Raw genomic sequence first — 144179 nt, 5'->3', positions numbered from 1 at the left:
CTGTTAAGTTTAAGTTCTGTTAAGGTTGTTTTGTTAAGGTTAAGGTGTGTTAAACTTAAGTTCTGCTATGTTAAAGTTCTGTTGAGTTTAATTTCTGCTAAGTTTAAGTAAAGATAAGTTTAAGTGATGTTAAGTTCTGTTAAGTTTAAATATTTTAAGTTTAGGTGTTTTAAGTTTAAGTGCTATTAAGTTTAAGTGATGTTAGATAGATTTATGCTGACATTTAGTTTATGACTTGTGTGCAAGGTGTTGCCATGAACATCAGAGAAACTCTAGTTAAAAGAGACAATCAGAGGCATTTGTGAGTAGAGCCATTCCTGTTTGAAGTATATCTGCTGTTTGAGAATGGAAAGCAAACTTACCAGAAAATCAACGCAGATGAAACCTGCGCACATGTTGCTCCTTTAGCTTATTTTTGTAGGTTGTACTAGCACACCTGAGTTTTATTTGAGCCTTGTAGCAGCATAGAATCTTTTTGGATCTGTCATATAGCATATCCTATGAATAGTGACAGCCTTTTCCGTTTGTCTCCCTGCCTTTGATCCCTTGTAAGAGAGAAACCTTGCTAGTTAAGAATACTGCTTGTAATGTAATTGTTTTTAGAATTGCCTATTTTTGTATTGCAAAGAGTATGACACAGTTAGCCCATCAAACCTTGCTTGTGCAACAAGAAAACAGGGGAATTGTGGAGAAATGGCTACATGACAGAGGTCACGTAGACATTTGCTTGTTAGCTGACCAGGAGCTGAGAAAGTACTGAACACAGCTAGTTTGAGTCCTGCACCTGCAAGATAGCGTGTCCTTGGGCCTAACTGGGTATGATAACAAGTAGACAGAGAGACGTGGGAAATAGAGAATGTAGGCCCAAAGGAATGAGGAAGAGTTGATGGTATAGTTTAACCGATAGATCGCTTGGCTTGCAGAATATTCATAAGCTTATTATTTGCTGTGTAAGTGTCTGATGCTCTCTTCAATAAACGGAACTTGCTTATCACTCATACTGAGTGTCCGAGTCTCCCCTCACCGACAAATGGCTCATCCCCGACAAAGGCCTCATTCTGCAACAGGAGTGAGTGGCTTTTTGTGGATGTCTGGCATCTAGCCAGCATCAACATATGACACCACAGTTGCTGGTTCAACAGCAAGACATCTTCTTTTTCCTGCCTTGGTTGACAGCTACTGTGCAGCTGATCAGCTACAAACTACCACCAAGCTCTCCCTCTTGTAGGCATTTCAACAAAGTCTGGCCACAGTGTCTCCACTCCAGCCTCCATTTAGTCCCGCTTATCATGTATTGTGTGTGGGAAGTTTGGCATACTGACCACATCCCATCCAGAGTGTAGCAACTGCATTTCAGCCTATAATTTCCATACTGTTCTTTGTTAGAATGTGAATATAACTCCCTGGTTTTCTCTAATTTTAGGCCCCAGTAATTTTCCCACACCCCCTTACACTTAAGGTTTAACATCCTATTCTTCACTGTGTCCTTTGCAATCATAGAATCATTGAATGGCTTGGGTTAGAAGGGACCTTAAAGACCGTCTTGTTCCAACTCCCCTGCCATGGACAGGGACATCTTCCACTATACCAGGTTGCTCAAAGCCCCTTCCAACCTGGCCTTGAACACTTTCAGAGATGGGACAACCACAGCCTCTCTGGGCAACTTGTTCCAGTGCCTCACTGCCCTCACAGTAAAGAATTTCTTTCGAATATCTAATCTAAACCTACACTCCTTCAGCTTTAAGCCATTATCCCTTGTCCTCTCACTGCTTTCCATTGTAAATGTCCTTCTCCAGCCTTGCGGCAGCCCCCCCTTAGGTACTGGCAGGCTGCTATAAGGTCTCCCTGAAGCCTTCTCTTCTTCAGGCTGAACAGCCTCAGCTGTCTCAGCCTGTCTTCGTAGAAGAGGTGCTCCAGTCCTTTGATCATCTTAGTGGCTTTTGTCTGGACTCATTGCAACAGGTCTACTTCTTTCTTGTGTTGGAGGCCCCAAAGCTAGATGCAGTATTACAAGTAGGGTCTAATGAATGTCTCGGGATCTCTCACTGGTCAGAGTGACCCCGAGAAAATGTTATAAAGTCCCTTTTCCCAGCCTGATGCTCAAAGAAGGAGTCAGAGCTCTTCAGTTCTCAGTCTCAAGGCTGTTTATTGTTCCTTATCTATAAAATTTTTCTCCTGTCCAGCTGAGGTCTGTTCAGCAAGACAGTCCAAGGCACTCTGCCTGCCCCTGGGGTGGTGTTATGTCTTTATACTAAAAACTATGTATACAATGTTTACAATTACTTTTCAATACCTATCATCTATGTTAGACAGTGAGCTTCTACTCTAAACCAATCTAAAAGTACCAACATCACAGCCGAAGATGGAGGTTAGGAAGAAGATGGAAAAAGGCTGGTCACACCCCAATTCCTCCTTCTTGCCCCCTGAACCCCCATTCTAAAAACCCCAAAAATCTAGTTTTCCACTCTGTGATAAATTCACTATTCTTCTACTTAAACTTTCATGGCTTGTAATTCTTCATACAAGGTTGGTAATTGTTTTTTTCCACGGGCTAAATCAAAGGCACAGGGGTCCTGGACTCTGTGCTAAGGTCTCCGAGTCCCCTGACAGGGTCTCGTGTCCTCCAGGGCAACCAGAGGAATTTCCTGGGTTCCCACAAATGAAGGCAGAGTAGAGGGGAAGAATCACCTCCTTTGACCTGCTGGTCATGTGTCTTTTGATGCAGCCCAAGATGCAGTTGGGTCTATGGGCTGCAAGCACGCATTTCCAAGTCATAATAAGCTTCTTTTCTACCAACATCCCCTAGTCCTTTTCTGCAGGGCTGCACTCAATCCATTCTCTGCCCAGTCTGTACTTGTGCTTAGGACTTCCCAGACCCAGGTGTAGGACCTTGTACTTGGTCTTGTTGAACTTCATGAGGTTCACAAAGTTCCATCTCTCAAGTCTGTCAAGATCCCTCTAGGTGGCACCCCTTCCTTTCAGCGTGTCAACTGTTACGAAGCTGAGAGATGCAGAGTCCACAGGCAGGTGCAAAAGAGAGCCCTTTATTGCAAAAAACAGGCCTTTTAAAGTAATTATGCTGTTATCAGTTACATTCCATTTAAGCACAACAAATGTAATTCAACCAACCACCATAAACCATGATGTGAACACATACTGGTTATATAACTTGTTTTTCTACCTCTAATTCAGCTGAGTAACTTTCCCATAGTCCTTTTCTACTTAGCCGAAGTAACAGGTCTGAGCCATGAATTTACAAGTGTAACAAGGCCCTTATTTTGTAAGTTTTTACCGATCCACAACAGTCAACTGCACCACACGGCTCAGTCTTGTCAGCAAACTTGCTGAGGGTGCACTCAATCCTACTGTCCATGTCATCGACAAAGATGTTAAACAGCACCAGTTCCAATATGGACCCCTGAGGAGTGTCACTCATCGCTTCTCTCCACTTGGACATTGAGCAACTGGCCATAACTCTGAGTGCAACCATCCAGCCAATTCCTTATCCAGCGAGTGGTCCATCCATCAAATCTATGTCTCTCCAGTTTAGAGACAAGGATGTCATGTGGGTCAGTGTGGAAAGGGCTAATAGCGGGCCTGTTAGATAAAGGAGTGAGAAGAAGCTGAGAAGCAAGAAGCAGCTGATAAGGAACTCTCTCCAAGGCTGTAACCAAGGAGACCAAGAGAAGTGAGGAATTGAAGAAAGATAAGAACTTTGCAGCTGGATGAAGTATTTTTAGAAAGTTAGTTGAAGTCACTGTAACTTTTCACCAATAGTGTTATGTTGATTTATTGTGGCCAATAGTTAGGGTAGAAGAAGCATAAACAATTGGAAAGTGTATAAAAGGTGAGCCATGTTCAATAATAGAGTTGCTATCTGAGACGGCTTGTGGTCTCTGCTTTGTGTCATGACTGCCTCGACAGCGACAGGTCAGTGTTAACATAATGTTCCTTTCCTGAAGGATGTGCATCACAAATGAGTGTCTCAGGTCACTTAAAGAATCACCAGCAATGGTATTGGCAAAAGCAAGTCTAATATAAACATGAAAGCACTACAAAGTTCATTGGCAAGGTTCACTCTACTACTTACTTGAAGGTTAAAGCACACAGAGAAAAACAAAAATCTAAAACCAATGAATCAAAAATAAAAATCAACCCTAAAATTACCTACGTGGAGGCTGGGGTGTGGGAAAGGGTAAAGATAGGAAAGGGAAAGGATAAAAAGGAATAAAGGAGACCCTCCCATTGAGACACAAGGTTCAGAATGGATCCCCCCCTGCCAAACTTAGACCCAGATTTGAACAATGGCTTAGGCCCAAAGTTTTAACAGCATTTAAACTTAGCAGCATTTAATTGATAGCTTAAGTTTAACAATTTAATGAAAGATTCATAAAGAATTCCCTATAAGCACAACAGTAATTCACTTATAGGCCTAACTTAATTACAAATCAAACACACTTAATAATTTCAGTGTCACATGAAAAGGGGAGATTTCCTCAAACCATTAGTGTTTAATTTGTCTGTCAGTGCTGCAGGAAAGCTGAGACCTTTGTGCCTGACCAGTCTATCAGCATCCTCTTATGGGGAGACTTCACTGAGCAGTCCATTAGATCAGAGGGTGGTTCGACTGACTTGTTCAGGGTCACATGCCAACAGAGAGACCCCTTCCTGGGTCTCCACAGTTGAGTATGTTCTCTGTTGCTGGCAACTGTTATTGCCATTGAAGGACTCACACTAAACAGTTTACAGAATAACACTATTAATATAATAGAAAATTGTGACAAGATAGGTTTGAAGATTGTCACTGATAGCATCTGGCTACAAAAGTGTATTCAAAGCAATATACGGATAAGCTCTAATCCCTAACAAAACCTGTCTTGAGATAGTAGTTCAGCACACATAGAGTATGGTTCTTCTCCAATAGATGTCCCTAGGGGGGAGAAGACAGGTTCAGCCCATTGACTGATCCTAGAAGTTACAATGGAGTCTTCTCTAACTTCTCCCCATTATTAACTTACTTTTATACTACTTCTTTGTGTTTAGGTGTAGCTTGACTACAGTGCAATCACATATTCCCCCTAGCAACACCATCACCACCACTCTAATTACAGGGGTACCAGGACCAAATTTGTATGAAGGAATTTTGAAAGGAGGAGATCAAATAACTGTTTTCTACTTTGCTTGTAGCCTAGACAGAATGCATTTTGTTTTTTTCTTACAGATTACCTCCTTTTACATCCTGCGACTCTGAAGAAAAAAATCCCAGTTTCCTATGACTCTTGGTTCACTAAAATTACAGGAAAATGGGAAAACCTGGCTCATAGAGACCCACTACTTTTAGATTGACTGATCCATGATCTATCCTGTGGATCATGAACAACAGGCCTGTCAGAGAATGAAGAGATGGCGATAGACACTGAAGCTTGCATACCTGAGCCAAATTTGGGGGTTGTATGTGAAGGGAATTCTTTTAAAACTTTTGATATGTGCCTTAATTCCCATAGTGGAGCCTGTAATTTCTCAATAGACCTCGATAAACACACTGAGAGAACACTTGTCTATGCCTGGAACAGCTGTGCATCTTTATGATTTTCATGTCATTTGTATAATCATACTTTATCTACTAGTGTAATCTATGCACCTGTTATTTTACAACCCTATCTGGATGCGATTATAACTATCCTTCTTCAATTACCGTTTATCAAGTACAGTTAACTAACTACACCCTCTAGCACAACATCACCCCTACCCCTATTAATATGAATTTCTCTCTGAATGGGTTTTGCCACATGAAAACTATTGAAACATGCAAAGGAGCAGACAGAGAAAATGTTAATAGCTTCCAACCATGACATCACAGCAATCAAGTAAATCCTGGAATGTATTCAAAAACTAGTCCGACATAGCTGGTGGCAGTCCCTTTTAGGATGGTCTCTGCTGCTACAGGGATATTGAACTTCATCCCTCTAGTTGTTATCCTTATTTTGAATGGTTTCTTACTTGTTCTAGTCATTATACTATATTATATATTTATATTTGGTTTTGGCCTGTCCTGTTGGTTTCTCAACACATAACCTTATTGACTGCCTTGACTCAATGTAACCTTTAATTACTTCATCTCTTGGTTTACAAGACAGGTGTCTGCTAGGGAAGGCAGAAAAAGCCTCCCTTGGAATGGAGAATGTAAACCCCCTCCCTCCAAATTATTAGAATAGTGAAATTAAGGGGCTCTCAGGCAAAGATATGGGAATAGGAATAACAGTTATTTAGTAGTATGCATAATAAAGCAAATTAACGACAAACAGAACCAGGAACCCAACAACAGCCTTTCGTCTGTGGCACTTTCCCCTTTGGTGTAGTTGCAGTCACAGCCAGCAGGGGTGCTGGCAGGCTCCCGGTGGGCTGGGCAGGTGAGGTTATCCCCACGTGGCTGCAGAGGGCAGTCCGGCGCTGGTTCTGGGAGCACATGGCAATGGTGGTTTTGTCCAAAGATGGGAAGCAGTGGAAGAGAGGCTTTGCTTCACAAACCCCTGGGGAGCCGGCTACAGTGCCCCTAGCAGGACTCTTGCAAAGCAGCAAGCAGGATGTCTCGGCAGACAGGGGGTGAGGGGATCCCAGCAGGGCAGGGAGAGCTGAGCTCAGGATCCCAGGAGCCTGAGCAGATGGTGATAGGGCTCTTTTAGTTAGGTAGGTGTTAATAAGGTCCCAGTTCAGTGGCTGTTCCCACGAGCACAGGCTCACCCCACAGCAGAAGAAAGCAGCTCTGGACTGGGCTCCAGCAGCAGCAGCAGCAGGGAAACTCTCTTCCCCAAGAGCAGCAGCTTCCACCACCCTTCTCCAAAACTGAGAGAGGGCCAGGAGCTGTGCCCAGCCCCTCCCCCTGCCCAAATCCCCTCACCTGCATCTCTGTCCCCCCCAAGGGGAAACTCCCAAAAAGCCAGAGTTCCCCCCTTGTCCCAAGCACCCAGCAATCAGCTCCCATCAGCAACTCACTGGGAAGAAATTCCAGAAGTGATAAGGAACAAACAGAAAAGAAAACCCAACTCCCAACATTCCAGAACCAAACTCTCCTTTGTGCCTGATACCCCTGGGGAGGTGGGAGACACTGACATTAGTGTTGGCTGAAATAAACAGGGCCAGGAGACTTCTCCTTTTTAATGCCTTTATTAAAAGTGATCAGCTCAGGATTAGGCGGCTCGGCAGGGCTGCAGTCCCCGTCGCGTCTCCCAGGGCGACTCAGAGGATATGCGCAGCTCTGTCCACTAGGGGCAGAGCCGGGGGATCCAGTCCTCGTGGGAGCCTTTAGGGCCTGATGTCCCCCGTCAGATGTTGCTTTGTCAGTGCGGTCCCCCTCAGTCTCGGCGCTGGGGACGACTCCCATGGTCAGGGCGAGAGGGACTCCGCATCTCTGCAGGCTCAGCACTTGGCTCCTCATTTCCAGACATCATTTTAGTCTCTCAATTCTAATTTGGCTCTTTGTTTTTGGGGTTTTCTCGTTGCATTTTGGAGTCGTGGTCCCACAAAGCATTCTGGACTTTGGAGTCACTTTGCATAACCCCCCCCACCCTCTCAGGTGTCTTCCCTATTTTGGAAGAGCGCACAGCCTCGGGGAAGGGCCATCCACTCCACCCAGCCAGGCCTTTTACTAATACAAAAGAGGCGATAAGCCTCAACAACCCGGTATTACAATAACAAAGCACTAAGAACCCTGGCAGAGACAGATCTGGCTGCGTCCCTGTAACTCTTTCTCACAAAAAAAATATTAACCAAATTTTTGTTCATAACATTGGCCTTATGCTACCGTGACAAGATGACCACCCGTCCTGGGGCGACTTTGATGCTTGTATTCCCAATCGTCTATTCTGTGTGTACTGGATATTAAGTTCTGCACCTTTAAAACAGGTTCTGGGAGCGAAGGGGGGAGACAAGAAGCACATAGCTTGTTTTCAGAAACTGCACTTGCTCCCCCTCATTTTTCTCTTCACAGTGTTTTCTGCAAAACAGACAGCAGGAGAGAGCTCTCCTTTGCTTTTTAGTTAGTTTTTAAAGCTAGCTGAGGCAGAGAAATTCCCTGGACTATTGTTTATCTTTTTCTTGGAAAGGTTTAAACCTGCTCTAGACTGAAGAACCCAGAAGAACACCAGGAGCTCACACCTGTGGCCCACCAGGGCCTGGGATGTGGCATTTCCAGCACTGGAGGGACTGATAAGAGACTGAGCGAGCTGAGCTACACCTCACTAGAAGGACTTTCTGAGTTTGCCATCTCTTTAGAACAGCGAGAGATTTTATTGTTTATTATTATTCTTTTTTTTTTTTTTTTTTGTGCTTGTGAGTGCTTTGCTTGTTGAATAAACATTTTTTTTTTCCCACTTTTCTCCAAGGAGATTTTTCCCGAACCAGTCTGAGGGAGGAGCTGCTTGAATTTGCTTTCTAGAGGGACCCCATTGCGATGTTTCCTCCAAAATTTACCCTAAACCAGGACACCAGCCTTTCCCCCACTGAGTTACATAAGGAAGGGGTAGAAATGTTGGACTAGTATTGCCTTATATTTCCAGGCCTGTGCACACCAAGGGCAGAACCAGCACAGAAGGGGAGCTGAGGTAGAATGTGTCAATTGGTAAACAAGTCCAGATAGTGCTTCTGTGACTCAGCCAAGAACAGTTTGGTCAGGGAAGTTAGAAGAAGAAGCCACACTGCTTTCTGCCAGCCTGTCTGATAGCCATTCTTATGTAAGTCTTTACATATTGTCCTGGTTTAGGGCAAATTTGGGAGAAAACCTCCAAAGGGGTTCCTCCAGAAAGAAAATTCAAACAGCCCCTCCCCCAACTGGTTTGGGAAAATATTTCCTTGGAGAAAAAAAGTGGAAAAACTGCTTATTTAACAGGCAAAGCAATCACCAGCATAAGATTTGAACAATATTAAACAATAAAACCTCTGGCCACTCCGAAGAGATGACAAACTGTCTCTATTGTATTGAGGATGGGTGAAGAAGGCGACACAACGACTCCTAGGTCTCAGAAGGCAAAATGCAATTTTATTAAAAATCACACACTTTTTGCAGACAGTTACGATACAGGTGGACCTGATTGGTCCTCAATCAACACCTCTCACACCACTGGCTAATTAGGCGCAACACCCTCTTGTAAGCATCTTACAAGAAAACAAGACCAGCTGCAAAGATTAAGAATTGTTTTAATTCCTTCTCTGAACTTTTCCAAAACCTCACAGAGCAATGCCTGGGAAAGTTTCTCTGACCAGTTCTCAGCACAACAAACTCAGAAAGCCCCCTTTGTGGGCCATAGCTTGGCTCACTCAGTCTCTTATCAGTCCCTCCAGCAATGGAAATGCCATGGCTCAGGCTTGGCCCAGTGGGCCACAGGGGAGAGCTGCCGGTGCTCTTCTGGGTTTTCAGTCCAGAGCAGGTTTGAACAGTTCCAAGAAAAAGAAAAAAAAACCCACAGTCCAGGGAACTTGTCTGCCTCAGCTAGCTAAAAACTAGCTAAAAAGAAAAGGAAAGCTATGTTCCGCTGTCTGTCCACAGACAACACAGTCCAGGAGCAGGAATGTGGAGGAGTGAGTGCAGTTTCTGAAAACAAGCTGCGCGCGTCTTCTCTTCCCCACTTTGCTCTCAGAACCAGTCTTAAAGGTGCAAAACTTCTTTCTGGGCTAAACAGACTAATGGGGATACAATCATCATAAAGTCACCCCAGGACACCCATCATGATATTAAGTTTAGTCCAGTATTAGTGAATTACTGGGTTTGCTGTCATTTTGACACGTTTTACTGTACTAATGATTTGCATTTGTTATTGTGCAGTTACTCTGAATTAACAGTAAATCTAAAGCTGTTGGTCTGATGTCTGTTACCATACCAAACATATAACCTGATTTAGAAGCCTTAAGGTCCTGCATAGGATTTCCACAGAGACCTAGGAGAGATGAAAGTTCAAACTCCTAACTGCTTAGAAGGCAGAGCAATCAAAAATTGCGTTTGAGTGGCAAATGGAGACTCCTGTGGGGTAGAAGGGTGGAGGCCTATGACTTCTGGCAGCAGGAGGAAGGCTGCTACTCCACCTGCAGATATGCAATGTCAGAATAGGTTCAGTGCCTTTGTGGGACATGATGGAAAGAAAGCCACATCTGGAGAAATATCAGGGCCAGCCAGGCTCTAACCATGCATTGGCACCAAGAGGAACAAACAGGTGTTAGTAGTTAAAGACTGTCTCCTGTGAGTGACAGAGGCTTGGGTCTGCTAACCTGACCTGTTGCCTGAGGCAGTTCATTGCTTGACAGAGGCTTGGATCTGGGACACTGTGGAGAGACTGACAAGGTCTGTTTGCCCCTCAGCAGTCTATTATCCCCTGTTGCTTATCCATGTGGGCACCAATAATACTTCCAGGGGAGATCTGGAAGGCAGCATGAGTGATAACATGGTTCTGCGGGCCAGGGTCAAGGGCATAGAGGCCCAAGTGGCTTTCCCTTCCATCCTGCCAGTGAAGGAGAAGGTCCAGAAGAGTAGATTGTTTTGTGGAATGTTATAAATTATCAGATCTGTCGCCAAATTTATAAGGAAAATTTAACAAAGATTTATTAGATCAATAACAAAAAATAGAATTTAGAAAAACCACCACAGCCAAGACAACATCAGCCCCGGGTACGGGTGCTGGGTGAACCAAGGTTCGGCTGACAAAGTGACAGCATCTCCCCAAGAGGTTCACCCCGAGCGTCTCGAGCAGCCTGCTTATACATAGTTTATTCTGCCTTTGGCAGGGATGACTGAACGTTTCTTTGTCTCTCTTCTCATGTAGAACTACATCTATACATGTGCAGGATCAGACAAAGGCAAGTCCAAAGGTCCAGACAGAATGTCTGAGTATCCATGCAGAGTATGTATTCTTATGTAGTAGGGTGATGCCAGTTCCTGAGCCCGGCAGGTGAGATCATTGCAGGTGTGGGTCTTGTGAGTAGCTTGAGACATTCCATTAATCCTAGTCCAGGCTGGTTTTAGATGCTATCAGCCCAGGTGCAGATGCCAAGGAAGTCCTCGATGATGGCCCAGGACAGTCCCATTCATACGGTAACGGACCTGATATCATCTTGATGCTGTCTGGTAACTAGTTGCATACAAATGAGACTATGCTCCCAGGCAGAGTGGTCAAAGACATAACTTTTAGGCTTTTATAATATTTTATACATAGATAGACATATATAGCATGAATTATCTCTACCATATAACATATGGAAGCAAACAAACTCCACAACTTTGTGAAAGCTGTAAAGCCAGTATGTTTATTACAGCGCTGGATGAAATAAACAGGGCCAGGAGACTTCTTCTCCTTTTTAATGCCTTTATTAAAAGTGATCAGCTCAGGATTGGGCGGCTCAGCAGGGCTGCAGTCCCTGTCGCGTCTCCCAGGGCGACTCAGAGGAGGAGGATATGCGCAGCTCTGTCAACTAGGGGCAGAGCCGGGGGATCCAGTCCTCGTGGGAGCCTTTAGGGCGTGATGTCCCTGTCAGATCTTGATCCTTTCAGCTTCATCGGCCCAGTCTCGCCGCCAGGGACGACTCCCATGGTCAGGGCGAGAGGGACTCCGCATCTCTGCAGGCTCAGCACTTGGCTCCTCATGTCCAGACACCACTTTAGTCTCTCAATTCTTATTTGGCTCGTTGTTTTTGGGGTTTTCTCTGTGCATTTGGAGCTGTAGTCCCCCGCAGCATGCTGGTGGTGGAGTCACTTTGCATAACCCCTCCCACCCTCTCAGGTGTCTTCCCTATGTTGGAAGAGCGCACTGCCTCGGGGAAGGGCCATCACCCCACCCAGCCAGGCCTTTTACTATTACAAAAGAGGAGATAAGCTTCAACGACCTGTGATTACAATAACAAAGCACTAAGAACCCTGGCAGAGACAGATCTGGCTGCATCTCTGTAACTCTTTCTCACAAAAAAAAATATTAACCGAATTTTTGTTCATAACACTGGATGCATGTGGAGATTACTCTCCTTAAAAGACATGCGTACCTCTGGGAACTCCAGATCCTTTTTTATCCCCCTCTCAAATACGTATGCATGCAATTTCACAATAGGTTCATACATATTAATTTTTACAGATTTCGGTGACATTTGAGGCTAATTCTTCTTTATCAGAAAGAATTCCTGGGTCAGGTTGACCTGCTCTCGTAGCAGTCTCTCTGTCTCTCTGTCTGCCCCACCCTTATCTCTGTCCTTCCGCTGAAGCAGTTTCTCTGAGCATAGGCTTTTTACGAGAACAGGCACTCAGACTTTACAGCTATGTTTTCAAACTACAGACTTAACTCAAAGATGTACATTTCGCCTAAATCAAAAAGGATTTCTACTCTGGAAAATTTCCACTCTGTCTCAAGATGGGTGTTACTGTGATTGACAGGTTTCTTGCCCAATCAAATATCTCCCAAGGCTGCAGGCATCTCACTGGCCAGAACCTGAAGGGGCTTGGAGTTCAGACCAATGAGAGCATCCAGACCGAGTCTTTCAAATGCACTATAAAAGGGAGGGCTTGGGAAATAAAGCCTCTCTTTTGCCACATGAACTTGGGGGTGAGTGGTCTCTGTCTCCTGTGCTGCTCCCCTCCACCCCCCCCCCCTTCCCACATGACCTAACACATAGTAACCCACAAAGTGATCAGGACTCAGCCATAGCCTGGCACAGAGCAAAGGAGACAGACAGCATAAAAGCTGGGAATCCGTGTGATAGCCGGAACAGTGTAAAAGCTGGAAATTGGTCCAGAACCAGGATATAGACAGTGTAAAAGCTGGGAATCAGCATGATAGCCAGAATGGCAGGAGAACTGGCATGGTGTAAAACCAGGTCTTTGCTGGGTAGACAGTGGAATTGCGGTGAATCTATTGCAGGCAGTGGAAAACTGTGGCAAAAAATTCCCTCAGAAGACAGTGCTATGTGATTTCAAACTCTGTTTTTGTGGATTAGAATCATTACTGATACTGTGGGAGCCTGGACTAAGACACCAGAAAACTCCACCTTAAAGGTATGGATTTTCTTCATTAAAAAAAGAGGGATTAATTACAGTAAACGGGCTCTGCAAACTTTAAATGTACCCCTTTGGGAGGAGGTTGGACAATATATACTTGTTGCAGCCTATAATGATAAGGACACAGCCATTGGTGCTATAAAGCCTTGGTCAATAGTTATGGACTTGCTAAAACAGTTGGAATATGAGAGGCAAAGGGGGAAGGGAAGCAGCGAGCTGTTTCTTTGTGCAACCCCACGTGCGAGCTGACAATGCCCAGGGAACCAGTCGGCCCCGGCCAGTGCGAAAACGTGTCCTGCTACAATGGGACTGCAGCTGACCACTGCGGAGTGACCATGGGGAGAGGCACAGCCCTGGGGAGTGGGGGAATACTGGCAAACAGAGACTATCCACAGGTTGCCTGAGCCGCGGCTGCCGGCATTGCCCAAGGAGGCGGACGGACCGATTGCGCAATCTGGCCACGTGGAGAGATGGCAGCCATCGCAGCCCCGACAGCTCTGAAATGCCCCGTGTCCACTCCGGACTGCTGTAATCGTTATGCAGCCACCCGGGCAGGCGCGTCAGGCCATCCTCTTCTGGGGGACCAGACCATGTGGCAACCGCTAAGACTCCTCCCAGGATAGAGAGGAATCCCATGGCCATTGCAATGGAGCCACTGGCACTTCCCATCACCATGGAAATGCCAAGACTTCTCCCTCTGGAGACTGAGTGGGCTGGCTCCAAAGCCACACCTCCGTGGAGCCTGGCCGCGCCTATATTGGGGGATGTGCCTACACCCCCGATCCTGCCTGCGTCAGGGAGTGGGGCACTGCATCCAAGCCAGCCTCTGTGGAACACAGCTGCGCCTCTAGTGGGAGCGGCCCCGTCTCAAACCCTGCCCCCAAGGCTGGGTCTGGGAACGTCACCAACAGTAGCTCCTGCAAACGTCAAACCTGGAAGTAGAGAGTGAGAAAAGCTCTTTCAAGGAGTCCGCCCAGCTAAAAGCAGTGGAAAGAAACGTGCGGGGGTTTGGTGCCATGAGAGCAAAAACATTCGAGTCTGCCCAAAGAGATGAGGCTGAATGCATAGCATAACTTTCACAGTAGCTGAAATCAACACACCCTCTCACCCAGTCCAGCAAGAAGCCAGCTTTTCCCTGCAAATGGATGGTGAGGAAAAAAACAAACACCAAGTTTCCACCTCTCAAGAGCCTCGCAACCACCCTACCTCCTGATATATCAGTATTTTCATATGCCAAAAACTCTGATAAACTAATAACATGTGGTAAAAGTAAAAATACTGAAGGGTTATCACACAAGAGTTACAAAAATGTACAACTGTTTTTAAAATTTGCCTTAGAGTTCATAGTACAATATTTATTATTGTTGTTTGCATTTGCTAAAACCAAAATTGACAAGCCTGTGATTGCTAGTTCTGCTAAAGTTATTTGGAAAATATTTCATTTCTGTCTCAGACAAGTACTACTGTGTCTTAAAGAAACCCTAGTATGTGTATTAACATGTCTTTTCTTAGTACTCCTAGCAATTATTCTTGCATTGCTTCAAGATATATGGGTAAAATTCAAATAATATCCACTGAGGTACACATAGAACATCAATTTATCATAAGTAAATTTCAGTTGCAAATTTTTTTAATGTTAAAGTCATCTATTAAAGTCAATAACAAAATTTCTAACTTCTAACAAATGGAAAAAGTATATTGCTTGCACTGTTATTCATGTTTAATTCCTCTTGCACTAGATATTAATAAAAGCTTGTTTTTAAAACATAAGTACAGAAAATCTCCCCCAACCAAGTTCATGGCCCTGATCAAGCCATGAATTTGGCTGGTAAAGAAAAATATATTAGTAAACCTAGATGATTCTGTGGAAACTTTGCGTAAGTTAAACCCTTTTTCCTATGAGATAAATGAGAAAGCCTCATCTGGAACAGTTTTTTTCAAGTCCTCACAATGAAAAAGAGATCCCTTCACAACCCCATAAGTAACAGTATTCAAATTCCATGTTTTGTTCCTACTTTTATTTATTATACAAAGAAAAAAGGGGAAAAAAGGTTGGAGTGAAGGTACACGCCCCACTTTGAGCCTTAAGTAGTATTATATTCTCATGTTTAACAATAAATCAATAACAGTACAATAACCCTGTGATATTCAACTGCTTAAAATACATTTCAATGGACACTGAAAATCACAGATGACATCCTGATGTCTCCTCAGCAAAATAATTGATCACAAATGATCATCTACCTCATGGACAGATCATATAAGGACTTGATTTGTTTACAAATTAATTTTCATGTTTACACACTCTTTTCCTGTTTACAAACTTTTTCTTTTTACAGATTGTTTTCTGGGAATTGAGTTTTTCTCCAAGGGATAAATGGGTTACAAGTTTTTTTTTTTAATAATTGGGTTTTTCTATAAGGGTTAAATGGGTTAAGGATTAAATAGCTTTCTGCTTGTAGAGATAAGTTGTAATTTGTAACCAGTAAGCATTATGGCTGTGGCCTGAGTTCTCCCCTAACAGATCCTGGAAGTGAATGCTGCAGTGTAGCAGCCACAGGGCCTGCAAGGCCTCCCTGGCAGTCAGTTGCCTAAGATAAGAAATGCCTAGTCATGATGACTGGACCAAAGAAGCCCCTCTTCTGCCTTCGGACCCTCGTTATCTCTCTGTAAGACGATAGGTCACATTCACCTCAACCCTTACCATTGGACTGTTTCCCAAAACCCCTATACCCTATATAAACCCCTATTTTTGTGCTGTTCAGCAGAACTGTCACTGTCACCCTTTGCAGAAGCTGCCAATAAAGACACATCTGTGGAACCTCATACAGCCTTCTCCTCTTTCTCCCCATGTCTGCTGAGGCACTTAGCAAGCAAAGAGCTGAATTCACTTAAGAACTGAGCTGCTTGCTAAGATTGCCTGCAGCTAGGAGCCTGCCTGAGGGACCTGAACAGGTTGTACTTAGCAAGACTTCGCTATCTGGACATCTGCGGCAGCTGGGGTCGGAGAGACCCCAAAAACCCCTGCCGTAATACTGCAGCTCCAGTGTAAATTAAAATCAGCTGTCCTCTGTCACCCGGTTTGCAAAGAGCCCTTGCAGATGGATGACAGAGCGCAATTCACAAAATTTTTTAAAGACTAGAAGATTGAGATGTCACTGTGATTAACAGGGTTCTTGCCCAATCAAATATCTCCCAAGGCTACAGGCGTCTCACTGGCCAGAACCTGAAGGGGCATGGAGTTCAAACCAATGAGAGCATCCAGACTGGATCTTTCAAATGCACTATATAAGGGAGAGCTTGGGAAATAAAATTTCTCTGTTGCCACATGAACTTGGGGGTGAGTGGTCTCTGTCTCCTGTGCTGCTCCCCTCCACCCCCCCCCCCTTCCCACATGACCTAACACATAGTAACCCACAAAGTGATCAGGACTCAGCCATAGCCTGGCACAGAGCAAAGGAGACAGACAGCATAAAAGCTGGGAATCCGTGTGATAGCCGGAACAGTGTAAAAGCTGGAAATTGGTCCAGAACCAGGATATAGACAGTGTAAAAGCTGGGAATCAGCATGATAGCCAGAATGGCAGGAGAACTGGCATGGTGTAAAACCAGGTCTTTGCTGGGTAGACAGTGGAATTGCGGTGAATCTATTGCAGGCAGTGGAAAACTGTGGCAAAAAATTCCCTCAGAAGACAGTGCTATGTGATTTCAAACTCTGTTTTTGTGGATTAGAATCATTACTGATACTGTGGGAGCCTGGACTAAGACACCAGAAAACTCCACCTTAAAGGTATGGATTTTCTTCATTAAAAAAAGAGGGATTAATTACAGTAAACGGGCTCTGCAAACTTTAAATGTACCCCTTTGGGAGGAGGTTGGACAATATATACTTGTTGCAGCCTATAATGATAAGGACACAGCCATTGGTGCTATAAAGCCTTGGTCAATAGTTATGGACTTGCTAAAACAGTTGGAATATGAGAGGCAAAGGGGAAGGGAAGCAGCGAGCTGTTTCTTTGTGCAACCCCACGTGCGAGCTGACAATGCCCAGGGAACCAGTCGGCCCCGGCCAGTGCGAAAACGTGTCCTGCTACAATGGGACTGCAGCTGACCACTGCGGAGTGACCATGGGGAGAGGCACAGCCCTGGGGAGTGGGGGAATACTGGCAAACAGAGACTATCCACAGGTTGCCTGAGCCGCGGCTGCCGGCATTGCCCAAGGAGGCGGACGGACCGATTGCGCAATCTGGCCACGTGGAGAGATGGCAGCCATCGCAGCCCCGACAGCTCTGAAATGCCCCGTGTCCACTCCGGACTGCTGTAATCGTTATGCAGCCACCCGGGCAGGCGCGTCAGGCCATCCTCTTCTGGGGGACCAGACCATGTGGCAACCGCTAAGACTCCTCCCAGGATAGAGAGGAATCCCATGGCCATTGCAATGGAGCCACTGGCACTTCCCATCACCATGGAAATGCCAAGACTTCTCCCTCTGGAGACTGAGTGGGCTGGCTCCAAAGCCACACCTCCGTGGAGCCTGGCCGCGCCTATATTGGGGGATGTGCCTACACCCCCGATCCTGCCTGCGTCAGGGAGTGGGGCACTGCATCCAAGCCAGCCTCTGTGGAACACAGCTGCGCCTCTAGTGGGAGCGGCCCCGTCTCAAACCCTGCCCCCAAGGCTGGGTCTGGGAACGTCACCAACAGTAGCTCCTGCAAACGTCAAACCTGGAAGTAGAGAGTGAGAAAAGCTCTTTCAAGGAGTCCGCCCAGCTAAAAGCAGTGGAAAGAAACGTGCGGGGGTTTGGTGCCATGAGAGCAAAAACATTCGAGTCTGCCCAAAGAGATGAGGCTGAATGCATAGCATAACTTTCACAGTAGCTGAAATCAACACACCCTCTCACCCAGTCCAGCAAGAAGCCAGCTTTTCCCTGCAAATGGATGGTGAGGAAAAAAACAAACACCAAGTTTCCACCTCTCAAGAGCCTCGCAACCACCCTACCTCCTGATATATCAGTATTTTCATATGCCAAAAACTCTGATAAACTAATAACATGTGGTAAAAGTAAAAATACTGAAGGGTTATCACACAAGAGTTACAAAAATGTACAACTGTTTTTAAAATTTGCCTTAGAGTTCATAGCACAATATTTATTATTGTTGTTTGCATTTGCTAAAACCAAAATTGACAAGCCTGTGATTGCTAGTTCTGCTAAAGTTATTTGGAAAATATTTCATTTCTGTCTCAGACAAGTACTACTGTGTCTTAAAGAAACCCTAGTATGTGTATTAACATGTCTTTTCTTAGTACTCCTAGCAATTATTCTTGCATTGCTTCAAGATATATGGGTAAAATTCAAATAATATCCACTGAGGTACACATAGAACATCAATTTATCATAAGTAAATTTCAGTTGCAAATTTTTTTAATGTTAAAGTCATCTATTAAAGTCAATAACAAAATTTCTAACTTCTAACAAATGGAAAAAGTATATTGCTTGCACTGTTATTCATGTTTAATTCCTCTTGCACTAGATATTAATAAAAGCTTGTTTTTAAAACATAAGTACAGAAAATCTCCCCCAACCAAGTTCATGGCCCTGATCAAGCCATGAATTTGGCTGGTAAAGAAAAATATATTAGTAAACCTAGATGATTCTGTGGAAACTTTGCGTAAGTTAAACCCTTTTTCCTATGAGATAAATGAGAAAGCCTCATCTGGAACAGTTTTTTTCAAGTCCTCACAATGAAAAAGAGATCCCTTCACAACCCCATAAGTAACAGTATTCAAATTCCATGTTTTGTTCCTACTTTTATTTATTATACAAAGAAAAAAGGGGAAAAAAGGTTGGAGTGAAGGTACACGCCCCACTTTGAGCCTTAAGTAGTATTATATTCTCATGTTTAACAATAAATCATATAACAGTACAATAACCCTGTGATATTCAACTGCTTAAAATACATTTCAATGGACACTGAAAATCACAGATGACATCCTGATGTCTCCTCAGCAAAATAATTGATCACAAATGATCATCTACCTCATGGACAGATCATATAAGGACTTGATTTGTTTACAAATTAATTTTCATGTTTACACACTCTTTTCCTGTTTACAAACTTTTTCTTTTTACAGATTGTTTTCTGGGAATTGAGTTTTTCTCCAAGGGATAAATGGGTTACAAGTTTTTTTTTTTAATAATTGGGTTTTTCTATAAGGGTTAAATGGGTTAAGGATTAAATAGCTTTCTGCTTGTAGAGATAAGTTGTAATTTGTAACCAGTAAGCATTATGGCTGTGGCCTGAGTTCTCCCCTAACAGATCCTGGAAGTGAATGCTGCAGTGTAGCAGCCACAGGGCCTGCAAGGCCTCCCTGGCAGTCAGTTGCCTAAGATAAGAAATGCCTAGTCATGATGACTGGACCAAAGAAGCCCCTCTTCTGCCTTCGGACCCTCGTTATCTCTCTGTAAGACGATAGGTCACATTCACCTCAACCCTTACCATTGGACTGTTTCCCAAAACCCCTATACCCTATATAAACCCCTATTTTTGTGCTGTTCAGCAGAACTGTCACTGTCACCCTTTGCAGAAGCTGCCAATAAAGACACATCTGTGGAACCTCATACAGCCTTCTCCTCTTTCTCCCCATGTCTGCTGAGGCACTTAGCAAGCAAAGAGCTGAATTCACTTAAGAACTGAGCTGCTTGCTAAGATTGCCTGCAGCTAGGAGCCTGCCTGAGGGACCTGAACAGGTTGTACTTAGCAAGACTTCGCTATCTGGACATCTGCGGCAGCTGGGGTCGGAGAGACCCCAAAAACCCCTGCCGTAATACTGCAGCTCCAGTGTAAATTAAAATCAGCTGTCCTCTGTCACCCGGTTTGCAAAGAGCCCTTGCAGATGGATGACAGAGCGCAATTCACAAAATTTTTTAAAGACTAGAAGATTGAGATGTCACTGTGATTAACAGGGATCTTGCCCAATCAAATATCTCCCAAGGCTACAGGCGTCTCACTGGCCAGAACCTGAAGGGGCATGGAGTTCAAACCAATGAGAGCATCCAGACTGGATCTTTCAAATGCACTATATAAGGGAGGGCTTGGGAAATAAAATTTCTCTGTTGCCACATGAACTTGGGGGTGAGTGGTCTCTGTCTCCTGCACCACTCTCCCTCCATGTGACCTAACAGCTGGATCCTGTGGATTGTTTGTGAAGGCTGTATAGTCAACAGGGATTTGGCTTTTACTACCATGGTACTTTGAGGATCAAGGACTGCTGGGGAAAGATGGGAACCACCTGAGAAAGTGGGGCAAGAGCATCTTTGACAACAGTGTGGACAACCTGGTGAGAAGAACTTTAAGTTATGAGTGTTGGGGAAGGGGATGATGACCCATTGCCACTACGTTGGCAAGGAAAGGATGCAGTGTGATGGATACAAGAAAAACACTGTGAACAATAAAACAGGGCAGTAGGGGGCTCACCTCAACCATGGATACAGAAATGCATGCAGCTTGTATGTACCAGGTCTGGTTGGGATGGAGGTAATTTCCTTCATATCAGCCCATAATGGTGCAGTGTTCTGGATCAGTGACCAAACCAGTGTTGATAACATACTAATGTTTTAGCTATTGCTGAACAGTGCTTGTCATGCCTTAGGTTTTCTATTTTTCAGATTCTATACTGCTTTAGTGTGTAGTTCTGAACTTCATATTAAGGGATGGTAAGCTCTCCTCACAGAGTCAGTAGACAAAACAATTCCTTCTCTCGCTTGGGACCAAAGAAAACCAATCCAAATTTCAGGCCCAAGAGCATAAACAACACCAGAATGAAGAGAGAAAACCAAGAAGGATGGGACTTCATAACCTAAAGCTGTAATTGGACAATTAACTCCAATATGAGAATGGACCAGAACTTATAAAAGTGAGAGATCTCGTGACCTGTGACAGTGGTCACAGGGGTCTTCAGGTGAGGGGAGAGACAAGAATGTTGGCTCCATGTTCAGAAGGCTTAATTTATTATTTTTTGATATATATATTACATTATAACTATACTAAAAAGAATAGAAGGAAGGTTTCCTCAGAAGGCTAGCTAAGAATAGAATTGAAAAGAATGATAACAAAGGCAGCTGGCTCGGACAGAGAGCGAGAGCCAGCTCTGCTGTGACTGGTCACCAAATCCAAACATCCACAGGAGACCAATCACGGATCTACCTGTTGCATTCCACAGCAGCAGATAACCATTGTTTACATTTTGTTTCTGAGGCCTCAGCTCCTCAGAAGGGAAAAAATCCTAAGAAAGGATTTTTAGTGAAAAGATGTCTGCGACAGTGACCAGTTGTGGAATCCTCTGAATCCTCCCCCTCAGGGAAATCCCCAGGGCCTTGCCTTGGAAGAATATATCATAGAGTTTTCCCCACCTAGGCTGATAGAGAGAACTTAACCCATGGTGCTCTGCAGCACTACTGCCAATCTGCATTAGATTGCTTCCCCCATTGGCCAGCTGACACTGCCCACCCCAATTATTCATCCCTCATTGCCCCTACAGGTTGCTGCCCTTTGCCCTGCCCTTTGCCCACCCCTGTGCCCTCAGGTCATTGGTCACTGACCCCATACTTAAGTCTGTGCAGACTACATGGTTTTGTCTTTGATCCCTTCAGCATGCTTTGGAATAAATCTTCGCTGGAATGCATCGTACAAAGACCCTTCCTGTCTTTCCTCTGCTGAGCTATCTGTGGCGTGTGTGCATGGACTTGAAATGGCTGTTCTTGTGGCCTTAATCGGAGCAGCTTCTGAAGGACAATCTTTAAAGAAGGTTGCAGCATTTCTACCACCCAGCCATGCTGCAACAACCGATCATCCATTTTTGTGACCATTTTGGGTTCATCTTGGGTATAGCCCTGTCTGGGCTCTTGTACTGCCCAAGGTGTATCCATTGAGGCCTTTTAATAAATACCTACTTTATTCTTTAAGTCCGTCTAGCCTCTGTTCTAGGTCAGCCTTCACAAGGCATCACTTGCATAGCATCAAGGTCTCCTCTGTTTCTCACTCTGCCCATTTCAGGGGCTTGGCTAGGGGTGGGCAAGAGACTGGGAGGACACACAGCTGGGACAGCTGAGGCAAATGGACAGAGTGATATTCTATACCATATGATGTTGCGCTCAGCAATAAAATGGAGGGGGGGGGATTTTTTCAGATAGCTATTTCTCGGAGACTGGATGCACATTGGGTGGTGACTGATTGCTTTAGTATCTCTTGCTTCTGTTTCTTTTTCTTTTTCCCTGGTGATAGTAAAAGATTTTAAAATCATAGAAAATTCAGGGAGTTAGAAAGAAAGTTAGGCTTGGTAAACCCTGGGAAATGTTAAGGGTAGGCCCTGGGAAATGTTAGGCCTTGTGTTTGCTAGATCATGTGAAACTGCACCTGTGTAATCAGTATATGATAAATGATGTGATCGTTAAATGTGATGATTATTTAATAATTAGATGTAATTATTGTTTAGTCATAAGAAGAATCATGAGAAACTGTGTTAGGGGTTTGAGGGAGATCACAAGAAATCCATGTTTGGATGAAATCAATGTATACAATAGAACAACGTAAGTTTAATAATTATTATGTAAGTTATATAGAGTTCTATCCCCAGCAGGCTGCACAGAGCCTGAATAGCACAGTCCTGTTCGGGACAGACTGTCCGAGCTCCCAAGGAGTTCTTAGCCTCAGGCAACCTTAGCAAGCTTAAGTGAGATCAGCTCTTTAGTGATTATCAGTTCATTGTGATTTCAGCTCTTCAGCTTGCTAGGTGCCTAGGCAGGCAGACGCAGGGAGAGGAGAAGCACTGTGTGAGGTTCCACAGGAGTGTCTTTATTGAAGTCTTCTGCAAAGGTTCCCAGTGACAGCTCTTCTGCCCGAACTGGGCAAAAGTAGCTCTTTATATAGGATTCAGGGGTATGAGAAATTGTCCAATAGCAAGGGTTAAAGGAAAGTGACCTATAGAGTAACAGAGAGATAAGCAGGAGTCCAAAGGCAGAAGAGAGGGGCTTCTAAGATTCCAGTCACCATGACTTGGCATTTCCTATCTTAGGCTTCTGACTGCCAGGGAGCCCTTGTAGACTCTGAGCATGCTACAGGAGTCAGATTTGGGTCTGTGTCCCCTGACACCCAGAGCTCTTTCATAAAAGCACCTTCACATATTCATTCCGTGATTACGTGTTCCTGAATGCTAACACTGGGGCCTATAGTGACAGGACAAGGTGTAATGGTTTTACACTGAAAGAAGCTAGATTTAGATTGGACATAAGAAATTATAACTGTGCCAGTTCTGGGCCCCTCACTTCAAGAAGGACATTGAGGTACTGGAACAAGTCCAGAGAAGGGCAACAAAACCAGTGAAGGGTCTGGAGAGTAAGTCATATGAGGAATGGCTGAGGGTTGTTATGTTTGGAGAAAAAAAGGCTCAGGAGAGACCTTTTAACTCTATACAATCACCTGAAAGGAGGCTTGCAGTGGGTCAACACTGGCTGGATGCCAAGCACCCACCACAACCACTCTCTCAGTCCTCTCTGCAGCTGGCCAGGGGAGAGAAAATATGACAAAGTGTTCATGGGCTGAGATAAGGACCAGGAGAGATTGGTCATCAAATACCATTGATGCCTGGAGAGGCTATCTGGAACAGAGGCTAGACAGTGCTAAAGGAATAAAGTAGGTATTTATTAGAAAGGCCATCAAAGGATACACCTTAAGCAGTACAACAGCCCAGCCGTGGCTCTACCCAAGATGGACCCAAGGTGGATGGAAGATGGATGACCAGTCACAAGTTTTCATACTTTTATAAGTTTTGGTCCATTTACATATTGGGGTTAATTGTCCAATTACAGCTTCAAGTTATGAAATTCTATCCTCCTAGATTGCTTTCCTCACTTTGCCATTGTTTATACCTTTTTGGGCCAGAAGCTGCAATGGTTTCCTTGGTTCTTGGGCTTGAAAAGGATTCTTTTGTCTAACTAAACTATGAGAGAACTTGCTAACTTTATATGACGTTCAGAGTTACATACTAATGCAGTACAGAATCTCGAAAATATGAAAGCTAAAACTTACAGCATCGCCATCACGTGCAAAGCAGGCTCAACTTAGATCTATGAAGTGAATTTATTAATAACAGAATCAGAGCAGGATAATGAGAACTAAAATTAGCCCTTAAAACACATTCCTCGCACCCCTCCCTCTTTCTCAGTACTACCTCCTACCCCCAGTGGTGCAGAGAGACAGGGAATGGGAGTTATGGTCAGTTCATCACCCATTTTTCTCCCATTGCTCAGGGAGAAGAGTCATTCCCCTGCTGCACTGTGGGGTCCCAAGGGAAACAGTTCTTCATGAACTTCTCCAACGTGAGTCCATCTCATGAACAACAGTTCTCTGCAAACTGTTGCAGTGTGAGTCCTCCCCAAACTGCTGAAGTGTGGGTCACTCTTCCACGGAGTGCAGTCCTTCAAGGACAGGCTGCTCCAACCTTGGCACCTCTCTCCATGGGCCGCCCATGGAGTCACAGCCTCAAGCAGTGCCAGGGGAAGTTCAGGTTGGATATCAGGAGGAATTTTTTAACTGAAAGGATTGTTAAGCATTGGAAGGGACTGCCCGGGGAAGTGGAGTCCCTGTGAAATGAATGTGTATATGAGTTGAGATTTATAGGGCAAAGCAGTATGACTTCAGCTCCATCAGCTGATGTAATACAAGGACTTATGTGCCCTAGACCTTATCTGTTTGTCAATCTACTTCAAGTGTAGTTCTACATTTCCCTACAAACCTTGCCTTGCCCATATTCTTAGAGCAGCATGGCTTCAACAGCACTACTGCAGGCCCAGTTCTCAGCCTTATCCTTGTACATCATGTTCTTTCTCCAGCCCCTTAATGTCACTATCATATTTTCTGAAAAATCCCCTTGCCTAGGATTCTCCTCCTGGGAAGCTGAGAAGCCTCAGAGAAAAAAGGAAAGCAATGTTATCCCATTTGCTTCTCCTGTGTTTTGCTGCTTTGGAATGTGGTTTGGAGATTGTTTATCCAACAGGTGGTTGTTTGATTGGTTTCAAGTGAATTGTTTTAACTTAATGACCAGTCACGGTCAGGCTGTGTCAGACTCTAGAGAGGGAGTAATGAGATTCATTATTTGTTCTTTGTAGCCTTCTGTCTGTATCCTTTCTCTATTCTTTAGTATAATATAATATAATATAATATAATATAATATAATATAATATAATATCAGATAATAATAAATTAGCCTTCTAAGAATATGGAGTCAGATTCATCTTTCCTTCCAACAACAGGGACCCCAGAAAATACCACACCTTAATCATCTTGGTGGCCTTCTGCTGAACTTGCTCCATCCAGTATGCCAATATTCTTCTATACTATGTCTGGTTGGGATGGAGTTAATTTTCTTCATAGCAGCTCACATGATTCTGTTTGAGATTGTTGACCAAAAAATTGCTGATGGAACACTAATATAGCTACTGCTGAACAGTGCTTGACACAGTGTCAAGGCTTTCTCTGTTTATCACTCTGCCACCCTGGTGAATAGATTGGGGGTGCACAAGAGGCTGGGAGTGGACACCGCCAGACAGATGACCCAAACTAATCAAAGAGAGATTCCATTACATGTGCCACCATTCTCAGCAATGAAAAGTTTAGGGAAGTAAGCCATCTTTTGCTTGAGAACTGGCTGGTCATTGGTCTACCTGTGGGAGGTGGTGAGTGAATGCCTTTGTGTTACAAATAGATGTGGGGGTTTAGATAAGTCCTTGCCTTTTGCCCAGGCCTCCAGCAGCAGGCAGTAGCTTTACTGAGGTGGCCAGCACCCCAAAACCCACTATCGTTCACAGGTTCTTTAATAATGACTGATTCTGTCTATTATAGAATGAATTATTTATTTAATAGACCCAAAACTAACAGACATAAGACTTAAAACTAATAATACACAGGAATAAAGACAAAAAGGAACTATTAGTAGATCTACCTAAGATGGACGACTGGTCACAAGTTTTCACAATTTTATGAGTTTTGGTTTTGGTCCGTTTACATATTGGCGTTAATTGTCCAATTACAGCTTCAGGTTAGGAAGTCCCATCCTCCTAGATTGCTTTCCTCAATTTGCCATTGTTTATACTTTTTTTGGGCCCAAAGCTGCAATGGTGTCCTTGGTCTTCAGGTTGGAAAAGGATTGTTTTGTCTAATTAAACAATGAAGAGAACTTGCTAACACATTATATGAAGTTCAGAGTTACACACTAATGCAGTACAGAATCTGAAAAATATGAAAGCTAAAACTTAAGGTATCAGGGCCAGTTCTTTTTAATATTTTTATTGATCATATGGATGAGGGTATTGAGTCTTTCATTAGTAAATTTGCATATGGCACTAAGCTGGGAACGTGTCAATCTTTTGGAAGATAGGAGGGCTCTGCAGAGAGACTTGGAATGGTTGGATGGATAGGCAGAGTCCAATGGGATGAAGTTTAATAAGTCCAAGTGGTGAGTCCTGCATTTTGGCCACAATAACCCCCTGAAACACTTTATGCTGGAGACAGTGTGGCTGGACAGTGCCCAGTTAGAAAGGGACCTGGGGGAACTGGTCGACAGCCGACTGAACGTGAGCCAGCAGTGTGCCCTGGTGGCCAAGAAGGCCAATGGCATCCTGGCCTGTATCAGGAATAGTGTGGCCAGCAGGGCCAGGGAAGTCATTCTTCCCCTGTGCTTGGCACTGGTGAGGCCACACCTTGAGTACTGTGTCCAGTTCTGAGCTCCTCTGTTTAGGAAGGACGTTAAGATGCTTGAGCACGTTCAGAGGAGGGCAACGAGGCTGGTGAGGGGCTTGGAACACAAACCCTATGGAGAACAACTGAGGGAGCTGGGGTTGTTCAGCCTGGAGAGAAGGAGACTCAGAGGTGACCTTATCACTCTGTACAACTAACTGAAATGTGGTTGTAGTCAGGTGGAGGTTGGTCTCTTTTTCCAAGCAGCAACTGACAGAATCAGAAGACACAGTCTTAAGCTGCACCAAGGGAAATACAGGTTGGATGTTAGGAAAAACATTTTAGGGACAGAGTGATAAAATTATATTGGGACACATAAGACAGATGATGGACTTTGGATCTGGTTAGCATAAGAGATTTGATAACAGGATGCCTTGACAAGAGCAAACAGAACTTTGATGATTAAATCAAGACTAAGCTGAAGATTAAATCAGGACTTACCAGAAAAGAAAAGTACATCAAAACTTCTGCAAGCAAGAGGTGTTGTAAAATGTATGTTTGTTTATGTGATGATTAACCCAATCATTGCAGTAAAACATTGCTAGTCTTCCTAAATAGTATATAAGCATTGTAGTCCACAACAAATTTGGATTTTTCTGACCATATCAGAGTCTCCCTGTCTCTCTTCATCGCCAATAAAGTACTGGAACGGTCTGCCCGGGGAAGTGGTGGAGTCACCATCCCTGGATGTGTTTAAAAAAAGATTGGATGTGGCACTCAGTGCCATGGTTTAGTTGAGGTGTTATGGCATGGATTTGACTCGATGATCTTAAAGGTGTCTTCCAACCTAGTCATTCTGTGCTCTTACTGGTTTCTACAACTACCTGAAAGGAGGTTGTAGTGAAGCGGGTGTCAGTCTCTTCTCTCAGGTAACAAGTGACAGGACCTAGCTTCAAATTCTGCCAAAGAAGGTTTATATTGGACATTAGGAAAATTTTCTTCACTTAAAGGTTGATTAGGCATTGAAACAGGCTGCCCTAGAGCTGTTAAAAAAACATGCACTTAAGGACATGATTTAGTGATGAACATGGCAGCAATAGGTTAACATTTGAATTCAATGACCTTGGAGATCTTTTTCAACCTTAATGATTCTATCATTCTATGATTGTAAGAACAAGCACCTAGTATTGTACCTGGAAAGGAAGAACCCCTTACAAAGATATAGGCTGATGCCTGCCTGGCAGGGGAGCAGCTGTGCTGAAAAGGGCTTGGGAATTCTTGATAGACAGCAGGCTTAACATTAGCCAACAGTGTGCCCTGGCAGCAAAAGTGGTCAAAATAATCCTGGGCTGTATTAGCAGTAGTGTAACCATTAGATCAAGGGAAGTGATTATCCCCCTTCACTTAGCACTCATTAGACCATATTTGGAACACTGTTTAGGGCACAGTACAATGCAGGAAAAACATCGATCAGCTGAAACATGTCTAGTGGAAAGCCACTGAGATTATCCAGAGAACATGCTGTATGAGAAGACACTGAGGGAACTGATCTTTTTCAGCCTGAAGAGAAGAAGGCCTAAAAGTAGTCTTTTAATACCTACAAGGAGGCTATCAAGAAGATAGAGATAGGCCCTTCACAGGGCGCATGGTGGAAGGACGGGAGACAACAGGCATAAGTGGAAACAAGAGAGGCCCTGACTGAATAGGAAACTTTTTCAGTGTGAGGCTGGTCAAGCATGGAATCAAGGTGTCCAGAGTAGTTGTGCAGTCCCCATCCTTGGAGACTTTCAAGACCAGACTGGATAAAGTCTTGAGCAACCTGGTTTAACCCCAAGATGACCTTGCTTTGAGCAGGAGATTGGACTAAAGGCCTCCTAAGATCCCTTCCAAATGGAATTTTACTATGATCCTATATTAATGTAAGTTAAGCCCTGTTGTGTTCTCTTCCTTTCTGGAATGCCTGTGAAATACTTGACTGGGTTCAGTAGTAGAGAAATATAGTTCATTATCTGCAGTTTGCAGCTGAGACAGTTATTGCCTTGGCACACCTAAGATATTTGTTATCACGAGGACTTAGTGGTCTTGGACAAAGGTCTAGCAACATATTTAATGTTTGTTTGCTCTGTATAAGGAAAGGACATAAAAACAGCACATGATGGAGTAAAAGTGAGGAAGCACCTATCAGCTCAAGTCTCCATAGACAGGCCTATGCAGCATGCTGTACACCAGAAGAGAGATCTATCTGATGCTATCACCTTGGGAGTCCTGATATCAGAAGCAGTGTAAGACAGCATCTAATACAATTACTATAATTGGTTCCGTATAGATTCTGGTTTTGTGTCTATAAACAACCTCTTTTGCGTACATCCTGGATAGAATTTGCTGTTTCCTTGAGTCCTCATCTGCCCAACAGCTAAACAGAATAGCAAACAACCTGAGGATAAAACACAAGTCTTCCAGACAGTAGTACTAGGGCCAAGAAAGGGGTTTCCATCAGCTGATCTATTGCTAATTTTTAACTGATATTTATCTCACTGTATACTACAACAGACTTAGACTTCACTAAATCAAAATTAGAATCTACAAGAAAAAAAGGATAGTGCTGTATAACGTTTAATTTGCCTGTGTCAACAACTGTGTGCAGCCTCTATAAGAACTAGCTAGTTATATCAATTTGTTTATTTGAGTTAATAAAACTATTACTCTAAAATGCATTCCAAACCCTGTGTGTGGTTGTCCTGGGTTGCAAGATGTGGGTGGGGGTGTGTATTCTATCATCATCTGTTAGAGGTGAGGCAGTTATCTTTGGTTAATTGGGCAGTTTTTCTTTCTCTCTTCCACAACCAATCCTCCCTCTGGGGAGATATCTTCTGTTAATGGGCCACTGTGTCTCACTGATAAAATTACATCATCCCACTTGTCTTTCCAAACCAAGACAGTGGTGAGAGCAATGCAGCAGAGGGCCAAGTAAACAATAGAAGATCTGGCTAAATGAACATTCAAATAAAAGACTTCTGTAAAGACATGTTATAGTGGTTTGACACTGGCCCAACTCAAGACACCCTCGAGAGTCGTTCGCTCACCCTGCCACAGCTGGGCAACAGGGAAAAAAACCTAATGAACACTTCATGAGTTAGCTAAGAACCAGGAGAAATATTTCAAGGGCAAAACAGGCTCAGCTTAAGTTGCAAAGTGAATTTTATTACTAACAGAATCAGAGGAGATAATGAGAAGTAAAATAAGCCCTTAAAACACCTTCTCTCCCCCCCAGCCCCTCCTTCCTTCCCACCAACAGTGCAGGGAGACAGGGTGTGGGGGTTTTGGTCAGTTCATCAGATTTTATTCTACTGCTCCAGGGGAGGAATCCTTCCCCTGTGAGACCATGGGGTGCCTCTCACGGGAGACAGTTCTCCATGAACTTCTCCAGTGTAGTTCCACTATCACAAGCGACAGCCAAACTGCACCTGCTGCAATGTGAACTCCCCCAATGGGCAGACAGTCCTCCCAAAATTGCCACAACATGGATCACTCTTCCACAGGATGCAGTTGTCCAAGGACAGACTGCTCTAGCCTGAAAGCAAGGGCCCCCTCTCTCCACTGGGTCTTCCACTGGATCACAGTCTCCTTCAGGCATCCACCCACTCTGGCATGGGCACCTGCCCCACAAGCTGCAGGTTGATGTCTACATTCCCCATGGACCCTGATAGGCTTCAGAAGTACAGCTGCTTCACCATGGTCATCACCATTGCCTGCAGAGGAATCTCGACTCTGGTGCCTGTAGCACCTCCTGCCCCTCCTTCTCCACTGACCTTCGTGTCACCATGCTGTTTTCCCTATTATGTTCTCACCTCCTCTTCTCTGACTAGGAGAAAAAACCTGTGACTTTGTTTTGATTTTCTTAAATATGTCATCACAGAGGTATCACCAACTTCTCTCATTGGCCCAGTTTTGGCCAGCAGCATGTCCATCTTCAGAGCCATCAAGGATTGGCTCTGCTGGACATGGTGGAAGCTTCCAGCAACTCCCCACAGGAACAATCTTTGTGGCTCCCTTGCTGCCAAAAACCAGGCCATGCCAAAGCAATACACACATGAAGAAAACTTTTATTTTGACATTCGAGGTACAGACTCTCCCTTGAAATATCTCAGCTACAGAGTACATGTTTATGGACAGAGTTGCTATAGAAGCAGCAAGTTTGAAAAGTTTGGTAGAAATTTTAGATTGCATAGACTCTGACACCGGACTTATTCTGGGAATACCATTTGGAAGTAAGATTCTAAAATGGAAGGCTTTTAAAGATCTTCCTACTTCTCAATACTTGGTAACTTCATAAAACATTCACTTAATAAAAAGAACTTTAGTTTAGCAGTGTATGAAATACCTGCCAAAACCTGACTTATAAGTGCTTGGCTCCTGACTGTAATCAAGCTTTTTGTTGAAAGTAGAGTCTCATCCCACCCACGGTGCCTGATGGCCCCCTTTTGTTCTCTTTAGCGAATGTTTTTCACTCCATTACAGATCTAGCTTTAAAAAATTAGTTTAAAAATTTAGTGAATTTTAGCCAAAAATTCTTAAAAAATGAAAAAAAGTTTCTCAGTGACCATACAACCCAAAGATCATATGTAAGCAATTGTTAGGTGGGAGGGAACACCAAACAATGTTTTTATGAAAGCAAAATGTAACATTTAAATCCTCTGAGAAGAAGTAGACAGCCAGTGTTTTCATTGATGTGTAGAGAGCGAAGGGAGACGACCCATCCTCTGATCAGCAGCGAACTTCGATTTATTGATCCAACATGCACATTTTATAACCGTGTTAATTAAGTTCATACATATTGCAAAACCCGAGCTCATAATTGGTTACAGATTACACACCAACCCCTCCTTTTGATTTCAATACCTGTGGTTTGTTATTGAGACCAAGACTTGTTTTTCTCATCCTGTTATGAACGGTTATCAAGGCCTCCATGTTTGTCACTCTGCTTTCCCATATCTATCCAAGGACAAGGTATTTACTTGTTATTAAAAACCAAGCCTGAGAATTCTGCTGTTTGCAGAAACGTGCCTGAGAATTTTGTTGTTTACAGGAACAGGCTTGAGAATTTGCTGCTTACAGCTGCCTTTTACTTTTCCATCAGCTGTATATTTTCATGGCCTTTTTTTTCCTTCAAGCCATGTCTGAGCAAAATTCTCCAACAAATTCCCCGTTTTTCCTTTTTGCACAAGGAGGTTAGTCTGCCAGGGTTTTTCTATCATTCTACTGACCATATCTTGAATACAACCAAAAATACAAAGCAAAATAAGTAAAAGCATTTAAAAGCACACTTAGTATCTCTATAAGGTTCCCCAGCCATGGTCCGAGCAATGGCTTTTACCCCAAAGGGTTAAAACCACCCCCAACTGAGCCATAATGTCCTGCCTTATCAGGCATTGCACGGTAGGAGGTAATTGGACTAAGAAAAGAAGGCTGTTAGCTGTTTTCATTCATGCGAACCTGGAGAGGAGGTGAACAGCTAGGGCTAATAATGCTGGACTCGACCCCAGCGTCCATAAAATAAACATCTAGCATAAATCTATCAAACATTTCTCAAACTTAACAGCACTTAAACTTAAAGCACTTAAAATATTTAAACTCAACAGAACTTAACATCACTTAAACTTAACAGAAATTAAACTCAACAGAACTTAACTTAGGAGAACTTAAGTTTAACAGACCTTAACTTTAACAAAATTTAACCTTAATGGAACTTGAACTTAACAGATTTTCAAATCATCAGAACTTACATGTAAAATCACTTAAATTTAACAGAACTTAACTGTTGGGAATTTAGCTGCTAGAAAATGGAAAAGTACAAAACCCTGGCTAATTCCAAGTCCTGCACCTGTGTTGATAGCATGTCCTTGAGGCTTAGCTGTAGTATAATAACAAACAGTGAAAGAGACATGAGAAAAGAAAGATGTGACCCCTAAGGAATGAGGATGAGTTAATGCTATAGTTTAACCAATAGATTGCTTGGCTTACAGAATATTCATAAGCTTATTATTTGCTGCATAAGTGTTTGATATTTTCTTCAATAAACTGGACCAGAAAGACCTGAGGGACCAGGACCGGACCGGACCTGAAGGGCCTGTGATGAACCAACTGGTGTCCTGGTCCCCTTCCTTTGACATAATGGTGACCCTGAACGCAGACCCCTCTCGTCTCGACTAAAAGAAAAAGGGGGAGAGAGCACGCCACGGTCAAGGAAGTTGGAGCTGGGTCTCGTTCGCAGCCGAGACGGTGCCGGACCTTTGAAACACCCTTGGGGTTCACATCGGTGACTCAAGCCACCCACGTGCTGCCGGAGCCTGGAAAGCTGCAAGAGCGCTCACAAAAAAATAAAGAGGTATAAAAAGGCAAGCAGCATATAAGTTATTAGCTGCGTATCTAAAATGGCAAGAGATAAAGGGGATAAATTTGTTATTAGCCTACGGATACGCTGAAGAAACTTTCCTTAACCCACAAACGGTTTATGAACTCTCAGAACGGAAAAAATCTGGGGATATATTGTGGGAAGCAGTGTTAGAAGATAATAAAACAGCAAAGAAACTGAGCCAGCCATGGCAAGTGATGCACCACACACTGCTTCAGCATATTTCTGAATGCAAAGCAGCAGCCGCTGCTCGGGACGCCTGCTGGACTGTCCTACTCCAAACTCCGCATGGGCACAGCGGCGGTAGTGCAGCCGGGGGGGCCGCGGCGGAAGCCGAGCCAGCCGCCGCAGGAGCCCCCGGGGAAGCCGCGCCGAGAAGCCGCGCGGGGAGCCCAGCAGCCACGGAGGCCAAGAGCGGGGGGAGCCGCGCCATGCCCAGCGCGGGGAGGTGGCCCGCTCCGACACAGGCACCGCGGGACCGGAGTGCTTTTTCCAACGGGAAAGCTTCTCCCTCTGCCCCACAGCTGGCAAAAGCTTCAGTTAGACAGCCATAAGAAATATGATTCTTGTCAACAAAAGAAGGATTCCTACTGCAATTAAGAGACCAGTGAAAATAAACAAGCAACATCAAAGGACATCAGGACGTTTCTCACCTAAGTGTTAAAAGGGACTTTTGTTTTTTCTAAGACTTTAGACATCAGAAGCCCAAAATAACTTAGTCAGTAGAACATCAAACTCCAAAATTGTATTTTAAAAAATTTTAAAATGTTAAAAACAGGTTAAAGTGGTTGTAGAAATGAAATGTAATAAGTATATTATTTGTATTTTTTAAGCTTTGTTTAAATGTGATAACTATAAAAGCAAACACTAAATTCAAAAAATTTTTTTTTACAACTATACCTTAAACAGTGTCTTATTCCAGTGGTATACAATGTGGCTTTGCTATTCCCTAGGAAAAAATATATTTTATATAGTCTTTATAATGGACTTGTAGAGTCAAAAAGAAACATGTACAATGGGAAAAAAACTTAAAGAATTAAAAAATGAAAAAACCCAGAGTTTTTTGATGACATGGTTTTAGCTCAAGCCCTGAAAACTAAATTAGGAATAATACACATTTTAAATTTAAAAAAAATTGTTTTGGTATAGATTAAAAGTTTTCTTAAATTGTTAATATAAAAGATAATGCATGATATAATTGTTTTTAAATAAGAATTGTTTCCTTTTTCTAAATCCAAAGGAAATGTTTATTTTTTAAAGTGGTGCTTCCCACCACAGCCACTTTAAAAAACATAATAATAATATGAATAAAATAATAAAATATAGAATAAATAATAAAATAAAATAATAATAAATAATAAAATAAATTATAAAAATAAAATAAAATAATAATGAAAACATGAAATAAAAAAATTATATAAATAATAATTTCAAATTTTAATAATAAAAACTCTGTTTTTAAAAGCATATGATTAACAAAAACATACAGCATTTAGTATTCATTTTAAGATATCACTTACTTTTTATCATGATTGCAGGCAGACAAACTTTTGTTGACCAAAAGTTTTTTATTAAAATTAAAATTATATTAAATATAAGGTATATAAAATTTAAAATCAACTGATTTTTGTTAAAATTAAATTTATGTTAAATTTTGTTAAATTAAAATATTTAAAGTTTAAATATTTTAAGTTTAAATGCTATTAAATTTAAATAATGTTAAATAGATTTATGTTTTTATGAAAAGCATTTATTTTATGACTTGTGTGCAAAGTGTTGTTGTAAACCTTAAAAAAACTCTAGTTAAAAGAAACAATCAGAAACATTTATAAGTAAAACTGGTTTTGTTTAAAATATATTTGCTGTTTGAGAATAGAAAGCAAACTTTCTTTAGCTTTTTTTTATAAATTATATTAACACACCTGAGTTTTGTTTGAGCTTTATCGCACATAAATTTTTTTTTTTTTTTTTTGTATTTAGTGTATAGCATATCCTATAAATAGTGATAGCCTTTTTGGTTTGTTTTCCTTGCTTAAATCCCTTGTAGGAGAAAAACCTTACTAGCGGAAAATACTGTTTAGTTATTAGAATTGTTTATTTTTGTGTTACAAAGAGTGTGACAGTTAGCCCATAAACTCTTTTTTTTTAAAATAAAAACAGGGGAGATGTTGGGAATTTAGCTGCTAGAAAATGGAAAAGTACAAAACCCTGGCTAATTCCAAGTCCTGCACCTGTGTTGATAGCATGTCCTTGAGGCTTAGCTGTAGTATAATAACAAACAGTGAAAGAGACATGAGAAAAGAAAGATGTGACCCCTAAGGAATGAGGATGAGTTAATGCTATAGTTTAACCAATAGATTGCTTGGCTTACAGAATATTCATAAGCTTATTATTTGCTGCATAAGTGTTTGATATTTTCTTCAATAAACTGGACCAGAAAGACCTGAGGGACCAGGACCGGACCGGACCTGAAGGGCCTGTGATGAACCAACTGGTGTCCTGGTCCCCTTCCTTCAGCACTTAACTTTAACAGAACTTAACTAACTTTAAATTCTACTTAACTTAAATCTAATATAATTTAGACTTAACAGAATCTAACTTCACTTAAACTTGATAACACTTAAACTTAACAGAAATTAAACTGAACAGCTCTTAAACTTAACAAAACTTAACCTTAACAGTATTTAACATTTAATGGCACCTAATAGACAATTTAACTTAAACTACTTAGCAATGGATAAAGACTTACTATAGAAATAGAATATAGCATTTACTGTAACTTACTTACAGGCCTGATTCTAAAATACTAAGCTAAAACAACTTTCTTCACGTGTTTGGTGCAGCATTTTTTGTACCAAAAAGCACACTCATAACATCTCACCCATACAATCGCTTCAACATATCTTTAACATTTTTTAATTTTTCAAAATACAATTTCAGAGTTTAATTCCACCGACCGAGCCATGTTAATGCAGGTGATTCTGACAGCATAATGGATGCTAAGCCAAATCGGCTGAAATTTGACCCACGCATTCAGTACGCTGATTTCTGTTTCACAGTCTCTGCCAGGAAGAACAAAAGGTCTTTTTAACTTAGGCGAGGAACATCTGGATAGTAATGCTCCTTGGTGGCGCTTGTTTATTATCACTGGTTTCTTAATTACAGTAGGGATCTTTTCTTTTGTTGACAAGAGTCGCATTTATTACGGCTGTTAGGTCTAAAACTGAAGCTTTTTACCGGCTGCGGGGCGGAGGGAGAAACGCTGGTGCTGGAAAAGCGCTCTGGTCCTGCGCCGCTTGTGTCGGAGCGGGTGACCCCCCTGCGCTGGGCTCCTTGTTTCGCGAGACTCGCCGGCAGCGCGCGCTGTACCCAGCGCTGCCCAAGCGGCGGCATGGGTCACTCCCCCTGCGGCGACTCGGCTCCCCCCGCGGCGGCTGCCTGTGGTGTCGGGTTGGAGACAGGAGAGGGTGCTGATGCTGCAGCGACGACTTCTGTTGGTGCCTGGTCACTGTGGTTCGTGCTCCTGTGCTCCTGGGGAAGTTTCCCGATTTCCGTCTGCAAGCACCTGTATTATGAGTGTCCGATCGGCATCTCCGGCACCAGAGTCCTGCAGCCTGGCATTCCCGGCACCTGTGACCCATGCCTCCGCATCGGTAACATTTCATGCGGCCTCCTCTATTTGCTAATGCCAGTGCAGCTGACGCTTGAAGAGGTGCAAGAGCTGCTAACACCTGATTCTGAGAGGTCCCTAGCCCTAATTGTGCAACGCGTTCATTTACGAGCCCTTGCCAATGAGCATTAAATAACAATTGCTGGGGCTGAGTAAAGATCAATTTAGCTATTTCATGACAATCGTTCTCCAGAAGAAGAAGACTGGCATCAAAAATATAATCTAACATCTGTTTGGCTGGCTCACTTTTCACTCCAAACTGGCTAACAGTAGACCTCAGCGGAGACAGCAATTCCCAATTAAGAGCTGTAATAGTAGCCTGCATGCCCCCTCCCTCCTGTGCCATGGATACAACAGGACAAGCAAGCTGGGTAACAGTGCTGATAAGCTCCCCCTCCCCCTTATTCATAGCGTCTTTGGCAAGCACAGCCCAGGCCAACCTCCGTTCCCTTACAATAGCCCTCACTATGTCGTTTTCCGCCCCAGGGATTGGCTCATTGATTTTTGGGAGCTGATCGGGGGGTCTCGGCCATGGCTGCTGTTGTTCAGGGGCTGTGGGAGCCTCAGAAGCACTCTGTGTAGCCTGGCTTGCTGAAGAGGGCGGCGAAGCAGGTAATAAAACCATCCTCATTGCAGGGGCTAATGGTAATCCCCTGTCCGGATCGTATCCTTTATTACACCCATGAGCGTCGTTAGCCTGCTGGGCAGCGTCTTTCTCGGCCTGAAACTGCAGTAATTCATTGCGAACGACCCGCCATAATTTACCTAACTTCTTGGCAGTTTTATCACCATCTAAAGTAGCCTCCCATAATAAATCACCAAATTTGCGCCACTCCATTAACTCGTGAACCGTATGGGGGTTAAGGAAAACCCCTTTATCATAGCCATAAGATAAAAGCCCTGGTAAATCCTTCTGCAAATCTATCCCCTTAACCTGCCTTTTTTGTAAAAAGGCAGTAAATAATTCATATGCTGCTTGCCTTTCCATACCTAAAATCGTCAGCGCTGATTGAAGCCTCTTCAAGGTCCGTGCAGCACGTATCAGTCGGGCTCGCCTGTACGACACCCGAGGCATGACGCGTCTCAGCTTCTTTTTTATCCCTTTTTCTTTTGTTGTGTTTACTGCCGTCCCAGCTGCTTGGACCTGAACCCTGTCTTCGCTCCTTCATGTTGCGTTGCCGTATCACGTCGGGGTCACCATTTGTAGAAAGCGAAGGGAGACGACCCATCCTCTGATCAGCATCGAACTCCGATTGATTGATCCAACATGCACATTTTATAACCATGTTAATTAAGTTCATACATATTGCAAAACCCGAGCTCATCATTGGTTACAGATTACACACCAACCCCACCTTTTGTTTTCAATACCTGTGGTCTGTTATTGAGACCAAGACTTGTTTTTCTCATCCTGTTATGAACAGTTCTCAAGGCCTCCATGTTTGTCACTCTGCTTTCCCATATCTATCCAAGGACAAGGTATTTACTTGTTATTAAAAACCAAGCCTGAGAATTCTGCTGTTTACCGAAACGTGCCTGAGAATTTTGTTGTTTACAGGAACAGGCTTGAGAATTTGCTGCTTACAGCTGCCTTTTACTTTTCCATCAGCTGTATATTTTCATGGCCTTTTTTTTCCTTCAAGCCATGTCTGAGCAAAATTCTCCAACATTGATGCCATCCAGATCTGCAGTACTGATGTCATACCAATTTATTGCTATTTGTGCTAAAATCAGATTTAAGAGCTATACCAGGAATATAGCAGAAGTATAATTGTGATTTCCAATATTCATAGAATAACACATAGCCATACCTAATAACAATAGCAATTTCTACTGGAAATCTACCACCTATTGTGTAAACATTGTACTTGTGCAATTTATTTTTCATACTTTAATTCCCAAAATTATAAAAGGCAAATTTAGTAGCACATCCACTTCCACGTTTGGCAATGAGAACCTTCTTCATATACAACCAAAAACCTAGCAGCACATTTTCAAACATTATTACAATCATTTCTGGATTACTCTCCCTCCAAATACCCTCCATGCTCAAAATACCAAAAATAAAGTGCAATACCAATAAAAATGTGTCAAGAAAATAGCCACATTCTTTTCTTTGTAATAAAAAATGAGTACTTTGCCTCATTCTTAACAGTGCTATACTGTGTCCATCATTTTGGCTTCTTCATCTTTTTGTAGCATTGAATTTAAATTGCAGACACTCCTGTTTATGCAACCTTGTAGATCATTTGCATTCTGCAACAAATAAAGAATTGAAACCTTCATCTCAATACATACACTTACAGACAATTAAGTCAAGCTATTTTGTCTGTTAAGATGAGATAATTTTGTAAAAAATATAATTTCTTAAGTAAAACCCTAGACATCATTATCATAATGTGAATATCAAAAGCTTCTTTAAATTTAGCAAGCATACTATGACCTTATTTTGAATTTTCTTAGGGGTCAGTTACCAGATCTTACCAAACAAGTACCTTGAGTAAATTTATTTCAAAGTACTTTAAATTGTGTCCCATTTCCTAACATCCAGCTTTTAAAAGCTTTTAAAATTTTCTTTTCAGATATGATCATCCCTAACACTGAAACCAAACACCCCAGTGTTCCAAGATAAAGATAAAAACAAGGGCAAAATTGCATAACACCATGCAAATTTTCCTTAGATTTGATTACCTGCATATTTCCATTAATGGAATTAGTAATTTGCAGTTGAAAGCTCATTTCACTTCCTGTGATTCAAAGTATATTTAATTCTGGTACCTGAAGAGGTTAATGATGCAGTTTTCTATTTAGCACAATTATTCAAGGGCACTGACCTAATGTATGCCTTTTGACACTATAAATTGTGAGAGCTTTCAGAAACAATCTCTCTTCCATACTCTTAATAGTGCACACTACAACTAGCAGTGCTCCAAGTATAGAGACCTATTCCTAGATATCAAAAAGTACATCTTCTCAAGAGTGTGCCAAAACTTTGTTAGTAATAGAGTTTTTATATTCATTTTTGGAAATAAAAAGTCTACCTGTGACAAAGACTCCAGTCCTTTTACAATACCAGTATAGACACTGGAATTCTCTACTGACATAGCTTGAAAGCCTTGAGACTGTGAACAGATTCTCACTCTTGATTTGAATGCTTCAAGCTCAGTTTTAAAAGCTTCCAAATAGCCATCTTCCCCTGCCTGTAAAGAGAGGAGTGAAATACTTTTCATCTTAGCCAGATTTACTTCTAGTTGTAAGCATACATACTGCTAAAAAGAAGTCCTGAAGTAATGCATATTATACTCATTGAAGGATAGAGGTTTGGACAAGTCAATACCAATATTAGCCGCAGTCAGCTTAAAAAGAAGATTCAGTGTTGGAATGCAAGCATCTCTGAGTCCATCAGAGAGAGAAATGAATGTAGGGGTTGAATTAAAGCCTTTAGAGAAATTAAGATCTATTAAGCCACATAGATATGGAGTAGAAGTGTAGGTTTAAGTAAGTAGAAATGTAAGTTATAGTTTTAAGTAAGTAGAAATATATTTTAAGTGCTTTAAGAAACTGTGTTAGGTAGTAAAGGCCCTAAGGCCCAGTTTAAAGTTCAGTAACGGTTCCAGACGCAACAAAAACATAGCAGAACTTTGCTTGCGTTTCTAGAATCAATAGAACTATACGCGTAAATAGATAGAACTATTCATGTAAATAGATAAACTTATATACATACAATTTTTGTAAGAAAACAGATAGTACATTTGCGTAAATAGATGTCCTAGGGTGATGTTATGATGCTTGTATCCCCAATGCTCTGTTCTGTTTATGCTGGATATTATATTCTGTGCTTTCAAGACTGGCTCTGAGAGTGAAGGTGGGGAGAAGAAGAAGCACGGAGTTTGTTAGCAGCCTGCACTCACTCCTTCACAGTCTGCTGGAACAGAGAACTCCACTGTGTTGTCTGGGCAGGGACGGGGAGAACAGGGCCCTTCTTTGGTTTTTTAGTTAGTTTAGTTAGCTGAGGCAGAGACGTTTTCCCTGGACTGGTTTTCTTTCCCTTTTGGAACTGTTCGAACCTGCTCCAGACTGGGACCCAGGGGGAGCACTGAGAGCTTGCACTTTGTGGCCACCGGGGCCTACTCTGGGCAGCAGCCTTTCCCAGTGCCAGAGGAACTGATAACAGAGCGACCACCCACAGGAGAGATTTTCTGAATATGTCATCTCTTCAGAGCGGCGAATGACTTTTGTCATCTGGTATTGTTAATTTTTTGTGCTGGCGAGTGCTTTGCCTGTTTATTTAAACAGGTTTTTTTCCACTTCTCTCCCAGGAAATTTTTCCTGAACCAGTTAGGGGAGGAGCCGTGTGGGTTTGCTTTCTGGGGGGGGCCCCTTTTGGAGGTTTTCTCCCAAATTTGCCCTAAACCAGGACAATAAATAATATTACATATGTTGTTTTTTGGGTAAGAACTGACACTACTTTTGTACTACTTTCGCACATTAGAATCAACTTCAGATTGGTATCAAAAGAATGTTTTAGAATCGTGTTTATAGCTGATTGGTTGTTTTATGTATAAAAATCCCCCTGTATTGGGAAGAGGGCAAGAACCACAACAACAACAAGAAGATGAAGATGAACTACAACAAGAAGAAAGAAGAAAAGGACTGTGGGGCTGTGGTGGCTGCTGCTTTGGCTTGGGACTCTATGCTACGGAGCTGTTACTACTGCCTCTGCTTGGGACTGTGTCGGGTAGCTGCTGCTGCTGCCTCTGCTTGGGACTCTACACCAGAAAGCTTTAACATGGACTTTTAAACTTAGAACTCTTTGTGTAGCAATGTATCTGAACAACTTAGACTACAGTGTGCACCAGCCATCCTGCTTGTAACTGCTCTTATCAGAATTTTCTCAGCACCCTCTGGAATTCATCAAGGTTACTAATACATAAACTGTGCTAAAATAAGAAAGATGAAACTGAGAAACCAAATTCCAAGACCACAAGACCTCGATAATGGGGGGCGGCAAAGCACCTGGACTGTAACCAATCACATATTCTGAGAGGTGCATGCAGAACGCATGGACCAGACAAAGGCACCAATAAGAAATGCGTGACTAATGTGTGCAGAGAGTTAGAATGTATAAACAAGTGCATCATGTAAACAATAAATGGCTTCTGCTTAATCATATTGGTCCGTTGTCCAGGAGTCCTGAATTTCCCACACTCTTTGCCTTTGAGACTGATGTATTCATGCAATAAACAACTTTATAGCAACCTGTTGGAGAATTTTGTTCAGACATGGCTTATAGAAAGGCCATGATCACATACAGCTGGTTAGAAAGTAAAAGCAGCTGTAAGCAGCAAGTTCTCAGGCTTTTCCCTTAAACAGTAAATACCGTGTCCTTGGCTAAGTGATGAGAAAAATATGATGAAAAACATGGAGGCCTTGAGAATGGTCAATAACAAGTCAGCAGCAGGATGAGAAGAACAAGTATTGGCCTCAACAAGAAACCACAGGTATTGACAACAAAGGAGGGGTTGGCGTGTGGTCTGTGGCCAATGATGAGCTCAGGTTTTGCAATATGTATGAGCTTGATTAACACTACTATAAAAGTGTGTAAGCTGGATCAATAAATCGGAGATCGATGCTCATCAATCAGATGGTCATGCCCCTTCACTTTCCTCAGCAACCAAGAACTGCTCTTGCCTCTTTGAAGACTCCAGACCCAAGAAAAACTCGACAATTCAGGTATGATGATTTTTGTTCGTTTGCTTTGTTTTAAAGACAGACTTTGGCATTTGATAAGTATAGGAACTGAGATATTCATTCATCTGAGAACATGCAAGGACAAAACAAACATGTTTTTAACCCTTCCTTTATTCTACCTCAGGAGTCAATACCCTTAAGAGAAAAGGTACTCGTGGCAGCACCCACTTCAAAAGCAAAGCATGAATCAAAGTGGGTGTCAGCTTAAGTCCTTAGGGCAGCATTAAGATCAGCCTGACTTGATTCTTCAGTCTTGTGTAACTTAATATAAACCTGAATCAAACCACAGCTCCAGTCTTCACCACACATCTCTCCCTCTCTCAGCATTTCAGAGCTAACTATCACTGACTGAAGAGAAACAGATTTCAAATTAGGCCCTGCCATGAACTGCATAGAGAGGCATGATGACAAGCAAAATAGGATACTCAGTCCTTAGACACATTCATGATACAGATAAGTAACATGACCCTCACACATTCACATTACCAATGTAATTTAGGTGGTGCTTCATTATTCCATACTCCTGTAGTTCCCATGCTATGTTCTGCTTTCCCTCTGGCCTAACAAGAATACATGGAACTTCCATTCTCAAGACCAGAATTACACAAAACATTCATCCTAGAATGAACTGCCAACAAAGCAACACTTCCCTATAACCTTGATTCAGTCAGTAACATATTTAACCTCCAATCTCCTTCAGAACACTGATCCTTTGTAAGGGTATAAGAGTTTTTCTCAGTGATATACAAATTCTGACTTACTTTGGCTTTTTGGAAGAATAGACGAAAACAGCCTCTTGGATCCACATTACAACTTCTGGCCGTTTCTATAATAAACTGCATCACAAGTGCTTGGTGTGCTATTTGTTCCATCAGAGCTCTTTTCTGAAGAGAAAGTACATAATTAGAGAAAATATCTTTAAAAGTATAACTCTACCTAAAATTCAACATAATCTTTACATTTGATTCCTAAAGAGAAAAGAACTGATGCTAAGAAACAAAGAAACTTAATTAGCTATGATTAGATCTAATGTAGTAATGTGTTTTTGAGGCTTCCTTCATTATGGGAAGACATGGAGAAGAGTAATTACATTGGCTCATCAATCTGGACAGCTTTTCTGTAGTGTAAGTGGGAAACTGCATACTTTTAAGCAGTTTAAAGTTCTTCCTAGTACCTGTTCAGCTTCTAGATGAAAACACCACAAGATGAGATATTTAGCTGTTTCTTCACATACAAGATATGGGTAATCAGACAAAAATCTTTGACTGTCATCCCATCTGCCCGGCATGCCTACTTAAAAACACACAACAATTAATACATTCAATATTTCAATGATTTAATGCAGTGAGGACATTTATTGAAATTTACATAATTCTACGATCTCCTTCATGCTTTATTGATATCTCAGAATAACTGCATACTAATCAAACTGAACTCAAATTTTTTGTTGTTTTTAAAACACCAGACAATGTTGAAAGACCATTGTCAATCAGGTATGCACAAACTGTAAAGATACAATAAGACCTTAACAGTAGCAGCTAAGTATATTTTAGTATCTCTGGCAGTGTTAAAAACAAGTTAATTGTAAATGGTTTTCACACACTGTAACAAAGTAGTATCTATCCATATTTGTTAAGAATTTGATAGCATGTCTAAGCTGATGGGTATACACTCAGTGATTTGACAGAAACGTTCTTAAAGTTTTGCAAGTAAGACAAATAGAAATGAAAACATAATCATAATCTATAACTAATATGCTTCTGACATGGTTTGCCAGGTTTTAGGAAATACAAAGCTATTTTTATAACCAAGTTCTAGCATTAAGGTCAAAACAAGAGACCGAACTCAGTGATTGAAAGTTAACTGGAAGACTGAATTGTAGTAAGTAGCATGAAACCACCTTAATGGAAAGAGCTGCAGGTTGAAAGCCAGAATTCAAAATTTAAGCAGTGAGATCACCTTTTCCCCCATTGTCCTTCACATGAGTTAATTGACCTAAAACATACATTAGTGATATTTCACTGCTTGCCAATACTAGATAAAAAGTTTTACCTTTCTATCACTCATATAAATATATCTTTAAAATTAAAAGTGGCTGCATCTCTGCATAGTCTTAACAGCTGTTTTGCCGATATTTGCTTTTTGTCATTCATCCCCCTCATGGATTATGAGACAGTAAAACTCCACCTACTTATAGGAGGCAGGTACAGACAATCCCAGGTACATGCAGGAATTGCATCTCCACTAATGCCCCTATCATTTCTGATGGAACAGCAGAAGAAGTTGCTAGAATTTAATTTTCATTACTTTAAAAAATTTTTCAGTTCTATACTGGTGCAAGAAATTTTCATTGATCATAGGAATTTAGACTTATGTGATTCAGTTTCCTTTACTTTGAAATACTTATTTGTTATAATGCTACATCACCTGTCCTGAGAAACAAGAGTCTAGATACTCTACTTGACAGATGTTTCATTTGTTAACACCCATTTTGAATAATAATAATAATAAAGAATAAATAGACCTACACAAATTCTACAGGAGGTTAAACTGCAAAATGTTGGAAGGAACATACCAAAGTATCTAATCTTTTGTTCATGCTTCTGTATAAATTATTTAGATATATCTTCATCTTCTTTTCTTTTATATTTGCTAATAAAACTCTAAAGATGAGAAAAAAGCTATCATAGAATCTCCACATTTACCTTTCTGAACTATAAGATTATTTTAATTCATTACTATCTAAAGTGCAATGTTTTAGTTTTAAGCATAGCCCAGAAAACACATATGTAGCCAACACTTAATGTACCTATGAAGGTTGTTTACCAAAGCATAGCTTGTCTAATCAATAATAGGGAGAAAAACTACGTATCATACTCTTCTTCTAAGCAATAATCTATTTCAAAGTTCAACACACTAGTAGGAACTTACTGATCTATAAATGATGAGAAACATCTATACAGTCCAGTCCCAATGAAGCTAACTCAGTGGAATTAGAAAAATGATGCATTAATAATTCCTATTCAAATTAAGTGCTGAAAACAAAACTGGAATTTACTATGAAGGCAGTTTGTGCTAAAATAATCTTTATTAAGAAATTCATGTTCTCAGAGGTCAATTGTGCATGTTTCAAATGTGAGAATTTGGCATAACAAAGAAGGAAATTTCGCGCGAAGAACAATTGCTCATCCTTGGTTTAGGCAGGAGTTGCTAGAAGGGACAAATAAAATTTCTGATTCCAAATTAAAGGATGTCATGGTTTGAGCCTGGCACAGAGCCAGTGCCCCCCATGAAAATGCCTCACCCTGGTGTCTGCTGTGAGATGTGACCAGGAATAAGCAAAACAGGCTCTAACTTAAACATAAAGACCACTTTATTACTTAAACTACAGAAAAATAGGGAGAGACTATAAGGAAGAAAAAGAAAAGAATTGAAAACCTTACAAAAAAAAAAACCATTTTTCCTCCTCCCCACTCCCTGACTTTCCCAATCCAATACATTCTCTCAAAAAACACCAACTGCCCAGCCCGGCACGACACTTTAGTATACTCAAACTGCAGTTCATGAAGAGGAAAGGAGTCCTTCTCGTTCCATAGGCTTCTCGTGGAGACACACTGAGAACCTCGTGTGCTTCCCTGTCACTTCGGCACCGCCCGGGGAAAAAAAAGTCCTTTTGCCGCTTGTGACATGTTCCTTCCATGCCCAGTGCTCTCACCACCGAGACATGGCCAGAGCTGCTTTTAGGGTGGTCTTTCAAGGATGCCTTGTCTCACTCCAAAAAGGCACAGTCTCTGCTTTTGGGACAACTGTCCCCCCCATATTTTTCCAACCCCCTGGGGCCGGGGGGTCCTCACAAATGAACCCTCCTGGTTTTGAGGCACTGCCTCCCCCTAAATGCAGTCTGTGTCACAGGAACAACTGAGTCCATGGCTACAAGAAAAAGTCCAGCCAAAAAGCCACTCCAAATCATCTCTCCCCATCCAATCATCTCCACAATCTCCGGGCCAAGTCATCTCATCTCTCATCTCCCTTCTTATTCAGCTTCGAGGAGGATTAGCATTTTTGTAAGGCCCCAATCATGCAAGAAAGGGTTAAAAGTTTTCAGTCTCTGTCTGTCGGTCCCGGAGCGACTCCCACGCACGCTGCCCACACGCTGCCGCTCCGGCCGGGCAGTCTTCCTCCTTCTCCTCCTGGCTGGCTGCTCTCCTGGGGGGGGGGGAGGGGGGGGCTGGCTGCCCGAGGGCTGACTCTCTGGGACCTTCCACCCTTCCATCCTCGAAGCCCCCCCGAAGCCCCCTCAACCCCATCTCTGTCCAGGCCCCAGGCCTACCGCATGGCTGGCCCCTCCCCCGCCCAGCAGCAGCGGGCCGGACGGGGGAGAGATCTGACCTCTTCGCCCGACGATGTCCAAAAGAGGAAGTGCCAGGGCAGTGCCCTGCTTTTAACCCCTGTGTATTCTCGGAGGTGTGTCCAAACCCCACTGGCTACACCAGGTGTCAGTATGAAACCCAAAACCTTCATTGGTTTGACCACAGCTTCCCAGAATTCCCACTCCTTCCTGGTCAAACCATGACAAAGGAGAAGTGTCACACATATTTCTTATATCACTGTAATATGTCCCCTTTAAAAGGACAAAAAAAAGAAAGAAAAGCATTCAACACATTACAGTAAGCACTGCACTAGATATAGAAAACATTCAATATGAGAAATAAATGAAATATAAAAGGCTTATAATTGTGCTCATACAAATTTAAATGACATACCTTATTAAATACCTCCTTACTAAAAGAATCTGTATTCCATAGATTTTGTCTTTCCCTCTCTATTAGGACTGCTTCTTTTCTCTTCCATTCTTCTTCTCTTTGTCTCAGTTCTGAAGCTTCAGTCTGTACTTTGGCATATTCCTGATACATGGATTCTGAATTATGCAGTGCTAAATTACCAAGTTTCTGCTAGACTTCTGCTAGATTCCATTTGGATTCTATGGAACTCTTCACCAACTCTTCTTGGTTTTGACAGATTAATTCAATCCCTTGATCATAGTTCTGTGTAGAAAACAAAACATGCTGTTTAAGGAAGGAAAACAGATAGAATTTATGAAGCATATAGAAACAGAAGGCTTTGACTCCCAAATAGAACTCTGAGATGGAAGGCATCTTAAAAGCAATATTATATTCACAACTGACTAAACACATTACCAGATCATAAATTGTCTACACCTGGTGAGCTAACACAATGCTTATTCTACCATAACCACTGGCCTATGGAACTGCACAATGCCCATTGTGTAAGGACAACTGAAAGTTCACCAGCCCCAGTGCCCTGCCCACTCAGCCAGGTCGACAGAACACATATGTAAAGGGGAGGGAAAATATGTTAATGATTTTGGGAAAATGATTATCATATGTCTGTTTAGTCCAGGACAATCAATGAATGTGTATGTAAAACACAGTATATAAACAGAAACTTCCCTGTACTCAGCTTGCACAGCTTTGGGAGGAGCTATTCCCACATGCATCTGGCCAAATAAAGAATGCCTGCTTCCTAATGTTCCATTGGTTTTAAGGAGTTTTTTTTATTTTACCAAATTTTTGGTTACAATAATGTAGGAATACAGCTAGAAAGCCGAGCTGGGAGCACTGTCCAGCTCATGACAGAAGTAGATATGTTAGCATTAGTAGGCCACAAGCCTTGGCAACAGAAAGCAGAACCTCGAAGAAGGAATGCAGAAGTTAGCAGTGTGCTTGGTACGATGTGCTTGGTAAGCAAAACTCATATGAGGTAATGCATACTTGTGCTAGTTCGTATGAGGCTTTGAATTAAGCAACATTACCTATTTACATAAATGTTATAGGTGTGCTATTTTTAGTAACTGCTGAAAAGATATATAATCTCAGCTTTGGGAATCAATTAATGGCTTCATGCATGCAAACCATGGAGTCCATGTCTCTTACATCAATCGTCGTCAAATAGTGCCCTCGTTGTGAAGAAGTGGAGATCACCTAGCTGTGCGACCAATGACAAGCCCTGCAGAACTAAGTGCTGCTGAGAGGAAGCAGGAAAGCCGGCCGGTGATGAACCCCTTCGGATAAAGGAGGTGAGGTACCTTTCTGGGATATAGGAGGTTAGCCGCTGCAGGGGACAATGGGTCAGGGAATATCTGCCCAGGAAAGAGACGTTTTTGAACTTATGTCTAAGCTGTTGCAACAGCATGGCAAAACTGTACTCTCACATGACTTAAAAGTCCTATTAGGATGGGCAGCTGCTGAGATCCCAGGAATCATCGAGCTCACAGTCTTTACAACAGATCTGTGGGACAAAGCGGGAATTAAGCCATGGGATTCTGTTACCAAGGGGAGTAAAGTGGCTGCAGAAATGATGCCTTACTGGCGAATGATTTTTGAGATCTTAAAGGCTCATGAAACCTCCCAGGCTGCAGAGAATACCTGCTCTCCCTCTACAGCAGAAACTTAATGCTCTTTAAAATCTGAAGAGACTGCCACTAAATTTGTTTGCCCCTCCTTCACAGCAGTCTCAAAATTCCATACATTCTGAAGAGACTACATCTCCTTCTCCCACACCATGGCGAACATGCCCCTCAGCCTCCGTACCATCTCTTAAGAGGGGAAGGAAGGGGAGCCCTTCGTGCTCTGTAGGGGCTTTTGCTGCAGGCTCCGGTCCAGAAAACAGTGAGGAAAGCGAACAGGAGGGCCCCAAGGAGGATCCCTTTAATCCCGGATACATAAATTCTGATAAAGAACCTGATTTACATCCCCCCGACCCTCATGACAACTGGGTACGCTTAAAACAACAAGTATTAAGGGAGGGAGAGTTTGACATTGCTGAAAGAATTGTGGCACTGTTAATATATTTGGGCACTGGAAAACAAACTGCTCATTGGGAACAGTTGTCTTTCCCAGAAATTAAAGAGCTCCGTTGGGCAGCCAGAGAGCACGGTGTCGGTTCACAGTATTTTACAAACCTACTAGGTTCTCTGTTTGCTGCTCACAAAATGACCCCATACATTTTAAAAACTCTCGCTTGGCTGCTGCTGTCTCCCATTCAATATGGCTTATGGGAGAAGGAGTGGGAGAAGGGTCTGCCAAGACTTCTTATAACTTATGTGGGTCACGCTGATCAGACCCTGGCAGCCCTCACAATCAGGCAGCTTATGGGAACAGGACCATATACTGTTCCTGCTGCTCAGGCACAAGACTACCCAAGGGAAGCCCTTGATGGAGCCTGGGATGCAGCTCGCCAAGCCTTTCTTAAGGTCCCCAATTCAAAAACACCTCATAAAGCGTTCACAACCATTGTCCAGGGGCCTCAGCAGCCCTACATGGAGTTTATTGACCACCTTAAGCAAACACTCGAATGTCAAATAGATAATGCAGACGCTTGTGAAATGTTGCTTTTAAATCTTGCTGTTGAACATGCAAGCATAGACTGTAAAACACTCCTTAAGTCCCTGCCTAACCAAGAACCAACCGCATTGGGAAAATAGACCATCAATATGAAGCTATGACCACAGCTTTTGCAGCCATCAAAGGTGCCTCTGGAACTTTGGCAGTTTGTTACAGCTGTGGCAAGCCTGGCCACCTTAAAAAAAAAGACTGCTTTGCTCAGAAAGGAGCTAAGCAAAAACCCCTGATGTATGTCTACGGCATCGTAAAGGTTGTCATTTTGCTAACCAATTTCGCTGTAAGTATGATTCTGAAGGTTGCCCGATCCAGGGAAACTGGAAATGCGGTGCAGGCTGGCGCCATGCTCTGACACAAATGCCTCGGCCGACACCAGTGCCTCAGCTGCTACCGCAGAGGCCAACTCTGCAAGCACAGCTGCTGAGAATACCCAATGGAGGATCGCCTCAAGTCTTCTCCCAGCAACTGCAGGCATTGCCAGACTGGACCTGTCAACCTCAGTCACAGTAACATTGCTTGACTCTTCTGTTCATTTACTCCCTACAGGAATTTTTGGCCCACCAGGACCCCAGAAAAGTGCTTTGCTGGTGGGGAGATCTTCAACTACCCTTTTAGGTCTTTTTGTCCTCCTGGGAGTTATAGACTCAGACTCTATTGGGGAAATTAAAATCATGGCTTGGACTCCCTTTCCGCCCTGTACTGTCCCTCAAGGTTCATGTATTGCACAATTGATTCCTTTTTCACAGTTTGTCATCCCCTTTAACAGAATGCAATACTAGGGTGGGAGGATTTGGCTCTACAGGGACCCCACAAATATTGTGAGTGCAGATAATTTCTGATGAATGTCCCACTTGCAAATGTACCTTGTCATCACAGGGGGAACAGATAACACTCACTTGTATTTTAGATACTGGAGCAGATGTCACTGTTATCTCTCAAGTCAAGTGGCCCCCCACTTGGCCCCTCACAGAGGTACCCCAAGCTCTCACTGGGATTGGAGGGAGCAGTTGCAGTTACCAAAGTCGTCATCTAATTCAGGTGACAGGGCATGAAGGTCACATAGCCTCTGTGAAGCCATTCATTCTGCCTGTGCCCATGGTATTATAGGGACGAGATGTACTTTCTCAATGGGGTCTCAAAATTCACTCTGATTTTTAATAGGAGCCATTGTGGCGTATGACACCCTGAAATTAATCTGGAAAACTGAAACACCGCTCTGGGTGGATCAATGGCCCCTCCCGCTACCTAAATTACGTGCACTCACTGACCTTGTTCATTAACAACTTCAAAAGGGACATATTGTCTCCTCTACCAGTCCCTGGAATTTGCCTGTGTTTGTAGTTAAAAAACAAACCATCAAGTGGCACTTGCTCCAAGACCTCAGCAAAATTAATGATGCCATGGAGAACATGGGAGCCCTTCAGCCTGGTCTCCCATCCCCTACCATGATCCCTCGAGACTGGCACTTAACAGTCATTGACTTAAAAGACTGCTTTTTTGACATTCTTCTGCATCCTGATGATGCTCTTAAATTTGCCTTTTCTGTTCCAAGCATTAACATGCAAGCACCTTTGCAAGGATATCACTGAGTTGTCCTTCCTCAAGGAATGAAATGCAGTCCCACTATTTGCCAGTGGTTTACTGCGAGTGTCCTCAGACCCATTCGCCTAAAAATGCCTGCTGCCTTATTATATCATTACATGGATGACATTCTTATTGCAGCAGAAAAACAGGAAGTCATAAAGGAGGCCTTGGCCCTTGTCATTGATGCTGTAACCCAAGAAGGGCTTTGTGTTTCTTCTGAAACAATCCAGTGTCAACTCCCTAGGAAATATCTTGGCTGGCGCATTAGGACCCAGAGTATTTCTCCTCAGCCTTTACAGATTCAAACAAACATTCATACCTTGCATCATGCTCAAAAGCTATTGGGTTCGCTCCTTGTTAGAAATATCAAATGCTGACCTGAACCCTTTGTTTCATCTGCGAAAAGGGAAACCAGATCTCCTGTCACCTCAGCAGCTCACACCAGAAGCCTGCCAGGCACTGCAATTGGTAGCTGATGCTATTTCAAATTGGCAAGTGGCCTGATGGACTCCTGAGTTGCCCTTTTCCTTATATATTCTGAATCTGGCTAGGCAACCCCATGGTTTCATATTTCAGAGGGATCCTAAAGCACCTGACCCCTTGCTGATCATAGAGAAGATTTTTTTACCCCACCAGATGTCAAAAACTGTCACCACTCAACAGGAGATGTTTGCTTTGCTCATTGTAAAAGCTAGACAGAGACTTACCACACTTGCAGGTGTAGATTTTTGCTTGATCTGTTTGCCTGTCACTACTGTCTATTTACATTGGCTGTTGCAGCAATCTGAAATTTTTCAAATGGCCCTCACTGACTTTTCTGGACAACTTTCTACACATGCCCTGAAGCACAAGCTTGTGGCAACCAGCGTTAATCTCCTAACACCACCCAAGAGAAATGAGGTCCCATTACAAGCTTTGACTGTCTTTACAGGTAGATCTGGCTGCACCCACAAGTCAGTGCAGCTTTGGTGGAACACTGATCTCAGCCAATGGGATTCGGATGTCACTACTGTTTCAGGTTCCCCCCAGATTGCTGAGTTGGCAGCTGTTGTCAGAGCCTTTCAACAGTTTGTCATCCCTTTTAACTTAATAACAGATTCTGCTTACGTTGCAGGACTTGTGGAAAGAGCCAAAGCTGCTGTACTAAAGGATGTGCCCAACAAGGAATTGTTTCAGTGGTTACAACAACTTGCTTTCCTTTTAGATACCAGACAGCACTCTGTCTTGGTTTAGGGCAAATTTGTTAAAGAATCTGCAAAGGAGGGCCCCTCCAGAAAGCAAAACCCACATGGCCCCTCCCCCCAACCGGTTCGGGAAAAAATTCCTCGGAGAGAGGTGGAAAGAACCTGTTTATTTGACTGGCACAGCACCCCCCAGCACACAAAATGAACAATACCCGATGACACTGCTCTGAGAAAGATGACAAAATCAGAAAGTCTCTTTCGGGAGTGGTTGCTCTGTTCTCAGTCCCTCCGGCACTGGGGCAGCTGCTGCAGCCAAACGATGTGCAAACTCTCGGTGTTCCCAGGTCCCAGTCCGGAGCAGGTTGGAGATGGTCACAGAAACAGGAGAGGAGAAACAGTCCAGGAAGGAATGTGGACTGTTTAGCTAGAGCTAGCTAATAAGCAGAGGCCAAAGCAGAGCAGAAGCGAGAGCAGAAAAGAGAGCAAGCAAAGCAGCAAGCTGAAAGCAAGAAGTGAAAACAGCCCTATGTACTGCCCCTCTCTGTGTCCCTGATAAGAGAAACCCAAACAAAACTTCCACTCTTCAAAGCTGGTCTTAAAGGCTCAGAACAGATGAATGGGGATACAAGCATCATAACATCACCCCAAGACACACCCCTACTTTGTTATGCATGTCAGGTCTCACACAACTTTACTCGGTTTCATTACAGAAGGGAACCGGCAAACAGATTTACTTGCCTCACCTGTTCAACTGCCAGACTGCTTTACCTGTTCAACTGCCAGACCGCTTTGCCCAGGCAAAGATCAGACACTCATTTTTTCACCAGAATGCTGCTGCACTCACCCATGCCTTTGACTTGACCACACGCCAGGCTGCGAGTATCGTGGCTGTATGCCAAGACTGCCAAAGACACTCTTTCCCCTCCATTGCAGGAGATGCTAACTTTAGAGGACTTGAAAGCCTTCAAATTTGGAAAACAGATGTTACTCATTTTCCCAAATTTGGCAGACTTAAATTCATTCATTCTTCTATTGACACCTTCTCAGGTGCTTTGTTTGCATCCTGTCATACAGGAGAATCAGCAAAAGATGTTTGTCGTCACTTTACGAGTGCCTTTGCAGTCCTGGGAATCCCCTCACAAATCAAAAATTATAATGGTCCGGCATATATTTCCCAGAGAGTGGCAAACTTCTTTGCCTTATGGGGGGTTAAAACAGAGTAGAAATTTACCAGGGTAGAAATCCATTTCAGATTTACGTGCAATGTGCCACTTTGAATTATTAAGTCTGTAACTTGCTAGCATAGCTGAGATATGCTGTTTTCATTTGTTTAGTCTGTTATCTTTACTGCGCTCACAAAAACTGCCTCAGCTGAGGAAAAAGGAATTCAATTTCCAAGCTGAAGAGATAAGAAAGGCCCCTTGAACTTTAAAATGAAGGGAAGAGATGGACAGGATGACCAGAGAGTTTTCTCTGTACAAGGACTAGTTGCAAGTTGTAATGGGAAACCAGTAAAATGATTATGCATGAACCTATTGTGAAAGTCTATGCATATGTACCAGTAAGGGGGGATAAAAAAGGTTTGGGAATTCTCAGGGGTGTACATGTCCTTTAGGGGGAACAACGATCCCCACATGCGTCCAGCGCTGTAATAAACATACTGGCTTTACAACTTTTACAAAGTTGTGGAGTTTAGGTTTTTTTTCTGCAGATATTTATGGCGAGATCAGCCAGGAGACAGGAGCTTATTTTGCTATCTCATCATGACTCAGCAATTCCTACTGTTAAGTCTTGGCCCTCCATGGGGCCTTAGCCAACTCTATGGAGCCTGCTACACACAGCAGAGAAAATATATTTTCATAGAGGCACTAGCCTTGCACCAGCATCTAACCATAACAGTATGTTCAGACTAAGAAAATGGAATTTTAGTAGACACGCTGGCAACATACACAGTGTCAAATAAAGCCTTGATGCCTAAAACAGATGATTATGTTATGGTAAGGGGGCAAGTGGCCTATCTGAAAAAGCATACTTTGCAAACCATCAAAATATTAATAGGTTTTTGTATATGTCCAACGCTCCAAAAGCCCTGTTGGGTAGGGATTTGCTGGAGCAGCTGGAAGCAAAAATCCCATTTAAAGATGGGGAGATTTTTTTGGAAGTAAAGGATCAACAATATGTAGACATACTAAGCTTAATTTTAACATTTAGTGAAACTGAAATTGAAAATAAGGATGAAATTAACAAGAAAATAATGGATCCAGTGTTTCCTGGGCTAATGGCCTCTAACATACCAGGGTGGGCAGACAATGCACCTCCTGTGCAAGTTAAAGAAAACAACCAGCTAGGGTCAGGCAGTAAAAGCCTGATCTTCACCTGGTGGTGGCAAACCCATACACCTCGCTAACATGTTTGACACATGAACTAACCTGGTTTATCAGTTTAGATCTGAAAGGTGCCTTCTTTTGCCTCCCTATCCACGAAGCCAGCCAGAAAATTTTTGCACTTGAATAGGAAAGCCCTAAAAGCGAGTGCAAAACCCAGCTCACATGGACTGTGTCGCCTCAAGGCCCTCAAGGCTTCAAAATTCTCCTACTCTGTTTGTGGAACAGCTTGAAAAAGATCTAGAGTCCTGGGAAGCTCCACAAGATGAAGGGAGGCTGTTGCAGTACCTAGATGATCTTCTAGTAGCCACTTGGACGAGGGAAGCATGTGTGGCCTGGACAGTAAGCCTTTTGAATTTCCTAGGGCCTCAAGGATAGAGTATCAAGGAAAAAGGCACAGGTAGTGAAACAGAAGGGAATCCACCTGGGGTATGAGGTCAATGCTGGGCAAAGGACTCTGTAGTCCCTAACCTTGTGAACCCAGCTTCTTTTCTCAGTGGGATCAAGGAGAAACAGTACACCACAATTGCCTGGAGACTACTGAGGCTACTTACTGCAGCTGCCCAGACTTAAAGGACACTCCTTTGGACAATGCAGAGACCTGGTTCACTGATGGGAGTAGCTATGTTGCCAGTGGAAAGGGACATGCTGGATATGCAGTCACTACTTGCAGAGAGGTAATAGAATCTGGACCTTTACCAACAGGCACCTCTGCACAGTAGGCTGAGATAATTACACTGACCCGTGCCTTGGAAATGGCAAAAAGAAAGAGAATAAACATCTATACAGACTCGAGGTATGCATTCAGAGTCGTGCATGCACATAGAGCCATCTGGAAAGAGAGGGGACTGCTAACCTCACAGGGAAAGAACATCAAACATGCACAAGAGATAATCTGGCTATGGAAGCGGTTCAGCTGCCTGAAAAGGTAGCAATTATGCATATTAAGGCACACCAGAGAGTGAGCTCAGAATTGGAAGAAGCAAATGAGCTGGCGGATAGAGAGGCAAAGGAAGCAGCGAAAGGTGAGGTAACTATTGAAGGAGCACCAGAAAACACACTGGGGAATAGATGCCCTGAACACCTATTTGAATGAAAGAATTGTTGCCTGCAATTTATATGCCACTATTACTCAAGTGACCCAACAGTGTGATCTTTGCCTCCAGACTAACCCCAAAATTACCCCCAGTCCAAAACTTGGTCAGATTGGGAGGGGCCATGGGCCTGGACAGCAGCAGCAAATTGACTTTTCAGAACTCCCAAGGAAAGGCGGGTATCGGTATTTATTATTATTGATAGATACATTTTCAGGGTGGCCAGAAGTGTTCCCCACCAGAACTGTAAAGGCTTGAGAGGTGACCAGGGTATTATTACAAGAAATAATACCGCATTTCAGAGTTCCAGCCACAATATCCTCAGACAGAGGACCACATTTCATTAAAGTAAACAGCTCAGAGAAATTGAAAACATGTGGCTGGAACTCGGAGCAGGGAGCTTGATGGGCCAGTAGATAACATAAAGCCTTGGGATTACGTATATGTTAAATCTCTTACAGAAAAGACTTTGGAACCACAGTGAGAAGGACCGTTCCAGGTGCTTCTCACCACCTTCACTGCAATCAAGATCAAGGAGCAAAATGCCTGGATCCACCACTTTCGAGTGAAGAAGGCCCCAGAAGCCCCTTGGAAAGTGACACCTGGAGACAATGAACTAAGGCTAAAACTTACTCGGGCAAAATGAGTATATTGCGGCCACGGGTAGTTTGTAATTTAATTTACAGAATTGTTTTGCATATAATTATAATTGGAGTCTTGGAATTAGAGAGTACCTCTATCGAAACCAATGCTGAATGGCCTTGGTCCCAGGCTTTTAATCAGTACACTGGATCCATGGGACAACTTTCTGAGATAAAAGATTTAAACCTATCCATTGTAGTAATACACAGGAATCAGGTATATGAGGAGCAGGAGTGGCAGGAATGGGAACTGTGGACACTTCAATGTATCAGGGGAGAAGAAAGGAGGGTAGGATGATGGGTGGTTAAGGAGACCACTCATGGGAGACCAAATCAAATTAGTGTCTCAGCCTCTCCTATATACAGGCACCGGGAGGTTTCTGATAGCCCAAGTGAATCAGATTGTTGGTGTAATTTCACATTAATACAGCCTGTAGAAATGACTTGTCTTTGGGCTCATGATGCTATCGGGCTCTCATTTAAATTTAAAATAGATGCTATACATTTTACAATGGCAAGATCTCATAAACTCACACCAATACTCAAGCAGTTCAGACCCAAACCAAACTTGGACCTAAAGTATATAAAATAGGCCCATACATAGTGAAGAATATGGGTCAACAACTGTTGTTCAATCCAGAGTGGTCTCTCAGACACGTTGAATTGCTAATGCAAATTAACATCTCAGAAATCCAACCAGCCTGCTCCTCTTTCCTTAAGGGCACCCTTTGAGGGCTGGAGAACATGGTTACAAAGACAAGTACATCTCAGAAGCAGAATAAGAAAGGATCTATGTGGGATATTAGGGACAAGATTGGGAGTTTTTAATTGAATTGATTCAGAAATACTGATGAATAAGCTGGCTACTGCAGCAGGTGGTCTAGCAAAATTGAAACAGCCTTTACAGTCATCTCTATTGACATTAGGAACTAGCCAGTGGCAGATTTCAAAACTACATCCAAAGTGGGAAAAGGCCGGGGACCAATATCACAAGTTAATAACAAAAGCACTTTGTACAGTTCAAGATAATGTGTCTTTAGCTTTCAGTTGTATGCAAGCACAGTTATGGATGCAGGCAACAGCAGCTTTAATCATATGGGAAGGGGGTGAAGGTGATTTTCCAGCTGAAATTCGAAAGATTGTCTTGGATAATGTGAATAATTTTAAAAGAAAGTTTCAGTCCTGGTGGACTATGGTAAATTTCACCTATGATCCTGCTTCTAATGTGGCCGCTGCCTTTGTGATTACTATACATAACGCCACTGTTTACATTATCCACCCCATCATTGCACTAGGATTAAATAATGAAAAAACGGTGCTCTACCCCTCAGAACATAGGGTGTGGGCATGAAAGGTGAATGAAAAGCGGCAAGCAGTAAACTTAGAATCTTGTGCTACTAGGGAACAACAGGGATTCATTTGTGAAAGCAATACTATTAATTCTCAAGATGTGTGTCTTGACACTGAACAGAGTATTTGCCACTTCGAGATTCAGCCAGTCACTGATCAGAAAACTGTGCTTGTATATACTGGTAAAGGTTGTGTATGCTTGAGAACTGCTTGTGCTATTGTAAAAATCGATAACAACTATGTTATTTTGCCTAGTAGAAATCATTCTCATTTTTGTATTTGTAATTTTGTTAAGATTATCTGATGTGATTTTTCATTTTTAGCCCCAGTGACATCCCACCAGATAATTAAAACCAATTACACAGTGTATTATAGACTATCACATACCCCTATTGGAATGGACGTCACATTGGTAAAACAATTAATTAAACACCAAGACCTATTAGAGATCTGGAAGAAAATCCAAAAAAGTTGAGAGAAAACCCTAATTGCTGTCAATCATGATACGAAAGAAATAACCAGAATTCTGCAAAGAATGAAACAAGATGCAGATCATCACTGGTGGGATGTAATCTTTGGATGGTCACCAACTGCAAATGGGATCTTTAATAAGTTGTGTCACTCCATTGTAGTTTTACTGATATTAGTTGTAGTAAGTTTAGGGTTATCTTTTATATTGCTAATTTGGAATTGGAGAATACTGCAGCGAGTGGCTGTGTTAACCTCCTTATCAAATGTACGTGGTAAAGCATTAAGGGATACCTATTATTGTAGGGATTTGCATTAAGTAAAAGAATTTACTTATTTTGTAGGAAAGGAGGAATGAAACAGAGTGGAAATTTACCAGGGTAGAAATCCATTTCGGATTTAGGTGAAATGTGCCACTTTGAATTATTAAGTGTGTAGCTTGCTAACATAGCTGAGATATGCTGTTTTAACTTGTTTGGTCTGTTAGCTTTTCTTAGCTTTTCTTCTTCTTTTTTAGTCTGTTGCGCTATTCTTTTGGTGATTGTGTCATTTTAAAATTGGTTTGCAGGAAGGAGCATGACTGGCTTTCACATCGGTAATTTTGAGACCCGGATCTGCTTTCTCGCACTGGTCCTTCTGGTAGGATTCCTCAATGAAGGAGAAGTGGTCTCAATGCCACCTCTTCCAGAACGCAATGTATGGCTTACGCTAGCTCAAGCTTTGAATGAATCTACACTGTGCCTTTCTAAGACTTCCCCAGGTGATCCTTTCCAGACTTGCCTAATAACCATGCCTTTAGGAAAAGGTGAATGGGATGCCTTATACAAGAAGACAATGCACAGGGTTTGTGAGGCCCCAGGTCAAATTGATCAGATATGGTGGTGCACTGATAAGTATCACAAAAAGGCTAATAGACCAGTGGGTGGAATTTTGCTAATGACAGAGGATTAGGGGTAAATAAAGATTCTGACTTTTTTACTCTTTCCCTACCGCCTCAAGAATTGGACATTTTTGGGTCCACACAGTCTTTTGCAGGTTTCTTTCTAAATCATACTAGCAGACCCTTTGCTGATAAAAGATTCAACCTTGATGTTTCAGGCACAGGAATTTATGCCAATGCTTCTTCCTGGTGTAATCATACCCTGCCTCATTTAGTTTTACCTGGAGTTGCTTCTTCTGAATTAATAAAAAATATATTCTTGATATGTGGAAATAGAGCCTGCAAAGGTGTGGAAATCCAGGGCACCGGGAATATTTCTCTGTCTGCTCTGGGGTGCCCTGACCCCTCAGGGGAACACTGACTTTGGCCCTCATTCATGGAGATAGTTTCCTAGACTTCAAGATAGACTAGAATCCACAAAAGTGTGAAATAGATTATGGAGAGTAGTGTCATTGTATCACTTGGTGAGAAATTTAGGTTTTGGGATTTTTAGTATGTTGTGGATGGAAGCAAGATGGAGGGCACAGGGTGTTGTCCTGGGTTTCTTCTTCATGCTTCTTCTTCCTTCTTCTTCATAGGTTCCTCACTCCCCTCTGGTTATCCTTACTCTACAAAATTAACAATAGTCAAAATAGCACAATGCAAGACATACTTCTGAGAAGAAAGCATTTGCTTTATGTGGCAGGATGTGTCCTCTGCCTCTCTCCCACAGATGGTGCAGATATGGAAGAGATAACCTGGGTGAAAAGCCCAGCAAGGGGTCACCTCTGTCTGGTGCCAAAATGGCTCAAACCCCAAGCTAAGAATCAACAACTTAGTCTAGAGAGAAGATGTGGGAAGAGATAAAAGAAAATAAATATTTCTGACTTGTGAATGCTGACAGTCTGGTCTGAGAGAAAGTCAGATAAACTTTTGCAGGCATTGCTCTGGGGGAGCTTTGAGAAAGCTCAGAGAAAGAATTAAAATAATCTTTAATCTTTGCAGTTGGTGTATAGAAAGCGAAGGGAGACGACCCATCCTTTGATCAGCATCGAACTCCTATTTATTGATCAACCATGCACATTTTTTTAACGGTGTTAATTAAGTTCATACATATTGCAAAACCCGAGCTCATCATTGGTTACAGATTAAATACCAACCCCTCCTTTTGTTTTCAACACCTGTGGTTTGTTATTTTTGCTTTCCCATACCAGCCAAGGACAGAATATTTACCCGTTATGAAAAAACAGCCTGAGAACTCTGCTGTTTATAGAAATGTGCCTGAGAACCTTATTATTTACAGAAACAGGCTTGGGAACTGCTGCTTACAACTGCCTTTTACTTTTCCATCAGCTGTATATTTTCATGGCCTTTTTTCCTTCAAGCCATGTCTGAGCAAAATTCTCCAACATTGGTGTTTTGAACTTTTTACTTCTTAGATGTTTACAAGAAGGGTGTTGTTCCTAATTAGCCAATGATGTGAGGGGTGTTGATTGAAGACCAATCAGGTCCAGCTTTCTCGGAACAGTCTATAAAAGAATGCGATGCCTAATAAACTTGACTATTGCCTTCTGAGAAGACCTTGGACTCTGTGTCACTTTATTAAGCCGTCCCTAATACAATAGTGACACTGCCTGAGAAACTGTTTTACTGTTCCAGGTTGCAAGGCAAGATGTATTCTATTACCATCTGTATGGCAGTTGTCTTTTGTCAAGTGAGCAGTTTGCCTATCACTCTTTGAGTGATCACAATCACTCCTCCCTCAGGAGGAGACATCTGCTGATAACAGGCTATTGAATGTCACTGCATGACTGATAAGAACTATAGCATCCCATTGTGAAATGCTCTGCCCAGAGAGAAGAGCCAAGCATTGCTACCCAGATAGAATCCAGAGGTTCTGAAACACCACCACGGCTTCTCCACTAGATTCCCCAGAAGAACAGCAGCTGCCTCTTCTTCCACTGTATCTTCAGAGGAAGAATACACCCTTTTCTACAGGACCTCCCTGTTCCAACAGAACCACACCTGACACTTCAAGAAGACGGCAGCCACATTTCCAATTGGACTGCTACCAACACCCTGACCAACAGGGTGTCAGGTTGAGTTCTGACTCTATCAGTGTTGTTCTAGTGTATTGCATTGGTTTTTTTATCCTTTTATTTTTCTTCCCTATGAAAGAACTGCTATTTCCTGGTCCCATATTTTTTTGCCTGAAAGCCCCTTTATTTAAAATTCATACCAATTCAGACAGGTGGGGAGGGTTTACATTCTCCATTTTGGGGGAGAAGCTCCTGCCTTCCTTAGCAGACACCTGTCTTTCCAAACCAAGACAGATTTTTGGCGCCCAACATGCAGCTCGAGGACACAGAAACAAAAATGGAATAACAGTTCTTGAGTAATCTAATTTTTTTGTGTGCAGCTTTAGAAACCTTGTTAAGCGACACCATGTGGTCCAGCTTACCCTAGTTTGGGTTTCACGCGATCATGGCTATATTTCTACCATTTATAGGCCCTTATTTAAACATGGGTCCCATAACCAAGTCTACTGTGGCTATTATCCGGTTTGTTTTATGGGTGAATAAGGTGAGGAATTCATGGATTTTTAACTTCATCTAGAAAGCAGGCACATGGATTCACAGTTATCACACACTAACTGTATGTTTTTGCGGTTACTTTAATAATGGCACCTGCTGTAAGCAAATGACACTGGGGGTAATCTTCTCCCAACCCTTTAACCATCTCTTTGGGTCTGCCCCACCAGTTTTTGAAGGGTTCAGATCCAGTCTAAATACTAATGATATCATACAATGGCTGGTATTGATGATAGGCCTGTTCTATTTAGAATTTAGAGAGAAGGAGAGACTAACCTGGATAACTACCCTGACACCTACCCCAGAACTTAACACGCCACCAGAGCCTAGAGATGCTGCTGCCCCAGAGCCTGACCCTACCCCACAGCCCACCCCAGATATAAACTACCCAGATTGGGTGGGGGGATCTGGTGAAGGAGATAGGCCAGATGCTGAAGGAATACACTTCCCCAGCTGGTGAGAAGCCCTCCCCCTGCCTTGAAGAGGGAGAGTCTAATAGTGCAGCAGCGGAATCCACAGATGTTACAACTATCCAGGATCCAGCTGAACTGCAAAGGCAGTCACAGCCAGCAGCAGTTGCCCCTGTAGAAACAAGATCTAAGATGAAAGCAGAGCACCCAGATAGGGGAGGGCCCTCACAACCCACAAGAGAGCCAGAGGTTGCAATCATCACTTAGTCCCTGACATACAAAAATCTCCGTAATCTGCACAAAGGCATTGTACAAGGGGGACGTGAGGTTTATACAACCTGGCTACTTCGGGTCTGGGATCTTATGGGTACAGGCATCCAGTTGGATGGTAGTGAGGCAAGGAATCTGGGACCCTTGACCCAGGACTCAGGTATGAATCAGATTTCTGTAAGGGAGCCAGGGTCCCTTTCCCTCTGGGAGTGGCTTTTAATGAGTGTCAGAGAGAGGTTTGTCCACAGGGAAAGAATGCGCTAGAAACCCTTGAGGAAGGGATCCAACAGCTGAGAGAAGTGGCAGTATTAGAGGAACTCTTTGGGAGAGATGGACAGCATGATAATGACCCTGACAAAGTCAGGTGCACTGGGCAAATGCTGTGGAGTCTGGCAAATCTAAGGCCATCTCAGTACACCACCTCTATTGCAACGATTAATGCTGATAACAACCGAGACACAGCGGGTTCTGTTGCCAACAAGCTTAGGAATTATGAAAGTATGATCAATGGCCCGATGCAGGCTCATGTCTCTGCCGTGGTCCAAGAACTCAGAGAGGAGATGAGGGAGGAGGTAAGGAGGAACAGTTCCCACATTGCACCAGTGCGAGTCACAGGCCCCAAAGTCAGAGCCCAACATTCCCCAGCTAGAAAGTACACCCCATGAGCTATCCTGTAGTTCGTTCTGCATGACCATGGAGAAGACATGGGCAGGTGGGATGGAAAACCCACTTCTGTCCTGGCAGCACGGGTGCTTCAACTCAAGGAGAGAAGCACTAATCGAGAGAACTCCAGTAAAGTGAAGGTAGCCTCAACCTCCCATGACCGAGCTGCTGAGTATGATCTGTCAGATCCCCTTAAAAGTACCTCTACCATGTATGCCCAAGAAAGAAATAATAACCAGGGTTAGAGGGGCCCTGCCTCTAGCCAGGGAGAGGCAGGAAAAAAACAGATTTTCTAGACGATGTAGATTCAATGGCCTAGCACATCAAAACCACAAAAGTACGATGCCTTAGTTGATACTGGTGTGCAGTGTACCCTAATACTATCGAGACATGTGAGAGCAGATGCTATTTCCATTGCCGAGGTGACGGGAGGATCACAGCAATTCACCCTGTTAGAAGCCAAAATGAGCCTGACTGAGAAAGAGCAGAAGAAACATCCTATTGTGACTGGCCATGAGGCCCTGTGTATTCTGAGCATAGACTTCCTCCAGAATGGCTATTACAAAGACCCAAAGAGACTCAGATGAACTTTTGTCATAGCTGCTGTAGAAGCAGAAAGCATCAAGCAGTTGAACACTTTGCCTGGACTATCAGAAAACCCATCTGCAGTAAGTCTCCTGAAGGAAGAAGAGCAACGAGTGCCAATTGCCACCTCAGCAGTGCACCGCCAGCAGTATCGGACAAACCGAGATGCCGTGATCCGCATCCACAAAATGATCCATGAACTGGAGAGCCAAGGAGTAGTCAGCAAAACCCACTCACCCTTCAACAGTCCCATCTGGCCTGTGGGCAAGTCTGACAAAGAATAGAGATTGACTGTAGATTATTGTAGCTTGAATAAAGTGACTCCACCGCTGAGCACTGCTGTGCCGGACATGCTGGAACTCCAGTACAAGCTGGAGTCCAAGGCAGCAAAGTAGTACGCTAACATTGCTAAAGTGTTTTTCTCCATTCTGATGGCAGCAGAATGAGGGCCTCAGTTTGCTTTCACCTGGAGGGTAGTGCAGTACACTCAGAACCAACTGCCCCAGTAGTAGAAGCACAGCCCCACCATCTGCCATAGACTGATCCAGCCTGCACTGGAAAAAGGTGAAGCTCCAGAACACCTGTAGTACATCGATTGCATCATTGTGTAAGGGAACACAGCCATAGAAGTATTTGATAAAGGAGAGAAGATAATCCAGATTCTGCTAGACGCCAGTTGCACCATCAAGAAGAACAAAGTCAAGAGACCTGCCCGAGAAATCCAGTTCCTGGGAGTAAAGTGGCAAGACAGACAGCATCAGATTCCCACTGAAGTCATCAACAAGATCACCACTATGTCTCCACCAACTAGCAAGAAAGAAACACAGGCTTTCCTGGGTGCCATAAGTTTTTAGAGAATGCACATTCCCAAGTACAGTCAGATCGGGAGCCCTCTTTACCTGGTCACCCGTAAGAAGAACGAGTTCCACTAGAGCCTTGACCAGCAACAAGCTTTTGCCCAGATTAAGCAGGAGATCACTCATGCAGTTGCCCTTAGCCCAGTCAGGACGGGACCAGAAGTGAAGAACGTCCTGTATTCTGCAGCCGGGAACAATGGCTTGTCCTGGAGCCTATAGCAGAAAGTGCCTAGAGAGACTCGAAGCTGACCACGAAGATTTTAGAGTCAAAACTACAGGGGGTCTGAAGCCAACTATACTCCCACAGCGAAAGAAATCTTGGCTGCCTATGAAAGAGTCCAGACTGCCTCAGAAGTGATTAGCACAGAAGCACAACTCCTCTTGGCACCCCGACTACTGGGGCGAAAGTAGATGTTTAAAGGAAAGATTCCCACCATCCACCATGCCACTGATGCTACATAGAGAAAATGGATTGCCCTCATCACGCAGCGCCCATATTAGAAACCTGAATAGCCCTGAGATTTTAGAAATAATTACAAACTGGCCAGAAAGTGAAAACTTTAGTCTTGCTGATGAAGAAGAACAAGAGCAAGCGACACATGCTGAAGAAGCTCCACCATACAACCATCTACCAGCAGAGAAAACACGCTATGCTCTTTTCACTGGCGGTTCCTGTCGCATTGTAAAGATGAACCGGAAGTAGAAAGCAGCAGTATGGAGCCTCACAAGACAAGTTGCACAAGCTACCGAAACAGAAAGTAGATCAAATCAACTTGCTGAACTCAAAGCTGTTCAGCTGGCCCTGGACATTGCTAAGAGAGAGAAATGGCCAAAGCTCTACCTTTATACTGATTCGTAGATGGTAGCCAATGGTAGCTCTTTAAGGCTAGCTAGAAAGGTAGAAAAAGGCCAACTGGCAGCATAGAAGAAAACCAATCTGAGCCACTGATGAATAGAAAGACATTGCCACTCGGTTAGAGAAGCTACCTGTGAAAGTCTGCCATGTAGATGCCCATATCCCCAAGAGTCAAGCTAATGAGGAACACCGAAACAACGAACAAGTAGATCAGGCAGCAAAAATTGAGGTGTCAAAGATAGACTTAGATTAGCAACATAAGAGGTAGTTGTTCTTAGCTCAATGGGCCCATAATGCCTCAGGCCATCAGGGCAAGGATGCCACCTATAAGTGAGCACAAGAACAAAGAGTAGATTTAACCAGAGACAGTATTTCGCAAGTTATCCATAACTATGAGACATGTGCTGCCATCAAACAGGCCAAGCGAGTGAAGCCCCTATAGTACGGTAAGCGGTAGTCCAAGTACAAGTATGAAGAAGCCTGACAAACTGACTACATCACACTGCCCCAGCCACGCTATGTGCTCACCATGGTGGAAGCCACTACTGGATAGTTAGAAACCTACCCTGTGCCTCACGCCACTGCCCAGAACACCATCCTGAGCCTTGAAAAGCAAATCCTGTAGAAACTTAGAACCCCTGAGAGAACTGAGTCAGACAACAGGACCCATTTCAAGAATGGCCTTATCACCACCTAAGCCAGAGAACAAGGCATTGAATAGATATATCATATCTCCTATCATGCACCAGCTGCTGAGAAAGTTGAACGGTGCAATAGACTACTTAAAACTACTCTTAAGCACTTAGAAAAAAGACTTTTAGAAATTAAGAAATGAACTTAGCAAAGGCCACCTAGATAGTCAACACCAGAGTCCATCAATCGAGCTAGTCCTGCCCAGTCTGAACCCCTGCATACAGTAGATAAAGTCCCTGTTGTACACATGAAAGGTATTTTAGGAAAGACTGTTTAGATTACCCCCACCTCAAGCAAAGACAAATCCATCCGTAGAATTGTTTTTGCTCAAAGACCTGGTTACACTTTGTGAGTAATGCAGAAACATAGAGAAAGCCGTTGTGTGCCACAGAGAAACCTAGTCTTAAGTGAGAACTGTGTGTAAAGTTTCATTGTGATGCAGATAGAAAGAGAATAAGAGGTGGATAATGTTTCAGGTTGCAAAGCAAGATGTATTCTATTACCATCTGTATGGCAGTTGTCTTTTGTCAAGTGAGCAGTTTGCCTTATCTCTCTCTGAGTGATCACAATCACTCCTCCCTCAGGAGGGGACATCTGCTGATAACAGACTATTGAATGTCACTGTATGACTGATAAGAACTATAACATCCCATTGTGAGATGCTCTACCTAGAGGGAGGAGCCAAGCATTGCTACCCAGATATAATACAGAAGTTTTTGAGACACCAGCACGGTTTTCTCCATGGGATTCCCCAGAGGAACAGCAGCTGTGTTTTCTTCCACTGTATCTTCAGAGGAAGAATACATCCTTCTCTACAGGTCACCCTTGGTCCAACAGAACCACACCTGATACTTCAGGAGGACTGCAGCCACATTTCCAGTTGGACTGCCACCAACACCCTGACCAACAGGGTGTCAGGTTGAGTTCTGACTCTGTCACTATTGTTCTAGTGTACTGCACTGTTTATTTTATACTTTTTTTTTCCTTTCCCTATTAAAGAACTGTTATTTCCTGCTCCCACATTTTTTTCTGAGAGCCCCTTGATTTAAAATTTATAGCAATTCGGAGGGGTGGGGAGAGTTTACATTCTCCATTTCAGGGGAGGCTCCTGCCTTCCTTAGCAGACTCCTGTCTTTCCAAACCAAGACACTGACCAACAGTGTTGAGTTCTGACTCTGTCAGTGTTTTTCTAGTGTATTGCATTGGGTTTTTTATCCTTTCATTTTTCTTCCCTATTAAAGAACTGTTATTTCCTGCTCCCACATTTTTTTGCCTGAAAGCCCCTTTATTTAAAATTCATACCAATTCAGACAGGTGGGGAGGGTTTACATTCTCCATTTCAGGAGAAGCTCCTGCCTTCCTTAGCAGACTCCTGTCTTTCAAAACCAATACATTTACAAACTATGACACTTGAGTTATCACGGAAGCAGAAGCCTTCTACACACACACCCTGAAAGTGTTGAAGACTTCTTCATGGAGTTTGGATGAAGATTTCGTCGTTCCTTTCCTGGGAATTGAGGGAAAGGATCTTGATGTGTGCTCCACCAACAACTGGATGGTAAGATACATTGAATCCTAAGTAATATTATTTCTTTGCTAGCTGTAAAATTAGTAGGTACCTTTAGCACTGCGCTGTATATACCTACTACTAGTCTCCCTTTTTGTCCTTATTCCTGTGTAGTATTAGTTTGTTTTAAGTCTTATGTCTGTTAGTTTTGTGTCTATTAAATAAATAATTCATTCTATAATAGACCGAATCAGCCATTATTAAAGAACTTGCAAACGAGAGTGGGTTTTGGGGTGCTGGATGCCTCAATAAAGCTACTGCCTAATGTCAGAGGCCTGGGCAAAAAGCAGGGACTTATCTAAACCCCCACATCTATTTGTAACACTCTATGATGTCAAATTGTAATACTAGAGTAACTATTACTCCCTGACTTCCAGCATGGATTAATATTACATGGTGGGTAAACCTTGGCTGGCTGTCAGGTGTACACTAAGTTACCTCTATCACTGCCACTCCTCAGCAGGACAGGGGAAGGAAATAGGATAAGAAAAAGCTCATGGGTTGAGATAAAAACACGAAGACCACTTACCTGTTACTGCCATGGGCAAAATCGACTCAACTCAGAGAAGATGAATATGATTTTTTGCCAATTAAAAATAAAGTAGGATTGTGAAAAAAAGACAAAACTGAAAGGACTTTCCCCTCATCCTTCTCAAGCTCAACTTCACTCCATTGTTCCTGACTCTTCTGTCTCGTCCTCTGTAGCAGGGCATCTCACTCCCTCAACAAGAGATAATCTGTTGTTTGCTAACTGGTCAGATAACTCAAACAGGATAAGCGATCTTGTAGTGAGTTATTTTGGTGCCATGGGGTTAACACTGGCCTGGCATGTCCTAGCTGACAATACACATCTTACTGTTGAAGTGAGATCTGGAATGATAAACTAGATTTTTGACTGTCAGACACCTTACTTTACAAACTATAGAAGTCACACCAAACTTTGACAAAGCAGAAATCTTCTATACATTTTCCTGGAAATATGTGGAGCTTCTCCCCTGAGCAGGGATGCCTGCTTCACAGTTACTCCCCAGGGGTTAAGTGAAGGAATCTGTGTACATTATCATCATTTCAGTGATAAGTTACATTTGACTCCTAATCAATACTATTTCTTTTGCTAGCTTTAATATAGGTACCTTGATACAGTGCATTGTTTTATTTTATGTTGTAATCTACTACTAGTAGTAGTTCTTTACTTTTATACTGTCATAAGTAACTCTGATTATAATATTTTGTCTGTTATCTCTTGTCTGTTTAATAAATAATTCATTTTTATAAATATACCTGATTTGCTACCATTGGAACTTGCAGACCAGAATGATTCCTTACATTTAAACTGTTGCCAAAATCTGAAGCTAAGGCAGGGCTTGTCTAAAGCTTCTGCTTGTCCCAAGACATCCTCCCTGTCCTGAGCACCACTGGAGGGATGGGGAATGGGTTTTGTGGTCAGTTTGCCTACCTGGCATTCCTTTCTCCTCACATTTTTCCCCAGCTCCAGCATGGGTTTCTTCCCACATGCTGCATTTCTTGAAGAACTGCTCCAGTATGATTCCATTCCATGAGGTACAGTCCTTCAGTAAAATACTGCTCAAATGGGCATCCCCCATGAGCTTCAGCTCCTGTCAGGACCCTGCTCCAGCATGGGCTCTCCACTGGCTGCAACTTCCTTCATGGCACATCCACCTGCTCCACTGCAGTGTCCTCCAGAGGCTGCAGTGTGGATATCTGCTCTAGCATGGTCGTGTCCATGAGCTGTAGAGAATACCTGCTCTGCAGGTAGTCCTGTCCATGAGTTGCTGGGGGACAATTTGCTTCACTATGGTGTTCTCCATGGGTTGCAGGGGAACCTCTGCTCCTGTGCCTGGAGCACCTCCTTTTTCTCTTTTTTCTCTGACCTTGATGTCTTCAGGGTTGTTTCTCTCACATTTTTTCCTCACTCCTCTCTCTCACAATTGCTACACAGTATTTTTTTTTCTTTTTGTTGAATGTTTTTACAGAGGTGCCACCAGCTTCACTGACTGGCTCAGCTTTAGCGTTCAGCGGGTCCATTTTGGACCTGAATGGAACATGAGGGCAGTCCCTGGTAGCTTCTCACAGAGGGCACTCTTACAGCCTCTCCACTACCCAAATGTTGCCACATAAACACAATACAATTGCACAATGCATGTCCTAGCAGCTTAGCCTGGACTGTCAGTGAAAGTGGAATTTAATCCATGCATTAAAGGCACAACATAAGCATCCCTTTCCTTATATCAAACATATTGGGAGGGCTAGGAGATACAAGTGATTTCTTAAACCTCAGTACTTATATTGCCTACAAATGTACACTAGAAGCCCAGCAATTTAAGAATCTTTTCTTTCTCTAAACCATCTACAGGCTACAAAGAGGTGACAGACTCTCTTTTTAAGTAGCCACATGGACAAGACAAGGGGCAATGGGTACAACTTACACTGGTAGAGGTTTCATCTCAATATAAGAAAGAAATTTTTTACAGTGAGGGAAATCACTCACTGGTACAACCTCCCCAGTGATGCAGTAGAGTCCCCACCACTGGGGATTTTCAAGATGTTATTGGACAGATTGCTAAATAATCTCATGTAGGCTCCCTTTCCCATTATAGCTTGGGCCACATAATCTTTCAAGGTCCCTTCCAACCTGGGCTCTTCTATAATTCTATGATCTGTTATGTCTTCCCACCAGAAGTGAGAAATAAAATGTATGTATTAGCTTTTCAGCTTTCCAGTGCAATTTTCTGAAGTTAGTGACAGGGAGCATCTTTGGCAGAGGGATAGGAAGGATACTGCAAATTGTGACCATTTATCTGGAGGAAACTTCAGTGCAGATAAATCAGAGTGCTCATGCAAACACTGTTTCAGCATCACAGCAAATATCTTTTTAAAGAACAATTGACTACTTGCAATCTGGAAAAAAAATTACAACTTCTTATTGATGCCAAATTGATTTTTGCTTTTTTCTTTTATATATTCTCTGTATTCCTTACATATATATTTGTAGCTCTGTAGCCTATTATTGTATTTGTAGCTAGTTTTCCCAGTACTTTTCCTTACCTTTTCCCGAGGCAGAAAGACAAAGCACATTCCAGATCTCCAAGCCCTGAGGGGTACAAGGCCCCTGTCCTATCTTGGTTCTTCCTGGGAACCAAGGCCAAAACCAGCTGTTTGAGACACATTTTTATAAACAAAGTTGAGTCCCATCTAAGGAGGGAGCAGGATTCAGAGACGGTTGAACCAGGGGAGGAATTACCTCACCTTTTATGTATCTAATTGGTGATTTTTGTCAATTATGCTAATTTGCTAAACTTATAAAACTGTATTCACCCCATATGGGGGTGGGCATTTTGTGGACATTTTCCATAACTGCCTCTGGAGGCCTCCAATAAAGACCAGCCTTTATATTACTTCCTACACTAATATTATCTCAAAAGTGTATTGTTTTATTTCCAGGTTCTTTAAGGCAGCATCATAAATAATGCTGTCTTTCTAATGACCTACCTATGCTATTTATAGCTATATAGAAAGAGGGACACCTATCAGCAATGTTCAAATGGGTGTTGGATGGATACTCCCAAGACTGGGAAAAAAGGAAGTTTCTGACTTCTGGCAATGTGAGAAAGTCTCTCTGCCCACAGAATACATACAGTACCCTATTAAGAGGTGAAGAGGTGAGAAGGAACAACCTTTTGAGTCTCCAAGGTGAACTGCTCCAGTAGACATACTCTGAGTGATGCATCACACTGGGAGACCGTGGGGAGCTTCTTGAAAACTGGCAAAACTGCAAAGCTAGAGCAGAGAGCGGGGGGGGGAGGCCAAGAGTGAAGGCAGCCAAACCCCACCTGTACAAAATCCACCTCAAGGGAGCATGAATGACCAGGAAAGAGGCAAACAGAGCAGGCAAGGTAGGTAAGGCAGTTTGCACAGAAGTTTGCACAAGAAGGGCATGCAGGGAGCACACAGTCCCCCTACTGACTTAAGAGACAAGGCCAAATTGTGGTCATGACCCTTCCAGATGAAACCTGTGGAAGGATAGCTGCGTGACAAAGGCCACGTAGACATGCTCTGAGTAGCTGACCAAAAATTACGAAAATACTGGACCCAACTAATCTGACTCCCTGCACCTGCAAAAACACTGTAGCCTTGAAGCATAGCTGTATTACCATAACAAGATGCTGTAGTTGAGAGAGAAAGACATGAGAAAAAGAAGATGTAAGTCGTAAAGAATGAAGAAGCAAGAGAAGAGCTGATATCTATAGTATAACCAATAGACTACTTAGCTTACAGAATATATATGAGCTTATTATTTGTTGTGCATAAATGTCTAGTGCTCTAATCAATAAACGATGCTTGCTGATTCTCATATTGACTGTCCGAGTTCTCCCTCACCACGATAGAAACCTAGCTACAGTTTCCACTTGCCAGAAAGCCCTTGCCAAAAGGCATGTGGTGATCCAGATGGAACTCCTGCTCAAACATGTGGCTATCCAGGACTCGGGCTGCAGGCAGTGCCACAGCCTGTCACTGGTATCAGAGGGCAGCAGAATTACCATCTGTGTGAGGGGCAACCAGGTGGATGATCTTCTCAGCCTGGTGGCAGAGCTGAAAGATGAAGTAGAAAAGTTAAGGAGTATCAGGAAGTGTGAGCAGGAGATAGACTGATGGAACTAGTCTACCATCCCTGAGATAGATGGACACACCACAATAAGCAGACGATCCCCTACCCTCTCACAACAAGGCAGAAGGAGGTGACCTGAGACAAGAAGAAATGGAAAGAGGTTTCTGCTTGGGCAGCAGGTGAATCCCCTCCTGGCTTCCCTTGCCTTCCCAGGTGCCCTTACACACTAGGTTTGAGGTTCTGGAACTTGAGGGCCAGGCAAATGATAATGCAAAGGTCCATCCAGGGGGTTGTCTAGGGCAAGTCAGTCAATCTCATACATTACAACTCCCTCGGTGAAGAAAGAAAGAAGGGTAATTGTTGTAGGTGAGTCCCTTCTGAGGAGAACAGATGGCTCGATATGCTGGCTAGACCCATCCCACAGGGAAGTCTACTGCCTCCCTGGAGCCCAGGTAAGAGACATTACTAGGAAACTCACGTCTGGTACAGCCCTCTGATTATTACCCACTATTGGTTGCCCAGGTCAGTAGTGATGATGTTGAAGAGAGAAGTCCAAGGCCAAATAAAAGGGACTTCAGGGCATTGGGGCAATTGATTGAAGGGACAGTAGCACATGTGGTTTTTTTCCTCAATCCTTTCAGTAGGAGGGAAGAATACTGAAAGGAACAGGAGAAGCCACCTGATTAACGTGGATCAAAGGCTGGTGCCATTGCTGGAATTCTGGCTCTGTATATTAGGGACTGTTTTGATTGTATGGAGGTCAAGGATAGTGATGATAAGGTTTGTCACCGTTGAGTCAGGAACGGGAGTGAGACGACACAAGACTTCATGTTACTTTAGAAGGCTAATATCCGAGTTATTAGAAACCTATTCTTTTATACACCATTTTGATATAGGTGGACCTGATTGGTCATTTAATCAACACCCCGTCACATCAATGGCTAATTAAGAAGACACTCTTTGGTAAACAGCTTATGAGAAAAAAACTGTTCAAAACACCAGCTGCAAGATTGTTTTAATTCTTTCTCTCAACCTTCTCAAAACTCCCCAGAACAATTCCAGGTAAAGTTTATCTGGCTTTCTCTCTCCAACCAGACTGTCGCATCCACAAAGGTTGAGTGTCTATGGGTGAGAATCAGGGGGAAGGCCAACAAGGCAGATCTCCTGGTGGGAGTCTGTTATAGACCACCCAACCAGGATGAAGAGACAGATAAAGCATTCTACAAGTGGCTGGCAGATGTCTCACATCTGCTGGAAATTCAGGACAGTGGAGAGAAAACAGTCTAGGAAGTTCTTGGAGTGTGTGGAAGAGAACTTCTGGATACAGCTGATAAGGGATACTACCTGTTGTGGTGTGTTTTTAGCTTCCGGGTCCCTTTCTCAGGTGTGCCAATATTCCCTTCTCCCTTCCCCCTCGCCCCTTGCTGAGTGTGCCCTGTCAATCAGGCTAACATACCAGCAAGGCGCCGTGTGGTTGGTCGATTTCAAAGGATGCTCCTCAGGCCTGGGGGACATTGGCCCGTATAGGTGTCCCTAGTCCCTTGAGACCCTGCCCCTTTCACCTGGTTGGTAGCTCACCTGTCCCCTCCCCTTCCCCTGTCCCCGAGCTTAAAAGGTTAATCAGACCATGCGGCCTCGATTCTGTTGGAGCAGTTGCCCCGGTTCAGACCTCTGTAACCATGGAATAAACATCTGGATATAACCCTCCAGCAGAATCCTCTCCTTTTTCTCTTCACCATCGCCAGAAGCTCTATCTCCTGAGGTAAACAGAGTTCCTGACAAGCCTGGACTTGTTCAGTGTCCTGCTGCAATCTCCAGCAGCCGAGGTATCTCTGGGGTAAAGCACCACAGAAGCCGCCTTTGGCTCAGCAGCGAGGGTCACACTGACCCAGGCACCATCTAACTGGTAATATTGGGATTCATATTCCAATATATTGGCGTCCCTGAGGTGGGCAAAGCGACTCCGCAGCCCGAGAACGGACTCGCAGTACCTCAGAGAAGCTTTGGCAGCCGTGCATCCAGCTAGAAGGGCTTTGGTTGCATCGCCCTCAGCTAGAGACTTTGGGAATATTCCCAGAAGAAGTTTCGTGGACTGTTCGGCGCCTCTGGAAAGCCCAGCTTCTGTTTGGTGAGCAGATTTTCCAGAGGAAGAAGAGGGTAGCCTCTCTTGCACCCAGAGAGAGGTCCTTTTCCGGTGAAGAGACCTACCTGCCTGTACCCAGACACCTACAGCTTCCATTTCACGTGAGTATCTCTGCTTTCAGTAGAGCAGAAGCTCAAAAACAGACTCTGCCGTGAGTTCTGTTCCTTTTTGCCTTTGCATTTTTGGCTGCGCAGCCCCACAGACGGGAATTCATTGCATTCTAGGCTTTTAGCTTTCTGCCGCGTGTTTCACTGTCTTTTGGAATTCGCGCCGGAGCGGGATCGCTCTCTGCCCTTCCCCCCCGGCTCGGCAGCGTGCTCGGCTCTCTACACGTGGTCGGGAGACTCTCTCTCTTTCTCTGTGCGGGGGAGGGGGGGGCTCTCGGCTCTCTGCTCCGCGGAGGACTCTCTTTCTCTCTCTGTGCGGGGGAGGGGGAGCTCTCTTTCCACGTGGCCGGGGGATCTCTCTCGGTGCGGGGTCGGGAGTGCTCTTTGCACACGCGGCGCAGGGGCCCCGGTTTCGGCTTGCCACGTGGAGTGGCTGCTCTCTCTGCTCCGCGGGGGGGCTGCATTCCATGGCGGGGGAGGCTTTGTGTCTGCCTCGGCTCGGCAGGGCGTGCCCTGCTGCTGCTGCCCGGGAATTTTAAAAGCAGTATATACAGCTGCATTGTGAAGCTTTTGTCTGCTCGTTATCGCTTTCTATCTGTGTTTTTTTTTACCTACCAAGGGTGGAGCCCCTCTAAACCTGTTGTTTATGAATAGAGAAGGGTTGGAGTGGTGGTCAGAGGCTGTCTTGAGCACAGCAATCACAAAATTATAGTTTTCAATTCTCAGTGAAGTAAGGAAGGGGGTCAACAAAACTTCTACCTTGGACTTCTGTAGGGCAGACTTTGGCCTGTTCAGGACACCGATTCAGAGCATCCCTTGCAAAACAGTCCTTAATAAAAATGGGGTTCATGAAGGCTGGACATTCTTCAAGAAGGAAATCTTAAAGGTTCTGGAGTAGCCTGTCCCTATGTGCTGAAAGATGAGTTGTCAGGGAAGAAGACTGGCCTGGCTGAACAGGGAGCTTTCACTGAGACTCAGGAAAAAACCCCCAGTTTACTACCTTTGGAAGGATTGGCAGGCAACTCAGGAAGGGTACAAGGATGTTGCTGTGTCATACAGAGAGGAAATTCGAAATGCAAATGCCCAGCTAAAACTCAGTCTGGCCACTGCTGTGAAAGATTATAGAAAGTGTTTTTACAAATATATTAATAACAAAAAGAAGACCAAGGAAAATCTCCATTCCTTATTGGATGTGAGGAGAAACATTGTCACCAAGGATAAGGAGAAGGCTGAGGTAAATACCTTCTTTGCCTCAGTCTTTAACAGAAAGATCAGTTATACTCAGGGCAACCAGTCTCCTGAGCTGACAGACAGGTACAGGGAGCAGAATAAACCCTTCATAATTCAGAAGGAGGTAGTTACTGACCTGCTGTGCCACCAAGATACTCACAAGTCTATGAGGCTGGGTGGGATCCACTTGAGGGTACTGAGGGAACTGGCAGATGAGCTTGCCAAGCCACTGTCCATCATATCCATCTCCATTTATCAGCACTCCTGGCTAACTGGGGAGGTCCCAGACAAGAGGAAGTTGGCCAATGTGACACCCATGTACAAGAAGGGTTGGAAGGAGGATCCAGGGAACTACAGGCCTGTCAGCCTGACCTCAGTGCCAGGCAAGGTCATGGAGATCATCTTGAGTGCCATCATGCAACCAGTACAGGACAACCAGGGGATCAGACCCAGCCAGCATGGGTTTAGGAAAAGCAGGCCTGACCAACCTGATCTCATTTTATGACCAAGTGACCTGCCTAGTGGATGAGGGAAAGGCTATGGATTTTTACCTCGAATTTAGTAAAGCTTTTTACACTGTTTCCCACAGCATTATCCTGGAAAAACTGGCCTCCTATAGTGTTGATGGGTATACTCTTTGCTAGGGAAAAAAGTGGCTGGATGGCTGGGCCCAAAGAGTGGTAACAAATGGAATTAAATCCAGTTGGCAACTGCTCACTAGTGGCATCCCCCAGGGCTCAGTTTTGGGGCCAGTCCTGTTTAATATCTTTATCAACAATCTGGATGAGGGGATTAAATGCACCTTCAGTAAGTTTGCAGATGACACCAAACTGGGTGGAACTTCTGGAAGTATCCAGAAAATGTGTGGATGTGGCACTTGGGGACATGGTTTAGTGGTGAACACAGTGGTGCTTGGTTAATGTAATGCTTGGACTCAATTATCTTAGAGATCTTTTCCAACCTTAGTGATTCTATGAATCTATTCTATGTGACATATGAGGAGAGGATGATTGAGCTGGGTTTCTGTTGTGGTGTGTTGCAATATCCTGTTTTACCTTCTCCCTTCCCCCTCGCCCCTCGCTGAGTGTGCCCTGTCAATCAGGCTAACATACCAGCAAGGCGTCGTGTGATAGGTGTCCCTAGTACCTTGAGACCCTGCCCCTTCACCTGGTTGGTGACTCACCTGTCCCCTCCCCTTCCCCTGTCCTGAGCTTAAAATGTGAATGAGACCATGCGGATTCATTCTGTTACCAGCAGTGGCCCAGTGCAGACGTATCTGTACTCATGGAATAAACATCTGGCTACCTTCTAGCAGAATCCGCTCCCTTCTTTTCTTCACCATCGCCAGAAGCTCTCTCCTGAGGAGAACGGAGTCCTGTCTTGTGCCCCGCTGCACTTTGCCGCCAGCCAAGGTACCTCTGGGGTTAAACACCACAGTGCTGCCTCTGGCCAAGCAGCGAAGGTCAGAACTGGCCTAGGCACCATCTAACTGGTTATATTGGGATATTATTCCAATATATTGGCGTCCCTGTGGGTGGCTCGACTCTGCAGCCCGAAAAAGGACTCGCAGTTCCTCAGAGAAGCTTCTGCCAGCCGTGCATCCAGCTGAAAGGAGCCTGGCTTCAAGACTCCCAGCTAGAGACTTTGGGAATACTCCCAGAAAAAGTTTCGTGGACTGTTCGGCGCCTTTGGAAAGCCCTGCTTCATTGTGGTGAACAGATTTTCCAGAGGGAGAAAAGGGCAGCCTCTCTTGCACCCAGAGAGAGGTCCTTTTCCGGTGGAGACCTGCCTGCCTGTACCCAGCCTACAGCTTCCATTTCACGTGAGTATCTCTGCTTTCGGTAGAGCAGAAGCTCAAAAACAGACTCTGCCGCGAGTTCTGTTCCTTTTTTGCCTTTGCATTTTGGCTGCGCAGCCCCACAGACGAGAATTCATAGCGTTCTAGTGTTAGCTTTCCTGCTGCGTGTTTCACTGTTTTTTAGAATTCGCGCCGGAGCGGGATCGCTCTCTGCCCTTCCCCTCCCCGGCTCAGCAGCGTGTCCAGACACGTGTTAGGAGATTTTCTTTCTCTTTCTCTTTGCAGAGGAGGGGGGGGGCTCTCTTTCCACGTGGCCGGGGGACCTGCGGGGGTCGGGAGTGCTCTGCACACGCGGCGGCGGGAGGGGGGGCGTCCCGGTTTCAGCTGCCACGCGGGGGGGCTGCTCCCTCTGCTCCGCGGGGGTGCTGCATTCCACGGCGGGGGGCAGGGCGTGCCCTGCTGCTGCTGTCCGGGAATTTTAAAAGCAGTATATACAGCTGCATTGTGAAGCTTTTGTCTGCTTGTTATCGCTTTCTATCTGTGGTTTTTTTTAGAAATTGGTAGCTGATTTTAGCTTTGTTTTTGGTCAGGCGGGATTAAGTACTCTGCTTTTTTACATCTATCATGGGTTCCAAACTTAGCATTGTACAAAGGGGAGTGTATTATCATATTGTTAGCATTTTAATCAAGAGTAATGTGAAATTCTCTAAAGGAAAATTGAAACAGTTTATAAGATGGCTTTTTCTGCAGTTCCCAAACATTTCCCCTGAAGAAATCCACAATATTCAATTCTGGGATAAAGTTGGGAATGAATTGATAACCTTAGGACAATCTGGCAAATCACCCTCAGCTAAATTTGTGTTCTGGAGTTTGCAAATTCGAACAGCATTGCTCAAACAAAAGGAAATGGAGAAAAAGCCAAATGTAAAGCCATGTGCCTCTGCTCTCCCTGTTCCTCCCTCTCCCTCTAAAACCCCTAAACCTCTTTCCCCAAAAAAATCCCAAGCACGTGTTAGCTTTTCGGAGAGCAGTGATGTCCAAAATGGCCCCCAGTCCCTAGGGGGTGCACAAGATGGTGGGTGCCACGTGGCATCTTCCCAAACCGAGTCTTCTTCTTCCCAAAATCCTCTTAAGCATTCCAAAATTCCATCCCCATCCCCCTCTCCTCCTGTTCCTCGTGACACCTTCCCCCCTCCCCCCGCCTTTCCTGCAGCACCCTCAGCTCCGCCCCTCTACTCCTGCCAGGGGGCGGCTGCTGACGTGATGTCACCAGGTGACCCCGCCCTCTGTTCCCACGGTATCCCCGCCCCCTGCCAGCCCCTTGACCCCGCCCCTTGTTCCCACGGTTTCCCCGCCCCTTGCCGGCTCCCTGTCCCCGCCCCCTCCCCGGGTTCCCACGGTGGGGACACACCCACTGCCTGTCCCCAAACCTGTAGCTGTGATCCCAATGCTTCTGATTTAAGGGATACAGAGCAGGAGACAGCAGACCCAATGCATGGTGCCATGTTGTCACTGGCCCCTGTTACGTTTCAGCCTGCAGCTCAAGCTGGAGCAGCCCCAACTGCCAATTGGAGTTCTTTTGGACGACAATTGATTAAAGAGATCTGTAAATCTCATAAAGAATATGGTGCACACAGTCCATATTTCCGTGGCCTTTTAAATTCTGAATTAAGTAGGACTATTGTGGTTCCACATGATTTAAAACAATTGTTTTCATGTCTCATGACATCCACGGAATTCAAATTATGGGAATCAGCATTGAAACAACTGCTAAAAGATGCTCTCCCAAGCTTACAGGCTGATCCAAACACAGCAAAAGACAACAATGGTAACCTTATTACTATTGACCACCTCTGTGGTGAGGGTCAATGGTCTTCTCCCTCAGTCCAAGCTGCTGCAATTCCTGCAGAAACACTTGAGAAAGTAAAGGAAGCAGCTGAAAAGGCATTCTTTTCCCTCCAACCTGAGGGGCCTTTTGAGCCCTATAGTAAAATCAAACAACTACCATCAGAGCCTTTTGTGAAATTTGTAGAAAGGCTAACTAGAGCCATTGAAATACAGGTTAAAAAGGAAAATGCTAGGGAAGCAATTTTAGAGGAAATAGCGTTTACAAATGCAAATGAACAGTGTCGAGCAGCAATCCTGAGCCTTCCTATGGAACCTTCCCCTACATTAAAAGATATGCTTCTAGTCTGTAACAGGAAAGTGCCTCTGATGACTGTAGCTGAAGACACCAGACCAAGGCTGCTGCCAAGACCACCTCAGCGTGTTGCTGTTGCCAGCCCTGCACCTTCTCCCTCAGCACAGCAGTACCCTGGGCAGCAGCGGAGACCGGCAATGGTTGAACCCACTAAACCATGCCTGCTTTGTAATAAGCTAGGGCACTGGAGTAACCAGTGCCCCCTGAAAAGGGAATTTGATGAATTTAAAAATAGCAGGGGAAGAGAACTGCAAGCCCTCCCTGAGGGTCAACAACAAAAAAACGAAGAATAAAGCGCCAGCCTGCCAGGCGTGCAGACATAAAAGGAGCAGGCCAAGAGAATAAGGGTAGCAAAATAAATCAAGCGCGCAATAATATTAACATTTGTGTAAGTGAAGCAGGTGCTTCAAAGACCAAGTCTGCTAGTCCACTGTTGAAAGTGAAACAAAATAACCTTTGTTGTGATTTAAGTGATTCTGTATTAACCGCATCTTCTGTCAATGAGCCTTACAGGTTGCAGCTGACAGAGTCACTCCACCTGAAGGACACTGACTGGCATTTTGTTTCTGTAAATCCTGAACAGAAAGGTACTTGGAACCAAATTCGTTGTAAGTACATCATCACTGGGGACAAAAACACACCACAAGAGATCGAAATTGCTCCGGGACTGACAACATCAGATCCCAAGCAATTTGTTCTCAGCCTGCACTGTTTCCACCCACCCCTGTTTCTTCCTAAGGGACAAATTGTTGCTCAAGCTATCCCTGTGCCATCTTTACCTGAAAATGTCGATAAACAAGGGCCCACAGTCGCCCGGGTCCAAGTTATTGGGACAGATAAACCCAAATTGTGGTGCAATGTCAGTGGGGGTGGGGAGTCTAAACGCATTGAAATGCTTGTAGACACAGGTGCAGACTGCACCGTGATTCCAGTAGCTGTTATTGATATTAAAGATTGTTTTTTCCAAATCCCATTGCACCCTGATGATGCACCGCGTTTGGCATTCTCAGTCCCTTCTATCAATTCAGAAGCTCCTATGAAAAGGTACCATTGGACTGTTCTTCCTCAGGGCCTGAAAGTATCTCCAGCTATCTGCCAGTGGTATGTCTCTTCCCTGCTTTCCCCAGTGCGTGCAGCCGCAGAGAAGGCCATCATCTACCATTATATGGATGATATCCTTGTGTGTGCCCCCAATGATGATTTACTAACACATGCGCTTGACCTAACGATCGATGCATTGATTGTTGCAGGGTTCGAGCTCCAGGAACAGAAAATTCAAAAGATGCCACCTTGGAAGTATTTGGGCTTAGAAATTGGAAATAGGACCATTGTTCCTCAAAAACTAGAAATCAATCCAAGGATCAAGACCCTTGCGGATGTCCACAAGTTGTGTGGGTCTTTGAACTGGGTAAGACCATGGCTTGGTCTGACTAATGAAGACCTTGCTCCTCTTTTCAATTTATTGAAAGGGGGAGAGGACCCAGGGGCTCCTAGGTCTATTACCCCAGAGGCACGGAAAGCTCTAGAAAAGGTTCAGATTGCAATGTCCACAAGACAGGCCCACCGATGCCGGCCTGACCTGCCATTCAAATTTATCATCCTAGGTAAGTTGCCACACCTCCATGGAATTATTTTCCAGTGGGAGGAAAAACAAACACCTAAGGCAAAGGACACACCAAAAAAGGACCGGGACCAGAGGGACTCTCTCTTGATCATAGAATGGGTTTTCCTCAGTCACAAAAAGTCCAAGAGGCTGACAAAGCCTCAAGAGCTGATAGCAGAACTGATCCGGAAAGCAAGGACCCGGATCAGGGAGTTAGCAGGATGTGATTTTAAGTGCATTCACATTCCAGTTGAGTTAAAATCAGGTCAAAATACTATGAAAATACTGGAACAATTGTTTCAAGAAAATGAAGTGTTGCAGTTTGCTCTGGATTCCTACTCAGGACAATTTTCGGTAGCACGGCCCGCTTGCAAATTGTTTGAACAAGATGTTCAATTTACTTTAAAATTAAGAACTGCTCTAAGTAGGAGACCTTTAAAAAGGGCTCTGACTGTCTTTACAGATGCGTCCGGGAGGTCCCACAAGTCTGTTATGACTTGGAAAGATCCTCAAACCCAGCAGTGGGAGACGGACATTGCTGAGGTGGAAGGTTCACCTCAGGTTGCTGAATTGGCTGCAGTTGTTAGGGCTTTTGAAAGGTTCTCAGAACCATTTAATCTGATTACAGACTCTGCATACGTGGCAGGAGTAGTATCCAGAGCAGATCAAGCAATACTGCAAGATGTATCTAACATTGCACTTTTTGAATTGCTTTCCAAACTGGTAAAGTTAGTCACTCACCGAGAGCAACCCTTTTATGTGATGCATGTCAGGTCACACACTGACTTGCCAGGGTTTATTGCTGAAGGCAACAGAAGGGCAGATGCTCTTGCTGCGCCTGCAGTGATGGCCACTCTCCCAAATGTTTTTGAACAGGCAAAAATCAGCCACCAGCTTTTCCACCAAAATGCACCTGGCCTGGTTCGCCAGTTTAACATCACTCGAGAACAGGCCAAAGCGATTGTGGCCACGTGCCCAAATTGCCAACAACATGCACTCCCTACAGTGAGTACGGGAGCAAACCCAAGGGGACTGAACAGTTGTGAACTGTGGCAAACAGATGTAACACACATACAGGCTTTTGGACGGCAGAAATATGTTCATGTTAGTGTAGATACCTTTTCTGGAGCGGTCTATGCTTCTGCCCACACAGGAGAATCATCTATTGATGCTATTAAGCACCTCTTACAGGCTTTTTCTTTCATGGGCATCCCCAAGGAGCTGAAAACTGATAATGGGCCTGCTTATAAATCCAAGGAATTCGGGAGCTTCCTGCAGCAATGGGGAGTAGAGCACAAAACTGGCATCCCCTACTCCCCTACAGGTCAAGCCATTGTAGAAAGAACTCACCGTGATATTAAAAGGGTCCTGGACCAGCAACAACAGGTTCTGAAGGTAGAACCTCCCCACATCGGTTATCCAGGGCGCTATTCACAATAAATTTTCTGAATTGTTCTTTTGACAGCCTGAACCCTCCCATCCTACGCCACTTTGGGGGGAACAGTCACAGGTTGATGAAAGAAAAACCTCCAGTTTTAGTAAAGGACCCTGAGACTTGGAAAATGGTGGGACCTTACAAATTGGTTACTTGGGGACGTGGATACGCCTGTGTGTCCACCCCCTCTGGTTTAAGGTGGGTTCCTTCCAAATGGGTAAAGCCCTATGTTCCCAAAGTCTCAGAGAAATCTGCAGAAGCACCCCAGGTTGCTCACGCTGCCTGGAGAAGAAAACGCCGCGCACGTTCTCTGGAGGAAATTCCATTTAAGCCTCCTATCTGGAATAGTTTGTAATATGTGTTTGTCTCAAGTTTTTGTACCAGTTTAGATCCCACTGTTCGTGTGTAGCCTCGAGACGTCATGAGACCGAGCCTGCTTCTCGTCCTACTCGTGATCATCCCACCTGCAATCTCCTACATAGTACCGCAGCCCAAACCACGTATGGACTACCTTGACAAAGGCTCTCAGACATCAACAGAGAAACTGACAACGAGCTGAATGGACTTTTCAATGGCTGGGGACTCTCGGGCTGGTTGGGATCTATTCTGAAAACTGTAATTTTAGTGCTGTTTATTTTAGTTGTAGTTATTGTAGTTTTTAGCATTGTTTTTGGAGTAATCAGACGCATGGTTCTCAAGTTAATCTCAAACTCATCTCCCCCTCCTGAAGTCTACCATTTGGAAGCCCTCAGTGCTCCAGTGGATGACCTGGAAGCCTCAGTAGAATCATTCTGCACCATAAACACAGCCCTCTTCTTTTTAAACAAAACTAGGGGGAGATGTTGTGGTGTGTTGCAATATCCTGTTTTACCTTCTCCCTTCCCCCTCGCCCCTCGCTGAGTGTGCCCTGTCAATCAGGCTAACATACCAGCAAGGCGTCGTGTGATAGGTGTCCCTAGTACCTTGAGACCCTGCCCCTTCACCTGGTTGGTGACTCACCTGTCCCCTCCCCTTCCCCTGTCCTGAGCTTAAAATGTGAATGAGACCATGCGGATTCATTCTGTTACCAGCAGTGGCCCAGTGCAGACGTATCTGTACTCATGGAATAAACATCTGGCTACCTTCTAGCAGAATCCATTCCCTTTCTCTCTACCATCGCCAGAAGCTCTCTCCTGAGGAGAACGGAGTCCTGTCTTGTGCCCCGCTGCACTTTGCCGCCAGCCAAGGTACCTCTGGGGTTAAACACCACAGTGCTGCCTCTGGCCAAGCAGCGAAGGTCAGAACTGGCCTAGGCACCATCTAACTGGTTATATTGGGATACATATTCCAATAGGTTTCTTCAGCCTTCACAAGAGAAGACCCAAAAGGAATCCTGTTGTTGTCAACAATTGCTTAATAGGAGAATGTAGAGAAGATACAGTCAGACCCTTCTAGATGGTGCACAGGGACAGGATGAGAAGCAGTGGACACAAACTCCAACAAGGGCAATTCCACTTAGTTCTTTTCCAATAAAGTTGTCAAACCCTGGGACAAGGGCTCAAAGAAGTTGTGAAAACTATGTGTGGAGATATTCAGAACTCAAATGAACAAGGCCTCAAGCAACCTGCTTTGAGCAGGGGATTGGACTTAATACCTCCCAACATCCCTTCCAACCTAGTTTGTTCTATGACTATAATTTAGTTATTTAGAGAAGATTTCTCACCTATGGAAAAATGCACTGTATCAGTGTTTATTTTTTAATCATAAAAATGTTTAACTCCTCCACTCCAGCTCTTGTAAAATGTTCACTTTTTACTGTGAGTGTATTAGGTATAAATTTCAGGGTTTCATTAGCAGTGGGTTGCAGGGGTGATCTGTATGGGAGGAAGCCATGAACTGCCTTGTACCAGTTAGCCAGTTCCAGTCAACTCTGAAACTGATGTAAACAACCCATTGCATGCCAAAACTTCAGCCAGTCAGAGAAGCACATGGCATTGTCTGCTCAACCATATTAAAGACATGAGCAGCAGTTGCTGGAGGAAGAAAAATGGATGAGACACATGGAAAAAGACATTGCTAAGGACATGGCTGGAGATGCACCCTTAAAAGGAGGTCTCGCATGTCAGAGCAGTCACATCCCCAAAGGGACTGCAGCCTGTGGAAGAACCCAGAGTAAGAAGCAAGGAACTGTAGAAAGAAATTATTATGCAACCACCTTAACCTTCTGTCACTGCATCAAAGGAATTGCAAGGAACTATCTTGGGGTGATTTTATGATAATACTGTATTCCTCTATCTTCTTCTTTATGCGCAGAAATGGGTCCTGTAGCTTTAAGCTGGGACCGAGGAGGGGGGGAAGAGAGCCGGGGGAATTCTTCAGCACGATTTGTGTTCAAGCTCTCATCCTCCCCCATGTTGCTCGACTTCGAACTGGAGAGTTACATTCTTTGCTTTTAACTAGCTTCTTTTTGTTAGCTGAGGCAAGAAGTTTTTCTGGCACTGCAATAGCATTTCTCCGGTGACTTCTGTGGCTTCTTCTTGAACTGTTCAGCTTTGCTCTGGTTCGAACATCAGGCCATTGCCGAGAACTGGACGCTGTGGACTGGCAGGGCACCATGGGACACTGCATCCCGTCTCCGGACCTCAGGGGAAGTCAGCTAAGGAAAAAACTCTGAATCCACCAGCCTTCTCCGCAGCAAGGAGGTTTAATATCTAACATTATTCTTTTTTTTCCTGTGCCCCACAGGCACTCTGTTAAATAAACAGTTTTTGTCACTTTCCTCCAATAAATTCCTTTTGTATAGGTGGGGGAGGGAGTGATGGTAGGGGAGGGAGTACCAAAACCTGCCTTCTTTAGAGGAGACGTTCATTTCAGAGCATTTTCCTCCTAAAATTGTCTCAAAATGGAGACAGGAACTGACAGTAACCTGACAAAACCAAGTTGACACTTGGAAGAAGGAGAGTTACTTGACTGAGTCTGAGTCTGGGGAAGGGAGAGGAAAAGTGTTTCCCTAAGTGCTGAGTGGTTTATGTTTTCTTCCTTCAGTACTGAATCAGTAATTAAGTTTGTGTCCACTGGCAATAAATTATATGAAGCAAAATCCGCCAAGCTGAGACTGTTTTGCCTATGAAAGTAATGGTGGAGAATACAGGCAACACTGAGACCTAGCACGGCCTGGGATTTGAATAATTGGAGTGACTTTGAAAGTTACAGTTTTTAGGCAGACATATGGGAATGGGAGCATTGGTCTTCAGAACATGAGTACTAGGCAGTCCTTTGTTCAGAGTGAAATTAGGGACACGGTTTAGTGGTGGACCTGGCAGTATTAGGTTAATGGTTGGAACTGATGATCTTAGAGGTCTTTTCCAACCTTAATGATTTTATGAAATTATAGAAATGCAGGACACCTACAGCTGCCACCCCATGGAGATGCCACTGAAGTTGCTATGACAGTGCTGGGAAACCAGAGCTGTTGGGATACAGCCAATAGCTCAAGTGAGCAAAGCTCTGAGGAATTTAGGACCTATGCCACTTGCAAACACAGCCCTATGAAAAGGAGTAGGCTTTAAGGTTGGCTGATGGAGGGATATGCTGAACAGTGGCCTGATCCTGCAAATGAAATAACCTCATGGAAAGCCTGGGAAGAAGGAAGGAATCAATTGCATTTGCTTGGGCTGCTGGAGTGTATTTACAAGCAAGAAGGGAGGTACCTTGAAAAGGTTGTCAGCACAGATGCCATGGCCCAAAAGCTCTGATGGTTAGACACAATTACTATCACCCAGCTGGTATCACCTGATAACCTGGTGGGATGCCTTGTTGATCAAGGAGTGACTTATATGTGGAGAGTTTTGTCAAAGAGTGGCTTGAGGAGAGAGGACACAGCCGAATTAATTTGGTAAAGATGTCCTAACTAGGGCAGAGGACTTTTTGCAGGCAGGGTGTCTGTTGGGAATTTAGCTGACTAGAGAATGGAAAAGTACAAGACTGTGGCTAATTCCAAATCCTGCACCTGCAAGATAACGTGTCCTTGGGCCTAGCTGAGTATGATAAAGAAATGGACAGTGAGACATGAGTAGAGAACGTAGGCCCAAAGGAATGAGGAAGAGTTGATGGTATAGTTTAACCAATAGATTGCTTGGCTTACAGAATATTAATAAACTTATTATTTGCTGTATAAGTGTTTGATGCTTTCTTCAATAAACTGGACCTGTGATGAACCATCTGGTGTCCTGGTCTCCTTCCTTCGACACTTATATGTACCATACTGTTGGGAGCATGCCAGAAGAACAGTGCCAGATTAACAGCATGGCCAAGGATAATATTGAAGGTCTGGTAGTATGGTTAAACTCAGGAAAAACATCAGGTAAGAATGGGAATTCTGCATACTCCCTTCCTACATTATGAGACTTCTGGATGCTTTTGAAAGAAAAGGAAGAACATATGACAGCAGGATGGAACGCCCTTTAGAGATCTAGCACTGTGAGATAAGGAATTGCAAGAAGAGGGGAGAGGTCAGAGTTCAGTTAAACCATTGACTTCCCCTATCTCCAACTCTGAACCACGTACTGTTCTGAAAACAGATTTGAATTTACTGCACTGGGATGTGTGGGTGTGTGGAGGTGTGTGTGGCACTGGCTTAGCAGAGGATGGGGATAACTGAAATTATTGGACTATCTTGGTAGGGTAGCCAACCACTCCTTTGCCTCATCAGTATCATACTGTATTGGGCTTGTGTGGCAAGGTTTTGGTAGCAGGGGGTCTACTGTTGCCAGAATGAATTTTTTTCCTTTTTTATTTTATATATTCTCTGTATTCCTTACATATATATTTGTAGCCTATTATTGTATTTGTAGCTAGTTTTCCCAGTACTTTTCTTTACCTTTTCCCTAGTCAGAAAGAACACAGTCCAGAGCTCCAAGTTGAGAGTACAAGGCCTCTATCCTATCTTGGTTCTCTCTGGGAATCAAGGTCAAAGCCAGCTCTTCTAGACACATTTTCATCAACACAGTTTAGTCCCTATCTAATGTGGGGGCAGGATTCAGAGGGGGCTTGAACCGGGGGAAATTGTCTCGCCACTTATGTCTCTATTCTGTGATTTTTGTCAGTTATGCTAATTTGCTAAGCTTATAAAACTGTATTCACCTCGGGGTGGGGGAGTGTGTGGACATTTTGTGGACATTTTCCATAACTGCCCCTGGAGGCCTCCAGTAAAGACCAGCCTTTATAATACCTTCTATACTAATATTATCTCAAAAGTATGTTGTTTTATTTCCAGATTCTTTAAGGCATCACTACAAGAGTGGCTTCTGTGAGAAGCTGCCAGTAGCTTCCCCCATGCCCAATAGAGCCAATGCCAGCTGGCTCCAAGAAAGATCTGCCACTGGCCAAGGCAATCAGGGATGATAGCAATGTCACTGTGATAACATATCTGAGGGGAAAAAAAGTGATTGCACAGAAGTAATTGCAGCCAGAGGAAAGAGGAGTGAGAATATGTGAGAGGAACAACTCCGCAGACACCAAGGTCAGTGCAGAAGGAAGGGGCAGGAGGTGCTCCAGGCATCCTGGTAGGAGCAGGTTTCCTGATGGGACTTGTGACTTCGTGGGGGTCCCAGGCTGGAGCAGGCTATTCTTGGAGGACTGTACCCCATGAAAAGGTACCCACATTGTAGCAATTTGTGGGAAGAACTATAGCCTATGGGAAAAACTCACCTTGGAGAAGTTTATGGAGGACTGTCTCCTTGGGGAGGGACTCCACAGGGAAGCAGAGGAAGGACTCCTCTTCCTGAAGAGGAAGCAGTGGCAGAAACAACATGTTGAACTGACTGTAACCTCTAGTCCCCATCTCCCTGAACTGCTGGGAGAAAGGAGTTATAGAATCAGGAATAAAGTTAAGCCCATGAAGGAAGGAGAGGTAGGGTGTTGCAGAATGAGGCCTTTGTCGGGGATGAGCCATTTGTCAGTGAGGGGAGACTCGGACACTCAATATGAGTGATAAGCAAGTTCCATTTATTGAAGAGAGCATCAGACACTTATACAGCAAATAATAAGCTTATGAATATTCTGTAAGCCAAGCCGTCTATTGGTTAAACTATACCATCAACTCTCCCTCATTCCTTTGGGCCTACATTCTCTATTTCCCAAGTCTCTCTGTCCACTTCTTATCATACCCAGCTAGGCCCAAGGACACGCTATCTTGCAGGTGCAAAGACTCAAACTAGCTGTGTTCGGTACTTTCCCAGCTCCTGGTCGGCTAACAAGCGAATGTCTACGTGACCTCTTGTCATGTAGCCATTTCTCCACAATTCCCCTGTTTTCTTGTTGCACAAGCAAGGTTTGATGGGTTAACTGCGTCATACTCTTTGCAATACAAGAATAGGCAATTCTAATAACTGTTACATTACAAGCAGTATTCTCAACTAGCAAAGTTTCTCTCTTACAAGGGATCAAAGGCAGGGAGACAAACGGAAAAGGCTGTCACTATAAAATAAACAGGGCCAGGAGACTTCTTCTCCTTTATAATGCCTTTATTAAAAGTGATCAGCTCAGGATTGGGCGGCTCGGCAGGGCTGCAGTCCCCGTCGTGTCTCCCAGGGCGATGCAGAGGAGGAGGATATGCGCAGCTCCATCCACCAGGGGCAGAGCCGGGGGATCCAGTCCTCGTGGGAGCCTTAGGGCATGAGGTCCCTGTCAGGTGTTGCTCCTGCGACCTTCCCAGGTGGCTAGTCGCGGCGTTGGGACCACTCCCTGCTCAGGGCGAGAGAGGCTCCGAAGGTGTTCAGCATCTCTGCAGGCTCAGCACTCGGCTCCTCATGTCCAGACATCACTTTAGTCTCTCAATTCTTATTTGGCTCATTGTTTTTGGGGTTTCCTCGTTGCATTTCGAGTCGGGGTGCCACAAAGCATTCTGGACTTTGGACTCACTTTGCATAACCCCCCCCACCCTCTCAGGTGTCTTCACTATGCTAGGAAAAGAACACCTTAGCTTCGGGGAAGGGCCATTACCTCGCCCTAGTCAGGGCTTTTACTAATACAAAAGGAGCGATAAGCTACAAGAACCTGTGATTACAATAACAAAACACGCAGGACCTTGGCAGGGACAGAGATCTGGCTGCCTTTTTGTAACTTTTTCTCAAAAAAAATATTAACCGAATTTTTGTTCATAACAACTGTTTATAGGATATGCTATATGACAGATACAAAAAGGACTCTATGATGCTACAAGGCTCAAATAAAACTCAGGTGTGCTAGTACAACCTAGAAAAATAAGCTAAAGGAGCAACATGTGAGCAGGTTTCATCTGCGTCGATTGTCTGGTAAGTTTGCTTTCCATTCTCAAACAGCAGATATACTCCAAACAGGAATGGCTCTACTCACAAATGCCTCTGTCTCTTTTAACTAGAGTTTCTCTGATGTTCACGACAACACCCTGCACACAAGTAATAAACTGAGTGTCTAACATAAATCTATCTAACATCACTTAAACTTAACAGCACTTAAAACACCTAAACTTAAAATATTTAAACTTAACCGAACTTAACATCACTTAAACTTATCTTTACTTAAACTTAACAGAAATTAAACTCAACAGAACAGTAACTTAGTAGAACTTAAGTTTAACAGACATTAACCTTAACAAAACTTAACCTTAACAGAACTTAAACTTAACAGATTTTCAAATCAACAGAAATTACATGTAAAATTATTTAAATGTAACTGAACTTAACAGAACTCAACCGACTTTAAATTCTACATAACTTAAACTTAATATAATTTAAATGTAACAGAATCTAACTTCACTTAATAACACTTAAACTTTAAAGAAATTAAACTGAATAGCAGTTAAACCTAACAGGACATAAACTTAACAAAACTTAACCTTAACAGTATTTAGCATTTAATGGCACTTAATAGTCAATTTAACTTAAACTACTAAGCAACATATGGAACTTACTATAGAAATAGAATATAGAATTTACTATAACTTACTTACAGGCCTGACTCTAAAATACTAAGCTAAAACAACTTCTTTCATGTGTTTGCTACAGCATTTTTACACTTGAATGCACCTAAACATAAAGAGCTTGTTCAAGGTATAGCTGTGGAAAAATTCTTTTGAATTCAGTGCTTGCTTTTACATCTACCACATCCAAGCAAAGATCAAAGAATACAAAAAGCACACTTATTACATCTTACTTATACAATCACTTTAACTCATCTATAACATTTTTAAATCTTTCAAAATACAATTTCAGAGTCTGATGTTCCACCGACTGAGTTATCTGGGCTTCTGATGTTTAAAGTCTATGTTAATACAGGTGATTTTAAGACAGCATAACGGATGCTAAGCTAAATCGACCAAAATTTGGCCCACGCATTCACTACGATGATTTGTCTTTCACAGTCTCTGCCAGGAAGAACAAAAAGTCTTTTTAACTTAGGTGAGGAGCGTCTTGATAGTAATGCTCCTTGGTGTCGCTTATTTATTATCACTGGTTTCTTAATTGCAGTAGGGATCTTTTCTTTTGTTGACAAGAGTCACATTTATTACGGCTATTAGGTCTAAAACTGAAGCTTTCGCCGGCCGCGGGGCAGGGGGAAAGCAGTCGCGCTTGGAAGGCACCTGGGATGGAGGCCGCCGCTACTGGTGTCGCTGTGATGCGGTGGGTTAACGTAGCTGCTGCTGGACGCAGCGCAGAACTTTGGCGGCCCGAGTCGCGGCCCCCGCGGCGGAAGGCCCCCCCCACAGCGCTGCGCCCGCTTTGCCCTGTCACCGCCGCCGCTTCAGGCTGCTAGCAGGGCACGGTGGGCCCCGCCGCGGCTGTCAGCCCGGCCCTGAGCTCCGCGCACCCAGCTCTGCCGGTGCGCCCCGCACCGCACCGCACCGCGGGCACAGCACCTCCCGCCTCGCTCAGGCTCCATGGCTGTTCGTATTGTTGCTCATCGAGCGCCGGCCGGCTGCATCGAGTTTTGTGCGCCGGAGACACTGTCAGTGGCGGCGCCGGCTGAGCCGCGCAGCTATACTTGGAGTCTGTTAAAGTACTGTCTGTTTAGGTTGCCAAGTCGAAACTAAGACCCCCGCCAGCTGCGGGGCGGAGGGAGAAGCGCTCACGCTTGAAAAGTGCTCTGGTCTTGCGCTGCTTGTGTCAGAGCGGGGTGACCCCCCCCGCGCCGGGCTTCTTGTTTCACGAGACGCGCCATAGGCTGAATCACTGCGTGCACCGGACCCAGCGCAGCATCCGCGGCGGCGCGGGTCGCTCCCCCCGCGGCGGGGCTTCGCTCCCACCGCTGCTGCCGCCTCAGCCGAGCCGCCCATGCCCGCCACCGCTTGGAGCCACCGCTGCCGCCTCAGGCCAGCCGCTCGCCGCGGCTGCTCCTCATGGCACAGCGCCCATGCCGAGTTCGGAGTGGCACAGTGCCGCAGGCGCCCCGAGCCGCTGCTGCTGCCGCCATCACAGCAGGGTCGCTGACCCACTGTGCGCATACTTGCAGCACCAGCAAGTCTATATGCAGCAATCTCGGGAATTCTCTTCCCAAGTCAACAGTCTATAGTCCCCGCTTTTCTAAAAAGCACTTAAAAAGGACTATATGCCGCTTTTTCCTGTATTACCTTTTAACCTGTCATTCATTCAGCGCGCTGCAGCCTTTCCAGGACATCGACGGCATTCAGTCAGCTGGACTCTCCTGTGAGGTCGCCAGGGCACCGAAGCCCGCCCTTTCGCCTTTTTCCAGGACTCCCATATGGGGTCACCTGAGGCAGGGCCAGCTTTTTGTGCCTCCTGGGCTGCGTCGGGACTGACACCAAAATACTGCACCGACCATGGCTCGCAGGCCCAAGTCTTCTGTAAAGTCCGTAGGGTCTGTAGAGTCCGTAGGGTCTGTAGAGTCCATAGGGTCGCTGTTCGGGCGTCCATTTGTTGCAGAATGGCTCTCAAGTTCAAACTTCCTTTCGGTCCCTGTTCGGGCAGCCATTTCTTGCAGAATGAGGCCTTTGTCGGGGATGAGCCATTTGTCGGTGAGGGGAGACTCGGACACTCAATATGAGTGATAAGCAAGTTCCGTTTATTGAAGAGAGCATCAGACACTTATACAGCAAATAATAAGCTTATGAATATTCTGTAAGCCAAGCGGTCTATTGGTTAAACTATACCATCAACTCTTCCTCATTCCTTTGGGCCTACATTCTCTATTTCCCAAGTCTCTCTGTCCACTTCTTATCATACCCAGCTAGGCCCAAGGACACGCTATCTTGCAGGTGCAAAGACTCAAACTAGCTGTGTTCGGTACTTTCCCAGCTCCTGGTCGGCTAACAAGCGAATGTCTACGTGACCTCTGTCATGTAGCCATTTCTCCACCGTAGAGAGAAGGTGGTTTAAAGATTTCTTTTACTTCTCATTACCCTGCTCTTATATTGGTTGGTAATAAACGTAATTAATTTCCCCCGGTTTAGTCTGTTTTGCCCATGATGGTAATTGGTGATTGACCCCTCCCTGTCCTTATCTCAGCTCATGACCCTTTTGTTATATTTTCTCTCCCCTGTCCACTTGAGGAAGGGAGTGATAAAGTGGCTTTGGTGGGTACCTGGCATCCAGTCAGGGTCAAACCACCTCAGATACCCTAGATTGTTTAGCAGCAATAAAGTGTAGTCATCCATTAAAAAACTGGAGGAGAGACATGTCTAGTTCTACTGGAAGGGAGCCTCAATTTTTAAATATACAGGATTGGTACCCTCTACTACTGCCACTGGCCCTATTGCCCCTGTCATTCTCAGAACTGACTTTCTAAACTACTGCAGATGGACAGATGAGACAGGAAAGCTTTGTCTAATTTGAATAGGAAGAAGTGTGGTTTGCACAGGACAGAACCAATTACAGCATTCTCTCCCTGTCATGTTCTACTATAAGGGAATAGTGGGGGAGTCTTTTTAACAGATTTCTCGGACAAAATCAAGCACAAACAAGGCAAATTACATCTGAGAACCATTTATTGATAATGAAAGGTATGGTCCTGACTGCAGAGGGACAGAAATTAAACAGAGGGAGAAAAGAGAGACAGAGAGAGAAACAGAAAGACAGGGTCAGAACGTTACCATCAGAACCCCAGGATGCTCCGTCAGCATCTGATGGGCAGGTAGCATTTGTGCACACCCTGCTGGGGAAGACTGTATAGCTCTCAATGAGAGCATGGCTTCGATGGTCAGCAGACAGTGTGTCTACTGCGCTGATGGGCAGTTGGATGCCTGGTGAGTCTGCACTCAGGTGGAGCAGAGGGCAGGACAAGCTGCAGGGTTGCGGCGGCAATCAGAACCATGGACAGTGTCACGGCAGGATCATGGTGAGATCGCAGTGAGCTCGCAGTTGCAGGGAAGCAGCGGGAGTCTGCTGCAGGTGGCAACGGGCAGCTGTTGCGGGGAAGTGGCAAAGCAGGGTAGACAGAACAGGTGCGGACAGGGGAGACAGGCAGGGAAGAAGCAGGACTGCAGAGAGAAAGCAAGCAGGGGGTCAAATGAACTGAACCTCCAGATGAGTGCCCCTCTAAGAAACCGAGACGGTGGGGTCCAGTTATGTTGCAGTTAACAGCTTTTATGTGCTAAGGCCTCTCCCATAATCTGATCCTTTGCGGATGGCCATTGGCTAGTCGGAGAAATTTTTCCTGGGCAGCAGGGGTTTCCCTGTTTGCAGGAAGAGGCACTTGCAACCCAGTGGTGGAAGTCTTCTCACCCCTGATTGGCTGTCAGGCAAAGTCTCCCCCTGTGGATGTGACAGCCTGGTCAGAGAGCGAGAAAACTACATAAGTTTTCCCAGAATCGGCCTGAGAGACTTTAGGGAGTTGAAGATAAACAATGATAGCTTATTATCATAAACAGTCTGCAGGTGGTGTTTTCCTACTCTCTGTTTTCTTGTTTTTCTCAAAGATTGTTTTTAAGCAGGGCGTCTTGTTAATTAGCCAATCAGGTGAAATGTATTAACTGAATGGCCAATCAAATCTACCTGGACTGGAACAGCTTATAAAAAGGAGCAGTTCCAAATATACAGCGTGCATTAGGCCAATCAGCCTTCTGATGAGTCTGTGTCATTTTTTACTCAATAGCAACATCTGGTGACTACACTGTGTGTTGCATCGGTCAGCCCTTCATGGATCGCAGGAGGGTGAAGGGATGCCTCGGAACCCCACTGGAACTCCGTCAGGACCCCGCGGCGCCCGTGCAGCCCGTCCGTGTCTGGACCTCCTCTGTTCCCCTGGAGAGGTAATGGCCTTTCCCTGTGTCCTCCTGGAAAGGACTGGGATGGCGGTTTTGCCCTGATAGCTTAAAAGCTTGGGCAGGAACGAATTCCCCAGCAAAGCGGACAGTCAGTATCTCTTGCTGGAGGTTGGGGGTCAGTGTTTTCATGGTGGGCAGTCACCTCTCTAGGGAAGAACACGCAATTGTTTCTGTGCGGAAGGACATGATTTCCTTTATTGGAGTCTCTGTGTCAGATGATTCACTCTGCACTCTACTTGCCTGGGCCAAATCTTATGACTTTCCAGTAGATACAGACACCGCTTTTAGTCCCCAGTTGTGGGAGGCATTGGGCTACTGGTTCTTGTAAGAAGATGCAAATGGGGATTCCATCGTGCCTCAACTCATACCTGTATGGGGACTCCTGTCCTGTGTCTTCCGAGGCCACACCTAGAGGGAAAGTGAATGGAAATGGGGGCCTCAGATGGGGATGATGTTGCCTCTGGGGGCACTGACACCCCGGGGGGGGAATTGGCTGGCTGGGTGGCTGCCAGCTTTTCTCTGGGTCCCTGCGGACCAGTGGGAGATATGGGGATCCCCCGCAGAACCTACCTCTAGCCTAGAGATTATGTTCTGCCGAAATATCCTCATCCCTATGATTCTGTGAGACCAACATCTCCTCCTCCCACAAAACTGGCACCGCCGAGAGTGATAGCCACGTTCCAGCTGTGCCAAGGAGACAGCCTCTCCCCGTTTATGCTGCTTTCGGCCCCTCCACTGCTGCTGGTGGTGCCAGAGCTGTTGCTGCTGTGCCCAGCAGATTGGCTTTCCCCTGCCCCACAAAGAGTGGCTGGCAAGCCGCTGCAAAAACTGGCCCCACTAGAGTTACCGGTGATGCCTGCCTTTGCTCCCCAGAAGGCAGCAGACATGTCTGTGTTTGGTCCAGTCTTGCCCCACCCAGCAGGACGGCCTTGCGCTGTCCCACAAGCCGCTTGGCCCTGCCTGCCAGCCATGCCTTACCCCCCCTGCAAGCCGGGGACCGACTCTTTCATGGCCGGCAGGAGCTGCTTCCCCCAACTCAGATTCCCCACCCCCCCCCCCACCCCCTGCACCATGGGTGAGGGAAGAACCACATCCATCGTCCTCAGTCACCATAGCTGGACCAGTCACTTCATCATCTCCCTTGTCATCAGCCATGGAGCCTGCATAGATGTACTGGCTGCACCCATCGTCAGCATCTACCAGTGAGCATTTGTTCCAGCCAACGTCACACCCCCTTCCGGCTTTCCCCCCGTTTTCCATAGCACCTGCTCAGACGACAGCAGCGTCTCTCCAATAGCTAAATCACACAACAGGAGCTGTGTTCCCTTTTGTGCCCCCCCCCCCTTTAGTTGTGGAACAACTGCCTCCTCCTACTCCTTGCATGGCAGCTGACTTGGTTGACTTAATGTCTTTTGCAGCTTTCCCATTGCAGCCTGCACCAGTGGCAGCCACACCTGCAGCCCCCACTGCAGTGCCAGCAGTGTTGCTGCCCATGGCCATGTCTCCAGCTGCGCTATCCACAGCTAGGCCCCTGGCTGCAGCACCACAGGCAGCCAGCCCCCCCACAGAAGGGCTTCTAACCAGCCCCTCGGCTTCGCAGTTTGCAGTTGGTCCTTCAACTTCGGAGCCTCCGGCCGACCCACCACCTCCTGCTGCCTGCAGGCTGTCCTCCCCATCCCTGGATGGGGACAGCAACAGTGATGAATGCCAACAGCCAGCCCCCTGGCAGGGGCGTGCCCTGGTGGCAGAACGCTGGCACCAACAGGCGGTGTCATTGTCCCTGAGTAATCTCTGGACTTTGCCCCCCTGTCGGATGACTGTGCGCCCCAAGAACCCTCGCCATTTTTGGGAAGCAGTTAAGATGCGAGCTTTAGAGACTGGGGATTGCAACCTGTTAGAAAGGGTGGGAATGCCATGCTGTGAAGCTAACACCACACCAGATCTGGGGGAAGGGGCCACAGATGTCAGTCAAACAATTAATCCAGCATCTGTGGGGGAGACACAGGTGGTTCAGGAAGACAGTGTTCCACCACAAAGTGATTCAAGCTTTTCCCGTGTATAAAGCTGTCCCAAATACAGGACAAGCTGACGGGCATGATGTGATTGCCTGGCGGGTGGTTCAAGATTTGCAAGATAAGGTGGCAAAATATGGACTTGGCTCTGCACAAGTTCTGCAAGTTTTCAGAGTGCTAATCATAGACCTGATTGCTCCATTTGATATTAAACATATAGCTCAAATATTGTTCCAGCCTGTGCAATTTAGGGTTTTTCTGGACAACTGGAGGCAAGTTGCTGAAAGGATTGCAGCAGACAATAGGCAATTGCCTCAGGGAGATCCTAGGTTTTACGTGGGAATGGACGTTCTTCTCGGAGAACGGGCCTTTTCCAATCCTGGTCTTCAGACTACCAGGGACCCTGCCGTTCTTGAGCAGAGTCAAAGGGTAGGATTTAATGCATTGCTAAGAACTACAGAAATGGCCTCTCCCTGTCGAAGTGAGGGAGCGACCACCTTTGTTGATTTAGCATCTGACTCCGTTTATTCACTCAGTCACTTTTTATAACCATGTTAAGTTCATGCATATTGCAAAATCTGAGCTCCTGACAGGCTGTAGAGAAAACTTCAGCTCCTCCTTTTGTTTACAATACCTGAAGTTAGTTTACTGAAACCAAGATCAGTGTTCACACCATAATATGAAAGGTTCTCAAAACCTTCATATCTATTCCCAGACTGGCTGTCTGTTCCCAGTAGCAGCCAAGGACAGAACGGTCTGAGAATCTTGTTGTTTATATAAAAGGTGGCTGAGAACCTAATTATTTACAGGATCAAGCCTGGGAAAGGCTGCTTTTTCCCTTAGCTGAATACCTTCATGGCCTCTTTCTTTAAGCCATGCTTAAACCAGGCTCTCCACATCTCCCAAGCCATGATATGAGACAATAGTTCAAGGAGCAGATGAACCGTTTCTGCGATTTGTTGAGAAACTTGCAGCAGTCCTGGAGAAACAGGTAGAGGATGATATCTTGCGGCAGGTTTTATGCAAGCAGTTAGCTTGGGACAACGCAAAAAGTGAGTGCCGGAAGATCATAGATGATCTTCCAGGCGACCCGATGCTAAACGACATGGTACACACATGTGACAAACTAGGTTCTGTAGACCACAAAGTGTCTGCTCTGACAGTTGCTTTGCATCCAGGCCAGAAATCCTCAGGGGGCAGACAACAGAAAAAAGGCAAAACTAAGGGCAAGAAGAAGCAGGGAACACACAAGTAAACGGGACCAAATACCAATTTCTTGTGCTCTAAGTGCCTAAGGGCAGGCAGGTCATTATGCAAACCAATGTAAGTCTAAATATCATGCCAATGGCCAGCCTTTGGCAGGCCTGGGAAACGGGAGGATGAGCGCACAAGGGAACTGTGCTCTGACACAAGTGATTCCTCAGGGCATGGCACTGGCACAGGCCTGCTCAGTCAGTTTGGGGGCAGCACCCACAGCTCCGCCAGGGTGGATGTACATACTGCATCTGCAGTCATCTTAGAATCCTGTCATGAACATAAGGTTCCTTTGGATGTGTTTGGACCTTTAGGACAAGGACTGAGTGCACTGCTTGTGGGAAGATCTAGTGTCATCCACCAGGGAATCTTTGTTCACCCAGGTGTTATTGACTCTGGCTTTTCTGGTCAAATTTGTGCCACGGTTTCCATGCCCACCCCCCCTTCACTATTCCGGCAGCGACACAGACTGCTCAACTTGGGCCTTTTCAGTCATGTGTCCCCAGGACTGGCCAGCGGACTCGTGGGAATGGTGGCTTTGAATCCGTGGGACTGCCACAAGTCTTCTGGTCTGCAGATATTTCTGCTCAGAGACCCCAGATGATGTGTACCCTGACTCTACCAGGTGCCTGCCTGCTGAAGACCTGGCTTCGAGGTTTGATTGACATGGGGGGTGTGTGACAGTCATCTCCTTCTCTGTGTGGCCCCCTACATGGCCTTTGGCTTCCGTAGGGTCGGCCATCCACGGGTTGGGGGGGTGAAGTGCAGACCTTTGTAAGCCAACAGTCTGTGCTGATCAGAAACATGGATGGGCAGAGAGCTGCAGTTCGGCCCTATGTCACTCCAGCTCTGATCAGTCTCTGGGAATGGTATGTATTGGCAGCCTGGGGGGTAAAAATTGGGACGGATTTTTAATTGGGGCCACTGCGCTAGAGGGTGGAAAATATCCTACGCTGCCTTTATGGTGGCTGGTGGACAAACCCATTTGGGTTCTCCAGTGGCCCCTGACAAAAGAAAAAGTGGTCACCCTTCATGAATTGGTTCAGGAACAACGTCAACAGGGACACATTGAGCCTTCTACTAGTCCCTGGAATACTCCTGTCTTTGTGATAAAGAAAACAGAGAGTAGGAAAACAACAACTGCAGGTTGTTTATAATAATAAGCTATCATTGTTTATCTTCAACTCCTTAAAGTCTCTCAGGCCAATTCTGGGAAAACTTATGTAGTTTTCTCGCTCTCTGACCAGGCTGTCACATCCACACCTTCCCTAGAGACAAAACTTCCCTCCATTTTCTAAAGGGGGCATTGGCTTAGAAATGGTAATGTCACCAGTCTCCACCAGCCCCTTAGGCATGTTAGCCACCTTCTACACGTGCCACATGCTAGGGCTCAGACCATGCAGTAATTCTCAACCCAATGTTGGAAAATGGATTTATAGCATAAAATCTGGATTAAATTGAGGCACAAATAAAGATTAAATTGGTTCCTCAAAATCCCAATGTTGTTTCATGTCTTCTTCAGAGTAGGAAGGCTCTACAGAGGGCTCTGGACAAGCTGGATCAACAAGTCAAGGCCAATTTTATAAGGTTCAACAATACCAAGTGCCAAGTTCTGTACTTAGGTCACAAAAACCCCATGCAGCACTACAGGCTGGCGTAAGAGTGGCTAGAAAATGGCCCAGTGGAGAAGGACCTTGTGGAGAGTCAGGGATCTGTGTGTGGAAGATCTCGGGCTGTACGGTTAGATAGGAAGCCCCCCTCACCCTGCAGTCAGACCTTTGCTCCGTGTCTGGCCGCACCCAGCCGGACGTGAGCAGAAGGAAATGACACTGACTGCCCAAGCCATTATAAACCCCTGGGACCCCCCAATAAATGCCATTTGCTGTCCACCACATCGGTGTCTGTAGCATGTGGACCGAGTTACCCTGGGCTTTGGGTCACTGTGCCGGACTCCGAACCAGGTCGCCACGCCGTAACAGCTACATCTGGTGCCGAAAACCCGGGACTGATCAGCGCCCGAGGCTGGGGGATCGCCTGGACAGGGGACCAGCATCTGCACAGCTGGCCTAGTGCAGCGGGGGGGATGCCCCCGGACCAGCGTGGACCATGGAAACCATAGCGAAGGTCGTAACTCAGATGCATGCACAATGGGGTATTAAGTGTAAGCTTAAAGATCTATGTCTTGCATTACCGAGACTGATTAAGATTGGGGCTATAGAAAGCCTGGTAGACATCCTCCATCCGGAGGTTTGGGATAAGTGTACAAAGGCTCTGGCCAAGGAAACCATGTCCTCAGGCTCAGGGAAAGCCCTAAAATCGTGGAGCAGAGTTAACCAGGCTCTGCAAAAAGCTCAGCAAGAGCAAGAAACCTGGAAAGCTGCTTGAACTTGTTTATTAGCCACGCTGCAGCTGGGGGTAGGGGCAGCGACGCAAACCGCAGAGGATTTTGACCCGGTCGAGTGCGCGGAGGCGCAAATGCCGGAACCCCCTCAGCGAGCGGACTCACCGTCGGAGGGGGGGGAGTACTCTCAGGTGTTTCGGCAGGGGCTAGCAGAGGAGGCACGGAATGCTGCTATAATATCAGACCCCGACGCGGTTGAAAAAGAAGCACCCCCACCATATCCGTTTGAAAATGGCGCCGAACCGCGTGTTCAGGGCGGAAAGGAAGACGCGGAGGGCGGAAATGCAGTCAGCCTGCTTAACAACGCATGCGTGGGCGAGCGGGGAGAAGGGGCGGCCCCCGCGGAAAAGCGTAAGACCAATCAGAGCGCTCAATTCACATTAGGTCCTTATAGAGCAAGGACCTCCCCCAGCAGGAGGCGGGGGGAGCCCAGGGGGAGGGAACAGCCCGACCCCCGCAAGAAGGGGCGGGGTCGGAGCCCGAGAAAAAGACAGAGCAGCCCAGAAACGTCCGGCCAGTAGACTTCCGGCTCGGACTCGGACTCAAGCTCCGAGCTCAAGAGGGGATGGGGGGGTTCTGACTCGGATTCTAGTTTTAACAGAAAAAGAGCAGCGGCAAATAGGGTCACAAGCCGCAGCGCTCCTGCATGGGTTAAGGGGATATCAGAAAAGATCAAACCCCGCATACAGACTGGCGGAAAATAAAAATAGTGTGCCCGGAGTGGGCTCCGTCTGCCACTCTGGTGTTTCCGGTCCGGGTGCGAGGAGCAGGCAGAAACCAAAGGACCTATTCCCCGGTAAATCCGAAAGACGTACAGGCAATTATTAAAGCGATTGCAGACAGGGGGATTAATTCTGCCATGGTTTCCACACTCATTGACAGCGTTTTTGGAGGGGATAACATTTTACCGTTTGATATCAAACAGACTCGCAGGATGATTTTCCATGGGGCAGGGATTATTGTTTTTAAACAAAAATGGGAGGACAACTGTGTAAAGCAGCTAGCCTTGGTAACCAGAGCACACCATCCACTACACGGCTCCAGCATACAGAGGCTAATGGGCACAGACCCCACTATGATCACCCCCCAGGCGCAGGCTGAGGGCCTGCGGGCCCATGAGGTTATGACAACAACCCGGGCTGCCCGAGAAGCCATCCGTGTTGCTTCCAAAGTAATAGCAAAACCATCCCCATGGTCAACTATAAAGCAGAGGGAGAGTGAGAGCTTCACTCAGTTTGTGGACCTCCTTCAGGCAGCATTAGATTCCTCTGCATTACCCTCAGAGGCGAAGGGCCCCGTGCTGGCAGAATGCCTATGCCAGCAATGCAACTCAGCCACCAAGGACATCTTAAGATCACTGCCACCCGGGTCTAATATAGCAACCATGATCAGGCACGTTACAAAGGAAGAGCACCTGGCTCCCATCCAAGCAGCAGTTCACACTGCAATAACCAGTGTGATGGCATGCCTTAAGTGTGGCCAGGCAGGCCACCTGGCAGTAAACTGTCCCCAGCCAGGACGCACACCAGCAGCTGCTCCACCATGCCAGGGGAGACTTAGACGACCATGCTGGGCATGTGGAAGGAAGGGGCATTTAGCTAAGGAATGCAGATCCAGGCCTCAGGGAAACGGGAGAGGGAGGGGGCAGCCGGGCCGTACCCAGCCTCCTCCCACCTGGAACATGCAGCGGCCCAGCTACAGCAACCCTCAATGGGGCACAGGGCTTCCATGCCCACCACCCCCTCAAGAAATGACCAACTTCGTTGCCCAGCCAATGGATCAATCAAACCCATTTGCAACTCAGGAATACCAAGAAAAGCCCCCTGGGGGCGAAGCCCCTGGGTGGCTTTGGCCATGAAAGCATGGGAACGAGACCCATGGGTGGCCTTTGCCGCGAAGGTGGGCAAGCACCCACTGATCGTGTGGGCAGATGTGTCGTCTCCACAAAAGCTCCGACGACTCGACCATCTGCCTTCCCTTTTGGGTGGACACAGGATCAGATGTCACCGTCATCCCAGACATACACTGGCCTCTACCATGGAAGCTAGAAGAAGCCCCCATGGTGGGCGGAGTCGGAGGGCTGTCTCGAGCCCACAAAAGCACCCAACCAGTAGCAATAACCCTCTGCACCGAGAGAGGACCAGGAAGAATTATCACCCTCACTACGTACGTTATGTCGGATGGCCCACCCTTGTTGAGGAGTGTGGGATCTTAGGATTTGAATCCTGGGATGCAGGGCCCCCGGGACCACCCTTGGGGGGCCCGGGAGTCCTGGAATGTTGCCAGAAGTGTCTGGTGGCAGGACTTTGACCCTACACGGGAGACGACACCTTTATGAAGATAAGAGGGCCTCACCGGGGTGAAGGGTGGAAAGATTAGCTAATTAGAGGGTGAGAAACAGGGTTTAGGATTTATGTACAGGGGGGTTTAGAGGAGTAAGATGGAGGAATTGGGGTGTGTCCTACCCTCCTTCTTCTTCCTCCTCTCCTCCATCTTCTTTGGCCACGGTGGCACCTTTGGATTGGTTATTACTAAGAGTACACCGAGCTATAAGAATAGATGGTATTGGGGAAAAATGATAAATATTGTATACGTAACTAGGGGTATAAAGATACGTGGCGGTCCGTGGGACGGCACAGTGTGCCCATGGCTGACTGCTGTGCGGATCTTTGTTCGGCTGAAAGAACATCTTTTAGATAAACAATTAATAAACATAAAACCAGAAAGAAGAACTGAAGCCTCTTCTCGTCCTTCAATACGCGGGCTGCCCCAAGGCCACCTCCGGGCCACCTCCGGGCCTCCCAGGCCCCTCAAACAGCCGAGATAAACCGGACATTTGGCTTCCACTGGGTGAGCTCTGACCACCACAACCTTTCGGGGGGGGCACCACCACCTTCAAAGCCCTGAAGAAAAAGAGAGAAGAAGAGAAAAAAAGCCAGCAGAGACTGCAAAAAAACAGCAGTCACTGAGAATTCCACCTCTCAGTTTCTGCCGAAGAGAATTCGTAGCAGGACAGCCCGGACTGGAACCAGAAGGCGCCCTGGGTCCACTTCTCGTGATCTGCTGGACAGACCGAGACGTCCAGACTGCTCTGTGGGCGACAGATTCGGTAAGAAAGCCTGAAAAATAACAACATGGGAGGCACACTTTCCCAGGAACAACGGGAAATTTTGTCCGCCCTACAGGGTGTGACTGAAACGTATACAGAGGGAATTCCAAAGAAAGAATTAAAACAATTATTACTATGGGCAAGGCTAAATTACCCACTGGCAGAAACGTGCCTGCTATTTGAAGTGGGGTTCTGGCAGGAAATAAATAGACACTTATATTTCTTAGCTACTAAAAAAGATGAGACAGCGTTGAAGCTGCTGTCTCCTGCAAGAATAATGCTGGAAGGGATTTCTATGCAAATGAAATTCCAGGACCCCCGGACGCAGCAGACGTCCGGGGGGGAGGCCTCTCTGAAAGGGGCGGAGGGCAAAGCCCCGGGAAAGAAAAAATTAGCTCTGGCCTTAAAAGGCCAAGAGGAAAATGCTCTTGGAAAAAAAGAGCAAGAAATATTATTAAAATACCCAGTCCCAAAACCCAGAAACCCCGGGAAACCCCCAAAACGTCCAAAAACCCCAGAGAGCATGGGGGACTCGGAAACAGAAGGGGGAAGGGAGCAGGGGGGAGAGAGGGGACCGGGGGGCGCGCTTTCTCGCGATGCAGCGGCAACGGAGCAGGGAAGCCAGGCCGCGGCGGAGCAGGCGGGGAGCGCGGGTGAAGAAAAAACAGAGAAGGCGTGTTTTCGCGCGGCTTTGCTTGACTCGGGGCCGGCGGCAGCGGCAGCCCCGACCGCCGGGGATGCGGGGGCGTGTGCGGCAGGCGGAGTTCTCGAGGGCTCGGAAAAGCCACGGACCGGGGCCGGGGCGTCTGACCCAGGCAGCGAAAAAGGGGAATTTATGCCGCCCCAAAAGGCTGCTATGCGGGGACGTAGAAGGCGTGCGGTTGTGATATCAGAGCCCATGCGCAGGTCCGCCAGGATTGCGGAACGCACGCGGCCGCCGGCGGGAGGGAGGCTGCTTGTGCCGGCAAAAGGGGAAATAGACACGGGAACGGAGGAGGAGGACACAGAGTCAGAGGCAGACCAAAGGGGAGATATCTCAGGGGTGGAACAAGATGGAGACAGTGAAAGTAGTTCGGGAGACACAGGGAGCGGCTCGGAGAGCCCGCAGACGCAGAGAGCGCAGTCCGGGCGGGAGCGGGACGCACCCCCCGTAACATCCCGGGCGGGGAGGGGCCGCGCCAGGGAGTTCATATCCCGGGGCCCCCCGCCTTCTCCAGACTTGGTGCCCTTGATCAAAACCCTTGGAGTCCAAGACTCACCCCCTCAGGAGAGACGTTCTGGTGTTCAAACCCCAATTTCAGTTGAATTAAAAGCCGAAAACACGCGGGCCGAGATAGGGAGGCGACCAATATGGCCACCGGCAGGAAGTGAAGCAACAGAGTACGCTACGTCACCAGAGCCAGGGAAGCCGGTGACAGCGCCATCTGGTGGCTGGAAGACAGAAGTGCACGCCATCCCGGATTGGATCGGCGGAGCCACAGCGCCATCTCGTGGCGAGACTGCAACAATGCAACAATTTTTCCCAACATTATATAAAAAGAAAAGCATTTTAAAGAAAACAATGCCAACACAACAAAGGGATTATCCATCGACTTCAAGGCTTCATGAAGATGATGAAAGCTCAGATGAAGAACAGCTACAAGAAGAAAATATTATAAGGATCACAGCATCAGAAGGGGTTCCTATATGGATGCTGTCAGCAGCAGAAGCAACAAAGAGCTTCTTGCATTCAGTGGACACCACAAAAAAGAAATATCGACAGGATCCTCAAGCTTCCTTTTCGGATTTGGGAGCGAGGCCAAAAACCTCAAGGCGAAGAATGAGACGTGATGAACCAACCACATCCACAGCACCATTATTTATACATATTCCAACGGAACCTGAAGAAGAAGAATTCCAGGGGCCAGTGAAGACGATGGATTGGAAGCGAATCAGAAAAGCGTTGGCAAAAGAAAAGCATTTATTCCCGGGATCAGGGGATCTGACAATGCCAGTGACATATGATGCCCAGGGACAGAACCCGAGGTGGGAAAGGATGGGTCATGAAATACTCAAGGATTTAGGGAAGGCGGCTCAAACTTTTGGGCTGAATTCACAATACTTCAAACAGCTATTAAGAGGGACATTCGCTACATATGATCTCACACCATATGACATTCGAAGCATTGTGGCAATGATTCTCACTGACACCCAAAGCCTCGTCTGGGAAAAAAGGTGGAGAAAATATCTCGCTGAATTACGGAACAGATACCAAGGTGGGCCAAATGCAAACCTCACAGAGGGGCAGTTAGCAGGAGATCCTCCAGATGACAACCCAGGGGAACAAGCAGCTAGGCTGCCACGAAGAGTATTAAGTGACATCAAGGAGGCAGCGAGGATGGCAATTATGCAAATCGCACCAACAGGAGCTCCAGAAGTCCCGTTCTCTTGCATCAAGCAAGGTCCCACAGAGCCATTCATGTCGTTCATCGATCGACTCACGCAAGCCGTGGATCGACAGGTGACGATAGAAGAAGCGAAGAGGCCTCTCTTGGAAAGCTTAGCCTTCGGCAATGCCAACCCGGATTGTCAACGGGTGATTAGCGCCATGCCAGGACGGCCATCCTTGGCAGAGATGGTGGAGGCATGCAGCAAGGTGGGAACACCTCAGCATGTCGCAGCGATTGTGAAGAATGAATTGAGAGAGGAATGGGAGAATCAATTAAAGGGACATTCAGAAAAGCAAGCAGAGGACAAGACCCTGGAGAAGATGCTGGAAAAAATACTGCATCAACAGAACGAGAACATCAACAAAGTTCTTGCAACGATGCAGAAAAAGAACAATCCCCCAAGAGGACAGTGCTATAGATGTGGACAGCTTGGGCACTTGAAAAGGAACTGTGCACAAACACATACGCCAGCGCCGGTACAGAAGGCGGAAAGGCCAGTTTGCGCACGGTGCGGGAGAGGAAGACATCCTGCGAAAGAATGTTACTCCCGAACAGACGTGGATGGAAATCCGTTACCGTTTCCGGGAAACGCGAGGCGCAGCGCGGACCAGCGCGCTCAGACACAAATACTGGCGGTGTCGCAAGAGCAGACGGGGCAATCATCAGTGAGCAGCAAGCAGACGCCCTCAGCAAAACCCTTAGCCGATTCCACAGTGACCCAGACCTCCTCCCACCAGGGGCACAGTGCACATTGGCAGCTTCAAAATTAGTATGCTTTCTAGACGAAAGTCATGCGGAAATACCAACAGGTGTCCGCGGGGACTCATATAAGAAGCAAGATTTCCTGATAATCGGACAAGATAAATGCAGTATTCTTGGACTCATTGTCTATCCGACAGTTATCTCAGCGGACAAAAATACAGAATTGACAGTGTTGGCAAGAGCACTTCGTCCACCATTGACTGTACCAGAAAACACTGTGGTTGCGAGAGCCTTTGCACTGCCGCCGCACGCAGTTGGAGAGGTCATGTCAATCTTCGACGAAGAAGGTTTCCCTATGAAGGAACATGTTGAAGTACATACAACGTGGGTGAAACACATAGGTCGAGACCGACCCACGCTCACATGCCAATTGACATGCGGGAACGGAACAATAGCGATTACAGGCATGCTCGATACAGGGGCGGATGTAACAGTGATATCATACATTTTCTGGCCACGCAGCTGGAGCTTGGTCGCGCCACTGGGTTCTCTCTCAGGCATAGGGGGAGCATCTCTGTGTCTGCAAAGTGAGAATTCTGTCGTTGTCACGGGACCAGGAGACAAGACGGCGGTCATTCGTCCTTTTATTGTCCAAAAGCCGATCACAGTCTGGGGTCGAGACCTTTTGGCACAATGGGGTGCGAAGATCGAAGTGGATTTTTAGTAGGGGTCACTGCAGCACTCCCCACACTGAAACTGACATGGAAAACCAATAAACCAGTTTGGGTGGATCAGTGGCCCCTTGAGCGGAAAAAGTTGAGTGCTTTGAGAAACCTGGTCCGAGAACAATTGCAGGCGGGACACATCAAGCCAACAGACAGCCCTTGGAATTCTCCAGTGTTTGTCATCAAGAAAAAACTATCGGGCAAATGGAGATTGCTACACGATCTCAGGAAGATCAACGACGTCATAGAAGACATGGGACCGCTTCAATTGGGACTTCCATCTGTCTCAATGATTCCCAGAGATTGGCAGCTTGTGGTCATTGACCTCAAGGATTGTTTTTTCAGTATCCCACTTCATCCAGATGACGCTCCGAGATTTGCCTTTTCAGTTCCGAGTATCAACAAGGAAACCACTCTGCAGCAGTACCATTGGGTCGTTCTTCCACAGGGCCTGAAAAATTCTCCGACGATCTGCCAATGGTACGTGGCACGAGCTTTGGCACCAGCACGGAAGAAATTTCCAAAGGTAAAGATCATTCATTACATGGATGATTTGCTCATTGCAGCATCAACACAACAGGAGCTGCAAGAAGCTCGTGACTGTGTGATCGCAGAGGTGCAGAAGGCAGGTCTAGAGATCAGCATTTCAAAGATTCAAGAGGTTGCACCTTGGAAATATCTAGGGTGGAAAATTTCAGAAAGAACAATAAAGCCTCAAAAGGTGGAGATCAGCACCAAGATCACCAATCTGCACGATTTGCAACAGCTTCTGGGAGAAATCAACTGGATGAGGCCGGTTTTGGGAATCACAAACAGCGACATCCCAGCGTTGCTCGATCTTTTGAGAGGAGACACAGACATTCGGTCTCCCAGGACACTCACGCAAGAAGCAAAGAAGGAATTGGAGAAAGTTGCAGACGCGATACAGAAAAGGCAGGCACATCGATTTGTTCCAACGTTGCCTTTTCAGTTGGCAGTGCTGGGAAAGAAAACACAGTTCCATGGTTTGATCTTCCAATGGGACGAGTCGCAAAAGGACTCTTTGATAATCATAGAGTGGATTTTCCTACCACACAGGCCCGCAAAAACAATTCTTACAGACTTAGAGATGGCAGCACAGATCATCATAAAAGCGAGAACAAGGTTGCTGACGATGGCAGGAAGAGAATTTTCAACCATCAGGTTACCCTTGAAACAAGACTATTTCGAGTGGGCGATGCAACAATCGAAAGACCTGTTAATCGCACTGCTGGCGTTCCCGGGAACTTGCACAATCCACTTTCCGCAACACAAGATACTGCAATCGCAAATATGTTATAAAACAAAACCAAGAATAAGTGAAGAACCTTTGGACGGGATCACAGTGTTCACGGATGGCTCAGGGAAGACACACAAGTCGGTGATCACGTGGAGAGACTCAACGACAGGGGATTGGGAATCTGATGTGAGGAAGGTTCAGGGCTCTCCACAAATTGTGGAGTTGGCAGCTGTTGTCCGAGCATTTCAGTTGTTCAAACAACCTCTCAATCTGGTGACAGACTCCGCATATGTTGCGGGTGTGGTCAAGAGATTGGAAGGTTCGCTCTTGAAAGAAGTCAGTAATGGGGTTTTATACTCCTATCTGACGAGCTTGAAGGCATTGCTAGAGGGCAGGGAAAGAGAGTATTTTATCACACACATTAGAGCGCACACGACACTTCCGGGATTTCTAGCGGAGGGAAATGCTCGAGCGGACAGGCTGACAATGCCCATTTCGCAAACACTGCCGGACATTTTTGAGCAAGCGAGGTTAAGTCATGCGTTTTTTCATCAGAATGCACAAGCGCTGATGGAGTCCTTTCGTCTCACAAAGACTCAGGCGAGGGAGATCATTAGTGCTTGTCCAGACTGTCAGTTTGTGCAGCCACCTTCTTCCACCGGAGCTATCAATCCGCGGGGGCTGCAAAGTCTTCAGTTGTGGCAAGCTGATGTCACGAAATATCCATCTTTTGGGAGGCTCAAAAATGTTCATGTTTCTGTAGATACATTCTCAGGTGCAGTCTTTGCTTCAGCACATGCAGGGGAAACAGCAGACCATGCTTGCCGACATTTTCTGCAAGCATTTGCAGCATTAGGTGTGCCTCAGGAGATAAAAACAGATAACGGTCCAACGTATACAGGCAGGGTGCTTGACAAGTTCCTGAAAAAATGGGGTGTCAGACACACGTTCGGTATTCCACATTCACCCACAGGTCAAGCGATCATTGAAAGAACACATCACACCCTGAAATCCCTTCTGGACAGACAGAGAAGGGGTGAGCCAGAGGCAACACCTCACATGAAATTAAATAAGGCACTGTATGTGTTGAATTTCCTAAATAGCTCATCCTCGGAACCTAATCCACCAATCGTGAGACACTTTCTAAATAGCACACAGGCAAAGCTAAGGGAAAACCCTTTGGTTTTGATCAGGAACCCAGAAACAGGACAAATAGAGGGTCCTTTCAGACTAATCACTTGGGGCAAGGGTTTTGCTTGTATCTCCACAGATCGAGGTTTAAAGTGGGTGTCGGCGCGGCACGTGAAGCCATTCCGGACGCGAGAACCCGAAAACGCTGATCCGAGAAACAAAGAGACGAGTACTCAGACAGAAGTCGAGACTCAGGCCGGAAAGAGCGATCCCGAAGAAAAATAAAAAGAAACTAAGGACTTTAGGGATTTCTGTATAAAAGCGTAATAATGAGTATCATGATGCTTATGTGCATCATTCTTTCATTCATTGCAGCAAGTAAGGGAGAAGATTTACCTGTAAATCAGCCAAGGCAAAATCTATGGGAGACTTTGGCTCAAGCAGCAAATCTAGATAGTATTTGCCTGACACATTCGAGGCCAGGAAAACCATTTTCTGCATGCATGGTTGGATTGCCAGTGGACGAATGGCCAGTTCCAGGGCATTCCACAGTTAACATTTCCCAGGTCATTGAAAATCCTGTGAAAGAGTGGTGTGCTTGGACACATCTACTTCCTGTGGCTTCTACAGAGCCTCAGGAATTGGAGATTTTTGGGTCCATGACAATGGGATTCTGCATGCAGTTTGAGATTCCGGAGGCCACGAAGGCAAAAACTATCGATTTGACTCCCAATCATGAGTTTTATAAGAATGCATCGGCTTGGTGCAAATATACAAAGAGAACTGCCAAAGGATCAATCCAAGTCCCAGTGCAATTGCCACGGGGTTTGTTTTTAATTTGTGGGGACAGAATTTGGCACGGCATTCCTGCTAATGCCACGGGAGGTCCATGCGGCATTGGGGAAATTTCAATGCTGTCGCCTGATTTGAACATGTTAAGAGAGAAAAGGCGCAGAGGAAAAAGATCAATCCAAAATTATGCGACAGATTGCAATGACGAAGTATTTTCTTGGGATAAGAAAACAAGCATTGCTACGGCAATTTTCTCACCTCAAACAGCATCAGGGGTGGCTTTAACTCAGATCGACCACATGGGTTGCTGGTTGAGCAAACATGCACAATCTGTGTCTGTCGCATTGGATGACATGCTAAAAGACGTTAGTGGTATAAGACAGGCGACTCTTCAAAACAGAGCTGCAATCGATTATCTATTGCTCGCCCATGGACATGGGTGTGAAGAGTTTGAAGGGATGTGCTGCATGAATCTCTCAGATCACTCAAAATCGATTCATGAAAGTATTAGAAACATAAAAGACAGCGTAAATAGGCTTGGCGAGATCACGGGATCATGGATTGATCAGCTGGCAGATTTCTTTGACATTTCTCCTATTTGGAGAAGAATTTTAAGGATAGGGTTTTATGTTTTAATAGTCCTACTAGTCCTAATGATTGTCGTCCCGTGCATTTTTGTATGTCTGAAGCGCGCCATGAATCGGGTGATAAAAGAGGTTTTCTTGGTGCAAACAGAAGGGGGAGATGTGGGATCTCAGGATTTGAATCCTGGGATGCAGGGCCCCCGGGACCACCCTTGGGGGGCCCGGGAGTCCTGGAATGTTGCCAGAAGTGTCTGGTGGCAGGACTTTGACCCTACACGGGAGACGACACCTTTATGAAGATAAGAGGGCCTCACCGGGGTGAAGGGTGGAAAGATTAGCTAATTAGAGGGTGAGAAACAGGGTTTAGGATTTATGTACAGGGGGGTTTAGAGGAGTAAGATGGAGGAATTGGGGTGTGTCCTACCCTCCTTCTTCTTCCTCCTCTCCTCCATCTTCTTTGGCCACGGTGGCACCTTTGGATTGGTTATTACTAAGAGTACACCGAGCTATAAGAATAGATGGTATTGGGGAAAAATGATAAATATTGTATACGTAACTAGGGGTATAAAGATACGTGGCGGTCCGTGGGACGGCACAGTGTGCCCATGGCTGACTGCTGTGCGGATCTTTGTTCGGCTGAAAGAACATCTTTTAGATAAACAATTAATAAACATAAAACCAGAAAGAAGAACTGAAGCCTCTTCTCGTCCTTCAATACGCGGGCTGCCCCAAGGCCACCTCCGGGCCACCTCCGGGCCTCCCAGGCCCCTCAAACAGCCGAGATAAACCGGACAGAGGAGGGATGCCCTAGCCCTGCTGGATGTTAGGGTGACAAATTTATTCTAAGGGCCACTGTCGCATACCCGCCATTGCCCATCAAGCTGACTTGGAAATCAGTCAATCCGGTGTGGATCGAGCAGTGGCCCTTGTCAATGCCGCGAATGACTGCTCTCCTTGAGCTAGTTAGCCGTGAATTACACAAGAATCATACAGAACCCTCCACGAGCCCATGGAATACCCTGATCTTAGTAATACCTAAACGGTCTGGTGAAGGCTTTCGTCTCCTGCACGACCTGTGGGAAGTGAACAAAAGAATCCAGCCTATGGGCCCCGTGCAAACTTCGCTGCCCATGAACTCGATGATACTGAGAGGAAAACCCTGTGCAGTGCTCGACATCAAAGACTGCTTCTTTTCTATTCCCCTGCACGAAGATGACAAGGAGTGGTTTGCCTTCTCCATCATCTTCCCAAATAGCCAGCAGCACAACCTATGTTTCCAATGGAGGATGCTTCCAAAAGGAATGGTCAACTCTCCCACCATCTGCCAGATCACAGTGGACCGAGCGCTAGCACCAGTCCGGCAGAGCAATCCGACTGTGACCATCATGCAGTACATGGACGACATCCTGATCGCCACGCCATCCACGAGACAAGTCGATCAGCTGGTATTAACCATCTGCGAGACCTTAAAGAAAAATGGCTTTGAGGTAGCGAGTGCGAAAATAAAAAAGGGACTGTGCGTGACCTTTCTAGGAGTGGGAATCACAAGCACCTACATAACTCCTCCCCAAATGAAAATCTGCCAGGACATCAAGATGCTCCACGACATGCAGCAGCTAGTAGGGTCCTTACAGTGGCTCCGCAACATCGTCCTGATTCCTCCCGAGGTCATGGACCCTCTAAATGACCTCTTGAAAGGGAAGAACCCATGGGAGCAGAAAACCCTGACACCGGGAGCGATAAGCTCGCTCAACTTCTTCGAACGTCAGATGTCAGAGAGCGTGCTCACCAGATGGGATTCAAGTGCTCCAGTTGATCTGTATGTCCACTTTACAAAAAAGGGGGGAGTGGGAGCCTTAGCCCAAGGACCCCCCGACAAGGCCCAACCAATATTATGGGTGGTCTTGGGGAAACCGTCGCGTGCCTTTTCCCCGGGAGTCGAGTGCCTCAGCAGCCTCATCATGAAAGGCAGGAAACTCGCCCTAAGACATCTGGGCATCGAGCCTTCCAAGATATACTTGCCTTTCCGCAAACAGCTCTCCGCGCAGTCCACAACAACATCTGAATATCTAGCCATGGCCCTTGCAGGCTTTGGAGGAGAGATTCGCTACGCGGAAAAACCCCCTTGGACTCGGCTGCTCACGGTCATCGATATTGACCTCCCACCAAAAGTAATCAACCGACCCCGGGCGGGACCAATCATCTTCACGGACGCATCATCGCAGACCTCCACCGCGGCGGCAGTATGGCAGTCAGGAGAACAGTGGCAATGTGTCAAGGCAACAGACCCCACGCTTTCAGTCCAACAGCTTGAAGCAGCAGCCTTAGTGCTAGCGTGCGGACTGTTCCCAGAAGAACACCTTAACATTGTGACTGACTCCATATTTGTGGCCAAGCTCTGCCTAGCCATGTCCGGACCAGGTGTGTCAGTGTCCACAGTGGCAACGATGCTGGAGGAAGCACTCTATTCACGGAAAGGCACCATATCAGTCATCCACGTCAACAGCCATGACCCGATCAAAGGATTCTACCAAATTGGCAACGACAAGTCTGACGCAGCCGCAAAGGGCGTATGGACACTGAAAGAAGCTCGTCAGTTGCACGAATCCCTTCACATTGGAGCTAAAGCGCTTGCAAAAAAGTGTGGGATTTCTACCGCGGACGCAAAGCACGTCGTCGCCTCGTGCCCCAACTGCCAGAAGTCGCCACTGTGGTCAAGTGGCGTCAACCCCAGAGGCCTCAAAGCCTCAGAAATATGGCAGACAGACTTTACACAATGCCAGCTGTTGAAACCCTGAGCGTGGCTCGCAGTTACCGTAGATATGTACAGCGGCATGATTGTGGCTACACAGCATCTCAAGACCGATTCCAAAGCGACCATCCAACATTGGCTAACAGACATGGCCTGGCTTGGAGTTGCAAAACAAATCAAAACAGACAACGGCTCAAACTTCATCTCAAAGACGGTCCAAGCATTCGTCTCGAGATGGAACATCGCCTTGGTGCATGGCATCCCATACAACAGCACCGGACAAGCCATCATCGAAAGAGCAAACCAGACTCTGAAAACTAAGCTGGAAGTGCTAGCAAAGGCAGAAGGCTTCACCAATGCCATTCTGTCGGTTGACCAGGCCCACATACTGGCAACTGCGCTGCTAGCGTTAAATCAATTCCCTAGGGGGAATGCAACAAACAGTCCTGCCCAGAGACACTGGGCCACTCGAGCACTAGAGGAAGGCCCACGGGTGGTGATCAAAAATGAACTAGGGGAGTGGGAACAAGGTTGGAGACTAGTGCTCACGGGGCGGGGATATGCAGCCGTTAAAAAAGACTGGGACATTAAATGGTGTCCACTCAAATCTATTAAACCAGACCTTCAAAGGGAAATTCATGAGAATTGTGAGACTTTGTTTTCAGGACTGGATCTTTGGATGCCCCCGCAACCCATATGCCCCACTACCAGGAAAGAGAGAGACGCCATCGAGAGACCAGACATCCCTTGAGAAGCTCGCACAATCAAAATCAAAGCAGCAACGGTATCTCTGTGTGATCTTGTTTCTAGGGTTAGTAGGCGGAGGACAGGCAGACACAAAATATTACCCTCACCAGCCATTCAGGTGGGTTCTACGCCATCTCTCAGGTGAGGGGGCCATCAAAGAAACGGTTACAGCCGACATCCCATCTTGCGAGTTCAGGTTGAAAGACATTTTTCCCATGCATACAGGGCACCCCAGATTTCAGGAGACAACAGTATTTGGGATCTACTGGTGCCCAGGGAAAAGTTATTGTAATTATCCAGGGTATGGATATTGTGGATATTGGGGGTGGGAAATTCTTGTGGTAAGCAATAGATGGAAACCACAACAGCCTGATAAGTTCCTGCAAATTAAGTATACTCTGCACGGCTGTATCAAACCAAAATATGATAGGGAGGGGTATGCGCTTGCGGCCGGAGGCTTGAAACAGTACACCTGCACAGGCTATATAATGACAATCTTGCAGCCGACCCATGATGCCTGGGCCACGAGCAAAGAGTGGACAGTGTATGTTCATCTCACTCGTCGCTACATCTGGGCGAACATACAAATTATCAGACTCCCAGCTCCAACATCCCAATCAGTCGGACCCAATCCGGTTCTAGCAATGAGTAGACCCAGGAAGGGGATCGCAGCTAAGGGCAGTTCTAGCCACAAAAAACAGATGTCCAAACTAGCCTCCCCATCCGATCTCTGAGCAAAACCAACCCTCTCCAACCCATTCTTAAGTGTGTTAAATGCTACCTTCTTATCGTTAAACCAATACAACCCAAACTTCACAGAATCATGCTGGTTATGCCATGATGCACAACCCCCTTTTTACGCAGGTGTTGCCTTCGATCTCCCATTCATCTTCTCAAAGTCAGACAATCCACGCCAATGCAGATGGGACAGCCCCCGGAGAGGCATTACCCTAAGTCAGGTTACGGGCCAAGGCAAATGCTTTGGCAATGCAACCTTGGCAAAGCAGGTGGGCAACGTCTGCCGGGAATTCGTCAGACTTAAGGGAGGGAAGTTCCAGTGGGTGAACCCAGCTGCATCGGGAATGTGGGTCTGTCAATGATCCGGGGTAAGCCCATGTGTACTCCTTGACAAATTCAATCATTCTACTGACTTTTGTGTCCAAGTTCTAATTGACCCCAGAGTCCTGTATCGCCAGGAAGAAGAGGTGTACCGCTTGTTCAAGGAACCCAACTGGCTCTACAAACGAGAAGTGATAACAGGCGTCACCATCGCAATGCTCCTCGGTTTAGGAGCTACCGGCGCTGCCACAGGCATCTCGGCCCTTGCAACACAACATCAGGGACTGGCACAACTGCAGATGACAGTTGATGAGGACTTGCAAAGGATCGAGAAATCCATTTCTTCCCTAGAAAAATCCCTTTCTTCACTCTCAGAGGTTGTCCTCCAAAACAGGAGAGGACTGGACCTCTTGTTCATGCAGCAAGAAGGCCTGTGTGCCGCCTTGAAAGAGGAATGCTGCTTTTATGCAGACCACACCAGAGTCGTCAGACACTCCATGGCCGAACTGAGAAACCGACTAAACCTAAGAAAAGTGGATAGAGAAGCTCAACAGGACTGGTTCGAGTTGTGGTTCAACTGGTCCCCATGGCTCACCACCCTGATTTCTACCCTAATAGGCCCAGTCACTATAATCTTACTAACCCTAATCGTCGGGCTGTGCATATTAAACAAACTGGTGCTATTGGTTAAAAGGCGTTTAGAAACGGCTAACATTTTGTTTCTCGAGTGCCGACAATTACTTTAAGGCGTGCCAGTTACTAACACACTTGCAATTTTACGCTAATTCTACTAACCCATGAAATTTTGTAACCTCTACATTTTATAGCTTTGTAAGATTTTTACTAATCATGGGGGGGGGGGGGGGGAAATGTGGAGAGTCAGGGACAAGCGTGCAGAAGAATCTCGGGCTGTACGGTTAGATAGGACCCCCCCCACCCTGCAGTCAGACCCTTGCTCTGTGCCCGGCCGCACCCAGCCGGACGTGAGCAGAAGGAAATGACACTGACTGCCCAAGCCATTATAAACCCCTGAGACCCCTCAATAAACGCCATTTGCTGTCCACCACATTGGTGTCTGTAGCATGTGGACCGAGTGACCCTGGGCTTTGGGCCACCGTGCCGGACTTAGAACCAGGTTGCCACGCCTTGAAGGCAACAGTACCCTTTACAGACGTAACGCGATAAGGTGTATTTGGGTCTACTGGGACACCCCAAGTATGCTGGGTACAGCCTATATTAGAACAACATCCCACATGCCAATGTACCCTGACGTTAAAAGGACAAGAGATAACACTTCTCAGTCTCATAGACACAGGGGCTGACGTTACAGTTATCTCAAACTAAATGGCCCTCACAATGGTCCCTTGCTGAAGTGCTTCAGGCACTTTTAGGCATCGAAGGGAGCAGCTGCAGCTATCAAAGCTGGCACTTGATACAGATCAAAGGCCCTGAGGGACACCTTGACTCAATCACACCGTTTGTGTTACCAGCATAGATGGTGCTATGAGGGAGGGATGTTCTCTCCAGTGGGGCTTTAGAACTTAATCAGATTTTTAATGGGGGCCATTGAAGCACAGACATTTTAAAACTAACCTGGAAAACAGAAAAACTGCTTTGGGTGGATCAATGGCCTCTACCACTGCAAAACCTGTGCGCAATAACAGTGTTGGTACAACAACAACTCCTGAAAGGGTGTAAAGTCCCTTCTACCAGTCCTTGGAGTCCTCCTGTGTTTGTTATCAAAAAACAAACTGGCAAGTAGCATTTACTCCATGATCTTCTAAAAATTAATGCAGCTATGGAGGACATAGGGGCATTACAGCTTGGTCTCCCATCTCCTACCATGATCTCCCAAAATTGGCACTTGACTATTATGGATTTAAAAGATTGGTTTTTTGATATTCCTTTACATCCTGATGATGCTCCATGATTTGCCTTTTTCGTTCCTAGCGCAATCATGCATGCACCCTTACAGCAATACCACTGGGTTGTTTTACATCAAGGCATGAAAAACTCCCCCACTATTTGCCAGTGATATGTTGCTCAAGTCCTCAGTCCTGTTCATCAACAAATGCCTTATGTTTTTTTGTATCATTATATGGATGATGTTCTTATAGCAGCTGAACAACAGGAAGTTATGGACAAAACCTTAGCCCTTGTCACTGAAGCTGTAAATCAGGTAGGGCTTTGCATAGCTCCTGAAAAGATACAAAAACACCTCCCTTGGAGGTATTTGGGGTGGCACATTGGAGTCCATTCAATTTCCCCCCAGCTCTGCAAATTCAGACAAACATTCGCAACTTACAAAACCTGCAAAAACTTTTGGGAACTATCAACTGGGTGCCCTCCTTGTTACTAATTTCAAATGCAGAGCAAAGTCCTTTGTTTGAATTGCTAAAAGGAGACTCAGACCTTTTATCACCTAGGCAACTTTACAAGCTCAGCAGGCACTGCAATATGTATCTGATGCCTTAGTAAGCCAACAAGCTGAACACTGGGCATCTGAGCTGCCTTTCTTTATAATATTACATTCAGCAAAACAGCCCCATGCTTTGATTTATCAATGGGACTCCAAGGCACCAGACCCTTTGGTTATCATTGAATGAATTTTTTTACCACACCAAATGACAAAAACCATCAGTACTCAACATGAAATGATGGCCCAACTAGTTGTTAAGGCCTGACAGAGACTCACGTCTCTTGCAGGAATGGAATTTTCCACTGTTTTCCTGCCTCTTAGCACATTTTATTATTTTTATTTCAGGAATCAAAAGCTGTTCAGATAGCCTTTGCTGAATTCAGCAGACAAATCTCAATACATCCTCCAAAACATAAGCTTTTAACACCTCTATTTCAATTGACAGAAAAACCAAAGAGGAGTGAGGTTCCACTTCAAGCCTTAACAGTATTCACAGATGGTTCTGGTTGCTCTCATAAATCAATGGCAATATGGAGAGACTCCTCTTCTAGTGCCTGAAGAGCAGATGTATCCACAGGTGAGGGATCCCCTCCCAAATTGTTGAACTTGATGATGTTGACAGAGATTTTCAAAAATTTTCTGTTCCTTATAATCTGGTTACAGATTCAGCTTATGTTGCAGGAATTGCGAGGAGAGCTGAAGCATCAGATTTGAAAGAGGTTGGAAATTCACAACTTTTTTATTGGTTGCAGCTCCTTGTTTTTTCCTTAGAAAATAGAACTTCCCCTTACCTTGCTATGCATATTCAATAGCATACAGACTTTCCCGTATTTTTAGCTGAAGGGAACAGGCAAGCTGATGTTTTAACAATGTCTGTACTGCAATCTGCTCTACCTGATAAGATAGAACAGGCTAAATTGAGCCATTCCTTTTTTCACCAAAATGCTGCCTCAGAATCAAGGATTTGCAGAAACTCAGAGTTAAAAGTTTAGCTAGATTTAGTTAGGAGGGATAGAAACAATTAAGAATATACCAAGAAGAGTAGAAGTAATGAGAAGTAGTTAATTATTAGCAGATAGAATAGTTAAGGCTAAGATATAAATCATATATTTGTCTTTACTGTGTTTAAAGAAGCAGGATGGGATGCTGATCTAATTGTGAAAAAGCAGAGGACCATGGCCTGCACCTGGGCCCTGAAAGTTGAGCTATAGCCAAGGGGTCCAAAGCCTGCCAACAAGGCAAAAGGAAAGGGTCACTTTGACCTCAGAAGACCACCGACCCATTTCAAAACCCACCGACCCATTTCAAGTGAAAGACAAAGCAAGCGTGAAAGAACTTTGGACTCAATTGTAATACATTTTAATACAAAGTGAGGGTAGGTAGGGTTAAGTAATGAATATGTATTAGGCATTTTGGAAATTATATGAATATGTCAGACTTTTTTAGATAAATAGAGAGCCAGAGCCTGTGATTCTTTGCACATTCCTATGGAAATAATTCCACTTGTGCCTGGCGCTGTAATAAATATAACACTTTTCAACTTTAATTAGTTGAAGAGTCATTTGTCCATGCTTCATCTCTTTGATTCGACACTTTGGCATTACTAAAGCTCAAGCTTCAGGAATTATTGCTGTTTGTCTTGATTGTCAAAGGTGTTCTTTTCCCTCTGTTGCAGGAGGCGTTAATCCCAGAGGGCTTCGGAGCCTCCAAGTCTGGCAGTCAGACGTTACCCATTTTTCTGAATTTGGTGATTTAAAATACATTCATTCCTCTACTGATACCTTTTTTGGTGCTCTTTTTGCATCAGCCCATTCAAGAGAAACAGCTAAAGATGTCTGTAGACACTTCACTGCTGCTTTTAGCAACTCTTGGTATACTATCTGAAATAAAGAGAGAAAATGGCCCAGCTTATACTTCCCATCGAGTTGCTACCTTTTTTGCCTTATGGGGAATTATGGACAAAACAGGGATTCCTCATTCCCCAACAGGCCAATCTATCATTGAACAGGCTTATGGCTCCCTTAAGTGTCTCTTAGTCCAATAGAAGGAGGGAGACGGAGTTGGTACCCCTGCCAAGAGATTGCAGAAAGCCCTTTATGTTTTCAACTTTTTGAATTGCTCTTTGATGGATCCTAACCCACCAATTGTTCAATATTTTATTGCAATTCACAATTGCAACAAAAAGAAAAACCCCCTGTTTTAGTGAAGGATCCAGAATCCCGTAAAATATTGGGGCCTTATTCTTTGATCACCTGGGGTAAAGGTTTTGCTTGTCTCCACAGAGAATGGTCCTAAGTGGATTCCAACAAAGAATGTGAAGCCATTTGGAGAACCTTTGACTGCATCACCTGAAGATTTGTTGGAACCCTGGATGCTGAGAATTTTAAACTTTCTGTGCTGAAAGGCACAGACCCGCAGGAAAACACTGCATTTGACCTGAGACTGTGGAGAAGGCTTCCAAAATTGATTAGTAGCACTGGGATTACGGGTGTGTAGTTGGTTAGAAGTGTGTGATCTCATAGAGTGAAAAAACTTAGATTTGGGGTTTTGGTATATGGTGATATATGGGAGCCAAGATGGAGAATTTTGGGCATGGGTTAGATGTCTTTTTGCACCTTCTTCTTCCTTCTTCTTTATGGATCTGGATGTTTTTCTCTAATTGGATGAAAGATGTCCACATTGTGGATTTTCGGTGATCATAATTGGGTTAGAAGCATGTTGCAGTGTGTTGTAACTTCCCGTTTTACTTCCTAAGTCACTTCCCAGGTGTGGCAAATACCTCTCTCCCTTCCCCCTCGCCCCCTTGCTGAGTGAGTTCTGTCAATCAGGCTTAACATTCCAGGAAGGTCGTCGTGTGGTTGGTCAAGTTCAAAAGATGCCCCTATGCCCAGAGGTCATTGGTCTGTCTTGGTGCCATCCTCCCCTGAGATCCTGCCCCTCCCACCTGGTTGGTGGCTCACCTGTCTCTTCCTTCCCCCGGAGCTTTTAAGGTCAATCAGGCCATGCAGTCAGGATTCTGTTGGAGCTGTTACCAAGATTCAAACCTCTGTGACCATGGAATAAAATTCTGGATATTAACCCTCTGGCAGAATCTGTCTCCTTCCTCCTCACCATAGCCTGAAGCCTTCCCACCTGAGGTAAACGGAGTTCCTAACAAGCCTGGACTTTTTCACTGCCCAGCTGCAGCATCCAGCCAGCTAAAGGTGTCTCTGGGGTGAAACACCACAGTTGCTGCCTTTGGCCCAGCAGCAAGAGTCAGACGGGCCCAGGCACAATCTACCTGGTAATATTGGGATTCATATTCCAATATAAGCATAAATAATATAGATGTCAACTGTTTATTGGGTAATTGGGACTTAAATAGCCTTGAACAGACACCGTTTTAGAGCACTTTCTCGACTTGTTAGGGAGAACTCAAATCTCATGAGTTTGTAATAGATAAGTATAATAAACTTCAGAGTGAGTCTTCAAAAGCAGCGTTTTCTGAGTATTATTCGCCCTGACCTTGGAGCAAGAAAGAGCCTGAAATTCCAACAAATGGTGCCCATCGTGTGAGGAGAAAGGCGAAGCTCCTAGGCCAGGACTCCCGAAGGAAGAAATCAGCAGTATATGCAGAAAAAGCAGCGTTAAGCTGGTGTGTAGCAGCGTTAAGCTGGTGTGTGGCAGCAAAAAGCTGGAAAAACTGAATCCCCAGGGACAAGACTAGCTCAGATCTGAAGCTTGTGTCTGCTGGCCAGAGGCGAGACCGTGAGACCGAGGTTATCAGCTGACCTTCGAGTCAGGTAGGAATCTTTTTATATCTTCCTTCACGGCCAAAAACAGTATAAAAACGGGGAATGTAACATCCAAAACACAAAAAGAAGCAACGGAAAAAATAGAATCCATAGTTTAAAATCATCCTATCTCTGTTTCAAGAGAAGAATTGTGAGACCTGTTAACTTGGGTCCGAGAAAAGTTTCCAACTGCAGATATAGAATTGCTTTTCAGCCCATCTCTATGAGGCTCTGTCAGTTTAAAACTATATGATGAAGCCACATTTAAAAACACCACAGCTGCAAAACTTTTGCCAGCAAGTAGAGCAGTTTATGAATCTATAATCAACATAAAACATAGACAAAATACCTCCAGCGACACTAACTCCGCACAGAAAAAAGCAGTGAGTGCGCAGGAAGGGGGAGGGGCTTCGTCAGCTCTGCCAGTGCCCACAGCTTCACTGCCACGTGAAAAATCGCAGATAGCTACCCAGACGGAGGTGAGGGCAGCCTAGGCAGTTCAAGAACTCCCCAGCCTTGCGAGGGTACTGTCGGATCTCAAAATCTCAGCCCTGAGATGCTGAGCCTCCGAGACCAGCTTGGGGGTCTCGGGAGTCCTGGAATGTTGCCAGAAGTGTCTGGTGGCAGGACTTTAACCCTACACAGGAGACGACAAGGATGAGGGCTTCACAGGGCCTCACCGGGGTGAATGGTGAAGGGATTAGTTAATTAGAGGGTGAGACACAAGGTTTAAGATTTATGTACAGGGGGGTTTAGAGGAGTAAGATGGAGGAATTGGGGTGTGTCCTGTCCTCCTCCTTCTTCTTCCTTCTCTCCTCCATCTTCTTTGGCCACGGTGGCACCTTTGGATTGGTTATTACTAAGAGTACACCGAGTTATAAGAATAGATGGTATTGGGGAAAAATGATAAATATTGTATACGTAACTAGGGGTATAAAGATACGTGGCGGTCCGTGGGACGGCACTGTGTGCCCATGGCTGACTGCTGTGCGGATCTCTGTTGAGCTGAAAGAACATCTTTTAGATAAACAATTAATAAACATAAAACCAGAAAGAAGAACTGAAGCCTCTTCTCGTCCTTTGATACGCGGGTGCTCCAAGGCCACCTCCGGGCCACCTCCGGGCCTCCCAGGCCCCTCAAACAGCCGAGATAAACCGGACACTTGGCGTTCCCTGGGTGGGCTCCACCACCAGAACCTTTCGGGGGAAGATAAACCGGACATTTGGCTTCCACTGGGTGAGCTCTGACCACCACAACCTTTTGGAGGGGGGCACCACCACCTTCAAAGCCCTGAAAAAAAAGAGAGAAGAAGAGAAAAAAAGCCAGCAGAGACTGCAAAAAAAAAAACAGCAGTCACTGAGAATTCCATCTCTCAGTTTCTGCCGAAGAGAATTCGTAGCAGAACAGCCCGGACTGGAACCAGAAGGCGCCCTGGGTCCACCACTTCTCGTGATCTGCTGGACAGATCGAGACGTCCAGACTGCTCTGAACAACAGATTTGGTAAGAAAGCCTGAAAAATAAGAACATGGGGGCACACCTTCCCAGGAACAACGGGAAATTTTGTCCACCTTATAAGGTGTGACACAAACATACAAAAATTTATTAGCTCTGGCCTTAAAAGGCCGAGAGGAAAACCCCCGAGACGCACCAGACGTCCGGGGGGGGGCCCTCAAAAGAGGGGGGAGCAATGCAAGACTCCGGAAAAAATTAGCTCTGGCCTTAAAAGGCCAGGAAGAAATAACCCCGAGACGCAGCAGACGTCCGGGGGGGGACTCTCTGAAAGAGAGAGGGGAGCAAGGCTCCAGGAAAAAATTATTAGCTCTGGCCTTAAAAGGCCGAGAAGAAAATGCTCTTGCAGAAAAAGAGCAAGAAATATTATTAAAACACCCGGTCCCAAAACCCAGAAACCCTGAGAAACTCCCAGAAAGCGTCCAGAAAGCCCAGAGAGCATGGAGGACTCAGGACCGAGGGGGGAGAGCAGGGGGGGGAAGAAAAAGGGATCGGGGGAGGCGCTTTTTCGCGGCAGCCACGCGGCGGCGGAGCAGGCGGGAGCGCGGCTGAAGAAAAAACAAAAGACGCGTGTTCAGATACGGCTTTGCTAAGCTCAGAGCCGGGGGGTGCAGCGGCCCCGGGGCCGGCAAGGTAGCAGAAACGCGCACGGCGGGCAAAACTCGCAAAAAACCCGGGGGGGAGAAGCCACAAACCAAAGCCGGGGCGTCTGACCCATGCAGCGGCATGGGGGAAATTGCGCAATCCCAGAAAAGCTGCGTGAGACGCTGGGGGCGCGCGGTTGTGACGCAAAAAAAAAACCGGAGCGAGTCGCGGCGGGCGCGGGTGCCGGCGGGACGGCCACACACGCTGACGAAAGGCCACACACACACACAGCGTCGGAGGAGGAGGAGACAGTCAGGGGCAGACCGAGGGGGGAAAATTCAGAGGCGGAATAAAAAGGGAGAGAAAAAAATTACCTCGGGAGAGACACAGAGCAGCTCGGAAAGCACGCATGCGCCGAGCGCGGGCGGGGGCGGGCCAGACCCCCAGTGACGTCTCAGGCGAGGAGGGGCCCTCTCCAGACTTGGTGCCTTTGGTAAAAAAACCCTCGGGGTCCTAAGCCTCTCCCCTCCTGGGGAGGCTTGTGTGTTTTCTAACCCTATTGTCAGTTGAATCAAAAACTAGGTAACCCCTGAGTGAGCTTGCAAACAGCAACAATCGCGGAACAAAGAGGCAGATGTCAGCAGAGCTACAGTATCATTTCGTAACAAGTCTGCAACTATCCAGCGATTTTCCTCAACAAGATGTAAGAAGAAACGAATACTCAGACAAAAGTCGGGACTCAGACTGCAAAGGACAACTCAGAAGAGAAACAAGAGGAACGGAAAGACTCTGGGGGGCTTTTCTCTTTGGGGTCTTGAATATTTCTGTATAAGAACGAAAGACTGGGAAGTTTTCTCCTTAAAGTCTTGAATTGCAATAAGCAATAGAGTAAATTTACCTATTATAGGGAAAACTGACAAAGGATCATATATTGATCAGCTGGTAGATTTCTTTGACATTTCTCCCATTTGGAGAAGAATTTTAAGGGTAGGATTTTATGTTTTAATAGTTTAGGATTTTATATTGTAATAGCTTTCCTAGTCCTCATCCATGTCGTCCCAGATGCCATGAATTGGATTGTAAAAGAGGTTTTCTTGGGGCAAACAGAAGGGGGAGATGTCGGATCTCAAAATCTCAGCCCTGAGATGCTGAGCCTCCGAGACCAGCTTGGGGGTCTCGGGAGTCCTGGAATGTTGCCAGAAGTGTCTGGTGGCAGGACTTTAACCCTACACAGGAGACGACAAGGATGAGGGCTTCACAGGGCCTCACCGGGGTGAATGGTGAAGGGATTAGTTAATTAGAGGGTGAGACACAAGGTTTAAGATTTATGTACAGGGGGGTTTAGAGGAGTAAGATGGAGGAATTGGGGTGTGTCCTGTCCTCCTCCTTCTTCTTCCTTCTCTCCTCCATCTTCTTTGGCCACGGTGGCACCTTTGGATTGGTTATTACTAAGAGTACACCGAGTTATAAGAATAGATGGTATTGGGGAAAAATGATAAATATTGTATACGTAACTAGGGGTATAAAGATACGTGGCGGTCCGTGGGACGGCACTGTGTGCCCATGGCTGACTGCTGTGCGGATCTCTGTTGAGCTGAAAGAACATCTTTTAGATAAACAATTAATAAACATAAAACCAGAAAGAAGAACTGAAGCCTCTTCTCGTCCTTTGATACGCGGGTGCTCCAAGGCCACCTCCGGGCCACCTCCGGGCCTCCCAGGCCCCTCAAACAGCCGAGATAAACCGGACAGGTACTGCCCACAGATCGGGAACTCCACGGAATATCGGGGACCAGAGAGGGGGGCGGTGCGGAACCCGTCTGTACTCAGAAAGAGGCCGATATGCAAATTTCGCAACTTACTCAATCTACGCAGCCAGCAGCTGCACATAAGATCTCAGTTCCCGGGCTCAGCCAAGCGGCACTGCAGACCGCAGTGGGCAGAGAACAACCCAGGGCGGAGAGAAACGCCCCGCAGCCCAGGACGGGCGACATAACCCCCCCCCCCCCCCCCCCCCCCCGAAGCGGGGGGCCGAGAAGTCGCAGCCTCCTGAAGTGGGCAAGGCGACTCCCCCACACGGGGTGTCCAGCGTGCCCCAGCCTGGAGCAAGCGGGATAGGCGGGGCGGGTGGACCGGCCCCCCCGAACGCACATGCACCACGAGAAGCTAGAGCAGGCGCTCCCACACATTCGCAACCAATATTAGAACCACAAAACACAAGGGTTCCCCCAGAACTTTTGGCAGCTCCGATAACTACCTCCTTCGGGCATTCAGTCACATACCATGGCTCTATACCGCGGGCGTTTCATAGACTTACTATCCCAGCGCAGAGACTGTGCGTATGCGCTCTACACTCAACAAGATGGCAGCGCGCTGCACGTGTCTTCCATACAACAAGATGGTGGTGTTAAATGTGTCTCTTCTGTACAACAAGATGGCAATGCGCTAGGTACTTCCGTGAACAATGCTTACATCGTTCCTCCAAAGCCATCTTGTGAACAACAAGGTTCTCAACCTCCTGCTACAGGGCCACCACTGGTCGCTTCTATTTTTACACCTTCCAATAATTATAATGTACAGCATATACAACCATCAGCTTTTCATACAGGAGGAGGAGAAGGAATGAATGCAGCGTTGGAACCTGAAAAGGGGAATCCTGACATGACAACAACACAAGTGATGGCCATGCCAGTGAGGTATTTTGGAGGAAATATACCTGCCAGATGGCTACCATTGGCACACGAAGTAATAAAAAGATTTGAGATAAGCCCTTAGAGAGAGGGGCTTAGGCTCTCCTTATTTCAAACAACTATTGAAAGGCATACTTGAAGTTTATAATTTCATACCTTATGATTCCAAGTATATTGCAACCACAATTTTAACAGACTCACAATACATTCTGTGGGAGGTCAAATGGAGAAGAGCTTTGGAAAGATTACTAGTGTCTTATGCTAGAGGTCCAAATGCAGCTCTCACATTGGCTCGACTAGGCAGCAATCCACCTCATAACCAACCTGAAACTGAAGCTACAGAACTGCCTCAAAATGTAATCACAGATATTAAAGAAGCAGCTCGAAAAGCCATCTTGCAAGTTCAGTCTACTGGAACCCCAGAGGACACTTTCACAGAAGTAAAGCAAGGAGCATCTGAACCATTCACCTCCTTCATATATCGCCTTACTCAAGTAGTGGAGGGACAATGCCCAGATGAAGCAGCACAACCACATCTGCTTCAAAGCTTGGCTTTTGCAAATGCCAATGAACAATGTAAGTGCATAATTAGTGCCTTGCCTGGTCCACCACCAACCCTGCCTCAAATGACAGAAGTCTGCAGCAGGATAAGCACTCCTGCACACGGAGCAGCAGTTCAAGTGAATGTCTTGGAAGAACAATTTGGAAAACTCATGGAAGCTTCAGATCAAAGATTGGAAAAAACTCCCACAGCTTTTCAAGTAACCTTTCAACAAGGCAACTCCACAGAAAATGCAGAAATACCAAATCTTTGTTCAAGATGTAGAAAAGGGGAACACTGTGCAAATCAGTGTAATTCCAAATATGACATAGATGGAAATAATTTACCATGGAAAATGCTTCCCAGTGAGTGAAACCACCATGTAAAGATACAAGTATTAGTAATGATTCAACTACCCAAAATGTCTCTGAAAACAGAGCATTTGGGAAACATCCAGCAGATCCTACCTGCAGGGTCATCAGCTAATTCTCCAATGATTCAGAGTTTGGGGGATTGTTGGTAGCAAGTTTGTAACCTTTGTTATTTTTGTTTTCTATAGGTAATACCAATAAATAGTGACTGTTAATATTACATGAATGCTAGGAAAAGGGGTTGTCTTAACTTCCTCAAACACTTCCTGTTGATAAGTTGATTATATAATGTGAATTCTCTGATTTTTGTGATAAGAATTATTATCAAGCTATTGCTGTGGTATTTACAGCCAGCTTTCATGTGTTTTACTCTCTCTTTGTGTGATCACCTACAAGACACGTGTCTCTTTGGGATCCTGCTTTTTGTTTCTTAACTACTCATGTTTTCTTTATTCAGACTGCTAGTTTCATGGTTTTCTTCAGTTATTATTACAGAAGTACTCCAGCAGAGAGTCCAGCTGTAACATTAACTTCTTTTTTGTGTTTCAATTTCGTACTAGGTATTCAGTCTTTCATTCAGCTGCACTTCCTCCACCTTCACATTCTCAGTGTCCAGATCCAGGCTCACAATCTTGCCTGTGACCACTTTCAGGTCTTTGAAGAAGAAGTTTGCTGTGTTTGAAGAATCTCTATCCTGAAGGAAACTTCAGAGGGATTCAATTACTTGATGGTTTGATTGGTCTTTAACCCTAAGGTTTATTACTCATAACTCTTATTTTTAAGAGTCTTGTTTTAAAATGTGTTAAGTGACACCCACCAATTAGAGTTCGGGCTCTGGCCAAGCTTTAGCTCTACTTGGATGGGATGAATGACAATCAACCCAGATGTCTTCTGCATCAAAAAGTATTCAAGTCATTTTGGCTTGGCAATTTGACCATATGTGACAGCTGAGCCTACTTTCAAAGGGAGTTTGGAGACCGATGCACCAGATTTGTGATTATTTAAGAAAAATAAAAAAACTTTAATCACTTCTCAGACTCACATCTTTGCACCTCTTCAGTGGTTTCATTTTATATTTTACACCACACAGCGCAAAGAAATGACACATGTATGAGCCCCTAACAGATTAGTTTCTCCGTGAATTGATTCTGTAAACTGGTAGTCAAAAGCCCTTTCCCCAAGAACCCGGAGCACTGAAACCAGGCACAAACCCTGCAGTTACAGGCTCTAGCAATATAGAATGCCCCAGCATTGAGAGTCACACGTGTTTCCACCCAAAGTTTGGTCTAGCAACGGAAATCCATGCCCCTGGTACATGCGGCTGAAGCTCCCCTGCTGGAGGAAGGAAGGAGCTCATGAATTCCCATACAAACTCAGCAGAAAAAGAAAGCAGCATGACAAATGGTACGGGGAGAAAAGTACTTGCCATTCTGACAGGCACTGAATAGATGTAAGAGTGAATTCCCATTCCTCATCTTCCTCAACCGAACCAAAACCCTAAAGGGAGGAAAACCACAACGCCATCCTCACCACAAACTACACAATACTGACTGAGCCTCCCCAACCCTGAACCAGATGTTCCTGTTGCTTGAGGTAGTTACGAGCTTCCCCGGAAATGACTCTACACACTACCCCCCAAAGGCGGATGTTAGGCAGAGCTGTCCCTGCCTCCTCTGAGCTAGGGGAGTCCCGATTCCAGCTGACATGGGAGGCTGAGGTGCATCACAAATTAGTTTTTAAAAGTCACTTAAAGAATCACTGGCAATGGTATAGGCAAAAGCAGGTTTAATATAAAAGTGAAAGCACTACAAAGTTAATTGTCCAAGTTCACTCTACTATTTACTTGAAGGTTACAGCATAAAGAGAAAAAAAAAACTTCCATCAATCAATCTAAACCCAGTATCAACCCCAAAACTATCTATGTGGAGGCTGGGGCAGGGCGGGGGAGGGGGAAAGGGTGAGGATAGGAAACGGTAAGTGAAATAAACAGGGCCAGGAGACTTCTTCTCCTTTATAATGCCTTTATTAAAAGTGATCAGCTCAGGATTGGGCGGCTCAGCAGGGCTGCAGTCCCCGTCGCGTCTCCCAGGGCGACTCAGAGGAGGAGGATGTGCGCAGCTCTGTCCACTAGGGGCAGAGTCGGGGATCCAGTCCTCATGGGAGCCTTAGGGCGTGTTGTCCCCGTCAGATGTTCCTCTGAGCCTCAGCGGCCACCCTGGTCCCAGCGTTGGGACCACTCCCTGCTCAGGGCGAGAGGGGCTCCGAAGGTGTTCAGCATCTCTGCAGGCTCAGCACTCGGCTCCTCATGTCCAGACATCACTTTAGTCTCTCAATTCTTATTTGGCTCGTTGTTTTTGGGGTTTTCTCGTTGCATCTCGAGTCGGGGTCCCACAAAGCATTCTGGACTTTGGAATCACTTTGCATAACCCCCCCCCCACCCTCTCAGGTGTCTTCCCTATGCTGGAAGAGCGCACTGCCTTGGGGAAGGGCCATTACCCCACCCAGCCAGGCTTTTTACTAATACAAAAGAAGGAGATAAGCCTTAACGACCCGGTATTACAATAACAAAGCACTAAGAATCCTGGCAGCGCCTCAGACCTGGCTGCCCCCCTGCAACTCTTTCTCACAAAAAAATATTAACTGAATTTTTGTTCATAACAGTCCCCCCTCTTTTTCTTTGATCGAGCTTAAATTCTTAAGCTCGCATCAACTCACAATTTTTTGTTTTGAATCTACTATAAATCTCCTGTGCTCTTTGGTAATCATGGTTACTTAACCTTGTCACTTTTCTTGGTTTTTCCAGATTGGTTTGTACAGCTAACACTGTTTTACTAAAACAGACAAATAAGCATAGTAAAAAGAGCAATCTTCCAAGTACACACACAGTGAGAAAAACCACTTTTTCCCATACATATTTTCTGAAAATCTCTAAATTCTCCCACCCACTGGGATCAAGTGTAGGAGTTTGATCTTGATTATTTACACATGCCAATCTTTTTATTTCGTTTGTAATGTCCCTAGTAATTGAATTCTTTATTTTTAATATTGCCTGGAGCCGGATGACTTTGTTCAACACAGATTTTGGGATCCGAACTTGGCTTTTACAATTTTGGATTTTCCCAATTTCTATTTCACTTTCCCGGTTTTGTTTAATTTCTCCCAAATCATTATATATAGGAACTCCCAAACTTGATCCAGTTTCTTTGGGTAATAAGAAAATTGGTTTTATCACTCTAGCAATGCAGTTGCCAGATGAGATCAAACTTAGGGGTTTAGAGCTCCCCTGAAATGTGTTCCAAAAGGGGTTTATCTCTTTTCCAGTACACTCATCTAAATACTTGTAACAAACAATTTTTCTTACCATTTTCACCATTTCTTTGCTTTTTACTAGATCTGCTGAGCTTGTTTCAGCAGCATCACATTCAAAGCAAAACCAGGCTTCCTCTATAGGGCACTCTCCTAGGAGTGGCTGCCTAAAAGTGGCAGTATTCTGGGCTATCCAATACACTCACTTATTTGTCTGATAAAGGACCAATTGGGAGAGGTTAACACCATCAGGGTTAGAACTGATGTGGACTCTGGACAAGGAGTTCACTTCCTCCTCATAGAGGGGTTGGTAGCACTCACTGCACGGCTCAGCTGGGCTCCCCTGAGCACCACCAGCAATCAGAGCCATCAGTACCACCCTTCCCAAGAGTCCGGTATGGGTCATCTTGCACAGCCTGCCCACCCGGCCTTGCCTCTTGGGGAATTTTTTCTGAGGAGAAGCTTCCAAGCTCTTTAGAGTCCCTTCTACCCGCTTCTCTGGTTAAGCCTCTCTTGGTCTGTTCCCTACAAATTTTAGTTTCCCCCCCAGGGGAGTGTTCCCTAGAGGATTCACCTGGAGTCTTTGGAAATATATATTGGGGAACTTAAACTAGAATTACTTATTTACAGCCTTAAATTTTTACCAACATAATTTACACAAAACAGTTTTGAAACATTTTAAGCAATATTAGAACTCTGATATCAATTTTTCCCATACAGTTCAGTCTTTTTGACTCTTCCTCCTGAGAGTCAACTTTAAATCACAGTATACCCAGGTGAATTAACTTGTGATGTGGATAAATCCTTATCCCGTGCCCAGAGGTGAGTGGTGTGGACTCTGGCCCAATGCCAGAAGGAGAAAGGGGTGGAGTCTGGTCCAATACCAGGGAGAATGGGGTGCAGTCCGGTCCAATACCAGACTGCCAGAGGGAAAAACTTGGTGTTGAATCCTGGTCCAATACCAGGGGTGAGAGTGATGTGAGTCCAACCGTCTTAGTAATGAAGTATACCTGAAACGGGCTTTCAAACACAGGCATTAATGGTCTACTGTTAATGATTTTATAAAAACTCAGCTTCTCTGTTTAAAGTTATCAGTAATTTCTCTTTTTTCCATAGCTTGTATGTTTGTCTCATCAACTTCTACATACTCTGTATTTTGCAAGGAGTTGTATTTCTCAGCTAGCTTAACTCTCAAAGCACTTTTATTCTCCTATTTTTTCTGTGTATTTAATTCACTGGTTTTCTGTTCTATTTTCAAGATCTTATTTATTTATCTCTTGCTTCTGTTTCATACTTTCACTTACAGCTTAAATATTTCTTTCAACCCCTTACACCTAAATTTTGTCCTTACACCATTCTTTTACACAATAGATTTCCCTCTAAGGAGATGTGGTAAAACTTGTAATGCACAATCTACATTACTTCTATTCTAACTCATCTATATTCACTCTCTCATTTCTCATTCACTTTCACACATTCTTCTACACCTTTAAGACACAAACTTATTGCTAGAAAATCACGGGTCCCTATAGCCCCCCTCATCTTGGGGTTGGCCCACAGGTCTCAGTATCTCTGGGCCTCTTGGAAGGGCCCAGACTCTGGTTGCCTCTGGTGCACCTTCACCTGTGAGGCTGCCTGCGTGTCACTCACACTCACAGCTATGGCTCCCTCACCCATCTGGGGAGCACTAGTCTGGTTTGCAGGTCACACACACACACACACTTTGGTCACAGGCCCCAACTGCCTTGGGGACACAAGACTGGTTTGCAGGTCACACACACACTTCCACTGCCCCCTTCCCACCTGCCTGGGAAGTTGAGGCTGATTTTTCTTGTGACTCACTCTCACACACACAACAAGACAACAATAAGGTACCTTTTACTTTCACACCACTTATAATAAGTTAAGTCTTACTGGCCAGTTTTGGTGGTATTGGATATCCTTTCTGCCTAGCTGGTTTTTGTCTTACTTCAGATGTTACTTTGTTGAGACAGGACTTATCTGCTCCTGTATAAACCAAAAAATCAAATTCCTCATTTAGGGGTCCCACTTCAAAGTTTACCAAGGGCTCTTCTAGATGTTGCATTGGGTCCCCGAAAATATAAAGCCTCTGACCCTCTACTCATCACCTCTAAGGATCTTTCCAGACATCATCTTGTTCCCTGGCTATTGCCACATCGAGACTGAGCTTTCTACAAAACCTTCTGGTGTGTCCTGGCTCTCCACAGTAATAGCAATGTGGTCCTCTCAAAGGGCCTTGAGGTGTCTCTATCCCCGTTGCACCTGACAGTACAAGAGGCCTATCCTTGCCTCTTCCGGGTGGTGGACCCTCCCACCCTGCACTTTCTCTAGCTACAGCAACCATGATCTTAGCCTTGGCCTTTGCCTTTTCTTCCTCCCTCCTTAAATACACCTTCAATGCCTCTCTTAATAACTCATTAATGTCCTTCTCTTGCCAATCTTCCATCTTTTCCAGTTTTCTCCTTATATCAGGCCAAGATTTGGTAACAAATTGGACTTTTAGTAGCATTTGACCTTCTGGGGTGTCTGGGTCTATTCTACAGTACAACTGGAAGTTCCGCCTTAGGCGATTAAGCCAGGCAGCAGGAGCTTCCTCTTTCTCCGGCGTGCCCTCAAATGCCAATTGGGTGTTAGTTCCTTTGGGAACTGACTCTTTGATCCCCCGTATTATCAAAGACCTATATTCCATCATGGCCTTCCTCCCCTCCTCCTGCTTAGGGTTCCAGCTGGGATCTGTTAGTAGCAATTTCTGTTCGCCTGATGGCACCTGGGGTCCTGGACGGTTATCCTTCTCCCAAATTCTTATGCCAGCCGCCCTAATCATCTGGACCTCTTCTGGGGAAAACAATATGCTCAGGATGGAATTCATCTCCCCCCAAGTGTAGATATTTGGACCTAGAAATTGATCCACTCGGTTGGCTATGCCCACTGGGTCCTCAACTAAATGCCCCAACTCTTTCTTGAATCCTCTCACCTCAGAAGCAGTTAGGGGAGCATTCACAAAGCCAACACCTCCCGCTACTCCTCCCATAGGAACCTCTCTGAGGGGAAAGAGTCTCTCTGCCTTGAAGGTCTTGGATCTGGTACCACAGTACGGCCCATCTTCAGATGCCAAACTACTTTGAGGGATATCTGGGTTACCCTGAATTTTCTGCCCATCAGCAGGTGTATTTGCTGATAGCTGTTTATCGGGCGAGGAGACATTTGTGTCCCAACTAGGAGGAGGTAAAGGGACAGCAATACGAGGGGGAGAAGAGCCTGAGTGAATATTAAGTGCAGCTGGAGAAGGGGTGGAGAATGCAGCAGGTGGAGTAGGCACTTGTGGTGGTGCAGAAGGAGCTGGAGGGGATACTGGGTTTATCATAGCAGAAGCTGAAGAGGTAGAAGGAGGAGTTTGAACAGGTGGTAGTGAGATGACAGTCGGGGAAAGAACCGGACTTGCCATTTGAGGTGCTTGAAGAAGAGGATTATAAGGTGGAGGGGCAGAAGGAGGCAGATAATCCAGGAGATCCCATCTTTTACTAGTCCTATCATCCCCACCTTCATTCCCCTCTTTCTTCCTCTGTACCTTACAAATTCGCACCCCTTCATCCCCAACAGCGCTCTTTAACCAGCAAGCTACATACAATAATTGCTCAGGATCAGTATCCCCTCGAGCTGTCAGATAATTATTTAACAGCTGGCACATCCACTTATCCTTTATCCCACACCAAGGCCATCCTCCTTGTATCTCTAATTCTGGCCACACTTCCATACAATAATGGATCATTTTCGCTTTATCTAATACCTCTGTGGCCTCTATAGAATCCCATTTTACTAACAGTTCTCCTAAGGGACTATTGGGATGTATATACCTCAGTCTCTTACCGGTCTTTCTACTATTACACCCTCCCATTTTAGTAAAAAATCCCAAAGGTGCCTTTACTGACCGGTAATATCAAAAAGAACCTTCTTTGAGGAGCTTCAGCCTTCTCCACTGAAACTTCAAATTTTCTGCCTGATGCTCAGGACTTTATACTGAAACAACTGCCCGATCTCTTGATTGCCTAACTTTCCCCACGTCAGGTCTTACATCTATCGGGACTTGAACACGCGAAACCTCGGCCTAAGAATCCGGGTCGTGCCTGACTCCCTCAGTCAGGAAAAACAACTGCCTGATTTTTAGTTTGCCTAACCCGCCAATTTTTAGGCTTCACCGTATCAGGACTTAAAAGCAAACCACAGCCTCCTTCGCTGGGGTTTGTGCCTGGGTCCTGTGCCAGGACTTACTTTTGCCTGCAGGGCTTATGAGCTACCCGAATCCTTCTCGGGACTGACAAAATCTTACGCGAATCCTTCTCGAGACTTACAACTGCTACCCAAATCCTTCTCGGGACTGACAAATCTGCCTGACTTCCCTCTGTCAGGGCCTATTTTGGGTGTGTGCCACTCATACAAATATTCCCTCTGCACGCCCGGAGGGGGGGGGGGGGCCCTTTATTCCTCCTTGGGAGACGACTCACTCACGCTGATTCCAAGCTCCGCCCCCTGATCCCGGCCGGATCCTTCGCAGGAGTCCGGAACCGCGGTACTGAGAGGTCCGCTCTCACTTTGAAGGTCCGGCTGCCGGCCTTCGTCTCATTCACACACACATGCGCTCGTCTCCCGCTCCCGCCACCGGCTTTCTCACCAATCCGGTGTTCCGGTGCTCCTCTGCGTCGCTGCTCCTGAGCCGATCACTCTGGTCCTGGTAGCCAGCTGTCCTTGAAGTCCAAGATGGCCAGTCTTGAGTCTTCTTGCGGCGTGGCTATTCCCGACGAGAGCCCCCAGCTGAAATAAACAGGGCCAGGAGACTTCTTCTCCTTTATAATGCCTTTATTAAAAGTGATCAGCTCAGGATTGGGCGGCTCAGCAGGGCTGCAGTCCCCGTCGCGTCTCCCAGGGCGACTCAGAGGAGGAGGATGTGCGCAGCTCTGTCCACTAGGGGCAGAGTCGGGGATCCAGTCCTCATGGGAGCCTTAGGGCGTGTTGTCCCCGTCAGATGTTCCTCTGAGCCTCAGCGGCCACCCTGGTCCCAGCGTTGGGACCACTCCCTGCTCAGGGCGAGAGGGGCTCCGAAGGTGTTCAGCATCTCTGCAGGCTCAGCACTCGGCTCCTCATGTCCAGACATCACTTTAGTCTCTCAATTCTTATTTGGCTCGTTGTTTTTGGGGTTTTCTCGTTGCATCTCGAGTCGGGGTCCCACAAAGCATTCTGGACTTTGGAGTCACTTTGCATAACCCCCCCCCACCCTCTCAGGTGTCTTCCCTATGCTGGAAGAGCGCACTGCCTTGGGGAAGGGCCATTACCCCACCCAGCCAGGCTTTTTACTAATACAAAAGAAGGAGATAAGCCTTAACGACCCGGTATTACAATAACAAAGCACTAAGAATCCTGGCAACTCCTGAGACCTGGCTGCCCCCCTGCAACTCTTTCTCACAAAAAAAATATTAACTGAATTTTTGTTCATAACAGTAAGGACAAAAAGGAATAAGGGAGAGCCTTCCATTGAGACACAAGGTTCAGTGTGGATCCCCTTGACAAACTTAACCCCAGATGTAGCCAACGGTTTGGGCCTAAAGGTTTAACAGCACTTGAACATAACAGCACTGAAATAATAGCTTAAGTTAAACAACTTAAAATATTCATATAGAATTTCCTATAAGCACAACAGTAACTCACAGGCCTAACTTACTTAAAATTTAAAGTACTTAAGAATCCATGAGAGAAGCATTCCTAGTACATTTACTATAACATAGGAACACTTGCATGCGCACAGACCTAAAGGAGTATGTACAAGTTAAATACCTGTGAAAAATTCCCCTCTAGTTCAGTGCTCACTTTGGGTGCTTTTGGATTTTCTCAAATGGGCGAAGGGTTGAGCCTTGAGGATTGAAGGCATAAGCCCAGGCTCCTTTGTCAGCATTCATCAGTGGTCCTCTAAGTATAGCAAACTTGAGAGTTCACTGGCTCTGCTAGGTGTCCTACTCAGAAGGAGATTACTGTTTACAGCCTGGTGCAGTCCAGAACAGCTCAAAGGGTCTCACTTAAGACTGCTGTTTAAGGGGTCACAAGAGAATTTGCTTCAGTCACAGGAATTTTCCATCCAGGCTGCAGTTCAGGCTGGTAACTGTGTGAGTCGATACATGATATAAAATTTCGATAGCCAAACCCAATTTTATTTCTGTACCTTTCATTTTAAAGAAAGTAAGTGAAATAAACAGGGCAGGAGACTTTTTTCCTTTTAATGCCTTTATTAAAAGTGATCAGCTCAGGATTGGGCAGCTCGACGGGTCTGCAGTCTCCCTGTCATCTCCCCCAGAGCGACGAGGAGGAGGAGGATATGCGCAGCTTTGTCCACTAGGGGCAGAGCTGGGGGTCCGGTCCTCGTGGGAGCCTTTAGGGCGTGGTGACTCCTCAGATGTTGTTGCTGGCCGCTTCGCCCCTTCCGCTTCCGGTGTCGGGACAACTCCCGTGCTCAGGGTGAGAGGGACTACGAAGGTGTTCAGCATCTCTGCAGATCCAGCACTCTGCTCCTCACATCCAGGCATCACTCTAACTTCTCAAATCTACATTGGCTCGTTGTTTTGGGGTTTTCTCAGTACGTTTGGAGCAGTAGCCTCCCACAGCATGCTGATCCTGGAGTCACTTTGCATAGCCCCCCCCCAGGTCTCTTCACTATTTTGGGGAAAAGTACACCTTAGCCGAGGGCAAGGCTCTGGTAATACAAAAGGAGCAATCAGCCACAACGACCCGTGATTACAATAACAAAACAAGCAGAACTTCAGCAGCAACAGTGATCTGGCTGATTTTTGTAACCTTTTCTCACAAAAAAATTAGCAGAATTTTTGTTCATAACAGTAAGCAAGCAGCACTGGGTGGCTGGGGACTCACCACTCCACTAATGGCCCACACCACTACAAGTTCACCAGAGTATATATACTGTTTTTAAGCCTACAAAGCATTTTCCAGTGTGCTTGTGTTAGTCCAAATTAGCAAATATCAATAAGCTGGTATCAGCCATTTTATAATCCTTCCATGTGGTCATTGGCTTCCTGTCCTTCTTGTGGTTGTCTGGAGGGAGGCCTTACCAGTGTCTACTACATGATTTTTTTCAAGTGCATCAAGCTTTTTATTATAGATAAGCATTCAGTCACTTTGTTGCAATATTCCTTTAGCTTTACCACAACTTCCTCTATTTTAATCTAAGCATCAGTCATCTTGCTACTTCATCTCTTTACTCTACTATACTTCTTCTATTTTTATGCTTTATTTGGCTATTCAATCAGAAAGTTTCAAAACCGTTCTTTGTAGTTATCCCAGGGAACACATCCACTTTCAACACAGCAGATACAAGCATTTGCTGATTCCATTGCCAATTGACACAAATCACAAAAACATTTTACACAATACAGGCAGGCAGCCAGAACAACCACAAGACCATGGCTGAAATGTAAAGAGTAAATATATTTCATTACCTCGCTAACTGGAGGATCCTGAAGCAACACCCGGGTGGAGACAAACAAACAGGAATGCCAGCATGGTTAGGATCAGTCCATGCTACCAGGCAGGGGCTGCTGTTTGCACCCATTTATCAGTGGCCTGTGCACGTGTAGTTTGCCACCATGCTGTGATCTCCCCTATGCTTTTCATGACCTCCAAACTTGATCTTCTTTCTCCCAAAACAGGGAGCTCAAGCATGTCCATGAAAATGCTTCCAAGTCTCTGAAAACACCTACGTTATCTCTACAAAGAAATTCTACTTCTCAAAACAGAGGACAAACAGCAGTAGGCATAATATGTGGGGTTTCCCACACTGTTATTTCCCAGACCTTGGCATTCCCAGATGCTAGGTCCCTTGAGTGAATCTACAACATTTTTGACTTTCAACACTTTCCTCCCAACAGTAACTTTCTTTGAAAGTTTGATAACAAAAATGTTAATCCATTTGGGTTTTTCAGGCAAGAAAAATAATTTTCCAAGGCTGTTTGTTAAAAAATAGGAGCTCCTTAGACAGTACAAGTTCCTGGGAATAGACAGTGTTTCTGATAAGCTCAAGAGGAGCTCAGCCCAGGTGCTGTCAAGGCCAAGGCCTAATGAGCATTTCTCAGATCATAGTCCAGCCTGGGGGAAAGGGGGTATTGGAGACTGAATGTTATAATTTATGGCTTAAACATCTTCACGAAGGACCTTTGCCTACTATAGCGAAACTGTGTGAAAAATGCCAATCACTTGTTTTTAAAATTTTAAAAGTTTAATGATAATAACATGGTTATAAAAATAGCGGTAAAATTAGAGTAAAAAAATTTTGGACAATTTGGATTAGGACAATATGACTCAACAGAAACAAAGAGTTATGGATGTCCAGGTACCTTTTTCTGGTCAACATAAGCCCGAAAATGGACATCCATTAACAAAGGATTAACCCTTAAAAGCAACAGCCTGTTGCATATTCATACACCTCATACATAATGCATAATTTCCATTCAAACAAAGGATTCAGTCTGGTCAGTACCAACTTCTTTGTCTTAATCCTGACAGCATCTTCATGGATGAGCATTGAAATAAACAGGGCCAGGAGACTTCTTCTCCTTTTTAATGCCTTTATTAAAAGTGATCAGCTCAGGATTGGGCGTCTCGGCAGGGCTGCAGTCCCCGTCGTGTCTCCCAGGGCGACTCAGAGGAGGAGGATATGCGCAGCTCCGTCCACTAGGGGCAGAGTCGGGGATCCAGTCCTCATGGGAGCCTTAGGGCGGGATGTCCCCGTCAGATGTTGTTTTTGAGCCTCGCTGGTTACCCTGGTCCCGGCGTTGGGACCACTCCCTGCTCAGGGCGAGAGGGGCTCCGAAGGTGTTCAGCATCTCTGCAGGCTCAGCATTCGGCTCCTCATGTCCAGACATCATTTTAGTCTCTCAATTCTTATTTGGCTCGTTGTTTTTGGGGTTTTCTCGTTGCATTTCGAGTCGGGGTCCCACAAAGCATTCTGGACTTTGGAATCACTTTGCATAACCCCCCCCCACCCTCTCAGGTGTCTTCCCTATGTTGTAAGAGAGCACAGCCTTGGGGAAGGGTCCACCGCACCCAGCCAGGCTTTTTACTAATACAAAAGAAGAGATAAGCCTTAACGACCCGGTATTACAATAACCAAGCACTAAGTACTTTGGCAGAGACAGAGACCTGGCTGCTTCCCTGTAACTCTTTTTTCAAAAAAAAATATTAACTGAATTTTTGTTCATAACAGGCTCGTTGTTTTTGGGGTTTTCTCTGTGCCTCTGGAGTCGGGGTCCCACAAAGCATTCTGGACTTTGGAGTCACTTTGCATAACCCCCCCCCCACCCTCTCGGGTGTCTTCCCTATGCTGGAAGAGAGCACTGCCTCGGGGAAGGGCAATCTACCGCACCCAGCCAGGCTTTTTACTAATACAAAAGAAGAGATAAGCCTTAACGACCCGGTATTACAATAACAAAGCACTAAGAATCCTGGCAGAGACCGATCTGGCTGGGTCTCTGTAACTCTTTCTCACAAAAAAAATATTAACCGATTTTTTGTTCATAACAAGCATGGTGCGAAGAAGTTAGTTTCTTCTGATAAGAGAGCAATAAATTCTTTTTCTCTGAAAGATTTAGGTGTCCTGTGGCTGCTATCTGGTGCGAGTACCTCATTCCTTTCTTAAAAGAATATCCCACATACATAGGTCCTTTTTTAACTACAAAAGTTACCTTTTAACCACAAAACTACATTTACCATACTATTAAAATGTTAATACAGCACTACTAATCAATACAACATAATACATATAGTAAATATCTGTGTAGAGCCATATAATATGCACTTTTCACAACTGTATTACAAAAGCTGCAGAGAAGACCACCACACCCTGAATAGGCCTTCTGACCTCCACTACTTGATGATGCTAAGACAGGGATTTAGGTCTGGGCTGGGGGGAAAAGAATCCATTTACAGAAGGATCAAGTGTAGCACCTTCAGGGTGGAGACTGCAGCCCCAGGGCTATCAGCTGCCAGGCTCTCACAGACCCTCATGTCAAAGGGTGGGGGGAGGAGGAGAGGTTTTGAGTGTGGGGTGACAAAGCCTCTGGTCTAAACCAGTGAACACCCATCCTCTGCTGAGCAAACTAGCTCAGCTGTGAGGCCCTTTCACCCAGGGAAAAGGCACATGAAGGACAGCAGAGGGGGTGTCATGGCCCATCAAAGGCCCTCCCCAAAGGGGTCCCCAGACCCTGCAGCAGAGCACTGTAGCATGATGCAACAGAGCCACAGTGTCAAGGGAGGCACCTGGGCATTCCCACCTGGACAAAACATATATTAATCCATTGGATTCTATACTTTTCGGCGGCAGCATGGCAGCCACAGGGGACTCTCACCACCAAGAAGACCAGATGGAGGGGAGCAAGGAGATGTCATTTGGACCCCCAGAAGGGTGATATGTTTCTATGTCACCCCTATCACTGTCTCCCTGTCACCCCAGACCCATGCACAATAACTAACTTACTTTCTTTCTTTCTTTCTTTCTTTCTTTCTTTCTTTCTTTCTTTCTTTCTTTCTTTCTTTCCTTCTTTCTTTCTCTCTTTCTTTCTTTCTCTTTCTTTCTTTCTTTCTTTCTCTCTTTCTTTCTCTCTTTCTCTCTTTTTCTCTTTCTTTCTCTCTTTCTTTCTCTCTTTCTCTTTCTTTCTCTCTTTCTCTCTCTCTTTCTTTCTCTTTCTTTCTTTCTTTCTTTCTTTCTTTCTTTCTTTCTTTCTTTCTTTCTTTCTTTCTTTCTTTCTTTCTTTCTTTCTTTCTTTCTTTCTTTCTTTCTTTCTTTCTTTCTGTTATGAAAAAAAATTCAGTTGATTTTTTTCTGTGAGAAAAAGATTACCACTACTGCTGGTCTGCTGCCTGTGTTATGGTAATTACGGGTCGTTGTTGTTAATAGTTGTTTTTGTATTGGTAAAAGCCCTCCTGGGGCGAGTTAATGGCTCTTCTCTCAGACAGTGGAGGGTGTGGTACCTCCCAAACAGTGAGGAGAAAAGACTTTGGAGGGGAGGGATATGCAAAATACTCCAAGGACCAGCATGCTCTGTGGGACCCCTACTCCAAACGTGCAGGAAGAACACCAAAAACAACGAGCCACCTAAGAGTTGAGAGACTGGAGTGATGTCTGGACGTGAGGAGCCGAGTGCTGAGCCTGCAGAGATGCGGAACACCTTCGGAGTCCCTCTCGCCCTGAGCTCGGAAGTCATCCCCGGTGCCGAGACCGGGCGGGACGGGGCCGGGAAAAGTAACATCGGATGGGATCACCACGCCCTAAAGGCTCCCACGAGGACCTGATCCCCAGCTCTGCCCCTAGTGGACTAAGCTGCGCATATCCTCCTCCTCCTCCTCCTCGTCGCCCTGGGAGAGACGACAGGAGACTGCAGCCCCGCCGAGCTGCCCAATCCTGAGCTGATCACTTTTAATAAAGGCATTAAAAAGGAGAAGTCTCCTGGCCCTGCTTATTTCTCTCTTTCTTTCTTTCTTTCTTTCTTTCTTTCTTTCTTTCTTTCTTTCTTTCTTTCTTTCTTTCTTTCTTTCTTTCTTTCTTTCTTTCTTTTCCTTCCTTCCTTCCTTCCTTCCTTCCTTCCTTCCTTCCTTCCTTCCTTCCTTCCTTCCTTCCTTCCTTCCTTCCTTCCTTCCTTCCTTCTTTCTGTTATAGATACATATTATAATATTGACTTTTCAAAAACAGTAAAATGGATTAATATGTGTAGTGTTAAAGTAACTTTTTTATAAATATATAGTTTTTATTTCTGTTGTTAATTAAGCTTAGACATAGTAGTGAAATACCTATGCTTGTGTTAAAATGCCTGCTTGGATGGGATGCTTGGATGGGATAACATCCAATGAACATAGGATGAGGACACCTGCTACAGATATGCCAACTATCAGCACTCACCATCTGAAGAAAGTATGGACCAAGGCCCAAACTGGAACTGATAAAGAGAAGGAGCCAAAACCACAGCCAAGAAACACACATGCTCTAAAAAGGAGGAGCCAAGCAGGGGCCATGGAAAATAGTTCCTGGAATATGTAAACTAGTTTATGGATATGCATAAGGGTCTATGAATATGCAACAGGCTGATGTAAGGGAAAAAGTATTTAAGGAGTATCCCCGAAGGTGATGGTGTGGTCTTGGCTGAGTACCAAGACACACCCAGCCGTAACAACCTTTGCTTTATGGTCCTTTGTTGGAATTTTAGCTGACTAGAGACTGGAAAAGTACTGGACTCAGCCTAATTTGAGCTATTGCACCTGCAAGATAGCTTGTCCTTGGGCCTAGCTGGGTATGATAACAAGTAGACAGAGAGATGTGGGAAAAGAGAATGTAGGCCCAAAAGAATGAGGAAGAGTTGATAGTATAGTTTAACCAATAGATTGCTTGGCTTGCAGAATATTCATAAGCTTATTACTTGCTATATATGTGTCTGATGCTCTCTTCAATAAACGGAACT

At 45.3% G+C, this 144179-nt stretch overlaps 1 protein-coding gene across 1 annotated transcript; it reads right to left on the bottom strand.

Annotated features, from left to right (window-relative positions):
* Window positions 1-38992: 38992 nt before the first annotated feature.
* LOC135460373 (hsp90 co-chaperone Cdc37-like 1) lies at window positions 38993-92726 on the bottom strand. The gene is given in 7 exon segments (XM_064737167.1): window positions 38993-39091; window positions 39877-40035; window positions 43348-43470; window positions 43761-43876; window positions 45162-45249; window positions 47350-47652; window positions 92529-92726. Coding segments are annotated over 7 exon segments (1086 nt in total).
* Between the last annotated feature and the right edge of the window lie 51453 nt (window positions 92727-144179).

Source organism: Zonotrichia leucophrys, unplaced genomic scaffold (assembly GCF_028769735.1).
Source record: "Zonotrichia leucophrys gambelii isolate GWCS_2022_RI unplaced genomic scaffold, RI_Zleu_2.0 Scaffold_35_1530144, whole genome shotgun sequence".
Lineage (NCBI taxonomy): Eukaryota > Metazoa > Chordata > Aves > Passeriformes > Passerellidae > Zonotrichia > Zonotrichia leucophrys.
This window is presented reverse-complemented; position numbering and strand designations above follow the sequence as displayed.